At 45.7% G+C, this 121,896-nt stretch overlaps 2 protein-coding genes, 1 long non-coding RNA gene and 1 other non-coding gene across 5 annotated transcripts; 2 read left to right on the top strand and 2 right to left on the bottom strand.

The window, feature by feature from the left end:
- Window positions 1–3,861: 3,861 nt before the first annotated feature.
- Window positions 3,862–6,046, bottom strand: LOC122703526. 2 transcript variants are annotated; one of them, XR_006343509.1, is made up of 2 exons: window positions 5,731–6,046; window positions 3,862–5,644 (listed from the first exon to the last, which is right to left on the bottom strand). It is a non-coding gene; the product is annotated as an uncharacterized LOC122703526 (long non-coding RNA). The 2 variants fall into 2 exon arrangements; XR_006343510.1 differs by having other exon boundaries at window positions 3,862–5,699.
- Window positions 6,047–6,612: 566 nt separating this feature from the next.
- Window positions 6,613–90,748, bottom strand: POLR1A (RNA polymerase I subunit A). The gene is made up of 34 exons (XM_043917800.1): window positions 90,560–90,748; window positions 84,180–84,384; window positions 82,925–83,074; window positions 79,162–79,269; window positions 77,951–78,036; window positions 77,451–77,554; window positions 72,409–72,495; window positions 71,676–71,781; window positions 71,246–71,408; window positions 69,272–69,442; window positions 68,384–68,506; window positions 65,477–65,707; window positions 55,224–55,478; window positions 49,228–49,419; window positions 34,599–34,748; window positions 32,789–32,972; window positions 30,157–30,239; window positions 29,883–30,041; window positions 28,112–28,210; window positions 26,975–27,127; window positions 25,618–25,700; window positions 25,010–25,175; window positions 23,971–24,192; window positions 22,645–22,859; window positions 20,165–20,332; window positions 19,042–19,177; window positions 18,411–18,568; window positions 13,473–13,599; window positions 11,789–11,899; window positions 10,877–11,176; window positions 10,000–10,200; window positions 8,645–8,762; window positions 8,003–8,167; window positions 6,613–7,626 (listed from the first exon to the last, which is right to left on the bottom strand). The coding sequence occupies exons 1-34, from the start codon at window positions 90,634–90,636 to the stop codon at window positions 7,526–7,528; spliced, it is 5,157 nt and encodes a 1,718-aa protein (XP_043773735.1). The 5' UTR covers window positions 90,637–90,748; the 3' UTR covers window positions 6,613–7,525.
- A 337-nt stretch (window positions 90,749–91,085) lies between these two features.
- On the top strand, window positions 91,086–119,098 carry PTCD3 (pentatricopeptide repeat domain 3). The gene is made up of 24 exons (XM_043917801.1): window positions 91,086–91,205; window positions 92,809–92,861; window positions 92,971–93,007; window positions 96,621–96,666; window positions 100,063–100,131; window positions 100,621–100,725; window positions 102,073–102,196; window positions 103,998–104,113; window positions 104,647–104,720; window positions 106,340–106,427; window positions 107,102–107,162; window positions 107,642–107,727; window positions 108,820–108,964; window positions 109,623–109,673; window positions 111,441–111,530; window positions 111,824–111,852; window positions 112,705–112,811; window positions 113,925–114,003; window positions 114,102–114,192; window positions 115,039–115,124; window positions 115,656–115,804; window positions 117,526–117,567; window positions 118,035–118,193; window positions 118,482–119,098. Exons 1-24 carry the CDS (start codon window positions 91,102–91,104, stop codon window positions 118,558–118,560), a joined length of 2,070 nt encoding a protein of 689 aa, XP_043773736.1. The 5' UTR covers window positions 91,086–91,101; the 3' UTR covers window positions 118,561–119,098.
- On the top strand, window positions 116,959–117,094 carry LOC122704183. Its single transcript, XR_006343796.1, has one exon. It is a non-coding gene; the product is annotated as a small nucleolar RNA SNORD94 (small nucleolar RNA).
- Window positions 119,099–121,896: the final 2,798 nt, after the last annotated feature.

Consider the following 121,896-nt stretch of genomic DNA (forward strand, 5'->3'; position numbering starts at 1 on the left):
TAGTTCCTTAAGGTGACTGCTGGCCATTTATTCGTTCCAGTTTCATCTTGTGAGCTGCCAGTTCCCCAGCCAGGTAAAGCACAGGAGCCCCTCTCCAGACCTGGCTGTCCCGTCTATACACCCAGGAGGCATACTCAGAACGGGTGCTCCTTGGCCTGGGGAGGCATGTGGTATCCTCACATTTACCTGCTCCTCTGATGTGAGACCCTTTCCTCAGCGCCTCAGCAGAGGGGGTGGGCACAGTGTGGAGACCGGGAGCCCAGACTCTCGAGCCAGCAGCCTGGTTCAGTTCCTCGTACTTCTGTGTGTTGACTGCGCAGCGTTGCCGTGAAAGGAGGAGCATAACCGCATCCCTCACCGCCCTGGATGAGATGCAGGGGAGAGTGGGTGTCTGCACCTGGAACCCAGCTAAAAGCAGCCACGCAGGAGTGCAGGGCTCTCCACGCTCTGCTCCTGACTTCAGAAACTTTCTGTGGTTACCATGGTTTCTCTAGCACCATGGAAATGCTATCACATGTGGAGATTTCTTGTTAGTTCCTCACAAAGGAGAACTTACTTTGTCAAGCTCAGTACCTCAGCAGACGACCAGCTGTCCCAACTAGAGTCAAGGAGTGAGCACAGCTCTGTGCAGCCAGCGGTGAACCTCCTTAACCACAAGGTGATGAGTTCTTGGTCTGTATGATCTCATTCGGGCTTCCCTGGTGGCTCAGACGGTAAACAATCTGCCTGCAGTATCAGTTCAGTTCCATTGCTGAGTCGTGTCCGACTCTTTGCAACCCCATGAATCGCAGCACGCCAGGCCTCCCTGTCCATCACCAACTCCCAGTTTACTCAAACTCATGTCCATCAAGTTGGTGATGCCATCCAGCCATCTCATCCTCTGTCGTCCCCTTCTCCTCCTGCCCCCAATCCCTCCCAGCATCAGGGTCTTTTCCAATGAGTCAACTCTTCGCATGAGGTGGCCGAAGTATTGGAGTTTCAGCTTCAGCATCTGTCCTTCCAATGAACACCCAGGACTGATCTCCTTTAGGATGGACTGGTTGGATCTCCTTGCAGTCCAAGGGACTCTCAAGAGTCTTCTCCAACACCACAGTTCAAAAGCATAAATTCTTCGGCACTCAGCTTTCTTCACAGTCCAACTCTCACATCCATACATGACCACTGGAAAAACCAGTCTTGACTAGATGGACCTTTGTTGGCAAACTAATGTCTCTGCTTTTTAATATGCTATCTAGGTTGATCATAACTTGCCTTCCAAGGAGTAAGCGTCTTTTAATTTCATGGCTGCAATCACCATCTGCAGTGATTTTTGAGCCCAAAAAATAAAGTCAGCCACTGTTTCCATTGTTTCCCCATCTATTTGCCATGAAGTGATGGGACCAGATGCCATGATCTTAGTTTGCTCAATGTTGAGCTTTAAGCCAACTTTTTCACTCTCCTCTTTCACTTTCATCAAGAGGCTTTTTAGTTCCTCTTCACTTTCTGCCATAACAGGCTTTGGCATAGTCAATAAAGCAGAAATAGATGTTTTTCTGGAACTGTCTTGCTTTTTCGATGATCCAGCAGATGTTGGCAATTTGATCTCTGGTTCCTCTGACTTTCCTAAAACCAGCTTGAACATCTGGAAGTTCACGGTTCACGTATTGCTGAAGCCTGGCTTGGAGAATTTTGCCTGCAGTATAGGAGACCCAATTCTCGGGTTGGGAAGATCTGCTGGAGAAGAGAATGGCTACTCACTCCAGAGTTCTTGCCTGAAAAATTCCATGGACAGAAGAGGAGCCTGGTGGGCCACAGTCCACTGGGTAGCAAAGAGTCTACCAACACTTTCACTTTTCTTTATCTCATTCATTTAATTTGGGGGGGGGAGGAAGTAATGCAGCTGACAAAAGGTTATCTATTAAAATAGCTGTAAGAAATCAGAGCCCTTTAACATTGACAGTAAAGGTCAATGGTAACCAACCAATAGGAAATGGGCAAACAATACAAATAGACAATTCTCACAATGCAAATCAGACTAGCCAATACACCTATGAAAAAATGCTCAGAATTATGAGAAGGGAATTGCACACTAAAGCAACAATGAGATGCTGTTGTTTGGCTCTCAGAGTGGCTAAAATTCATATGATTCCATTTTGTAAAAGAAACAATGTTACCCCCTGACACCCCTACGGCACCCCCAACCCCATACATGTGTAGGAAGCAGGGTTTCTCAACTCTAGCACCATCAACATTTGGGGCCAGAAAAGTCTATTCGTTTACTTCTTTGGCTGTGCTGTTTCCATTGCTGCCCATGGGCTTTCTCTAGTTACAGTGATCGAGTGCTGCTCTCTAGTTGTGCAGGCTTCTCATTCCAGTGGCTTCTCTCTTTGCTGAGCATGAGCTCTAGAGCATGCCAGCTTCAGTAGTTGCAGCACACAGGCTCTAGTTCTGGCACACAGGCTTAGTTGCCCTGCAGCACGTGGAATCTTCCTGGACCAGAGATTGAACCCACGTCTCCTCCATGGGTGGGTGTGTTTTTAACCACTGGACCACCAGGGAAGTACAGTCTTTCTTTTTATGAATCAAGCAGTTTATTAACCCAGTATCATTTGTTGCAATGCTTCTTTTTTTTTTTTTTTTTTTTATGTGGATCATTTTTATTTTATTGAATTTGTTACAATATTGCTTCAGTTTTATGTTTTGGTTTTTTGGCCTGGAGGCTCCCTGACCAGGGATCCAACCTGCACCCCCTGTATTGGAAAGCAAAGTCCTAACCACTAGGCAGCCAGGGAAGTCCCTGTTGTAATGCTTCTTGTCGGCAGCTGCCACCTGTCTTCCCAGGTGGTGCTAGTGGTAAAGAACCCGCCTGCCAAAGCAGGAGATGCAAGAGACATGGGTTTGATCCCTAGGTCCGGAAGATTCCCTAGAGAAGGGCTCCAGTATTCTTGCCTGGTGAATTTCATGGACAGAGAGGAGCCTGGTGGGCTACACAGTTCATAGGGTCACAAAGAGTCGGACATGACTGAAGCCACCTTGCACCACACAGGCCACCAGGCCGGCAATTCTCTCCGGATCTCTCCGTCCTGGACGTGTCCATTTGCAGCTCCCGTTTTGGTCCTTTTCCATTTTCAGGCCCTCCAGGGCTAGGAGGACCTGGTGGGCCCTGCTCTTGGTGCTGAAGTGGTCAGGCAGAGTTTCTCTGACACTCTCTAGAGATGTTGGTCATGGAGCCACCTTGGCACAACCTGGGAAGTACAAATGCTGTGCTATGGAAGCAGCTCGTTATGCTTGGCCAGCCTGACAGCATCCACCTTTCAGCTTCCTGGACTTTGTGAGGAAGGCTGCCAGGACTCTGATGAACTCTGGCTGGTTCACATCTTTTACGGTAACTCCAGGCATGTCCGGGCCTCTGCATTGCCACCCAGAGGAATGTGCTCATGGGCTCAGTTGTTTCCTGACTCTTTGTGACCCCATGGACCTTTGCGACCTCATTGACTTTTGGGACCCCATGGACTGTAGCCCGCCAGGCTCCTCTGTCCAGGGGATTCTCCTGGCAAGAATACTGGAGTGGCTTGCCATTTCCTCCTTCAGAAGATCTTCCCCACCCAGGGATTGAACCTGAGTCTCCTGCATTGGCAGGGGGGATTCTTCACTGAGCCACCAGGTAAGTCCACCAGCAAGCAGAAAGTGGGGGGTAATTCTTTACTGTCCTTGGATTGTAGGCTACGTAGCAGCATCTCAGGCCCCAACCCAATAGATAACAGTAGCGTCCCCTGCTCTCCAGCGGTGATGACCAAAGATGACACGGCCAAATGTCCAGGGGGCCCCCAAGCCCACTTACAAAACCACTTGCTATATAGGTAAACATTTAAAGCCACATGTGCTTTTATGAACACTGATTTAATTTTAATCACTGTTTTACAGATAAGGAAACTGAGGCACAGAGAGGCCAACTGAGGTCCCGAGATTCCAGGAGTCTGATTTCACAGCTTAGTTTCTTGCCTGAAACACAGCCATGCTGCTCAGCTCAATTCTTGAGGTTTGACTGGTTCAATATACCAGCACTTCAAGTTCATGTTTCCAGGCAAGAACCATGGATCAGAGAAGAAGACCCGAGGCCTGTGGTTTCCGGCTGGCTTGGCTCCCTGAGATAACAGTGCTGGGCAGCCAGTGTGGAAAGTAGTGGTCAGTGGATGCCTGACCTCTGAACAGGGTTGACTGCCACTTGCAAAGAAAGGCTTGGGGGGGCGGGGCTGAACCACAGAGGGAGAACGTGGGGGAGCTGGGGTGAGACTGGGTGCATGAGGAGGGTGGTGATGACTGGACTTCTGATTCTTTCTCATTCCCCTCCCTTCTGTTTCTGGGCACCCAAGCGCCTCCTCACTTTTCCTTCCCACTCTGGCTTCACCCCAAAGCCAGCTGCGAGGGTGAGGGCCTCACCCAGAGTGGCAGGGGAGGGCAGGGAGCATGTTCATGCACTGCCTCGTGACTTCCTCAGCCTCTGGCTGGGTCACAGTCTGAATTTCCCATGTGCTTGTCAGTTTGGGGCCCTAGACACTGAGCTCTGTGAAAGCAGGGCCTGTGTACTTCCCCTATCTTTGGGAGCCTGGTGCAGTGGGCATCAAGATTGCATGTGTGGAGGAATTCCCTGGCAGTCCAGTGGTTAGGACACTGAGCTTTCACCGCAGGGGGCATGGGTTTGATCCCTGAATAGGGAGCTAAGACCCTGCATGCCGGCATGCAGTCAGAAAGACAAAATAAACAACCTGTTGTGCTCAGCTGCTTTAGGTCTGTCCAACTCTTTGTGACTCTATGGACTGTAGCCCGCCAGGCTCCTCTGTCCTTGGAATTCTCCAGGCAGGAATACTGGAGTAGGTTGCCATTTCCTCCTCCAGGGGATCTTCCCGAGTCAGGGATCAAACCGGAGTCTACTGCATTGGCAGGCAGATTCTTTACTGCTTAGCCACTGGGGAAGCTTGCCACTTCTTTCTTAAAAAAAAAAAAAAAAAGATAACCATGGAAAGATGCAGAATGGAAAGATAGCACATCCAAAAAAAAGATTGGGTGAGTGCAGGATGAGGGAAGGAGGGGGAAAGAAGAGCAACTGCTTAAGTGCTGAGCAGCTCCAGGGACACCCAAGCCCAGCCCAGGTGAGCTGAGGTGCTCAGCCCTGTTCTTGGTACCAGGTTCTGGCCTTTCCCTGGGGCTGTGAACAAACCAGACTGTCTGAACTCAACAGAGCTCTTGATTACTTCTCCAGGGAAAAGTGAGGAGCTGCTTAAAGAACTCAAGGCATGATTCTCTTTCAGTAATTCAAGCTTAGCTTTTTAAAAGGGAACTTCTCAGAGCTGCTTCTAGAAACACTTGCTGCTCATGTCCCCTCCTCCTGCCCCTGCAGGAGCCCTGCTGCTAGGAACTTGTAAGTTGAGCGAGCAGGTGCCCTGATGTGCTGGGCTGAGAGGCAGCTACGAACCTCTTGCTTTCTGGCCAGAAGCATCACCACCTCTTTGTTTGCTGAGGCTCCAGGTAGAGCCAATCAAGGCGTCCTTTGAACCACACTGTGTTCTTGACACCATGAGAGCTTCATCTCATACACATACACACACACACACACCTGCTTCTTGAGGGCAGGTATCAGACCTTACACACACACACACACACACACCTGCTTCTTGAGGGCAAGTATCAGACCTTACACACACACACATACACACACACACCTGCTTCTTGAGGGCAGGTATCAGACCTTACACACACACACACACACACACCTGCTTCTTGAGAGCAGATATTAGACCTTAAGATCTTTGTGGGGAAATCAGGTGTCTGACTCATGTGGAGAAGTCAACTCACCAATTAGAGGGGATGCAGGCTGTGACTTGGCACAACCCAGGGCTTATTCTAATAAGTTGGTGATTCTCAACCCTGCTCATATTAGACTCATGCTTGTTGCTCAGTGGTAGAGAATCTGCCTGCCAAAGCAAGAGACTCGGGTTCCATCCCTGAGTCAGGAAGGTCCCCTGGAGAAGGAAATGGCAACCAACTCCAGTATTCCTGCCTGGGAAATCCCATGGACAGAGGAACTTGGTGGGCTATAGTCCACAGGCTCACAAAGAGTCAGACACGACCAAGCACACACACATGTGGGGTATGCAGGATCTTAGTTCCCCAACCAGGGATTGAACCCGCGGCCCCTGCAGTGGAAGAGTAGCATCCTAAGCACTGGATCATCAGGGAAATCCCAGGGGAGTCCTGTTTCTGCCAGATTTCCCCTGGTGCCAGTGCAAGACACACGGGCTGAGTCTGGTCATCATGTGTCTGGAGGGAGCAGCGTGGTCACTCCTCTCAGACAAGGCCTCCCCTCCCAGCCCAGCCATCGCTCCTTCCCACCAGCTTCTGCTCCCCTGGCCTCAGGGCTAGAAGCTGGTTATGGAAGGGGGACACCGAAGGGACTGGCTGGGGTCAGAGGGGGAGGCTGCCAAGGCTGAGTTCTCCTTCCACACCCTCTGCCAGAAAAACAGGAAGAGGAACCTGAGCTGTGACTGCGCTGAGTAATTCCAGTCCTGGGCTCTCAAATCACAACGCAGAAACCATAAACCAAAGAGCCAAGAAGAACAAAACCAAAAGCCTGAAGTCTTTTCCATGTTTCTCCTCCCGATGCTGGTTCCAGCAATGTTTATTACTCAGCCTGAGTTGGAATAACATTAGACAAAAATAGAAACAGCCTCTGGTTCTACAAAGCCTGGGTCCAAGCCCTCTGACTTTTCTGTTCATGCCAGGGCCCCATGCTGCTGGTACCAGAGGTCAAGGGAGCCTGTATGACCCCGGATGGGGCCGATCCTACAGAGAGACACAGGCCTCAGTGCTGGATTGAGAGCAGAGCTAGGGAAAGAGAGCCAGGCCACTCCCTCCAACAGTGCAGCCCGGCTGGGGAGTCACGGTTTCATGTTGGGGTGAGCTGCTGGGGCTCCGGAGAGGCCTGCCCCAGGCTCAGGGCCGATCTGACCGGCTGGGGTGTGAAGCCACACACCCCAGGCATAGAAAGTGGGTGGGGAGAGGTCTCTATCATCTTGTGCTTGATCCAGAGAGCCTCAGGAGTGACTCTTACAGAACTCTGTCCCAGGGGGCTGGTGCAGCCAGCAGAAGCAGGACAAGGGGCAGCAGTGCTCTGCCCGTTGTGAGCCCCCAGGAAGCCTGCCTGCAGTCACTGGCTGCTCACAGCACTGAGACCTCACCTCGCTTCCCTGGGGTGTCCGGGGGTTCCACCTCCGAGGTGTTCTGCAGCACAGAGGGAGGTCCGGCCACTTTGGGCCATGGGTAGAGGGTCTGGGGGGTATCTGGTAAGGGCTTCATTCACATCTTGAGATGGGAAGGGGTGAGGATAAGCAACTTGTCCACTTCCCAGGTAATCTCAGTTCAGCTCAAAGGCCAGCTGCTCTTTGGACCCCCAAAGTCACTGCCAGGCCCTGTGCCGTCACTGTGAACTGCCCAGGACCCTGGTCTCCCGGTTCTCTCCTGTGACGGGCGGGCCGGTGCACAGGGGGCGCTATCTCAGTGGCTGCTTGAGCTCGAAGAGGCCGGTTCCACCCTTGACGACCTTCCCGACCACGAGGCAGGCTGATGGGGACCTCAGTTCGTCATGGGATCCTGGGAGACACAAGAGCGCTTGTGAGGTGTAGCTGGGGGTGATGGGAGGAGAAGAGACGGGTGTGGGGGGCACTCAGCAAGAGGCTTGGCAGTTAGGGTACCTCCAGGGTCACGAGGGTGGTTCTGAAGCTTGGGGCCTGGTGGGAACGAGGCCGCGTTGCTTCTGCATTTTGAAGAGAGGAAGACCCTCCCCTCTCCTCCAAAAGGCAGAGGCGGCCTTCCAGTCTGGTGCCCACCCCCTAGCGCTTCCTGTAGTGACAGCCCAGGCTCTCCCCGAAGTGTGAGGCTGTGGAAGGGTGCCTGAGGGATGAGCCTTGTCTGCCCAGAAGAGATTCACGCGGGGTTGGGGAAGGCCAAGGACGTGCCCACAACTGACCCATGAGCGTGGCCTGCTTGAGAAACTGGAAGCTGGTCTCAAACGTCATCTGCTGCAGTGGCGAGGAGTTTGACCGGATCCCAAAGCGGTTCAGGGGCTTGTAAACGCCCTCGAAGCACATGTAATCAGCCACCAGGGAGAGGTGGCGGGGGTCAACGGCGATGCCTGTCACAGGGGTGGCAACAACAGGATAGGGGTTCAGCAGTGAAGAGGGGGTGGGGGGGAGCAGCGTCACCTAACCCAAGGGCTCCCGGCAACCCAGCTCCATTACCTACTCACTCAGCTCTCTGACCCGACCTCGGTGGGCAGCCCTGTGTCCCCGGGCCTCACGACTGCATCTGGCAGCGTGGGCAGCAGCCCTGCAGGACACGAGCCGCCTCAATACTGTGTGCCTCTGGGAACTGAAATCCTGAAGGCGAGGTGAGGAAGAGACTCTCCCTCTGAGGCCAAGATCAGAAACATGCTGGGGGTGGGGAGGCCTTGGGGACAGGACTGCCAAGACTGATACACAAGGGACGATTCTTTATGGGGGCCCTGAGGGTCTCCTGTGGGCTCCACCCTCATTGCACCCATATTTCAGCTCCTTGAAGATCTAGACTGGCACCCCGGGGCCTCCTGCCTGCCACTCGCATCCCCTCTCACCATATACGGCGAACACGTCCTTGATCTCTTTCTCGATCACGCGCAGTGCGGCCTCAATGCCATACGTGCTGGCCATGGCATGGATGTCGTTGGAATAGAGACGGCGCAGATCTAGGATCTGGGGGAGGCAGGAGGGGTCGGTGTGGAGGGCCCTGCCTTCTGCTCCCTCCTGTGGACATGTCCTACCCCTGGGCCTTGCTGCCTCCTCGGCTGGCGTGCTCGGGTGCAGCTGATGACAAAGTGGGCGTGAGGCAGTCCAGGACTAGCCTAAGGAGTGATGTGAGCAGAGCAGCCAACAGCATGCTGGCTGGGCCCAGGGTCTCTCTCACCATCAGCCAGGGCTGAGAGATGATTCGCTGCCCACTTTCAGAGCGAGGAAGAAAGGTGTTTGTATAACAGAGAGACCTGTTTCCGAGGGTGGAGGGTCTGCTGGTAGGTGAGGCAAGTTCCCTGGCAGAGATTCAATTTCCTTCCCTGGGCACGGGGGCCTGCCAGGCCTCACCAGGGGCCTGAAGCTCCAATTCAGCCATCCCGGGGCAGGGCTCACAGTGGCTGTGTGCCAGGGCATGTCACCCCCACAGGAGACAGCAGAGACCCTGGCGGGTCACCTGGACTTGTTAAGACAAATCCCACGGGCTTGACTCGAGTGCACCCTGTCAGTGGCTGACGCTGGGGAGGCCTGAGCCCTTCCCACTCTGTCCTCTGGGGAAGTAGCTAGTGAAAGGCTCCGGGCAGAGGTGGGGCGTGTGCGGGGCAATGCTGTGGGAGGATGTGTGTGAGGCTGGAGGGCCCTGCCAGCTTAGTGCAGACGAGAGAAGAGCGGGCTGGTCCCAGCAACTTGGAATGCAGTGGGGAAAACTTGTGCCTGGGGGTTGAGAGCATCTCAGAAGGTTCTGGGAGATGAGGTGAACCGGGAGGAAGCAAGAGAGAGCTCAGAGGAAAGGGTGGGTGCGCTTGGGAAGCAGGGGGAACAGGATACATAGGACTCTGTTGGGTGTGGAGGCCTGGGGCCCCCTTCACCAGATAAATCAAGCAGCTCCCCAGCCAGCACTCAGTATAACTATTTCTTACAAGTCTATGTTCGGAGGTTTTCATTTCAAAGAAAAGAAACTGCATGCAAATTAATGTGGGAAACTCTGGGCTCAGTAAAGTTAAGCAGGTTTTGTTCTGCAAATCTTAACTAGGCTCATGGGCACTGGAGATCCCCAAGAGGTGGCCCAGGCTGCAGACTTGGTCTGGGGACCCTGGGTTAGAAGCGTGAATAGCCCAGGAAGGGCCAGGACAGAGCGGCTGGAGCCTCAGCTGGCATGAGGACCCATCCGCAGGACAGCAGGCAACCCTGAGGAGACACGCACCTCGGCATACTTGAACAGCTCTGGGAGGTTGATTCCTTCTGTGTTTAAGACAAGCTCCTTCTCGTTCTTACTGTTGGTGGTCTCATTCAGGAGGCACCTTGTGATACCCTTGGTTGCATAGATGACAGCTCCCTGGGCCAAGGACGCTACCAGAGAGCTCATGTCAAAGTTGACCTTCATGAGAGGGAGCTTCAGTGTCACCTGCAAGAGGAAGGAAAGCTGAGCCAGGAGACAGGGCTGACCCAGCCCCACACCACTCAGGGTCCCTAAGAGACCCCTCCAGAGCCCCACTGGGGCAAGCTGGGCGGTGGACTTGGCTTCCCATGTCAACATGGGCTGACTTAATGACCACATGGCAGCCACGTCCGGTCCCACAGACTGAGGTGAAAATGGCAGAGCACCATTTTCACAGATGTCGTCAGTGAAAATCACCTCCACTCAACATGACCTCCATTTAACATCACCCTTGATATCCTTTCAATGACCACAAAGCGTAACACACATCCCTCTGTATATGTAATCCTGGTCAATGACTCGCATCTGTGCTACCATTTACGAATCACTGAACTGGATCAAAGAAAAGGACTAAAGCCAGTCTATGTGTAGACGTCTAGGCATCCAGACCAGCGAGCCTTCCAGGGACACTGCAATCCTGGAAGTGATGACCAGGCAGAAAGGTGGTGTGAGGAATGCAGCGTCTGCCGGCCTCTGTGATGTGCGTCAACACACGGGTTGTACTGAAGTTCCCTTCCCACGTGAAAGTACCTACAGGGCCTGATGGCTCGGACCCCCACATGCTCTTACTGGAAAGTCAGAGTGAGTGGGCCCAGGAGGGGGCTGTGACCTGGGGTTGACTGATCCCCTCATGGGCACTGACCTGGCACCACAGGCCGCCCTGTGTGTCGTACTGGTAGTCCTCTATGAATGGGTGGCACTCGCGCACGGCCTGTACCCGGCGCTCCACCGCCTCGGCCCCCTGGGGCTCCCGGCTTCGGGCGCGCTTCTGTGGCCGCGTCAGGGGGGCGCTGGGGAGCGAGTTCTCCTCGGGGACCCAGCCGCCTTCCTCCTGCTCCTGCTGAACGCCTTCTTTGAGGCCGGCCCCTTCCTCCTGACCGTCCTCGTCCTCCTTCTCCTCTTCCTCCTCCTTCTCCTCCTCCTCCTCGCTGTCATAGTCGACCTGGCGGGGACGGAGGGCAGGCCACATCACTGGGGCCCGACCAGTGACCTGAACTTGACCTTGCGGAACAAGTCCCCCGACCCCAAGAAGAGCTCTCACCTGCTGGCCAACCTCAGCCCCACCGGCTCTATTGGCCCGGCCTCTGCCCTCTGTTTGTCCCCTCGGGACGCCAGCACCTCAGTCCCAGGGCCCTCTCCTCGGAGCTGTACGCCCCCACCCCAGCTCTCTCACCTGGGAGCCCCACTGGCCCCTCCACACCACCCTCTGTCCTGGCAGCAATCGTGGTGGTAAAGGACTGAAAGGGGGAAGGGGAAGGACGCATTTTCACGGGAAAGACAGAAGGTGGCCTGACTTTCCCTCCCGAAGGCCTCGGGGCTCCCCCAGTTTGATTCAGGTACAGGGATGGCCGGTCCTGAAGGGCAGCCCTGGGCCAGCTGCTGCCTATGCGCCACCCCATGAACACTGCCTTCTCCATCGAGTGGTTGTGCTAGGCAGGCTGGTTTTGCTTCAAGGTTCCCTATGGTTCCAGCCTGATGCAGAGGCATGACCTTAAGCACCGGGGGGGAGCCCTCAGGTGTGACAGAGGTGTCACCTCGGCCAAAGGTCCCTCACCTCCTCCTCTTGTTTCTCCTTGCGTTTGGCATCCGAGGCGTCAGCATCTCCCTCCTCAGCTTCAGCGTCCACAATGCGCCCCTCCTCTTCCTCGTCGCCCTCCTGCCCTCCCTGGGGTTCCGGGACAAGGAAGAGAAACATGAGCTCCAACACCACGTGCCTGGTGATTCCATCTATCCATGCACCAAACTGGTCACCCATCCACCTGCCTGTCTCATTACTCAGCCATCCAGCCACCCACATGCCTCTCACCCATCCATTCATCACACAGTACCTACCACCTTCCCAATTCCATCTACATCCCTTCCACCCACCTACCCACTCGTGGATTCCATATTTCCTTCTCTTCAGCCTAAATCTTTACACATACCACTCATAAAACCTTGTATTAAGAAGGAAAAAAAAGTGCAAAGGCTTTCCAAGTCATAAAGAAGATGGTGCTAATATTGTTCCAAGTATTTATGTTATGGGTGGAGATGAAAAGAAAGAATTACCTTGGCATTTTAGAAACTAAATATTTATTTCTTTCTCCTGACCCTGGCACCTAGTTCTTTATGATCTCCTTCTGGGTGATTTAAGAATTAAGACTGGGCAGCCTTCCAAAGACATTGCAATTGGTAGACTCCAGGGCAGAAGACCTGGCATTCTGTCTAGGCTGGACCCTCATTTTAGGGATGAGGAGACAGGCCCAGAGAGAGGAGGTGTCATAGCTGAAACCATGGAGCTGGAAAAGGATGGGACCAGTCTTCATCGCACCTGTCCAAGTAGAGCACAGCCAACTGTTGGCTCAGACAAGACCCAGGGAGCTGGCCCCACACTGCCTCTGCATCTCTGGGCAGATGTATGTATATCTTAGTCGTTCAGTTGTGCCTGACTCTTTGCAGCCCCATGGACTGTAGACTGCCAGGTTCCTCTGCCCATGGAATTTTCCAGGCAAGAATACTGGAGTGGGTTGCCATTCCCTTCTCCGGGGATCTTCCTGACCCAGATAAGGTATAATCATTCCTGGATTATTTTGCCTCCAATGGCTTCCCCCTGGCTCCTTCCTTTTCCATCACTGGAGCCTAACTTTCCTGCTTCAGAATGCCTCCCTGGTCCCTGCCCGGTACTCTGTGAGTCTCAGTTCATCTGGCCGTGGAAAGTCAAAGGCAGAGCCAATGAAAACAGAAAACTTCCAAAAGTCTAGTAGGTATCATTACTTTGAGTCTGTCCTCAGGATAAAGAAAAATTACCTACAGAGGAGAGGGGGCCCTGAGAGCAGACAGATGGATGAGCTGGGGCCTGCACCCTGGGCGAGGCAGGCCATGCTGCCAGCGGCAGCTCCCCTCCGTGGCCCTCCACACCCAAGAAGGAAACCCTGCTTCTCGGCACTCAGAGCAGCAGATAAATCCTCAGGTAAGGGACTGCCCTGGTGGTCTAGTGGTTAAGACTCCATGCTCCCAATGCAGGGTGCACAGGTTCAATCCCTGGTCAGGGAACTAAGACCCCACATGCTATGTGGCCACACACACACAAGCCAAGGTAAGCAGAAAGAGGGGCCAACCCTAGGAAGGGGTGCAAGGAGCACTGAAAACAGTCAGAGCCACCCCAGGAGACCAGACTCAGTGAGTTGCCACCCTAAGGGGGTTCCAGCCTTGGACCTCCCTGTGATGGTCCCCAAGGGGCCCCCGGGGGACTCGCTCACCCGACTCCTCTCCGACTCGCCAGCATTGTCTAGATCCCGCTGGGTGGCTCTCCGCGTGTTCACACTTCTGAAAGCCGATGCTTTACTGTTCTTCTTCCTGATGGCTTCCATCAGAATTTTAAAGAATCTAAAATGAGAAGAAAGCCCCGCAGCCCCGTTCAGTACCAGCATCTCCACTCTTCCTTCACTGCGGGGATAAGATGCTCTAAGGGCTTCGCCCACTTGAGGTGATATTGGGGACTGATTCAGGAGACAGAGACCTTGCCTCTCCAGTCAGCTCATTTTTTCCCCTCTTGCTATTTCTGGGTCGGGGCATACTGTGCATCAGAATGGCAGGGCTGAAAGTGTGCTCCCCCATTCGCAGGGGGCATGGCCTGGATCACCGCCAATGATCTCCTGGGCCATTCCCAGGAGAGGCATGGCCTCAGTCACCACCGATGATCTCCTGAACTTTACTTCTCTTGTCTGGAAAGTGTGGGTGTCAGGCAATCTTGCTTTAGGGATCAGAAACACCCCCACGTCCACCAAAACCTGTCATGGGGCCTGGTAGGCTGGCTGCTCAATAAGTGACAGTTGTTGGTGCTGCGTGGGTCCATCTAACTAGTATAGCAGGGCCTTCAGTAGGAGGGACATCAAGGCTGGGACCAGGGCTGCCCCCAGCCCACCTACTGCTTCTCCAGGAAGTGCTTGGGGCTGACAACTTCTGTCTCCTTGGTGTGGGAGCCCTGACGATTTGATGAGAGAACTAAGATGTGGAAGAGCTTATCAGAATCTCCAAGGCAGTGGTAACGTACTTTGTGGTAGTAAATCATGTCGACAGATTGTGGTGGTGGTTGTTTAGTTGCTCAGTCCTGTCCAACTCTTTTGAGACCCCATGGACTGTAGCCCTCCAGACTCCTCTGTCCATAGCCAGGCAAGAATACTGGAGTGGGTTGCCATTTCCTTCTCCAGGGGATCTTCCCGACCCACGGGTTCGATTGGTAGCTAAAGTCTTTACCACTGAGCCACCAGGGAAGCCCATCAACTGTTCAGAACCAAGGGAATTTAAAAGGACTAACGTGAGGCAGAAAGAGCCCAGCAGGCCTCTCGTGGCCCCTTCCTCCTGGGTTATCTATTCGTCACCCGCCCTGTCTCCTGTCCCCTGCTCTTTTCCTCATATATCCTCTTGTCTGTCTTCTGAGTCAGGCTATAACAGCACACCACATAGACTGCTTTTAATTATATAAACTATCAGTTCCTCATCTGCCCAGCCAGCCAGCCTGTGTTCTCTGAGCATCTGCAATGTGCCTGCCATATGCCAGCCCGAGGGGCAAAGCCAGGATGAAAAGACAGGCACTCAGAGCCTTAACTGGAGGAGTGGGCAGGTCACATGTTTACTATTTTGTCCAGTAAAAGCAACAGACTGCTACTCTCCCTCCCAATTCCCCCCCAACTTTTTAAAGCTGTACATGGTTTTGGCTGAGGTTTCTGCCTTTGGAAGACTCCTTACCCACTGATCCAGGAAAAAGCCTGGTCACCAGGCAGGAGGAACAGGAATGAGAGGGCCAGATAGGGAGATGCCCGGCTTGACTTTAGAAAGATATAATCAACTGGGAAGAGAGGGAGGAAGAGACGCTTCTGAAAGGACAGGTTCAGGTCTCCGCTCTGCCAGTCTGGAGAGAGACAGACGAGGGTCTTGACCTCATCTGCGACTGTGGGGACCACTCCCGCCACACGCCCAGAGTCAGGGCGCAGTCAGTCCACTGCAGGCCCACAGTGATCACTCTGTGAAGACCATCTGTCAGAATGTGACTGAGGTGGAGCCGGACGGGGGCAGCAGTGGAGAAACCTCCCTCCCACATGAATTAATTACCACAGGGAACATGACTCTCGGCTGTTTCCGAAGGCGCCTGCCAACAGCTCCACCACCTGCCGTGTGCAAGGTCAGCCTCACAGAAGCCAACTGGTGTGACACAGCTGGGGACCGGAGGTCGGAACTCACCTCCTGCCTCCAAGCTCAGTATCCTTCCTACCTCACAGCCCCAGCCTGCCTTCTGAATCATTTACACACACACCCAAAGGGATGGGCGCCAGGAGGAATAATTAGGGGAGCTTCATGGCTTATTTGTCTCCATTAGGGAAGGACCTCAAGTGTGTCTATCTTTTTCCTCTCCCATTTATGGAAAAAGAGTCTCATGAGGGACTTCCCTGGCAGTCCAGCAGTTGAGACTCCATGCTTCCACTGCAGGGGCTGTGGGTTCAATCCCCGTAGTTGGGGAACTAAGATCCCACAAGCTGCACAGTGAGGTCAAAAAAATAAAGTCTCATGATTCAAAGGAAGGGAAGAAAAAGGGGGGAAAAGGGAAGAGAGACAGAAAAGATGTGGTGAGAGATGAAAAAGGGGAGAAGAAGAAAAAAGAAAGAGCTTCTGGGGGTGGTCACCCTTCTGAAGGCACATTCCCATCCCCGCATGGTCTGCATGGGGCAGGCCTGCCAAAGGCAGCCCAACCACACACACCCCCATGCCGCTCCCTCACCTGAGCCCTGCCTGCCCAAGCCACAGAGTAGCTCCGCCAAGGGTGAGGGCACATGGCTTTGTTCATCACAGCTTTTCAAGTGCTCCAACCAAATGCAAAGTAGGAGCCAACTAAGTATTTCACCACTGAGAAGAGAAGTCAGGGCTCTCCCTAACAAGAAGAAATTTTTAAACAGTGATGGATTTTCAATCCCCCAAATGAAGATAAAGAGAAAGAACTCTGGGCAGAGCATGGTGCACACCTCATGTGACTTACTAGCCTACACCTGAGATGCATGGAAATAGGGCCGATCGGCCTGCTCTCAGTAATTCTCAAGAGGCCACGTGATCCTAATTCCCGTTTCTCAGACAAGGGCTGCCTGGCCAGCACAAACACGTGGCATGCTGGGAGGGATGTTTCTCCCAGTTAATTAATGAGCTGGCGTCTGGTCTCCTGCGACGTGACCCAGCACTCCGAGAGCACTCCTGACAGAATGAGCGTCCTCCACCCTGGCGAGGGGTGATGCACATGCTCCCCAGGGCCCGGCCGGCTGCCCCATCCAAAGGGCTGAGCTCACATCCAAGGTCATCTAAACAACCCTGGCCAGCCTACACGCCACCTGCTTAGCAGGGCCAGACTGCAGCGAGCCCGAGTCTTCAGGTGAGAGGGAAGAAGAGGGCCTGGGCAAGACAGTCACTCCCTCCTGGCCACGCTTCCCAGGACTGCCCTGCGAGTGGGCGGCACTCAGCAAATATTTGTGGGATCACTGTGTGGGTGGACATCCTGCCTCTACTCTGCCCTTGGTTCTTTGATTCTGAGTAGCATCGGAAGACCTGAGGGCTGCTCCAGACTGAAGACAGGGGCCAGGGGTTCGTGGCCAAATCCTGTTAACATATCTAGTTGAGCCTCAACAGGCTTTTACAAAGATATGACTTAGCTGTCAATGTTTACAAATTAGAGACTAATTTATAAAAGTAAAAGCAAGCAAGGCCTTCCCAGGTGACGCTAAAGGTGAGGTAAAGAATCCTCCTGCAACGCAGGAGACATAATGAGACCTGAGTTCAATCCCTGGGTCGGGAAGATCCCCTGGAGGAGGGCATGGCAACCCACTCCAGTATTCTTGCCTGGAGAATCCCCATGGACAGAGGATCCTGGTGGGCTACAGTTTATAGGGTCGCCAAGAAGTCAGACATGACTGAAATGACTGAGCAAGCACACACGCGAAAAAAAAACACCACCAACCAAAGACAGGAAAAAAAAAAGAGAGGTAGTTTTCTTATTACTTTTTTTGAATCAGAAGGTCTGGCCACCCTGGCCCACATTCCTGCCTTCTCGAGGCAGGTGACATGCTCTCCAGCTGGCCAGGGGCTCCCAAATGCCTCACTGGCCTTCTTACCTGCCAACCCCCGCAGCCATTTGAGTCTGCACTCCACCATCCAAGGTCAGCTGGCAAGTCAGCAGTGCTTTGCTGGCTCTTGTTGGCTTGCACCAGCCCTGACAGGAAACCCCCTTCCGAATCCTGGGCAACAGCACTGTGTCCAGTGTCCAGACCGTGCTGTCCAGTGTCTAACAGTGACTTAACTTGAGAGAAAAATGGATGTTCAATCTCCCTACCAGAAGGGAACCAGATCTTCTCCATAAAAAGGTGGAGGTAGAACCTCCCTGGTGGGTCAGTGGTAAAGAATCTGCCTGCCAAAGCAGGAGACGTAGGTTTGACCCCTGATCCGGGAAGATACCACATGTCTTGGAGCAACTAAGCCCACATGCCACAACTATTGAGCCTGTGCTCTAGAGTCCAGGAGCCACAACTACTGAGCCCACGCCGCTATTGAAGCCCGAGTGCCCTAGAGTCCATGCTCCAACAGAAGAGAAGCCACTGCAATAAGAAGCCTCTGCGCCACATCTAGAGAGTAACCCCCATTTGCCTCAACTAGACAAAAGGCAAGCGCCATGACAAGACCCAGCACAGCCAACACAAATAAATAAATAAAATTATTTTAAAAAGCCGGAGGTCAATCCCAGTTATAGAACTATGTTTAAGAGCAGCATGTTGTTAGCACAGGGCTCCTTCCTGACAGAATATCAATGTATTAGGAACCACATCATGACAGAAATGAATACCACATGCTGGTCTGACATCATAGCACCATCACTCCGATAAAGTTCTGTTCTCTTTATGGTCCATGGACTCCTACACCTTAAATCCTCCAAATACAAGTAGATGGAACTCATGGGCCAGAGAGCAAGAGGCAGGCAGAGCAATGGAGTCATACCCACAAGCCAGATGAAGCTGCAGGACTTCCCACTTTCCTAAACACTTCCCTTGGGCGAATCGTCTGGGCAAGAGCCCTCAGGCCCTAGGAGTTCTGTGGCCAGGAGCCCTCGCAGTTGATGACAGTCATACAATAAGAATCTGTCAAAGTCAAATGACCTGAGTCCTGACCTGGTTTCCATGAAGTGTAAGATGTCCTCAGGCCTCATGCACTTCTCCTGCTGGTAGTACGCGTGTGGCAGGAACTGAAACTGCAGCTGGTATACCCGGAACTTGTTCTGTTTCTCCCCCATACAGAAGGATTCCTGGACATCAATTTTCTCCAACACCTAGAACCAGACAGACAGATAGGACCCAGTGTGCCCCATGCCTGGGACTGAGCATTACAAGTGGGAAAACTGAGTTTGCAGGCACAGGGGCTGGGACCACAGCCCAAAGTTTCAAATATGCGCTGCTGATGTAAATCCCTCTCGGGGTAGGGAGAGGGAAACCCATCCTGTAGGTCACACTTCCTGAGAAGGGCCTGAGGCTGTGGGGGGAGGGCTCAAGCGGGGCTGGTAAGTTAACCCAGAAAGTATCTTTATTTGTAAGGCACATAAGAATGCTGCAGAACCAGTGGTTATTTTTAAAGCTTCCTGACCCACCCCTGCTCAGTTACCCGGCAGAGGAAGCCTGCCTCTCTCACTGGTGAAGTCTGAGCCCAGGGTCAGAAGAGTTGACAAAGGCCATTCTTCCCGGATGGGAGGATGGATGGAGGGGACACAGGAAAACGCCCGCAGCTGGGTCTGAAGGAGATCATTACCTCCCCAAGACACACTCTGGTGAGTTGCTTCTTCAGGCTTTTCACTTTCTTCAGCGCTTTCTTGGTATTGAACACAGGTACACTCATCATCGGCGTCTTGATGTTGGCGCTGGCCACCATGAGGATCTCCCGTAACCTGTCATGGAACAAGGGCACATCTGAGCCAAAGAAGCACCCGGAGTCTCTATTTTGCGAAGTCTTTCTCATCAACATGCTGGAGTTCTTTCAGCATCTGCAAGAGACGTTAGGATCTTGAGGAAATACGCTGATCAGGGTGTCCCTGCTCTGGCCCTGTGTATGACAGCAAGGGATTCTGCAGTCAGCTTCCTCCACTGAAGCGTGGGCTCAAGGACAGGGCTGTGTCTTCTTGCTTCCTATCACCTGTGCCTCACTTACAGTGCTTGCTAAGGCTCCTACTGGGCACAAGGGCCACGGCCAGGCCTCAGCCACAGCTCCGTGAGCCAGCCTGGCCAGACCACACTGTGGCCCCTGCCCTTCTCCTCCCCACAAACCCCAAGGCTGAGAAAGCTGAGAAGCCTGAGTTACTCAGCTAGAAAGCGGCCAGGTTGGGCAGGTGAGTGTGATCCTGTTCTTTCCTCTGGCCCAGCAGCCATCATCCTGCAGGGTGCACACTTTGACCTGAAGAGCCGGGGTCCCTCTGGATTCTGTTCTAGGTGAGTGGTGCCCCCGGAGCCGGGCAACCAGATGGCCTGACCCCGGGAGCCTGCAGTTTCACAAGCATTCCAGGAAACTGGGATCCAGGAGTTGGTGGAGAGCTAAATGGAGATGCTGAGAGGCCTGGGCATGGATCCAAGTGCAGAAACCAGTTGGGCTCCGGAAATTCCAACCCTGACCCCCGCCCCCCACTTTGATGACCCTCTCATTCACATACACATACTCTCAAAAATTCATACACACACACACCCCCACACTCTCACATTCATACTAACACACACCCTCACCCACACACTCATACATTCATACACACTCACACACACATTCATACATACACACTCTCACTCATACACACACACACACACATACATTTTCACACAATAATGAAATGCCCTCCTTCCCAGGAGCAGGCTTGGACAGACCCAGCCCATGTACCCTTGAAGCTCACCTCGGAATGCCCAGGGTGACGTTCATCTCGCCTCTGCCGGCAAAGTGGAAGGTGTTCAGGGTCATCTGTGTGGAGGGCTCCCCGATGCTCTGGGCGGCCAGCAGGCCCACGGCCTCACCCGGGTCACATAGTGAGCGCTGCCACTTGAGCTGCAGCAGAGTCCTCAAACTGGAAACAGGGTGGGGGGACATCAGGGGTCAGGGACACAGACACCACCTGCCTGTCACGAGCTGATGACAGACCCTGTGAGCAGGGTGCGTGAACCTGATACCTCTCTCTCCTTCTGGGCTTGTTTTACCAGGCAAATGGTCCTTCTAAGCCTTAAATTCCTGCCAATGACCCTGACATGTCCTAAATGACGCAGCACAGAGCCCAGCTGGGTGGCTGAAGCTCTGGATGTCCACGTTCAGACTGCTCATGTCTACCCAGAGAATGTCATGGAACCTGTGAACTCAGTGTTCACATTTCCCTTGGCTAATTCTTTATTCCCCACTGGCTATGACAGCTTGTAGAGGGCTGAAACCTCCCTCTGTACAAACTGGGGAGAGGTTCATGGAACAAGCATGGGGATAGGGTGGGGGAGGCAGGAGTAGGGCGCTTCTCTTCTTAATTAGTGCAAATGGCTATGGGCCATTTTGGAAGTATGCATGCTATATGATTTTATAACCTTTGTAACTTACTAATAACCCTTCTTCCTATTTTTAGAACAGCCACAGGAACACTGTGTGATCCCAGCACACAGGACAAGGAATTGACTCAATAAATCAAGACAAAATGGACATTATGTGTGAGTGCAGAGGGAAGTAATAAAACTACATTTCTACACAAGTTCTTTTTATTAATAGAAATCAGACTTTTCACTAACCTGATGTGTATTCTCCCCCCACTACTTCAAACCAGTGAGGTTTGAGTGCGTATCAGTATTCCTGACAGAAAAAAACCTTCAAATATGTTGGGGTTGCCCTAGGCTTGCTAACAGAGCCTCTGTGAGAGTCACGGAAGCACACTTGCCTCCCCATCTCAGCCCGCTGAACCCAAGTGATGCTCCCCAGGGCTAAGCCTGCGCCACTCCTGATGCAGCACAGTTGGAGGGAGGACCCACGTGGTCCTTCTGAAAGTAAACGGCAGCATCCTGAGCGGCAGGGAGGAAGGTAAAAGGGAATCAGGGCTTTGCTCTTTTAGGGAAAACCCAGTTGGCAGCTAAACCACAACCTGCTGTGATTTATCACTGCATCTTCATACCTCTGAGGCCTGGCTGGAGAAACCTGTTTAAGGTGAAAAAAGTGACAGCTATCCCTCCACTCCAGGTCCTCCAGACAAGAATCTGTCTTTGCTCCTCCCCCTGTCGCAGTCCCACTCCCTGGACCCTCAGACTCCCTGTGTATCTGGCAGGGTTTCATCAGGTGCAGGACATGCAGCCAAGCTAGAGCAGATGATCTAAGGCCTCCAGCTCTGCAGGCCAGGCTAAGAGAACTGAGCGGGAAGGACCTCTTGATGACTGCTCTGAGACCAGTGCCCCAGCAGACATTCCCTGGGGGCACATGTCACCTTTCAATTCACTCTGGCTCAGTGCTGGTCCATGTCTGGCTTCCCACTTGTCTTAAGTCACTAGTCACTAAGTCGTGTCTGACTCTTTGCAACCCCATGGACTGTAGCCTCTCAGGCTCCACTGTCCAAGGAATTTTCCAGGCAAGAATACTGGAGTGGGCTGCTATTTCCTTCTCCAGGGGACCTTCCCGATCCAGCAGTTGAACCTGTAATGCACTGGCAGGCAGGTTGTTTACCACTGAGCCACCTGGGAATGGGAAGCTCAAACTCTACTTCAGATGCAAAGACAGCAATGATCAAGGAGCCATTCATTAATTCCTTAACATTCTACTTATAATCACTACAGTTATTTATATTAGCTTTGAGCTATATATAATGTATTATATCACATTACACCATACTAAATTTACAGCTGACAAAACTTTAAGTATTTTTCATATTAATTAATTTCTTTTCCCCATTTTATTTTTCTGTGAACAAGTCCAAGCTGGGGACTCCATGTGGTCCTTCTTCCTCCAAGCCTTGAAACTCGAAGCTCAAAGGGTCACTGGAATCATCAGACCTAGCTCCTTACTGAGATGTGGTGTCATAGGGCAAAGGATGATCTGTGCCAGGTCCCAGGGTTGGCAGCTGCTGACCAGACTTCCTGCCTCTCACTGAGGCACACCTACCATCCCACACACAAGAGAATGGGCACTATGTAAGCCTCCTTCCCAGCAGAGCACTCTCCTCCATCCTGGCCCAGGTTGGGGAGGCACTCCTGCCTAAGCTCTCATCCATCCCGCAGCCCTCAGGGATTGCAAGGCACCCTCTGTTTCACTTCCCTCCCTCCTACTGGAAGTCTCAGACCCAGGAGGCTGCCAGAGTAGGCAGGGAAGGGCCTGAGAGAAGCAGAGTCTCCCTCTGCAGGTGCAAAAGGTCAGTGTTATTACCTGTCGAGAGAAAGCCCTGATTTCTCGTAACTCCTCTCTGCCTGAGCTGCCCACTCACAGCTGTAGTCGTCCATCTTCTTTTCAAATGTTTCTGACACAGATGCAAAGTAGATGTCCGGGCGCCAGACAGACAGACTGGGGTCGGGACAAGGAGCCGCCTTCTTCTGGTACTTCCTCCGGCTTTGTTCATCTAACTCAGCCCACATCCTCAGCATCTGGAAGGAAGGACAGGACTCAGCTATGTGGGACAACACCAGGAACGGGCTTCTCTTCCTGGGGTGTCCAGTAGGATGAGGAAGATCAAAGGCCCTTGCTTCAAATGACAGCATGGGAAAGAGACAGAAATCTGACAGCACAGGAAAGCCATCTTGACATTGGAAGCACAGAGAAACCGAATCCATCCCAGGGCGTACTGCTTGACCACGACTCTAGGAGCCATTCATTGTGGCCCTTCAAGCACAAGCAGGGTGACCATGTAAGCTACTCTCCAAACTGCGATACTTGTAGAATAAAATGGAACGTTATTAATAATCATCCTGGGATGAGAGGCAAACCAGGGCTGCCTCAGGCCCACAAGGACACAGTCACCATGAGCCAGGTGACTGTGCTGATCCCCGTCTGTCCCCTGTCCAGGCTTTCACACGCCTGATGCCCCAAAGCTGCCCCATAGCAACCGCTTCCAAGTGCTCCTCTGCCTCCTGGCTCAGCCATGCCTGGAAGGTGGGAGATCGCAGAAGAGGGGAGAGAGGGAGGAGTAAAGCTGGACATCCAGTCCCTACCCTGAGGGGTCTCTGAGCCCCAGTCTCTCAACTGAGGACTCCTGTCACGTGGTCTCTGCCCACGGCCACCTTCTCTCCTCCTGGTGACTGTTCACGTCCTCAGGGAGGCTGGGGAACCCAACTTACCAGCCCTAGTGAGCTGCCTGGAACCCTGCCCACACCTTAGTAAAGATGTAGATATGCGTGCTCAGTCGCTTCAGTCATGTCTGACTCTTTGTGACCCTATGTGCCGTAGCCCTCCAGGCTCCTCAGTCCATGGGGATTCTCCAGGCAAGAATACTGGAGTGGGTTGCCATGCCCTCCTCCAGGGGATATTCCTGACCCAGGGATTGAACCTGAGTCTCCTGCATTGCAGGTGGATTCTTTACCTCTAAGCCACCAGGGAGGACTCTTTGTAAAGATTTCCCCTCCTTAAATTGATATTTGATATTGGCCATTTTTCCTGGCCAATAGAGAATGAAGCTAGATTTCATGGCGGGACCTTCCACCAGGAAAACCACCCCTCATCCCCTCAACCCCACTGATCCCCTGTCTCCTCCAGCATCACCTGGTAAGTTTCGGGGCTGCGGCCGTTCTGGTTTGTGCCCTCAAGGTTCAAGGCTTTCACGGCCGCCTGAATTTTTTGGGAGTAATTCAAGAAGGCGCCTTTCCTCAGGAGGGTGTTGGAATGCTTGCTGTGCCATTTTTTGATGGCTCTGAAGTGACGGAGAGCTTTCTGGGGATCCGCTCTGGATAAAACTTCATGGAGATGCTTTGATTTCATTATCACCTAGACAAACAGATCACACAAGCAAGAATGAAGAGGTGAGGGTGTAACACAAAAGCCATGTCACACAACTCACACAACTTCATAGGAGGTGGCCCGTGTGGAGCCCTCACGATGCCCCTTGGGGGGCTGAGCACCCGCTGCTAACCAGGGCCTCACTCTATGCCAACCAGAGTCGGGAGCTGGCAGTCTCAGCAGCTGAGGGCACGGGGCAGAAACCCTGACACTCAGAGTCCTTCCAGAACACGGGTATTTCTGGGAAGAAAGGAGGAGGGGACAGGCACCAGGGTGAAAGGAGCTGGCCCTTAACTTTCAATCTGACCACCTGCTCATGACCTTGAACAGGCCATGTCAGTTTCAGTTTCCCAAACTGCAAAACCTGGGGGACTGCTCAGCCAATGCTGACGATCCCTCTTGGGCCAATAAGGCGTGGAATGAAAACGATGGGCTTGTGAGTCAGAGGGCCTGGGTGCAGAAACAAGTCCTGCTCCTCACCAGTTCGTCACTTAAACTCTGATACTCAGTTGTCTTGGCTGTAAAATGGGCAGAGGGGCCCCTGTGTGCCCAGGCAGCAGTGAGGAGGCAGGCAGACAGCAGCCACAGTGCACTCGAGTTTAGGACCATAAATGCCCCCAACAGTGCAGTTGTTCGAAGCATCTGCCAAGTCAGGTGTTCCAGGGCGTTCACTGCTTGGTGCTTTTAAATTCTCCCTACTCTAGTTTTCAGCGGTCACTCTGATTGGGTGGCAAAGCTCAGGGTGGGAGGTCCACCACACAGGCCCTACCCTGCCACTCCCCGGCTCCGGAAGGCGGCACACTACCTCATAGTTGCTGGCGAGGAAGGGGAACTGCTTAGGCTGCAGGAACTGTGTCTTGGGGATGTCCAGGCCGTCCTCCCCGTACAGGAACTGCACCACGCTGCCGTCGCTGTCGCGGACTGTCAGGTCGTACTGGACCACCAGCCCCTCCAGGTGTTTGATGATGCACCTGTACAGAGATCCTTCGCTCAGTGCCTACTGGGACTTCCCACCTCCTGGAGCAGCCTTTGATGGTGCAGGTGGAAGGCAGAGGCAGAAAAGGGGACTGCTGTTCTGCAGCCAAGCAAGCCCCAGGACAGGCTGGCTCCCGTGCCCCTGCGCAACCCTTGCTCCCATCTCCAGCCCTGGTTGCCTGCCCAGTCACTCTCCGGGAAAGGGCATGCCTGCTGACGCCTAGGCCCTTCCTATAAACCTCTGACCAATCCTCTAGAAGGAGAAGAATACTGGCTATTTTCTGTCTCAGGACACCCATGGATTACTTTTCAGAAGTTTTTTTTTTTCCCCAAAGGGAGCTTAAGCGAATTGGCAATGAAAATGTGAAAAAGTGACAGAGGTTGAATGGACCCTGGGACGCTGAGCCACCTAAAGGTGGCAGGGCAGGTGCTTTTTACCTCTGGAGGTAGCCGGAACGGCTGGTCTTCACAGCAGTGTCCACCAGACCCTCTCGCCCAGCCATGCAGTGGAAGAAGAACTCCTGTGGGAGAAGCGGGAAGGTCCAGGGGTGGCACAGTGAGGACAGCCTGCTTCCTGGAGGGCGGCTCAGGCCAATGTCCCCAGCAGCTCTGACAGCTCTGATGACGCCAGAGGCATCTGCCCTCCCGTGCGGTGACCTCTGTCTTATCCTGCCCGAGAGCAGAAGTACAAGTAGAGGAGAAGGGCCAGTTCTCATTCTCAAGAGTCCATCCTCAGAGTCACCCTCCATTTTTCAAACAGAAATAGCACTTTTGCCTCATCACGTAGTGTTTTCCAAACTTCCACAATGAGACATGCATTTATAACAATGATCGGCAAACATGTACATACATCCACACACATGTGTGGATAAGGATACATGATTCAAGCTAAGACTATGAAACTTTATGAAACAACCCCAGCCCTCACTCGGATGCCTTCTTTATCACCCTACTCTATTTCATCACATAAAGCCAGTTGCTATCTTTTACCACGGTTTCATGATTCACTTAGGGGTCGCAGCCAGAGTTTAGAACTCTCTGGTCTACATCAGCTCTCCACCACCCTTTGCCAGAGGCCATGGACAACCACCTGAGAGTCTGTGTGAGACCAAGAGAGAAGCCCTGGGAGTAGCCGATGGCCTTGACACAAAAGGTCAGTCCTCTTCACAACCTAGACTTAGTTGTCTGACCACAAGAGGCGTCTTTGCAGAGATGCACTGGACTAGGGAACAGAAAGCACTAATCGAAAAACCATTTCTCAAAGTGTGAGGAGAAAACCTTTCTCTTAGGGGAGAGTTCTATTGTTGATGGAGGAAAAACTAGGCATTTACTACAACTGGTCAGTTTCCCCACGGTCAAGGAAGAGCCATGAGGCTCTCTTAGGGGAGCTTTGTAAACTAAATCTCTGCGATGCTCCTTTTGGCAATGGAGAGCACTCTGGGAAAGGCTTCCCTGTCCCCAGCTGCCCTCAGAGGCAGGGAAGAACCGGCTGAGAGAAGGCACGAGGCAGGAAGAGGTCGAGCTGGGACTGATCTTATTCATCTTCCCACTCATCAGCAATCCTGCCCGAGCTCCCACGATGTGCCAGGTACCGCGTTGGGCTCTGGCATTATGAAGGTGAACATGATGTGGCTCTACGGTCCTCAGGGGCCCCTGGCATCTAGAGGGTAAGCAAGGATGTGGTGGCATTTATTCCTTGACTATCTTTGCTTAAAGCTGTTGGTGAAGGTCATAGGCTTCCTACTCCTGAGCATAGAAATGAGGAAGCCAAAAGGAAAAACCAAAAAATACATACCGGAGGCTTGATGCCAGTGAGGAACCTGCCAGTGACGAAGCCACCAGCCCTGGGTGTGAATTCATAAGGCTCGAAACAGGGCAACGACTTGCCAGATGCCATGAGCGGGGGTCTCCGGCCTTCCAATTCGATCTGGCCCAGCAGGCACGAGATCTGAGAGAAAGGAAACCCAGATGGAACTGAAGACCCACACACGCCTTAAATGATGCTCTGTCCCAGCAGGGGATGGAGCGTCTGCTCTTGAAGAAAAACTGCATGGAAATGGAGTTCCTGAAGGTCAACCTACATTTCTTAATGAACCAGGAAAGCTGATGTTTCAGGAAAATAACTGTATCTTCCTTTCACTGACTGATTAGAATTTTCATATTTGGGGTCAGTTGAAATAGACAGTGCTTTGCAAAAGCAGCCATGTTTCAGAATAATCTCGTGTTATACTTGAAAGGGACCCTCCCTAACGGGGAAACTGAGACGAGCAGAAAATAGTTTATTGTGATCCTGAACATTCTCCGGTCAAAAGAGAATGAAACTGCCTAGTGATGCTCTTGGGGGCAGTGTGTCTGGATTTTACTTAGTCAAAAGGGCTTCCTGATGGCCTCAAGCCTTGAAAGCCCATTCCAACTGTTCTGTACTCACCAAACAATGAGATGGTCCTTAGACACTCTCAAGATCATCAAATTTAAAAAAAAGTTGCTAAGATTTGTGAAATCATTGTGATACCACTGCAACATGAAAATATATAACCATACAGTATCTAAATTTATAATAGGCATCTATATGATACACTATGGAGAAGGAAATGGCAACCCACTCCAGTATTCTTGCCTGGAGAATCCCATGGACAGAGAAGCCTGGTGGGTTACAGTCCATGGGGTCGCGAAGAGTCGGACACGACTGAAGCGACTTAACATGTACACACACGATACACCATCTGGATACTCATCTCTATGTGTCTGCAACACTGGCATGTTAACAGTGGTTAGCTCCTGTACTGATTTCTACATATATTTTTGTATTGCACAGTACTTGCCACGCTTTGCATAGAACATGGATTCTTTAAAAAACAGAAACAAATCTGAAAAGTGCCCCCTACAACCACCCCAGTCATCTGCCAAGCAGCCAGCCCGCCTTTGCTCACACCTGCATGGTGTTCACTGTCGAACCTTTGGCTCCAGACTGCACCATCATCTGCAGATTATTCTCTGGGAACTGTCTGTGCAGGCCGAAGGGCATGCATGCCTGCGGATGGAACACACACATCAGTCAGCGACTCCTCCTTGGGAATCTCAGGTTTAGAAGGTAAATGGGGGAGCCCACTTAAGACTATGAATCTGGAGAGCAGTGCCAGATTCCATTTGAGGTTAAGGAGAAGTCTTGTCGGCATTAACCTTTTGGCTGGAAGCCCTGGAAAGAGGTCTAAAGAGTGGCTCCGGGTGCCATGCTTTCAACACTTCCGCCGGGAAGCTGGAAGGCAGATGCAGAGGGGCAACCATCTTTAGTTCGTGATGCTGAAATGCAGCTGGTTAAAAATAAAACCTAAGGTGGTGCCCTTGGGAACTTACCCATCAGAGCATGGCCTGGCCCTAGACAAGCAGCCATGATGACCAGTGCCCATGTCATACTCCTATCTGCCAACATGCTGCCCAAGTTCAAACAGGTGCTTCACTTCAGTTCCTGGGGCAGAAGAGTAGCCAAAGCCCCCAGGTGGATTGGGGAGATGCTGTGGAGAGGTGGGGGGTGGCTCTGAGTTTATCTAAGCCTCTGCCTTGGGAAGCAGACACCCACCCTCACACAGGAGAAACAAAGTGGATGTGAAGAGACAGAGGAAAAGACACACAGTAATCCTGAGACGCTTGAGATGACGCCCCACGTGCAGTATCCCCATTGAGCCCTGGAAGCTGAGCCTCCCCGTTCTCGAGCAATGCTGGAAGGCTGGAAGGAACCTCGCCTCGCAAGGACGGAACTGTACCAACAAGGTCTGCTGACAGCCAGTCAGAATTGAGTCAGCAAACACTGACTTCTGCTGGGCTTGGTCCTCCCTCTTCCTCCTCGGGTGGGGTGTCAAGGCCCAGGAGGCCAGGGTGAGGGCCAGGCAGGCTCCTTCAAGCCGCAGGACTGGGAGTCCCAGCTCTGGGGCAAGAATGGGGCTCCCTCTCCTTTCTCAGCTGTGGGGCTTTGGAGGACTGGCGGGAAAGTCAGACCTCACCCAGGACACTGTGCAGATGAGTTCCTGAATCCTGCCAGCAAATCCGTGAGGCAGGTGCTCCTCCCATCCCTGCCCCAGGGGAGGACACTTTGCTCAGACCGCTCACATCACACAAGGCCGGAGATCTCAGAGCAAGTCCATGGAAGAGCCAGGATTCAAACACGGGCCTTCACCCCAGCTCTCCTACACACGCAGCACTGGAGGTGCTGATCCTTTACCGTGCCCCTCCACCCTGCAGAGGCCCCTGGAAAAGACTTTCTTCAGTCCCCTTTAAGGCCATTACCCTAAAATACAAACATTTAAAACAACAACTAGTGCAGAATTCCCTGGCGGTCCAGTGCTTCGGACAAGGAGCTTTCATTGCCGAGGACCTGGGTTCAATCCCTGGTTGGGGAACTAAGATCCCGCAAGCCAGATAGCGTGGCAAAAAATAAATAAGTAAAAGAAAGAAAGAATAATGCAATGCCTTCATGCTCAGCATTAATCAAAGGAAGACCTCTCCAGACCCTCACTGAGGGTACAAATCCCTTGGCTTTTCAAAGTGATCAATTCTACTTGCCCCATCTCGAGTCTCACCTAGTCAGCTGTTCAACAGTCAAATTGCTCCAAGAGGCCCAGAGTGAGACTCAAAATGTAATTAGAAAAAACAAAAAACAAAACAGCATTCAAAATGGTGGTGGTAGATGCACATGCCACTGGACTAACCTTGTTAATTTCATTGCTGTAATGGTTCACTTCCTCCTTGAACTTCAGGTCAATCATGTTAAAATCCCTCTGGTCTTTACCCAGATGGGCATCCTGCCACTTCCCTCGGACCTCATCACATGACGCTGCCTCTGGCAGGTTTAACGCAGCCCTGACAGCCTAGGATTAAAAGAGGAAACATTGGAGGCTGCAGGCAAGGGAGGAAGGTGTGGGCTCCATCCTGCTGGAGCCCGACCGACTCTGCGGCAAGTGGTATCCCCCAGGCCCTTCTCACCCGGGGCCCACAGTGGGTTGACTCTTCAATGATCCCATGTCTCCTGACATCCGCCTTTGGCTTGACCAAAATGTCTTCTACTCCTGTGAAGTAAAACAGACCAGTTTGGATGCAACCGGGCCTGACTTCTCACCAGGTTGTGAACTTGGTGAGGTCAAGGCATGGGGCATGGTGACAGGCACCCAGGGAGCACCTGAATAATGATGGTGACATTCCCATCACCTCAAAGAGACTGCTACCATCTCTTAAGTGCTTATCATCTTACAAATGACAAAGCTAAGGCTCAAACTTGAGCCCACGGGTACAGAGGTAGAAAGCTGACCTAGGCCCAAGTCCCATACTTGGCCACCAGCTACAGGTTCTCCATTCAAAAAAACACGTTGGATGAATTGGACAGAGGTGAAGATGACATTCTGGGTGAAAAACTGGGGTTGAGGAAAACAGAAGAGGGAGGAAGCAGACATCCCAGTTTTGACTTCCAGAAATCACATGTCAGCAGGGACCACACTATATAGCTGTGAGAATCCGTGGGCAAGCACACACAGACACATCCAAGCCTGGCTGACAGGGACAACCACTGCAGGGTCCTCTCTGTTGCTCTGGAAGGAATAGTGCCTGGGCCACTTCAGTGAAGCCTGTCCCTCTGGCTTCAAAGGGCTAAGGAGTTCCCCATCTTAGGCAGGAAGTCTTCCCACTTCATTTTTCAATGAACTACTTTCTGTCTACATTTGAGAGCTATTGACCTCAACAGTCCCTCAGTCAAGGTCTCAGGGGGAAGGGAATTCAAGGCTGCCGTATTGCAAAGCTGGGCTAAGATGTCTGGGACTCCCACATGCAATGTTCTGGAAGCCTGAGTGCCTCTAAAGAACTTGAGGAGGAGAAAGAATCTGTTGCTCTGTGAGCAAGCCACACCATGACAATGGGCCCTTCCACAGGGTCAGCTCCAGGCCATCTTGCTCTCCCTTCAGTGACCTCTGGCTGCAAGGGCTGAAGGCACTTCCACTAGCCTGGACTTCCCTCCAAGCTTGACAGTCTTTGCACTTTGGCCAGTTTCTCCTTGGATCACGTGCTGAGCATAGCTGCTTGTTAGGTTCGGTCCTCACCACGGTCTGGGTGTGGATTCTTCGTCTACTTTTTTTAAAATTTATTTACTTTTGGCTGCTCTTGGTCTTCATTGCTTTGCTCAGGCTTTCTCTAATTGTGGCGAGCGGGGGTTCTCTTTGTTGCCGTGTGTGGACTTCTCATTGTGATGGCTTCTCTTCTGTGCAGCACAGGCTTTAGGTGTGCAGGCTTCAGTAGTTGCGGGCACACAGGCTTACCTGCTCTGCGGCCTGTGGGATCTTCCTGGACCAGGGATCAAACCCATGTCTCCTGCAATGGCAGGTAGATTCTTATCCACTGTGCCACCAGGGAAGTCCATCTACTTTCCATTTTTAAAGATATTTGTTCAAGGAAGCTCACCAGAGAAATACTGTGAGAACCAGGAAAGAGCTTAAAATGTCTAATAATAGGAACTGGTAAAATAAACCATGGTACATCTACAAAAGCAAGACAGTTTATAGCCACGGACCTGAGGAAGTCAGTTAAACTATCTGCTCACAGAAGGACATTTATAAAACATATCTGTAAATGGTAGAAGGGAGCAGATTACAAAACACTAGGTATTACTGTAGGAACCCCTTTTTTTCTGAAAGTGTTTGTACTTAGAAAGTCTAGAAAGACATGTACCAAGTCAATATTGGTGTTATCTCTGGCAGTTGAATGCTGGGTGCTTTTTAATTATTTTCATGTCTGTGTTTATTTTGACTTTTCCACTATATAAGTTTTATAATTATGATGGCCTTGCTTCAGGCCAATGAGCAAATTCTAGCTGACCCACTGGCTCCCTGTGCATGTGAGCCAGTCCATGAACTCAGTCTCATCAGTTGGATGATTCCCACACTTGTTGGGGGTCCTGCTCAGTGCAAGGCCTGACACCCATTCCTCATGCGTGGGAAACTGCAGAAGGGCTTGGACTCCGCTGTGCACACCGAGAGACACACCGCTCTGAATGAGCTCACGGCATGGAAAATATCAGCCCCCTTATTTCTTTATCAAAGTCAACTTCTTAAAACAGTGGGCTGTCATTTCCAGGGAGAGAGTTCCTCCTTCTGTCTTAGGATCACTTGACAGGTCTGCCTCAACGTGGTATTTCCAACAGAACCCGCTGTGTTGGGAGATGTTCTGACAACAGGAAGACTCCAGGTGGAGTGCAGAGTGCCCGGAAGATTCTGGAAGGGCACTTGCAGGAGAGAATGGAGGTATGAGTGTGAAGAAAAATCAGTTTAGGAGACTGGAGACCATAAAGAAAGGCGTTGAGAAAGGGACAGAATGGAAATGTAGATGGGGGAAGGGGTGTCACTCTGTGCTGTATGGAGAGAGGAAGAGACTGGGGTGTACGGGTGTGTGTGGGGGGCTGCGGAAGCACGGAGAAGCAGCAAGGCTGTGCAGTGTCACTGGTGGCCCCGTGAAGATGCCCTCATGAAGGGAGCCCAGCTGTTCCCCTGGAACCGGGAGAGACAATCTGGCAGGTGTGCTGGCTGGGGAAGTGGACTGAGCGGGGTGGGGCCCCAGAGCCACCTGGCTGACTCACCCAAGGTGAAGCCTCTGTAGAGCTGCAGGTAGGCGGTGAAGAGGCGGGCCAGGCAGGTGAGAACCCTGCCGCTGGTCTCCCCACCGTAGATCTCGTAGCAGCAGTGGACCAGGCCGTAGGCGGAGCTCCCGTAGTGCGCCTTGTCCAGCACCCCGCAGAGTAGCTCCCCTGCTCTGATGATCACCTGCGGACGGATGGCCACTGGCGCTGGGGGGGAGCACCCAGCCCCTCCCTCACTCCGTGTCTTACTGACCTTATAACCCTCACCTGCCTCAAATTCCTGATGCAAAGAAGCGGATAAAGCAGGTGAGCACATAGAGAACAACATTCAGGGCTTCCCTGGTGGCTCAGTGGTAAAGAATTCATCCGCCAATGCAGGAGACATGGGTTCGATCCCTGACATGGGAATATCCCACATGCCTTGGAGCAACTAAGTCTGTGAGCCACAACGACCTGAGCCTGTACTCTAAAGCCCAGGAGCCACAACTGCTGAGGCCTGTGCTGCCCAACCAGAGGAGCCACTGCAGTGAGAAGCCTGTGCACCACAACTAGGGAGTAGCCTCCAGGCTCTCCGCAACTAGAGAAAAAAGCCCACGTAGCAACGAAGACCCAGCACAGCCAAAAATAAAATAAATAGCATAAAAAAAAGACATTAAAAAAAATTCTTTTTCGGGGACTACCCCCCCCCCCAAAGACAGTTCAGTGTGTTCCTACATGGCCCCACTCCCATCACCCATCCGTTCTGACTTGGGGTCACGTATCCTTGACAAAAACTTTGTGACTGAAAAGGAGTACATTTTGAGTCTAAACTTCATAACTGTGACCTTGGCCTAGGTACTTCCTCCCTGGAACCTTGGGAGTAAGAAAAAGATAACCTTTCTAATATCCTTTAAGGCTTGAATTTGTACTTCCCTAAAGCTTGTTTCAAGCATCAGAAGCTAATTTAAAGAAGGATTTCTAGTTTAAATTTAAATTTAAAACTCAATTTAAATTTCTAGTTTAAAGGATTTCTAATTTAAAGAAGAGTGCTGTACACATTAAGTGTATGATCTACGAAGGGAAAGAAAAGGGGCAGCTTGGATTCTATTATGAATGGCATGTGTGTTAGACCCTGTGACAAAGCCCTTGTGAGCGGGGGCCCTGGGGATACTTCCCCACCGAGAGCATATGAGGCCCTGGAAATCTTCAGTGTGGGGTCACAGTCTCACTCTCCTGCAACAGCGCTGTGTCCCTGGGGTTTGGCTGTCCTGGAGATGCTGCCGAGGCCTGGTTCCTAGGCATGGAGCTGGGAGGTGTGAAACCTCAGCACGAGGTGATGATAGCCAGCCAATCACGGGTCTCAGGGTCTGCATGTCCAAGCTTTGCAGAGTCAAGTTTGAGGCCTTCTGCTGGAAGAGCCTTCCCAAGCTGGCTATAAGCTTTACATAAGAGTCAAGCGCTAATGGTTGGGGACTTCCCTTGTGGTCTGGTGGCTAAGAGTCTGAGCTCCCAATGCAAGAATCTCAGGTTCAATCCCTAGGTCAGGGAACTAGATCCCGGACACCACAACTAAGAGTTCACATGCTGCAATTGAAGATCCCATGTGCCAAAACTAAGATCTAGTACAGCCTACAGCCAAATAAATAAAGAAAAAAAATAAATTAAAAAAGGAATACTAGTGGTTGACTCTACACAGCTCGGTACAACTCCTTCCTTCGAGGCATGACTCCTCTTTCTATACATGTGCCTCCACTTCTCTGTCTTGGTTTTAAGTCAAGCCGCCTAAACCTGGGACTAGAAGCCTCCAATGTACACAGCTGGGCAGCCATACCTGGGACTCACACATGGAGTCGGGGTTAAAGCCGGGAACGAGCCGAGGAGGCTCCTTCACCCAGGCCTTTCCCCCGATCTTCGCCTTTCCCGACAAGTTCAAGGGGATATGGTCCTCCGGGATTATGTTGATGAGCAATGTGGACACGACCTGGAAAGAAAAAGAAGACAAAGCTGATGGCAGGAAGAAAAGCTGAGATGTTTCCTTTTAGGTCCGCTTGTCTTTCTTAATTCTGAAAGGCAGACAACTCCATTCTGATGAGCTGTAGGTGAAGCAGAAAAAACAAACCAACCAAACACCACCACCACCACTACCAACAAAGGGACAGTTTCTTGTCTGTGGGACAAGCTGATCTCAGTTTTTACTTTTCTGCTTATGTGACTTATGTATAATGTACAGCATATGAGAGCTGGACCATAAAGAAGGCTGAGCACTGAAGAATTGATGCTTTCAAACTATGGTGCTGAAGAAGACTCTGGAGAATCCCTGGACAGCAAGGAGATCAAACTAGTCAGTCCTAAAGGAAATCAACCCTGAATTCACTGGAAGGACTTGATGCTGAAGCTCCAAAACTTTGGCTACCTGATACGAAGAGCCAACTCATTGGAAACGACCCTGATGCAAGGAAAGATTGAGGGCAAGAGAAGAGGGTGACAGAGGATGAGATGGTTGGATAGCATCACTGACTCAATGGACATGAGTTTGAACAAACTCTGGGAGATAGTGAAGGACAGGGAAGCCTGGTGTGCTGCAGTCCAGGGGTCACAAAGAGTCAGACATGACTGAGCAAGTGAACAACAACAGGATTAGAAACAAACACACACCACCAAGAACCTCACTTCATCTTAGACAGCATCACCCCCTGACCTGAAAATTAAATTCCTGAATAGACCAAGGGAAGAAAAGGAAAATAAATTGCTGTGGGCTCATAGCACAGAAAGATTTAAATTTGTATGTGGGTTAAAAAAAAAAAAAGAAACAAGGACAGCAGGATTGAGGGAGGCTGAGGCAGCGCTGACATGTCAGCCCCAGCACTGGGGCAAAGGTCCAGGAATGCTTGTCAGAAGCATCCTCCTCCCATTTTCAGGCCACGTCAAAGCACGTGACAATTATCACATACAATCAGTAACATCCTCCTGTAGAATAGCGTTGACTTTCTGGCGCCAAGGAGGAAAGGATGTGAAGACTAAGAACTCAGAGCTTTCCCTCGAAAGAGCTTCACAGAGGAGGCCCAAGTATCTGACTGAAAAGCGAACTGCAGTGAAGCTTTGAGACGCAGGGGGTGTCCCAATGTCCACTCCATCATACTGGTTGTGAGTTGCGGGTCAAACGGTTATGCTCTCAGCCTTAGCTTGCGCATGCATAGAATACAGTTATGATCCGTTCATTCATTAAGCAATTACATATCGAGTGCTTACTATGAACCAGGCACTGGGAGGAGTGGTGAATAAAACAGTCGCCGCCCTCAGTCCTTGGAGCCTCCAGTCCCAAGCGGATCCACACTTTGGAGGAAAATAAAGCGGGGAAAGAACAGCTAGGGTAGAGCAGGGGGAAGAGAGAATACCTGGGATTTTGAATAAGACAAGCAGGGCCTTACCACAACGGAGACGGGAGCCCTGAGGAGGTCAGATCATTCATTTCGGGCAGGAGGCTTTTCATTCAAGTGTGAAGTATTTGGAAGGTTTTGATCACAGGAGTGACATGCTCAGTTTTCACTTTTAGCAGGATCCCTCGTTCCACACACTGACCTGGCCAAAAAGTTCTTTTGGGTTTCCCCATAGAATGTTACAGAGAAACCCAAATGAACTTTTTGGTCAACCCAACACATTCCTGGCCTGGACTTCGAGGCTAAATCAATGATGCAGAGAATAAGCCTCCCAAGTGACACTGACAAGAAGACTTGGCACTTTAGAAGCAGTCATTAAGGCAACGTGAGCAGGAAGCACGCAGGACGGAGTCTCTGTGTGAGGCCCATCACAGGGCACACTGGTGAGGTGATAGCTTAGCTTTCACATGATTCACTGTTACAGAGCTGATCCCAGAAATTGATTTATTTGACTGGAATTAATTATGGCTACTTGAAAGGCTGGGGAGTCCTTCTCCTGCTTAAATCAGTATGGCCACCCACTCAATCTGTTGCTGCTGAGTCGCTAAGTCATGTACGACTCTTTTACAACCCCATGGACTGTAGCCTGCCAGTCTCCTCTGTCCATGGGATTTCCTAGTCAAGAATACTGGGGTGGGTTGTTCTTTCCTTCTCCAAGGAATCCTCCTGACCTGGAGATCTAACCCGCTTCTCCTGTGTCTCCTGCACTGGCAGGCAGATTTTTTACCACTGAGCCACCTGGGAAGCTCTCATTCATTCTATGTGTGTGCATGCTCAAAAAGTCGTATTCGACTCTTTGCAACCCCATGTACTATAGCCTGCCAGGCTCCTATGTCTATGGAAAATTTCCAGGCAAGAATACTGGAGCAGATTGCTATTTCCTCCTCCAGGGAATCTCCCCAACCCAGGGATCGAACCCATATCTCTTGCGTCTCCTGCATAGGCAGGCAGATCCTTTATCACTGCACCACCTCTGCAGGTACTAACAGGAGGTCAACTTCACAAGCAGCCCACATGGGAGCAGCTGTACCTGGGATGACCATGGGTCAGTTCTGGAGAGGCCAAGGGCATGCATTCCCAAGGAAGCAATAGGCTTGAGGCAGGCAGACCGGTTGGACAGGTCCTGGGGCAGCGAGGGAGTGGGTAGGCGGGGCAGGGTTGGAGGCATTGGGAGCCATCTGCTGGCATAGACAGCTCTTTGTATGCCTGTACCAGGCCCATAAAGAAGGATCTGTATGTACACAATGGGGTCAGGGCGGTTACGAGAGCAGCTGTCTTTTCATGCATGTGCACCAGGAGCCGGGGGACAACTGGCAACAACACTGTTACAGAAAGCAGACAATACTCCTTGTTATCTCCGAGGAAAATGACCAGGAAGGTCTTGGCCCTCACTCTTCACAAGGCTGGCACTGCCAGGACAGAGGCTAAGGAGGAAAGCTAGGAGGGTGACTTCCCAGGATGCTGACTATGAGCTGCACTTAAACCACCGTGCCACCTGCACAGTGGGAATTGCCAGCTGGGCACAGTCAGGATGGAAAGTCTGGGAGATGGCTAACACATGCAGCCAATACATGTAAGGAAAGGAGATGGACCTGCCACTTCATCTGTAAAATCAAGGGAGCAGGAAAAGCATCTGACAATCTCAATACCCTTTCACAATACAAACGGTCAACAGATTCGGAAGAGGCGGCAACATCATCTGCCTGATAAACGGGAGGCACTGATGTAAAAACTACCACTGCCATTTTCAGTAAGCAAAGATGATGCTTTCTAAGATCAGGAACAAGGAAAGAATGCATGCTTTTGCCACTCTATTCAATAATGTTCTAGAGGTTTGAGTCAGGGCAATCAGGCATGGAAAGAAGAAAAAGCTTTCAGATTAGAGAGTAAGAAAGTAAACAACCTCTGAATGCAGATGACATAACCTTATACAGAGAAAACCTGAAAGAATTCAGATGAACTTGTTAGCGCTAGTAAATGACTTGAGCAAAACTGGAAGATATAAGATCAATATTCAAAAATCAATCATATTTCTATACATTAACAATGAACAATCTGAAAATGAAATTAGAAAAACAATTCCACGTACAATAGAATCACAAAGAATAAAATACTCAGGAATAAATTCAACCAAAAAAGTCTAAGACTTTTAAGTGGAAAACAATAACATACTATTGAAAGAAGTTAAAGAAGATCTAAGTAAATGAAAAGACATCATGGATTGGAAGATTTAATATTGTTAAGATGGCAACACTTTCCAAATTGATCTACAGATTCAATGCAATCCTTATTAAAATTCCAACTTGCATAACTAACAAGCTGACCCTAAAATTCAAATGGGAATGCAAGGGACCCCAAATGGTCAAAACAATCTTGAGAAAGTAGACAAAGCTGAAGGACTCATATTTCCAGATTTTAAAATTTATTACAAAGCTACAATAATCAGGACATGGGTTCCCAGGTGACATGAGTGGTAAAGAACCCGCCTGCTGATGCAGGAGACATAAGACATGGGCTCGATCCCTGGGTTGGGAAGATCCCTGAAGGAGGGCACGGCAAGTCACTCCAGTATTCTTGCCTGGAGAATCCCCATGGTCAGAGGAGCCTGGCGGGCTACAGTCCACGGGGTCACACAGAGTCGGACACGACTGAAGCGACAGCACACAGCACTCATTGGCGCAAAGACAGACACACTGACCAACGGAACAGAGGTAAGAGTCTACGAGTAAGCCCATACCTCAGTGGCTAACTGATTTTCAACAAGAATGCTAAGAACATTCAATGGGGAAAGAACAGTTTTATTAACAAATGATGCTGAGACAACTGCATATCTACCAACAAAAGAATAAAGGTGGACCCCTATCTCATAATACACAGAAAAATTAACTGAAAATGGATCAAAGACATAAATGTCAGGGATAAAACCATAAAACTCTTAGTTGAAAACACAGCTGTAAATCTGTGTGACCCTGAAATTGGCAAAAGTTTCTAAGATATGACACCAAAAGTACAAGGAACCAAAAAAAAAGTAAATAGGCTTTCATAAAAATTTTAAAAAGTGATGTGTCAAAGGACACTGTCAAAGGAAAAAAGAACCCATACAATGGGAGAAAATACCTGTGTTATCATATATGTGATACAGATCTGGTAGCCAGAATATATAAAGAACTGTTAGAATTTAACAATAAAAAGACAAACAACCCAATTAATAAATGGGCAAAAGGCATGAAGAGACACATCTCCAAAGAAGATATTACAAATGGCCAGTAAGCACATGAAAAGCTGCTCAATATTATTAATCATTAGGAAAAGGCAAATGAAAACCATAATGAAAGACTACTTCACACCCACTAAGATGGCTATTTTATTATTATTATCATTATTATTATTTTTTTGCTGTGCCACTCAGCTTGTAAGATCTTAGATCCCTGATCAGGGTTCAAACTCAGGCCCTGGCAGTGAAAGTGCCAAGTCCTAACCACTGCACTGCCAGAGAACTCCCCCAAGATGGTTATTTTAAAAACAAAAGAAAAATAAATGTTGGAGTGAATATCGAGAAATTAGAACCCTCATGTACTGTTGGTGGGGATTTAAAATTGTAAGCTGCCTTGGAAAACGGTTTGCTAGTTCCTCAAAAAAGTTAAACACAGAATTCCCTTATGACCCAGTGGCTTCTCTCTTAGCTATATATTCAAAGAGAATTGAAAGTACATATTCATATAAATGAGTGCATCAGTTTCATGCACCAGTTATGCACAAATACTCATTGCAGTCTTATTTGTAACAGCCAAAAAGTGGAAAACAAGCCAAATTATCCATTTATCAACTGACAAGTGAATAACATGTGGAATATCCATACAATGGAATATTATTTAGCCACAAAAAGAAATGAAGTACTGTTTATGCTACAACATGAATGAATCTTGAAACCATTATGTTAACTAAAAGAAACAAGCCATAAAAAGGTACCTATTGTATGATACCATTTATATGAAATGTCTCAAACAGGCAAATCAATAGAGACAGAAAGTTGATTTCCAGGGGATGGGGGAGGGAGGAATTAGGACTGAATGCTAATAGGAACAGAGTTTCTTTTGGGGATTATGGAAATGTTCTGGAATTAGACAGTAGAAATGGTTGCACCACAGAGAATACACTAAAAATAAGCACTGAATTATACACTTACTAAAAATGATAAAGTTTATGGTATGAATTATATCTCAATTTAAAAAAAAAACAAGGATGCCAGACAAGATTCTAGGTCTCTTCCTGCACTAATACTGTAGAAGTGTATAATTTACTTTCTGGTCATAAACTATGCCAGGAATAAAAGACCAACCACAACATTCTCAGGGAACTAAGATCCCACAAGTTGCATGGTGTGGCTAAAAAGGAAAATAACTGGACACTCATTAAATATCTGCCATTAGAGGGACAGTTAAATCAACTATAGAATATCCATATTACTGGGTACAACACAGAATGGGTTAAGAAGAATGAAGTCAATCTACACGTACAGACAGAGAATGAACCCAATAGACCATTATCATAGCATGCCTACTCAGTCGTGTCTGACTCTTTACAATCCCAAGGACTGCAGCCTGCCACGCTCCTCTGTCCATGGAATTTTCCAGGCAAGAATACTGGCGTGGCTTGCCATTTCTTACTCCAGGGGATCTTCCTGATCCAGGGATCGAACCCACATCTCCTGCACTGGCAGGCAGATTCTTTGACCACTGTGACCTCTGAGAAGCCCATAGATCATTAAGTGAACTAAGTATGTCACAAAGCAATTATAAGAAACATTCTATTGCCCTAGCACATGAAAACAGCTAAATAAACTTTTTGCTACATCTGAAGTATGTTAGGGTGGTTCAAATTGCCTGAAATAATGGGATTTCCTGAAATAATGGAAATAATGGCATTCCTTTTGGAGGACCTGACAGCTCATTTAAAGTAAGCCATCTTACAGATCAGTTTAAACTGAGGTTTCCTTATACCTACGGATAAGGAAAATGCGTATCTCAGGCAAAAGAATAACATGGATAAAGAAGCAGTCTTAAATACAAGCTCAAAATTGACTGTCAAATTTAATCATGGTTCATGGTTCCCCTGAGTAGGTATATGATTCCATTTTTATTTCTTCTCTGTGAGAGTATGCACTTAGATGAACAATGGAGTTGGAGAGAGAAGAAATTTTTCCTTTTTCCTTTGATATTACTATCTCTTTAAGTAAAAACTTATGTTACACTTCTATAGTTAATATAATAAATGAAATCAGCAAGGTTGTGGAATACAAGGACAATACAAAATTACAAAATTAGTTGTATTTCTATATACTAACCATAAACAAATAGGAAATTCAATAATAAAATCATCTATGATAGCAATGTCTAGAAATGAATCTAAGGAAAGATGAACAAGACTTCTATGTCACTGAAAGAATGGAATATTCAGTACTGGAAATATGTCCATTCTCCCTAAGTGATCTGTAGATGTGATGTAATTCCAATAAAACTCCTTGTAGCTATTTTTTGGCAGAAATGTACAAGAATGCTTTGAAATTCACGGGGCCAAGAATATTCAAGACAGTCTTAAAAAACAATGCTGGAGACTTACTATCAAAAATCAAAACTTATTATAAAGCTACAATAATTAAGAGTGTAGTATTGGTGCAATGGAATCAAACAACCAAAGGAACTGAAATGAATCCAGGAGTAGACCTACACATATGCAATTAGTTGATTTAGGACACAAGAAATACTAAAGAGCAGAGGAAAAGCAAACACTTCTCATCAATTACGTCACATCAATGGGATAGTCCTACAGGAAAAAAATGAATCCTGACCCCTACCTCACATCAACACACCCACAAAAACCAACTCTGGGCATAAGTAGACCTAAACATGAATGGTAAAACAATAAAACTGCTAAACAGTGATACAGAGAAATATCTTAATGACTTTGGGACAGGCAAATAATTTTTATACAGGACTAACTAGCCATAAAAGGCAAAGCCTGGTGAATTATATTACATAAAATAAAGAGCTTCTGATCATTAGAAAACAGCATTAAGTGAAAGGGCAAAAAGGCTAGCCATCAAGTAGAAGGTATTTGTAATACCTATAATCTGGTAATGGACCTACACAAGGATATACTTCTAAAACTCTTACCTATTAATAAGAGAATGGCATAGGATTGAAAAAAGGCAAAAGACCTGAACAGGAACTTCACAAAAGGTGAGATCCCAATGGCCATAACGATATAAAGAGGTGCTCAAACTCATTCGTTACTGTGAGTGCTAAGTCGCTTCAGTTAGGTCTGACTCTGTGCGACCCCATGGACTGTAGCCCACCAGCCTCCTCTGTCCATGGGATTCTCCAGGCAAGAACACTAGAGTGGGTTGCCAAGTCCTCCTCCAGGAGATCTTCCCAACCCAAGAATCGAACCCATGTCTCTTACTTCTCTTGCATTGGCAGGCAGGTACTGCTGAGAATAAGGAGAAACCATAACCCTCCTGCCCTGCTGATGGAGGTATAAATTGCTACAATCACTTTGGAAAACTGTTTACTAAACTATCTATTATAGTTGAAAGTAGATCTTATATCTCAGCAATTTGATTCCTTGGTATTTACCCATCAAAATGCATACGTATGTTCAATAAGAGACATATACAAGAATGTTCATAGCAGCCCTATTAATAACAGCCAAATGAAGATGACTGAAGACAACCCAAACATCCATTAATGGTAAAGTGAACAAGTATATAATGGTACAGTCACATAATATAAGAAAACCACTTAAGAGGCTGTATGAAATGCCCTGGAAAAATAGCCTAAGACTTAATTTTTTAGGGCAGTACAAATAAATTTCCCAAGCAAAGCTCCTTCTCTCCTGATTCAAAACATGGCTTTTCTCTGTAGAATATTAGACTGGGTCACTAACAAATTCTTATGCAGTGCAGTAACTGTTCCCTTCTTTCACCTACTTGTACAGAAATAACAGCCTGTACCAACCTTTCAAGAAACCCGGAAAAAATCTCAACTGTGACATAAATAAAATCTGGGCCTATTTTCTAATTTTACTTGGTTATACAGTAAGCAGAGCCCAGAAATGTTAAATTATTCCTAACACAAACCAAATTATCATTTTGATCTTTTTTGCATCAAATTTTTGCTCATATACATTTTTAACATGGTTCTAACTGTTATTATGCATAGAACTGTGTAGTCTATTTCTTCTTTCAACATTACATTGAAAATTTTCCATACTGCTACACAATGCTTTAAAGCCACTATTTTAAACTACATAAAGCCACCACTACCCTGGTGGCTCAGACGGTAAAGAATCCGCCTGCATGTGGGAGACCTGTGTTCGACCTCTGCATTGGGAAGATCTCCGGGCAGAGGGCATGACAACCCACGCCAGTATTCTTGCCTGAAGAAGCCCCATGGACAGAGGAACCTGGTGGGCTACAGTCCATGGGGTTGCAAAGAGTCAGACACGACTGAGCGACTAAGCACAGCACAGCACAATATCTTAATAAGCAGATGTCCCACAATTTACTCAGCCCCAGTGCTGAGTATCTAGGTTTTTCTAATATTCCACCACTATAAACCATGATGTCATGGACTGCTTTTTTCAAGTAGCTTTTATCAATACTACATTTCAGATGATTTCCCTTGGCTGGATTCTCAGACTGAGGTGGATGAACATATCTGTAGCTCTAGTTATGTAGTCTTTGTCCACTATTTGGTTCTATTTTGAACACACTGCTTATGTTTAAACAAAATTCTAATAAATTCTGGATGGTTCAGTTGCTCAGTTGTGTCCGACTCTTTGCGACCCCATGAACCACAGCATGCCAGGCCTCCCTGTCCATCACCAACTCCCAGAGTTCACCCGAACCCATGTCCACTGAGTCAATGATGCCATCCAACCATCTCATTCTCTGTCGTCCCCTTCTCCTCCCACCCTCAATCTTTCCCAGCATCAGGATCTTTTCAAATGAGTCAGCTTTTCGCATCAGGTGGCCAAAGTATTGGAGTTTCAGCTCCAACATCAGTCCTACCAATGAACACCCAGGACTGATCTCCTTTAGGATGGACTAGTTGGATCTCCTTGCAGTCCAAGGGTCTCTCAAGAGTCTTTTCCAACACCACACTTCAAAAGCATCAATTCTTCGGCGCTCAGTTTTCTTTATAGTCCAACTCTCACATCCATATATGACCACTGGAAAAACCATAGCCTTAACTAGACGGATCTTTGTTGACAAAGTAATGTCTCTGCTTTTCAATATGCTGTCTAGGTTGGTCATAACTTTCCTTCCAAGGAGTGTCTTTTAATTTCATGGCTGCAATCACCATCTGCAGTAATTTTTGGAGCTCAGAAAAATGAAGTCAGCCACTGTTTCCCCACCTATTTCCCATGAAGTGATGGGACCGGATGCCATGATCTTAGTTGACTTAACACTTAAAATCCCTTTATTTCTAAGATAACTTGAGATGGCTTACAAAATAAACATACATAAAAAAGAAACAATAAAAAATTATAAACAGGAATAATAAGTGAACAAATAAATGTTGTTATTGCTTAGTCACTAAGCTCTGTACAACTTTTTCATGACCCCATGGACTGTAGCTGGCTCCTCTGTACATGGGATTCTCCAGGCAAGAATACTGGAGTGGGTTGCCATCCCCTCCTCCAGGGGATCTTCCCAACCCAGGAGTCAAACCCACATCTCCTGCATTGGTGGGTGGATTTCTTTACCACTCAGCCATCAGGGAAGCCTGGACAAATACATATATCCAACTAAATTAGGGGCTAGCAAACTACAGCCTATAGACCAAACGTGGCCCACCATCTGTTTTTTTAAAAAAAGAAGTTGAAATGAATCACAGTCAGGCTCATTCCAAAGCCTTGTCTATGTCTGCTTTCACGTTATCATGGCAGAGCTGAGTAGCTGTAATTCACAGATCATATGGCCAACAAACCCTAAAATATTTTCTATCTGGCTTTTATAAAAAAAAGCTTACCAATTCCTGAACTAGACTATCTATCCATAATTACAGATTTTAATCTTAAAACTGCAACATTCCCCTACTATTCTGTTAAATCAACTTCTGTTTCGGGTCGGAATAGAGCCATGGTGACCTGATTTCACATCCATCAGAAATAACAATAACAAAAGCAGACATGAATATTAAACATTGGTTTCAATACAATGGACATTAGGAAATGAAGGACAGAGAACAGCAAGGATATAGTAAACTTGAACATTGTTTTGCTGTTGTTCAGTCACTCAGTTGTGTCCAACTCTTTGTGACCCCATGGACTGCAGCATGCCAGGCTTCCCTGTCCATCATCAACTCAGGGAGCTTGCTCAAATTCAGGTCTATCAAGTCAGTAATGCCATCCAACCATCTTTATTCTCTGTTGTCCCCTTCTCCTGCCTTCAGTCTTTCCCAGCATCAGGGTCTTTTCCAATGAGTCAGCTCTTCGCATCAGGTGGCCAAAGCATTGGAGCTTCAGCTTCAGCATCGGTCCTTCTAACTAATATTCAGGGTTGATTTCCTTTAGGATTGACTGGTTTCATCTCCTTGCAGTACAAGGGACTCTCAAGAGTTCTCCAACACCACAGTTTAAAAGCATCAATTCTTTGGCTCTCAGCTTTCTTTATGGTCCAACTCCCACATCCATACATGACTACTGGAAAAACCGTAGCTTTGACTAGATGGACCTTTGTTGGCAAAGTAATGTCTCTGCTTTTTAATATGCTGTCTAGGTTGGGCATAGCTTTTCTTCCAAACAGCAGCCATCTTTTAATTTCATGGCTGCAGTCACAATCTGCAGTCAAAATCTGTGATTTTGAGCCCAAGAAAATAAAGTCTCTCACTGTTTCCAGTGTTTCCTCATTAGTTGGCATGAAGCGATAGGACCAGATGCCATGATCTTCATTTTTTGAATGGTGAGTTTTAAGCCGGCCTTTTCACTCTCCTCTTTCACCTTCATCAAGAGGCTCTTTAGTTCCTCTTCACTTTCTGACATAAGGGTGGTGTCATCTGCATATCTGAGGTTATTGATATTTCTCCCAGCAATCTTGATTCCATCTTGTGCTTCATCCAGCCTGGCATTTTGCATGATGTACTCTGCATGTAAGTTAAATAAGCAGGGTGACTATATACAGCCTTAACATACTCCTTTCCCAATTTGGAACCAGTCCATTGTTCCATGTCCAGTTCTAACTGTTGCTTCTTGACCTTCATACAGGTTTCTCATGAGGCAGGTAAGGTGGTCTGGTATTCCCATCTCTTTGAAGAATTTTCACAGTTTTTTGTGATCCACACAAAGGCTTTGGCATAGCAAATAAAGCAGAAATAGATGTTTTTCTGGAACTCCCTTGCTTTTTCTATGATCTAACAGATGTTGGCAATTTGATCTCTGGTTCCTCTGCGTTTTCCAAATCCAGTTTGAATATCTGGAATTTCATGGTTCACATACTATTGAAGCCAGGCTTTGGGAATTTTGAGCATTACTTTGCTAGCATGTGAAATAAGTGCAATTGTGCAGCAGTTTGAACATTTTTTGGCGTTGCCCTTCTTTGGGATTGGAATGAAAACTGATCTTTTCTAGTCTTGTGGCCACTGCTGAGTTTTCTGTATTTGCTGGCATATTGAGTGTGGCACTTTCATAGCATCATCATTTAGGATCTGAAATAGCTCAACTGGAATTCCATCACCCCGTACTACCTTTGTAGTGACGCTTCCTAAGGTCCACTTGACTTCACACTCCAGGATGTCTGGCTCTAGGTGAGTGATCACACCATCATGGTTGTCTGGATCAATAAGACCTTTTTTGTAGTTCTTCTGTGTATTCTTGCCACCTCTTCTTAATATCTTCTGCTTTTATTAGATCCATACCATTTCTGTCCTTAATTGTGCCCATCTTTGCAGGAAATGTTCCCTTGGTATCTCTAACTTTCCTGAAGAGATCGCTAGTCTCTCCCATTCTACTGTTTTCCTCTATTTCTTTGTATTGTTCACTTAGGAAGGCTTTCTTATCTCTCCTTGCTATTCTTTGCAACTCTGCATCCAGATGGGTTTATCTTTCCTTTACTCCTTTGCCTTTTGCTTCTCTTCTTTTCTTAGCTATTAGTAAGGCATCCTCAGACAGGCATTTTGCCTTTTTGCATTTCTTTTTCTTGGGGATGGTTTTGATCACCACCTCCTGTACAAGGTCATGAACTTCCATCCACTGTTCTTCAGACTTGAACCTAATTGACATTTATATAGCACTTCATGCAACACAGCGGAATACATGTGATTTTTAAGGACACACGGATCATTTATCAATACAGACGATCTTTGAAGCCACAAAACAAATCTCAGTAATTTGAAAAGGATTCAAGTTATTCAAGGTATGTTTTCTGGCCTCTGTGGAATGAAAATTGCAATCAGTAATATACATATCTGGAAAATTCTTAAATATTTGGAAACTAAATCAAAGACTTCTAAATATCTCAGGGGTCAAAAACAGAAATAAAAAAGGCATTTAGCAAGTCTTTTGAAGTGAATGAAAATGAAAATACAATATATTCAGCAGAAATTTTATATATAAAATGCCAATTTTAAAATAGGAAAAAAGTCTCAAATTACTGACTTCAGTTCCAACCTTAAGTAATTAGAAAAAGCAGGGCAAATCAAACCCAAAGTAAGCAGAAGAAAGGAAATAAAAAAGATAAAAGTGAAATAAAAGAAACAGAAAAATAGAGGAAGTCAATAAAAGCTGGTTCTTTGAGAATAAAACTCAGAGCAAACTGATCAGGAAAAAGAGAGAAGACATAAATTATCACTATCAGGAATGAGAGAGGGTACCACCTTCAGGTTCCACAGATAGTAAAGGAACATAAAAGAGTACGATGAATAATTTCATGCCCATATATCCAACAATTTAGATGAAAAGGACAAATTCCTAGAAAAAACAAAGTAGTAAAGCTCATCCAAGAAGAAAGAGATGACCTAAACAGCCCTACATGTAATTAGAAAAATAGAAATTTTAGTTAAAAATAGCCTTCCTAAAGAGAAAACTCTAGGTCCAGATGACTATACTGGTGAATTCCACCAAACACTTAAGGAAAAAATAATATTCATATTGTACAAACTCTTACAGAAAACTGAAGAAGAGTAAATACTTTCTAACTCATTCTGTGAAGCCAATGTTAACCCCGATAGCAAAACCAGGTAATTGTATGGCAAGAAAACCACACATCAAAATTCCTCATGTACACTGATGCAAAAACTTCTGAACAAAAATTTAGCAAATACTACCTCATAACCAAAGAAGGTTTATCCCAGAAATACAAGTTGGCTTAATAGGAAAACCAGTTAAGTACCAAGTCCATGGATTTAAAGAACTGCAGAGGGGGGTGAGACCTTAGAGCTCATCAACCTGAATACTTGTGCTTTGTAAATAATGAACTGAGGCCCACTGAGCCAAGATCACATAATTGATTAAGTATAATATGATGCTCTGGGTGTCAGAAAGTCCTGAGTTTGAATCTCAACACTACCTCCTATGGACTTGGAGAAGTAACAACTTCTCCAAACCTCATTATCCTCATCTGGTGATAATGGTGATGAATGGTGATAATGATAGTGTTTGCATCACAGGCTGGTTGTGAGGGTTAAGTAATCTGACATATTTGAAGCACTCTCAACAAACATAACTACTGCTAGCATCAACACCACTGCCTATTAACACCATATCTAGACGATGAGGTCAGTGTTAAGTTAGAAGTTTCAGTTAGAAGCAAAGGACAGAAAACATGCAGTTGTAGACACTCCTTTGAAACCATCCACACCCAAAAACTCCATTAAAGAGAATGTCACACGATTTTTTTGATTTGTCATTTCTGTTTCTGGCCTGGACTCTCCTGGGAACAAAACCTTTTTACTGAGTGTGGCCTGTTTCCTTTTTTTTTTTTTTTTTTTAATAAATATCCACCATTTGTTTCCCCCTAATTACCTGCTTTCCTGTCCACAGAGGAAAGGGCTTCAGGATGGCAGGAGGAAAGAGCTTCACACGCCCCACTTTGTCTGTGAGTCCTCGGTACACCAGCTCCATATACTGCTCCCGGGTGAAAAAGCAGCCTCGAATGGTCATGTTTGCTCCTGAAACCATGTGATCTTGGATCAGCCCCGCCAATGGCTGGCCATCCTACAAATCAAAACAGGTAAGAGAAGAACAAATTAAAAAACAAACAAACAAACAAAAAAAACAGAAGCCACCTTCTAATTCCTAATCCTGTGCTTGGGAGCCACCCACTAGCAACAGCCCTCCTTACATCCCCATGTTGTCCAGTCATGGCTGCACCTAGCCAGTGCTTGGGCCTCCCATCTTGAGAGCAAAGTGCCTCCCAGAGCACACGACCAGGGATTCCTGACCGGCTCCCACCTTTGCCTTTTGCCCACTGTTTAATATCAAAAGTGCTTCAAACTCAGGCAGGGCCCCTGGCCTTCTCTCCCTAATCCCATCTGCTTCTCGTTAACTTCAGCATATTTCTGGCATTTACGCATAAATTCGGTCTGGCTGCTGTTGGCTGTGTTCTTGTTTTTGTATTTTGGTTTTATGCTTTGGTGTTTTTCACACATTTCTGGCCTGGTTCTCCTCTAAATCAGTCACCCATTCAACAAATATTTATGGAGAGCCTACTGTATGCCGACGCACTGGGTGAGACCAGCCTTCAGTCTATTTTAGTGGCTGAAACAGACACAACCCCTCACAATGAGAAAGAGCTAGACGGTAAACAAATGACTGGAGAGATACATTATTACAAAGAATTTTAAATGCCTGTGGAGGAAAAGAATGGGATGGGTCATCACATAGATTTGGGATAGGAGCGGATGGTCAGGAATGGTCTCTCTGGGGGTATGTACAGTACCGCAGTTTGGCCTGCGGAGTGACTTGGACTCAGCCAGTGCAGAGAGTGGGGGGTTTGGGCAGAGGTTCCTTGAGAGTCATGGGTGGAGGGGGGTGCTTTGATGTACGTGACTGCAGAAGGAAAGAAGGCCTGATGTCAGTGTGTCTTCACAATCTTGCAGGTATTCATGGTAGGCTGTTGTCCACCAGATGCCAAAACATTTTGCTTTTAGAGAGTTCCCTGGTGGTCCAGTGGCTAGTACTCAGCCCTTCCACTGCCATGGTCCCAAGTTCAGTCCCTCGTCAGGGAACTAAGACCCCACAAGAACTGCAATAGGGCCAAAAATAAAACAAAAAACAAAAAAAACCCCAAACCCAAGGGCTTTTATAACAGCCCCAGTTTGGACGGATACAGTCATCTTTTCTGATCCCCAGTCTCCTGAACCCTATCTGCAGGTCTGCATTCATGGCAACATAAGGCACACTAAGGTAAAATAGATGTGCCCACTGACATTTATTAAGAAGGTGTTTTTGCTAACTTTTCCCTGTTTATAGGAACTAGAGAAAAATCTTGGATCTAAAGATTGTTATCATTTGCTTATTTGTTAAATACTGTCCAATATTATGGTTGTATTGCATAACTAAGGAACTCTCAAGTGCAGCCATGGAGAAGTGCCAGGAATTTAGCCACACGCACTAATTCAAAGGCTAAAAAGGGTGCTTGTCAAATAGTCTAAATACTGTGGCAATGGGGTTTATGTAAACTCACAGATAATTATTACAGAGGAGCCAGATAGGTGTTGCAGACGGAAGGCAAGATCAGATGGGGCACGCAGCCCGTCTTATGAAGGCCTTGAGTTATGAACACAGACAAAAAATTATACTCTGCAACTTGTTCCAAAGACAAGGTCTCATTTTGCTTAGGGGAAAAACTGAAAACAGTATTAAGCATTTGACTCATCCCACAGCCCTTTGGGGGCTTCCCTGGTGACTCAGTGGTTAAAGAATCTGCCTGCAATGCAGGAGACATGCATTGATCCCTGGGTTGGGAAGATCCTTAGGCAAGGAGATTGCAGCCCACTCCAGTATTCTTGCCTGGAAATCCCATGGACAGAGGAGCCTAGCAGGCTACAGCCCATGAGGTCACAAAAAGTCAGAAATGACTGAGCTACTAAACAACAACAGTCTTTGGAGGCAGATATAGATTTTGCCTTTTTTTTTCCCTCTAAAGAACATAATTACAAGTTACAGGATCTAGTCTGTGCCTTCTCTTTCCATCTAGAGTTTTCCATGACTAGAAAATTACCTTAATGGCTAAACTGCTTTCAATGCAATAATCATGAATTCTAGGGAGGAGTGCTGATTAAAGCAATTTACTAAGGGTCTACTTATAATTCTGAATTTTCTAAATCTGCTTAGGATCAGAAACACCATATCTGGATCAAAAACCCACATAATTGTCAGCTATCCTATTCCACTTAACATCACAGCAAAATGACATTACAATCGATGTCTTTGGTCAGGATTCTTAAGAGAATTAGCATATTCTGTGACTTGAATTTTCTAGCTGAGTTAAGTCAAGTCAAAGTCAGGAAAGTATGTCTCAAGCCTTGTTAAAAAAACTTTCTATGAAACAATGGCCCTTAATAGATAAAACAAACAGAACAGGAAAAAAAAAAAAAGAATCCACGAAGAAACATGTAAATGAAAAAGTGTAACTGTTTTCTTGGAAAGGAAACATCTCAAGTTCCCTTCATCTATTTTAAGAAGACAACAAGCAACTCTATTAAATACATAAAACTAACAATAAAATGTACTTAAATTGGATACTATGGTTAGTAAAGGAAAAGAAACCTGAAAATAGAGAAGAAATGGGACAATGAACAAAGAGAAAAGGAAACAATAGGGAAATAAAGATACATCAAGAAAAATTAACAAAAAATGGCTTTCCTGGATTAAGAAAACTGACTCTTGCCATCTCAGGACTTTGCCATCAAAGTACATGTTTCATGTGTGTGTGTGTGTGTGTGTGTGTGTATGTGTGTGTGTGTGTGTGTGTGTGTGAAGTCTCTTGTTTCATATGTGTGTGTGTGTGTGTGTGAAGTCTCTTGTTTCATGTGTGTGTGTGTGTGTGTGTGTGAAGTCTCTTCAGTTGTGTCCAACTCTTTGTGGTCCTAGGGACTGTAGCCCACTATGCTTCTCTGTCCATGGGATTTCCCAGGCAAGAATACTAGAGTGGGTTGCCATGCCCTCCTTGAGGGGATCATTCCTACACAGGGCTCAATCACACATCTTTTACGTCTCCTGCATTGGCAGGTAGGTTCTTTACCACTAGAACCACCTGGAAAGCCCTTCATTTTTATAACTATCACCAAAAATAGGATTTCTCCTCTTGGCACTTACACTAAGGGCTACACAAAATTTATCAAGAATCAAAAGCTCTTTACCGCTGACAAAAGTTGTCTGAAAGTAAAGTGAATTCTCAGGTCATCTCCTAGAATTGTCTTGTTTTTGTTTCTTACTTTTTTTATTTTCTGATTTTTCTCTTTTTTTTTTAGCTGCACAGGTGGCATGTGGGATCTTAGTTCCCAGACCAGGGATAGAACTCTTGCTCCCTGAAGAGGAAGTTCAGAGTCTTAATCACTGAACCACCAGAAAAGTCCCATTTTTTACTTTTTAAGAAATTAATTTATTGATGAGACTTTATTTTTGTTCTATTTCTGACCCTATACTCACAGGCAGGTAAGCATGTGATGAGGCACATCTGGAATTAAATAGGCCAGTCCTTAGAGAGAATCAGCATCGAAACATGTATATTATCAAGGGTGAAACAGATCACCAGCCCAGGTTGGATGCATGAGACAAGTGCTTGGGGCTGGTGCACTGGGAAGACCCAGAGGGATCGGGTGGAGAGGGAGGTGGGAGGGGGGATTGGGATGGGGAATACATGTAAATCCATGGCTGATTCATGTCAATGTATGGCAAAAACCACTACAATACTGTAAAGTAATTAGCCTCCAACTAATAAAAATAAATGGAAAAAAATAAAAATATAATAAAATAAATAGGCCAGTCCTTTGCAGAACATGGTGTAAGCAATCAAGTCCCCTATTCCATCTTATTCAATGAAAATCAAGTTTACATTGGTCTAGTGAATACTCAAGTTCACTGGCCTAAAAGCACTTCAGAGCACCCCAACTCTTCATGAGGCTAATGTCCAAAGGTCACTCTGCCAGCAAGAAAAACGCACCATCTGCTGTTTACTGGTAGTGTCCACCGTGGTGAAATGGGACATTCTCTCTAGCAGGCTAGACAACTAGCACAGTCCTGTTAGCCACTTCCTTCCACAGACCCTCACCCAGGCCCAGCCTTGCCTTGGGGGACTAAGAACACAGGAGGCTGAGCACGCAGGCCTGGGGTGGGGTCAAAGGTGCTGGGTTCTCGCCCCAGCTTCTTCACTGGCTGACAAGTCACTCACCTGTGTTTCCTCACCTGAAAACTGTACCTGCCGCCTAAGGCTGTGGTGAGGACTAAGCCAGAATGTTGCAGACTGCTCAGAGTGGTACCTGAGGCACACGGCGTGCTCAGGGCAAAGTGGCTTTTATTGCCACCACCATCACAGCTACAACTGACGTAATTTACATGAAAACACAAAAGGCCAATTTTCAAATTAGTCAATTTCCTTATAATTATTTCTTCTAAACTATTAATATAAAAATTTTTAATTTTTTTTTTTGGCTGCACCACAAGGCATGCAGGATCTTAGTTCCCCAATCAGAGATCAAACCCATACTTCCTGCAGTAGAAGCTCGAAGTCTTAATCACTGGACCATCAGGGAAACCTGTTAGTAAAAATTAATCAAACTATTTCTTCTAATTTCTGGGGGACCTGAGTGGGCCCTTAATCCCTCCTGCTCACGGTCAGCCCCTTCATTAATCAATAGCCAGCCAAGGTGGGCAGAGAAGGGAAAGAAAGTTATATTCAACTAATTGAATCTATAGGAAGCCACGCTGGTGTGTCTGGCAGGAAAAGAGGCTGGAATGCTGGGATACTGGTCACCTGCCTGGTTCTCCAGGTGGGATGGGGGAAGAGAAATTCCCAGGAGGAGAGCTCACTAACTGATGGGGGACAATCTCTAAGCAGCCTCTTATGCTTCCTGGGTGCAGACATCTCTGTCTCCTGTGGAAGGGTGGCAGGGCCCACGCTGGGAAAAAGAAGAAAAGCCACAAAGACCTGGGAGATCCTGGCCCCTCCTCCCCACCTGCTTCCACTCCAGCTGTGTCCTTGGACATGTTACACCATTTCTTCACATGTCCATGTGGCTGTTAATAGCACCTACTCCAAGGACTGTGGGGAGGAGAAAAGGAGAGGCCTCCAAGGTGCTATGTATGGTGTCTGGCCTTGAAAAAGTGCTTGGTAAATGGCAGCCATGGTTCTTTATTGTTATTACTACCCCACATTATAGCCCAAATTAATGGTGCGACGCAAACGGTTTATAAAAGAAGGGATTCACAGCAGAGATTCCTCATGTGTGGCAGGGAATTTCACCTGGACCCTCAGGATTATGTTAGTCACTCAGTTGTGTCTGACTCTTTGTGACTCCACGGACTACAGCCTGCCTGGATCCTCTGTTCATGGACTTTTCCAGGCAAGAATACTGGACTGGGTTGCCATTTCCTTCTCCAGGGGATCTTCCCGACCCAGGGATCAAACGCTGGGGGTTAAGTTGTCTCATAAAACCCTCCTTATCTTAAAGGATCAAAGTCATCTGTGGATCCTGGGGACCCTCATAGGTGGGGTGCTAAGGCTTGCCAGAGGCTGATATATTGTAGAATCCAAACAGGCTGGAAGACAAGACCTAAGATGCAGGTACTGAACTCGGCTTCCTGGGATGACTGTTACAACTTCTCTCCCAACATCTTAAGAGGCAGCAAGAACGAAACCTCCTATCTCTAAGCAACTAGGGGGCTGAAGACCCCACCCAGAAGAATCCAAGACCCTCTGCGACCCCGCTGACTCCAGGGGCTGCCTGGGGCCCAGACCTGAACTGCCAAGTTGGAAGCCGGTGATGACCATGGAACGGCCTCAAGGTCAGACCCACCTTGGGAACAAGGTACTGCTGATCGGTGCAGGCCAGGACGTAGGCCTCGGCCCGGCCCAGTTCACTCTGGGGGAAGTGGGCGTTCATCTCATCTCCGTCGAAGTCGGCATTGTAGGCCTTGCAGTTGGCGTAGTGGAGCCGCAGGACTTTCTCCTCGGGGAGGACGCGGGCGCGATGCGCCTGGATGGAGGGCCTGTGCAGGGTGGGCTGCCGGTTCAGGAGGAGAATGTCCCCGTTCTTCACATGCCGGCACACCTGTGGGCAGAGCAGAAGACGGGCTGAGCAGAGGCCACTCTGGCATCACTGCTACAATGCCAAGGGCTCACCTCGCCCTGGGCTGAGTGTGGCTTCTGTCTGTCTCATGTTTTACTCAATAAAAGGGGAACTTTCAGTCCAGAGTGAAACCCTAGAAATCTATGAGAAATAACTACTAAGCCCCTCTGGGTCTCAAGAGTGTGTGTGCGTGCTCAGTTACTATGTCATGTCCGACCCTTTTGTGACCCCATAGACTAGAGCCCATCAGGCTCCTCTGTCCATTGGATTTTCTAGGCAAGAATACTGGAGTGGGTTGCATTTCCTTCTCCAGGGGATCTTCCCAGGGACCAAACCCAGGTCTCTTGGCAATGGCGGGCGGATTCTTTACTACTGAGCCATCCAGGAATCCCAAAATGCCACTTCGCAGAGGAAACAGACCCCCACTACCGAATCCAAATTCAAGAACCAGGCACAGTTAGGGTTCGAACTGGCACGGTTAGGGTTCTTTGGTTTATGAGACAGCCTTAAGGTTCTCTGAGAAATAGCTGCTAATCCAGCAGAGTCCTGTCCTAGCTCTGGGCTCAGACTGTTGCTGTTGTTAAGTTGCTAGGCCAAGTCCAACTCTTCGAGACCACGTGGACTATAGCCTGCCTGTCTCCTATGTCCACGGAATTCTCTAGGCAAGAATATTGGAGTGGGTTGCCATTTCCTCCTCCAGGGGAGGGATAAGTCAATGATGCTACAAGCCCCTGTCCAGTAATGTCTGTCTTCTTCAGACATGCACGATCTTTCTGGAGTTTGAACTCCCCTGAGAATTAACCTGAAAAAAGAAATGGACACATCCTAAGACAGCAGGTCTATACATAACCATAAAACTCCTGGGCTTGAAAGGATCTGGCAGACCTCTAGAATCCCCACTGTAGCCACATCTGAGTACGTTAGTTCAAATGTGAATTCCACATTTCAGAAATACTTGCCCAACCTCATCCTTCAGAGCCAGGACTGAAACTCAGGGTTCCTGATTCCCAGTTCAATGCTCCCGGAAAGTATTTTATGGCACTTAAAAATTAATAACAAGTTTAAATTGCCATGGTCTTTTGGGAAAGCAATTTCACAGCAGATTTTAGAACATTAAAAACTCATTTCCTTTGGGCTTTCAGAACGAAAAAGGTGCCAATGCAAGGTTCTATGAATGATGTTTATGCAGCCATGTTAACAGTGGCAAAAACTGGGAAAAACCTGGCTGCCCCAAAAAAGGGGCATCGGTGGATAAATCATAGTATGTACTATGGAATATTATGTAATGATTAAAAAGGAGTTTGTGGCGGGGGGCGGGGGGGTCCAGGCTATGGAGCATGCAGGATCTTAGTTCCCCAACCAGGGATTGAACTCAGGTCCCCAGAAGTGGAAGCTGAGTCAACAGGGACTGCCAGGGATCCTTTAAAAAGCATGATTTAAATGTAGACCAGTCTTGAAGAAATGACAATAATGTATTTAAGTAAAAGAAAAACCATCCAGGTGCCATCTATGGTGATGTATTAGTGTCAGTCGCTCAGTCATGTCTGACTCTTTGCGACCCATGGACAGTAGCACGCAGGCTTCTCTGTTCATGGAATTCTCCAGGCAAGAATACTGGAGTGGGCAGCCATTCCCTTCTCCAGGATCTTCCTAGCCTAGGGATCAAACCCAGGTCTTCTGCATTGCAAGCAGATTTTTTTTTTTTTAATTTTTATTTATTTTTTTAAATTTTTTATTTTTTTTTCATTTATTTTTATTAGTTGGAGGCTAATTACTTTACAATATTGAAGTGGGTTTTGTCATACATTGACATGAATCAGACATGGAGTTACATGTATTCCCCATCCCGATCCCCCCTCCCACCTCCCTCTCCACCCGATTCCTCTGGGTCTTCCCAGTGCACCAGGCCAGAGCACTTGTCTCATGCATCCCACCTGGGCTGGTGATCTGTTTCACTATAGATAATATACATGCTGTTCTCTCGAAACATCCCACCCTCGCCTTCTCCCACAGAGTCCAAAAGTCTGTTCTGTACATCTGTGTCTCTTTTTCTGTTTTGCATATAGGGTTATCATTACCATCTTTCTAAATTCCATATATATGCGTTAGTATACTGTATTGGTCTTTATCTTTCTGGCTTACTTCACTCTGTATAATGGGCTCCAGTTTCATCCATCTCATTAGAACTGATTCAAATGAATTCTTTTTAATGGCTAAGTAATATTCCACAGTGTATATGTACCACAGCTTCCTTATCCATTCGTCTGCTGATGGGCATCTAGGTTGCTTCCATGTCCTGGCTATAAACAGTGCTGTGATGAACATTGGGGTGCATGTGTCTCTTTCAGATCTGGTTTCCTCGGTGTGTATGCCCAGAAGTGGGATTGCTGGGTCATATGGCAGTTCTATTTCCAGTTTTTTAAGAAATCTCCACACTGTTCTCCATAGTGGCTGTACTAGTTTGCATTCCCACCAACAGTGTAAGAGGGTTCCCTTTTCTCCACACCCTCTCCAGCATTTATTGCTTGTAGACTTTTGGATAGCAGCCATCCTGACTGGCATGTAATGGTACCTCATTGTGGTTTTGATTTGCATTTCTCTGATAATGAGTGATGTTGAGCATCTTTTCATGTGTTTGTTAGCCATCTGTATGTCTTCTTTGGAGAAATGTCTGTTTAGTTCTTTGGCCCATTTTTTGATTGGGTCATTTATTTTTCTGGAATTGAGCTTCAGGAGTTGCTTGTATATTTTTGAGATTAATCCTTTGTCTGTTGCTTCGTTTGCTATTATTTTCTCCCATTCTGAGGGCTGTCTTTTCACCTTGCTTATAGTTTCCTTTGTTGTGCAAAAGCTTTTAAGTTTCATTAGGTCCCATTTGTTTATTTTTGCTTTTATTTTCCAATATTCTGGGAGGTGGGTCATAGAGGATCCTGCTGTGATTTATGTCGGAGAGTGTTTTGCCTATGTTCTCCTCTAGCAGTTTTATAGTTTCTGGCCTTACATTTAGATCTTTAATCCATTTTGAGTTTATTTTTGTGTATGGTGTTAGAAAGTGTTCTAGTTTTATTCTTTAACAAGTGGTTGACCAGTTTTCCCAGCACCACTCGTTAAAGAGGTTGTCTTTTTTCCATTGTATATCCTTGCCTCCTTTGTCGAAGATAAGGTGTCCATAGGTTCCTGGATTTATCTCTAGGCTTTCTATTCTGTTCCATTGATCTATATTTCTGTCTTTGTGCCAGTACCATACTGTCTTGATGACTGTGGCTTTGTAGCAGAGTCTGAAGTCAGGCAGGTTGATTCCTCCAGTTCCATTCTTCTTTCTCAAGATTGCTTTGGCTATTCGAGGTTTTTTGTATTTCCATACAAATTGTGAAATTATTTGTTCAAGTTCTGTGAAAAATACCGTTGGTAGCTTGATAGGGATTGCGTTGAATCTATAGATTGCTTTGGGTAGAATAGCCATTTTGACAATATTGAGTCTTCCAATCCATGAACACGGTATGTTTCTCCATCTGTTTGTGTCCTCTTTGATTTCTTTCATCAGTGTTTTCTATGTATAGGTCTTTTGTTTCTTTAGGTAGATATAGTCCTAAGTATTTTATTCTTTTTGTTGCAATGGTGAATGGTATTATTTCCTTAATTTCTCTTTCTGTTTTCTCATTGTTAGTGTATAGGAATGCAAGGGATTTCTGTGTGTTAATTTTATATCCTGCAACTTTACTATATTCATTGATTAGCTCTAGTAATTTTCTGGTAGAGTCTTTAGGGTTTTCTATGTAGAGGATCAAGTCATCTGCAAACAGCGAGAGTTTCACTTCTTCTTTTCCTATCTGGATTCCTTTTACTTCTTTTTCTGCTCTGATTGCTGTGGCCAAAACTTCCAAAACTATGAGAGTAGGCACCCTTGTTTCTTCCTGATTTCAGGGGAAAAGCTTTCAATTTTTCTCCATTGAGGGTAATGGCAAGCAGATTTTTTATCATCTGAGCCACCAGAGAAGGCCATCTAAGGTGACAGGATGAGGCGATTTTAAACCCAATGCAACTCTACGTGTTTATACACACGAGGACAGAGGTATTTAGATCCTTACTGAGCTGCTCTGTGGTATCCTCCAGGCAGGGGGACATGGAAAAAGAGAAAGATCACCACCTGGACCTTTACACTTCTTAGTGCTATTCATGTTACAATGAGCGTGTGTCACTTTTAGAAAAAAAAATTTTTTAAAGATCTTCAACTATTTCTAAAGAAAGCACAAAAAACTGCACAAGTGATATGCTCAGTGCGGGGGGAAATATAGAAAATACAGAAGAGAATGAAAAACCACAAGTAATTTTACTCTTCAAAGATAACCACTGTTCACACTTTCTTGCTCTTTACCAATATCAATATGCCATTGGTCATGTCCTCCTGACAGGACACCTCCTCCCACAAAGCTGATTTTAGTATAAGGCCTTTCATCTTTGCTGTTGTTCAGTTGCTGAGTTGTGTGCAACCCTTTTGAGACCCCATGGACTGCAGCATACCAGCCTTCCCTGCCCTTCACCACCTCCCAGAGTTTGCTCAAACTCATGTCCATTGAGTCGGTGATGCCATGCAATCATCTCATCCTCTGTCATCCCTTTCTCCTCCTAACCTCAATTTTTCCCAGAATCAGGGTCTTTTCCAATAAGTTGGCTCTTTGTATCAGGTGGCCAAAGTACTGGAGCTTCAGCATAATTAATTACTGGGCTTCCTAAATGATGCACAGAGATGCTATTTTAAAAAACAAATGCATGGGAATTCCCTGGGGTCCAGTGGTTAAAAATCTGTGCTCTCACTGCCAAGGGCCTGTGTTCAGTCCCTGGTGGGGGAACTAAGATCCCACAAACCACTCAACGTGGCCAAAAATATAAAACATCAAAAAAACAAAAAATTAATGAGGCAACTGCTACCCCAATCATTCCGCATGGCTGCCCTCAACAGCCCAGAGGAATTATGGAGACTCAGTGAGTGCTCCTCCCATCCCAAGTCTTCCCTAAATTACTCAGCAGATAATAGGTTGGAGGAAACAAATTACTCAGAGTCTATTTTCTTCTCGTCATCCACAGTATGAAGCTGGATCAGAGAGCTGGTTATAGAGAGGCTAAAGGTTAACAAGAGATGCGCCCACTGGCCTCCCCTCATTCCTGCTCAGCTGGGCTGAAAGTTTCCTCCAACTCAGGGAAGCAGAGAGCAAACCCCTCAAATTCTAAAAGGCAGTCCTAAAAGCAGCGAGCAGGAACTCGGTCTTTCTGCTCCTCAAGGAATCCAAACCCATCCCTCTCCTGCCCCCACATCCATGTTTCCAAGGAGACCTGGATTCCGAGGATTCCCATGAGTGTCTGCCCAGGGCACGTTATGGAGCCTGAGCTGACTTTGAAGGTCTATTTCTTTAGCTTCTCAAGGGAGGAACTGCCCAGACCTGTGGCTCAGGCCCCAAAGCCCAGGCTGGGCCTCGGAACAGAGTCTCACAAATTCGAGACATCCTCCGGCATAAGCAAACCCCACAGCTGGGAAGGCTCGCAGGCCCATCTGGCAGTCTCTGGCCAATCCAAACAGAAGCCCTGGAGCACAGAGTGCTCCCCTTGCCAACCCAAACCAGAGGCCCTTCCTTTCTCTTGTCTCTAAATAAATACCACAGTGAAAATTAGCGTGCTCCAGTGCCCGGGTCAGAGTTCTCAGAAGCAGACCCAGAGCCAAAGAGCTGCTCTTGGGGCTGACTGCTGGGCCTGGAAATGAGGCTGGGCCAAGCCAGCCACTTCCTCCTCCGTTTACGAGGGCCAGGGGAAGGGGCAGAGACTTCACTCCTGCCCCTTGTCATTGAACCTGCAGTCTCTCCTGACCTGGGTCTCTCCCTCCCAGTCACGTAACCCAGTCCTTTGGCCTAGTCCTTATCTATATGGAATGTATTCAGCAAAACTACTTTACAAATTACAAGTAGGCTGTGAATGCATTTATACCTGACTACGTGTATAAACATTACATATAACATCACTGAGGTTTTGGAAACTAAAAAGAATCATTCTTAGTCCCCAGGTCCTGATATGTGTGTGCATGCTCAGTCACTACAGTCGCGTCTGACTCTTTGTGACCCCATGGACTGTAGCCCACCAGGCTCCTCTGTTCGTGGGATTCTCCAGACAAGAATACTGGAGTGGGTTGCCATGCCCTCCCTCCAGGGGATCTTTCTGATCCAGGAATCGAACCTGCATCTCTTACATTTCCTGCATCGGCAGGCGGGTTTTTTACCACTAGCGCCACCTGGGAAGCCCAAGGTCCTGATATAAGGAGCACTTCTGTTTCAAAAGGCCCCTTGCTCGCTCCATGGAGCCTCCTGCACCTCAACGTGGACCCGTCCAGTCCACAGGGGTTTCCTGAGTATTTCCTCCACGCTGGGTGCTGGGGAGAGTGGAGGGTCTAATACCCTGCCCTTGTTCTCAGGGGTTTAGGACTTGAAGTGGAATAGGTGGGGGCCCATGGAATGACCCCAAAAGGCAATGAGGGTGGGAGGTGAGGTGGGACACACAGGGAGAGGGATCCCACGCCAAGTGTCAAAGTGACAAACTGCACACCACCTGTCTTCATAACTAGAGTTTTTTGGGAACACAGCCCAATCCAATGGCTTTGTACTGCCCTGGCGGCTTTCACAGGTTCATGTTACAAAAATGGGGCTGAGTTGCTGCCACACAGACCACATGGCTGACAAAGCCTAAGATGTTTACTCTCAGGTTCCCAGGTGGCTCAGCGGTAAAGAACCCGCCTGCCAATGCAAGAGATGTGGGAAGATGCCCTGGAGGAGGGCATGGCAACCCACTCCAGTATTCTTGCCTACAAAATTTCATGAACAGAGTGAGAAGCCTGGCAGCTACAGTCCAGGGAGTTGAAAAGAGTCATACACAAATGGGCGACTGAGCACACACACGCACCTTGGCTGAAAACGTGTGCAGGCTCCTCCCCTGGAGGAGTGATAGTGTTCCCAGCAGGCACGGCAAGTTCAAGGACTGAAGGGCAAGTCTGGACAGGATGCTGACAGGTGGGGCTAGGGGAGGAAGCAGAGACAGTACGCTGATGTGAACTTCAGCCGGGAGACAGATAAGGCCAACTGCCCTTATTTCCCTGCAGCTCAGAACTCATCTCCATCCCCTCTTGTAAGCAGCCCAGTGAGTGCAGTGAGGCACACCTGCCCTCTCTGAAGCCAACTCCCAACCCCACAGATGTAAAGAGGCCACATGAAGGAAGTGTCCCTGTGTATCTGCCTCGTCATCACATCCCAATAATGTCAGTAACCCCACCATCCTACTACTTTTGCTCTAGTTGGAGATGACAAAGGTTCTGGGGCCCAACTTCTCCCACTTTGTTCAAAGGGCTCTCCTGGGTCACAGGTGGCTTCTGTCTGGGCAAATCTGATGCATCTTTCTTTCTCCCTCTCCTTAAACTTCATATTTAATTCCACAAACACCTCCTATGTGCCTTGGGAAGATGCAAAGGTACTCTGGGGCTGGTCTTGACCACAGGTGGGGGACGGATGCTGGCGAGAGCAAGCCCGGCTGGCCACCCTCCCCACCTGCTTCATGCTCCCACAGGTCCCCCACTTTCTGCCTGTCCTACTTTGTGCTCAAAGAGCTTAATTTTCTGACAATTTCATTTCTCTTTTTTTGGCCACACCATGTGACTTGCCAGATCTTAAGTTTCCCAACCAGGGATCAAACCTGTGCCCTCTACAGTGAAAGTGTGGAGTCTTAACCACTGGACCACCAGGGAAGTCCTGATAATTTCATTTCTTAACTCTATGACCCCTAACTGAGGTCCGACACTTCTACCTATTACGTGAGATAGGCCCTTAGGTTCTCCACCATCACCTCAGTTTAGAGGGGCCCAGACGCACCTCCTTCCAGAGCATTCCATCTCCTGCACTGGAAACCATGGCTTCCTTCTCATCTTCCCTCTTCTATAGCCCTGACACCCAGCCTACTCCCAAACCCATCCTCCCCCTCGGAAACATACCCTCCTTTCACCCTGGGGTCCCCTGCAGCCCCCAGGCTGGTCCTCAATCATCTTCTGACGACTCCAAACTCGCCCTGCATGCCCACCCCACCTCCTTTCTTCTCCAGCATCATGTGGGTTCAGTCAGCACCCTCCGTCACTGTCCCCTTCTGTCTGCCACACCACTCGACAGTGGTGACACACGTATGGACTCACTCCCTGGGGGTGCCCCCACCGGCTGTCCACCCTAGGGCAACAAGAGCTTGTCCATGGTGCCTGGCAAAGCGCAACACAGAGCTTGCAGTGGGCCCTGCCACCACCTGACCCCACTCTGCTCTCCTCTCTCAATTCTTCTCTCAAAGTGTCCTACGTCTCACATGCTTGACTTAATAGTTTGAAAGTTATCTTGTGGTTGTCTTGTTTCATCATAAGTTAAGAAAAATACACCTTTATTTCTCTTGCATCTTTCACATAGCTCCAAGCAAAACATGGGGCTCTTAAGAATGGCAGAATAGGGGCTTCCCTGGTGGCTCAGTGGTAAAGAATCCACCTGCCAAGCAGGAGAGGCGGGTTCAACCCCTGTCCAGAAGATTCCACATGCCACAGAGCAACTAAGTCCAAGGGCCACAACTACTAAGCCTGTGCTCTAGAGCCGGTGGCCTGCAATAAGAGAAGCCACCGTAATAAGAAGCCTGTGTACCACAGAGCAGCCCACACTTGCTGCAACTAGAGAAAAGGCCATGCAGCAACAAAGACCAACACACTCAAAACCAAATAAAATTATTAAAAAAAAAAAAAAAAAGGCAGGATAAGTCTGCGAATCTGTACACAAACATCACTTAACACATAAGAAAAGAACGAACAGGTGGCTGAACCTGTCTGCCCCCAGCTGCCAAAGCAGAAGATGCAAGGCCTGTTACCACTGGACCTCAGGACAATGGTGAGATGGGGAGGAAGCAAGAGGACAGGCTTCAGTGAAGAGCAGTGGGGACCAGTGCTCACCGAGACAAGGCTTCCTCTCCCTCTCTGTCCTCCAACCAAAGCCCCTTCAAGCTTCAACAGTCCTCTGCAGAGCTCGAACCCACTAAAAAGAAAACCTAGTCGGTCTGGACATGTCAGAAGGCAAGAGGAAGCCTAACAAACATGTGGATGGGTGAGGACGACACATTCCATCACTCCCTGACTTGGGCAGTCATCGTAAATTAATCCCAAATCCGTTTCACTCCAACAATTTCTGCGACTCTTGCCTGGTTGAGAGTTGTTTGCTATACCCCTCCCAGCTGAAATGGCTGTTACCTGACACAAACACAAATGATATTACCTACCCATCTTATGCCCTCAGCAGACATTGCTAATCGATCTTGTACTTTTTCTGTGGGAGCCCAGAGAAAGCCTGGGGATCCCTTAACATAGTGCTATAGGTGAGAACTAGCAATCTCCAGAAAGTGAAGCATCAGCTGAAACCAGTCAGTTTTCACAGACACAGAATGGTTCCTTCCTAGGGCAGCTCTCCAACTTCAGCATGCAGAGGAACCCTCCAGAGGCCTTGTTAACATACAGATTCCTGGGTTCCATTTCCAAAGAGTCTAATTCGGGGTGGGGAAGGGGAAAAAAGGGAGACAAACGTGCATTTCCCACTGGCTCTAGGAATGCTGCTGCCGAGGACCACTTTTGAGCAGCCCTGTTTAAGGGCAGCAGATCACTGTGGAGTTACAATGAAAGGGCATTTCTCCAGCCCCTGGTATGTAACTGGAATTGTGCTGCCTGCATGGGATGATCAAATGAAGTTTTATCATGGTGCTGAGGCCCTAGGGAACACCCACAGGTGGGGTCAGCCCCTTGTGGGGTGAGGGGGGTAGGTCTGGGGTGGGGGGAGCAGGAACAGTTTTCACAGCCCTCCTACACTGGCACCACGGCAGAAGTGACAGGGGAGCCCAAAAGGAGCAGCCTAAGCCCCTGACCAAATATGCCCGTTACTCACAATTTTTGTCCCCTGGGGCTTAGGGGCCCCCGTAGCTGGTGTCAGGAGCTGTTTGGCCACGGCCTCCCGCTGCGTAAGGTCCGAGGCGCTCAGGGCTGTGCGACTGCCATCCTCATTGATGACCATAGAGGCTCCAGGGTGCACGTTGGGGCCGTTGATGACCGCCTGCCTCAGTTCCTGAACGTTCCAGGGGGTGACTGGTTGAGGGTAGGTCAGCTTTGTGGCAAACACCTGGAAACAAGGAGGGGATATGAAAATTCAGGGTGGGCAGAAAAAGGTCAGAAGGACCCCCAGTGTGACTCAACAGGCTGTGTGACTTTTCCCCTAAGATGTGGACGTGCTCCCTGAGCCAAGAAGGTCCTTCAACCAAAAAAGCAACATCTCCCTGTCTCTTCCACAATCATTTTTCCAGATTTGCTCCCTCCAAGGAAGAGAGCAGGTCTCCTTTTCTAGCAGAGTAATCTGCCCAAAAAAAGTTATCTGAGGATAGTAATTTATGCAGTAGAATTTTTTTTAACCTATTTTAAAATTTCATCATTTCCTAGTCTGCCAATAAATTCGTAGTCCCAAAAGATGGAATATAGCCTGGAACATGAGCTTGAGAGAATTGGCGAATACTTGCTCTCAAGTATCACCCTCCCCCACCAACAATTCCCCTCCCCTCACCCCCCAGCAGTCATCACTAATTGATGGTGGCCATGCCCTGAGCCCAGACATGGCATCTTAATCTCTTTACTTGGCCTGAGATAAACCCGATTCGGTCCCCCGATACATGAGAAAATGGCAGTGCTCCACTTGACACGCCAGGCCTGCACCACACTCCAAGGAAAATGACTGCCCTGGTTAATCGAGTTCTGAGCTATTGAATATTAAAACCCTCTGATGCTTCAAAAGGCATATAACTACGTTAGAGACTCTTGAGGAGTCCCATGGAAAGGCACTCGCTGAACACTGGCCAGGTCTCTGCGTGAATGGCACCCCCACCCCAATCCCCACCACCCTGACCAGTGCTCCCTGCCCTGTGGCCCTCTCCACCTCTGCCAACGCAGTGACCACTACCTGACAGAGTGCTTATGTACAGACTGTGCCCAGCTTAGGATTTTTTGGACTTTATGACAGTGTGAAAGCAACATGTATTTGATAGAATTCATACTCCCCATTTTGAATTCTGGTCTTTTTCTGGGCTTGTGAAACGCGGTGCGATATTCTTATGAAGGTGGGCAGGGGCAGTGAGCCTCAGCTGCTGGCTGTCAGCCCTAGGATCATAAATATCCCATACACTTAGATCCATCCTGTTGTTCATTTTCAGGACAGTGTTCAATAACTTCCATGAGACATTCAACACTATCACAAAATAACCTTTGCATTGGATGATTTTGCCCAGTGGTAGGCTAACATAAGCGTTCTGGGCAGGTTTAAGGTGGGTTAGACTACGTTATGCTGTTCAATAGGTTAGGTCCATTAAATGCACTTTTGACATACAGCATTTTTAACTTACCACCACATCATCATAAGAGGAGGAATATCTTTACTTGCGTTATCTGTTTGTGTGTCTCCACTACTGGAATATAAGCTTCACAGGGACACACTAGTCTGTCTGGTTCACGATTGGGTCTCTAGCTTATCCCCCAACCTTCACTTCCTCTGCTTCTGTAACACCAGTCCACAGTGAGTGCTTGATGGGAAGGGTGTGCACAAGAGACCAACAGGCAGTTTCACACACTCTGCTCCTGAAAACCATCCTGTGAGCAACAGGCCACCATGGCCCTAGGCTTGGGGCAGGCCTGGATGTGGGCAGAGGGGGAACTTCAGAGTCCCTCCAGTACCAAATGAACCAAGATCCAAGAAAGAGAAGACCGCTGAAGGTGGAAAGAGGAGCAACACTAAAGGTCTCTCCCAAAGCTGGGGACCCTGGAGGCACCATGAGGCTAAAGCCAACAGAGGTCCCTGTCCTCCTCTGTCCAAAGAAAGCAATGAACAGGTCACGGGCCTCTCCTCCCAGGGCCTCGGACTCAGGAAAGTCACCACTGGGCTTCCCAGTGCTCTTCCCTGCCACCTGACCCAGCCTCCAGTTGCAGAGGACCCTGGTGCCCAGGAGGCAGTGGGCACAGGAATGGGTGTTTTTCTCTGACTCTTGTCCCCTCACACGAGAGCCATTGCCTAGGCAGCCCACGTGTGCTGGGGGACAAGGCGGCAGCAAGCAGGAGGCCATCAGAACACCTGAGCTCTGCTCTCTGCTCCTTGCCAGTCCTCCCCCGAGAGTGGCAGCAGGGCCGTGTGCGAGGAAACGAGCCTCTCCACGGGGCGAATTAAACCATCTTCTATTACTGACCTCAAGGCCCATTAAGGAGGAAGTCGATGAAGAGGCTGTTGCTAATGAGTACCGCAGCCTCAAGTGGTGGGGAAGTGAGAAAAGAAAACTGGCTCCCTGAGGAAACACTAATGGGTGGACGGGGCGAATCGCCTACCCCTGAGGATCTGGGAGGAGGGGTGATGCCTGCTCCCTGGGGCTCTCCCTCTTCCTCCGCGGCCCTGACTCCTGATGCCAGGCAAGTACACGGAACAGAAAGCCCCCTTCCTCCTCTTTGTCTCTGTCATGTATTCCATCTGACTAGGAAGGTTTAACAACTAGACCGAGATGGGCAGGAGGAGGAGAGGTGGGTGGGATATGCACCCTATGGGCTGCGCCCTGGTAGCCCAGGAGCAGGGGTCTGTCTTCCTTGTGGGTGGAGGGTGTCTGGAGACCTGGCGGGGAGTGAGAGCAACGCCATGCCGTGGCCTCAGGGGCCCCTTCTAAGGACTCAATGTGGGGAGAGGCAGATGCTGTCTTCACCCACGCCACCATGATCCCATGCCTTCTCCCCAGCCCTCCCTCGCCACTCCTATCTGCCACCTAACAGCACACACCATGGGAATTCCAATTTCGTTGGTGTTGATGTACATGTCCGGGCAGATGACCGAGCGGGCTGCGTAGTCTACACGCTTCCCCATCATGTGCTTTCGGAACAAACCATCCTTCTTCTCCAGGATCTTTATGGGGGAAAAGTCCACAGAAATCATTACAAAAATTAAAAAATCAAGACTTAAAAAATCAAGTTGTTAGAAAACATATGGTGCTGTTTTTTAGTTATTGTGTCCAACTCTTTTGTGACCAAATGGACTGTAGCCCACCAGTCTCCTCTGTCCATGGGATTCTCCAGCCAAGAATTCTGGACTGGGTTGCCATTTTCTTCTCCAGGAGATCTGTCCAACCCAAGGGTTGAACCCGCATCTCCTGCATTGGCACGTGGGTTCTTTACCGCTGAGCCACTAGGGCAGCTCTAGAAAATATATATGCCATATTTAATTGTGGGCACAACTTAGTGACTGAGCACGAGCGTGAAAGATGACACTTCTATTATCCACAAGCTTGTATAATGGTAATGGGTTGGCGAAAAAGTATGGAAAAACCCAAACAAACTTTTTGGCCAACCCAATACTATGCACATCTTTATTATGTTTGGGTTTTTTGGTCTGCAATTTTAGTTTCAGTCACTTCTTCAGTTAGGACCATCTTTTATTAATATCTTCTTTTACCCCTCTTTCAATTATTTTATCCAGTTGAAAATAAATCTTTCATATTTTACATAAAAAAATAATTAAGTAAACCAAAACTACGGTAGTGCCAATTGGTTAAAATAAAACAGTCATAGGCTAGAAAAAAAAACAAGTATGGTTACTATTTTCTTCCTTAAGACAAATATGTTTATTATTTAACCCCTTTGGCTAGCAATGGGGATCCAACATACTGCTCACCTGTCTAATGCCAGGGTACTTTTCCATCATTAATTTGTCCATCTCACTATCAAACACAATATTAACGTGGCTCTGAAGGCGAATCCAAATGTTGTAAAGTTTGTCTGTGAGGGACTGCCCTGGAAGCTGACTCAAAAAGGATCGGTCCATAGCCATCGAAGAGTCTTTTTCCTGCCAAGACACAACCAAGAAAAACGGGCGTGATGGAAAGCCCTCAAGAAGGCCAGGCCTGGTTCCACTTTTTTTTTCACTTGAGCTCTGACAAATTATGAACTCTAAAGTTGGCCTTTATGTCTTTTGAACTTGATAGATTCGTGGCCCAAGTGCTCATAAATCGATCTTGTCGGTGTGTATCGACAACATATGAGGCGGTAAGCTGCCCTAGAGCACCACCTACTGACTGGCCACCTGGACTGCCACCCTTGGGCTGGGTATGTATGACACAGGAGAGAGACAGATGGTTCCTCGACCCAGTGGGTCAGAAGAGAGAAGAAACCTGTCAGCGTTGATGGAAGGGGGATCCAGTAAGTGAGAATGTCATGGAACCCACTGGTGATAAAGTGGGCTTGTCCTCAGTCCTGAGGAACAGAAGACTTCTGTGGTTTCAGAAGACTTCTGTCTTCTGAGAAGACGGGTGTGGTTTCTATTCTGGCTGAAGGAGCCTCCCAGGGCCCCCTGTATGATGACAGCACCCCTGTCAGACTAACTCACTTCTGAAGGCATCAGCTGACTCAGGGCCACACACCTACTTGTGAAATGGGTGAGACCAGTCTCACTGGTGTATCCTCAGTGCCTGGAGTGGCACATGCCTATTCACACCCAGCCATTCATGATTCATGAGAGGGCCGCCGTGGAGCAAGTATGGGAAGAAACAACTCTTGCTACTGATCATTAATTTGTGGATGGAAAGAGGGCACTGTGACTTCAGGCAGCAACGACCTCAGGAATCAGAGAGGATGCTGCTCATTTCTGCCGAGATTCAGCTTTTTTCTTGGACCAAGGCTACCCTACTTTCAAGAAACATCAACGTGAAATCCTCAGCTCTGGTCACTGGACGTGGCAATCCTATGGCCACCTCTTTGAAACTAGACCAAAACCTGCAGATGGCAGATATCTCTAATATTGAGCATTTTTAAAAAAAGCACATTTACACAGGCAGATCAGAAAACTTAAGCAAAACCAAAGAAACTCAAGTAGAAAGGCTGAGTAACCCAAGCACGGGTGTCCCTGACAGACTGTGGCGCCACCTGGTGACGGGCTGGTCCCACCCGGGGAAGGGAGCCTGGGAGCCTGTCTGGTCTACTCAAGGCTGAGACAGTCCTTCCCATTTGCATCTAGGAAGCATCTTAGAGCTGGGAAGGATGTCAGTGATCTCAACAAACTTCCTGAGCTCCTGACTCATCCTTATACCCACTGTAGACCTAGGACACTAAAAGGGATTCAGGAAATGTTTGCTGAAACAGGAAAATGGAATTCAGCTCCACCATTTATTGGGGAGAAAACTGAGCCGCAAATCTGACACTCTTATTTCGGGAAACTCTTCCAAATGCCAACACGCTTTCCTGACCCTGATGCTAGAGATCTTTATGAGCCAAAATCAGAGCTAGGTGGCATGGGTCTCTGGTACCAGAGCCCAGTAGGGACAGGCTTAGAGCCTGAGGACCACACACTATTCTTCCTAGAGCTGCCATTGAGAGCAGGTAGCCCAGACCACAACCACAGATAAAACCTCCCCACAGATCACTCATTTTATTGTGGAGATGAGAACAAGAAACCAAAGCAACTCAATCAAGGTCACTGGGCATGGTCACTGGGGTCATGCTCAGACCCACACTTTCCCCCAGACACTGCCTGGTCCTCCCAAACCCATGGCTCACACACAACCACACAGAATTGCCAATCAGCATCTCCCAGGACCCATAGCATTCTGTACCCACAGTGTAGGAAGCTGGAACTATGACATCAGCTCCTGACCTCTTCCGTGGTGGGTGCTGCCACCTCACTTGGCAGCTCCTGTTCTTGGGCCATCAGTGCCAGAAGCTTTCGGATCAGAACCACGTCCTTCATGACAGCCTGCAGGTTCACCGTCTGCCCGTTGGTGAACATCTGGTCCCCAAGGCGGTTGACAGGGCGATACCTGCAGGAGGACATGTGGAATCAGTGAACACTTCCCTCAGCCTCTCACCCATCCCTACTCACATGCCCCAAGCTCCAAAGGAAACCCACATTCCTCCTGCCCTCAGGAAAGAGGAAGAGGAAAACAGTCCCACCACTTGCCACATGGGAGTGGAACTGCTGCTCTATTTTTCAGCACCTTTGACCCTTCCTTTCTCTCCCAGAGGTCATTATTCAATTATTTCATAAACCTTTTTCAGGTGAAATAAAGCCAATGAAAGGGTATTACCTTGAGGGTGGTACCACCAAGAAATCCAGAAAGAACATACTAGGGTTGAACCCGGACTCCATGCCAACATCTTCCAGTCCCAAAAAAAGGTAATTCAGAAAGAACCCTGTGTTTGAAATAAATCAAAAAGATCATTTAAACCTATACGTTAAGAGCATGGAAGGATGACCACAAAAATTTTTACAAAAAACCCAGAATATAGGACAATAGGGAGAGTAAGATCCCATGTGTCTTCATAAAAACTAATGAAGGAACTGCCTGGCGGTCCAGTGGTTAAGACTCTGCGCTTCCACTGCAAGGGGCGAAGGTTCCATCCCTGGTCAGGGAACCAAAATCCCACATGCCACATGATGCAGTGAAAAAAATAAACAAATAAAAATGTAATATTAAAAAACAATAATAAAAACAAATAAGCAAATAAAATACATTAAAAAAAATAAGGTGAGTTACACTGCACCTTCAAGACACATGTCAAACTGTATTAAGCGATACCCACCCACAGCTATCATTTAATGATCAGGCTCAGTTACAGTAATCATCAAGTTCATGGTTCAAGGAATAAAGACTTTTTCCACACTATAAATCATCAATGACAATGTACCCTGAAGCCTGCCCCAAATCTATGGTTCAGTTTCAGGAGAGCTCTACAAGAATCACAATTTTGAAAAAATAAAAAGGCAGGGTAAAGGAGTCCAGGAAGTCAATGGGCTGTTTCTTCAGCCTGGTACAGCACCTTCATTTTTCCAAAGAGCTATGAGATGTTCTTGAGCACTGGAAGGTGTCAGGTATCCTCGTTTTCCCATCTGAGCTTCCTCAATTCCTGGAGTGGAAGAGGGTAATAGAGCACAGTAAGTCAATTAGAGGCACTCTTTCCGTAATGCGATTTATCAATTCCTTTCCCCACTCCTCCAAGCCTGCAATCTGACCAAAAAATCAATTTCTAGAGACTTCCATAGTGGTCCAGTGGCTAAGGCTCCACACTCACAACGCAGGGGACTTGGGTTTGATCCTGGGTAGGAGAACGAGATCCCACATGCTTCAACTAAGATCTGAGGCAGCCAAAGAAACAAATTAAAATAAATAAATATTTTTTTAAAAAAGTCAATCTCTAGGACAACCTACTCTGTGCGGTGGATATTTACCCCCTTATTTTTCAAGTAATGAAACCAAACAACTATTGTATGAAACCTAAAAGGTAGAGCCAAAGGGGAAAAAAAAATCACCCACAATTATATCATGTTATCACCATGACCACTTTTAAATATTCTTTTCTGGTCCTTTGGTTTATGCAGTTTTAGATCATTATAATTTCAGGTGTGGATTTACTTTGTACCACTTTGCTCATTTAGTGTCATCTTATGAGCATTTCTGCATGTTGCCCTATAGCTTTTGTCTCACCATCGTTTTTATTTTATTTATTTATCTGGCTGTATCGGGTCACTTAGTGGCGGCACACAGGATCTTCTGTTACAGTGTGCAGGCTTACTTGCTTCGTGGCACATGGGATCTTCGTGCCACATGGGATCTTCGTGCCCAATCAGGGATTGAACCCACATCCCCTGCACTGCAAGGTGGATTCTTAACCACTGGACCACCATCGAAGTCCCTCACCATCATTTTTAATTGCAGCATGATATTCCTGAGAGGATGTTTTGTAAATGACTTAACCACACTCTAATAGTTGGACATCTGAGCTGACCCCAATTTTTTTTTACTATTATAAGTCACACTGTGATAAATAGCTTTATGCACATGGCTTTTACCAGAAAGGTTCACAGCAGGAGAATTATGGATAAATGAAGATGAACATTTTTACAGGTAAATGTATATTCAGTTTCTTCTTACAACTATCACGCTGGCGATAAGTAGATGATTCTTGATTTCTCAGATTAAGCAAGATCACTTTGAGATACTCTTTTATCAGCCACTCCTAGAGTAAGTCACATTCAGGAAGTGTGGCCCCAAGCATTCAGATGATTAAGAAAGTGAGTAATGTGACCTCCAGGTTCAAGACTATCAACTTCAGCCTTGGTATAGTGGTGAGTATCCCCTCCTGTCAAAACTATCAACCTCTTTTGGAACACATTCATTCAAATTACACACTGCTTGGGAATTTCCTGCCAGTCTAGTGATTAGGACTCAGTGCTCTCACTGCCGAGGGCCTGGCTTTGACCCCTGGTCAGGGAACTAAGATCCCACAAGCCCTGTGGCTCAGCACCCTACCTCTCCCCACAAAATCACTCAATATTTTTTTTTTTAATGCACTTATCAGGGTAGAAACTGTGTCTTGCCTGTGTTCCTAACAATTAACAGCATCTAGGACCCAGCAGATACTAAGTGTTCACTGGCTTAAATATACATGTTCAAAATACTATAAGATAATCTATATTTTAAAACCCCACTCTTACTTGTAAAACCCAGCTTCATTCACCTCTAATTCTCTACTTGGTTTCTTTACCAACTGTAGAAGATATATCATGGAAAGTTTTTATAGAAATCTGTAACTTAGAAAACAATTAATAAGATGTGCCATAATTTATTTAATTAGTCTCTACTAACAGGCATTTGAGCTGTTTCCAATTCAAAACTACTTAATACTGTGGGCACGCATAATTCTTAGGATAAGATCATAAAAGCAGGACTGCTAGGTCAAGAGTTAACACATTTAAAATTTTGATTCTTATAAAAGCAAAACATTTCAACCAGTTAATACAGTTGAAGGAAGTGTGGGGAATGCAATGGAGAGACACTCTGACCTTTGGGGATAAACCAGACATAGGAAGCTATGGGTGTTCAGTGGGGAGAAAAGACCCCATTAACCTAAAGGACAATTTTGTGGGCATTTCTGGAAACTTCTTTCTCACTAAGCTGGCTTGATGAGCTGAGGAAGATGAGCGGCATCTGGTAGCTCTCTTCAGCTCCTGACTCAGAGCTGCTATTGCACGAAGTGGCCCCAGCACAGTTTAACCTCTATTAAGGCAGATGGAGGTCATTCATTCACTGGGTTTGAGTCAGAAGAGGCTTGCAGAATGCCACCTCCTCACATGGACTGCACCCTTCCTAACCAGGAACTTTCTGAGCCTGCAAAAATGCTATTTGCCCCAGGAACTTCCCTGGTGGTCCAGTGGCTAAGACTCCGTGCTCCCAACGCAGGGGGCCCGGGTTCCATCCCTAGTCAGGGAACTAGATCCCACATGCCACAGCCAAGAGTTCGCATGCCACAACTAAGACCTGGTACTGCCAAATAAATGAATAAAAATGAATATTAAGAAAAAAATACTATCCGCTGATCTTGTTTAAAAAAAAAAAATGAAATCTGCTTCCATAGGACTTCAGAACAGCTATAACGTGTATTTAGTTTAGCTCTAAGAGCTCCTGTATGAAAGGAAAAAAAAGTTGGGAAGTCAAACAGTGGGGAAGATTGGATCATGCTGGGCGAAGCACCTTGGCTGTTAAGATGTCTCACTTGAAAACGCTAGCAGGCATAATGGGACTTGAATAGCACACTGGTTGTGTGTGAATTTCACAAGCTAACAGCACTCCTAGTTAGATCAGGAGTACGTGGGGACCACTGAGCACAGGCCTGACTGCGTGGCCCCATTAGATACTAGGGGTGTGGCCAGATCATTTGTCCAAATGCCTACCTGCCTCTGCATCACCTCTCCCAGTAACTGACCTGCCTCACCCGCAGCCTTCCCTGAGAATGGAGGCCACAAGGTCAGGTCCCCAGCTTGGCACTGGGCTCAGCCACAGGATGTTCCTGGGCATAAGGCTGAGCACCCAACAAATAAATGCCTGCTAAATACTACCAATCCAATCCAAAAACCATCCAAGACCTCTGCTGACTTGTTTCTGAGGCACAGGATTTTGGTTGGCACCATCATATTCTCGTAGTTGCAGTGACAATTACTCCAAAGAATTGGTTTGGCAAAGGCGCTTAAAGGCTGCCTAACTGTTAGATATTTGCCCCAAATAGTTATCCTCTAGAATTCTGACCACCCTTCTTCTCAATCTATGAATATTCCCTAAAGTGCCCTGAAGTCTAGAGTAGCAGTTTCCAACCTTAAAAATTGTTTTAAGGGCTATGTATAGTGTAGAAAAATCCATCCTTGTGTCTGTTAATGGTTAAGCATTAAACAGACTTTCTAAATGCAGTGTAGTATCCTGGACTGGATCCTGGAACAAAAGGAGGACATTACTGGATGAACCGGGCTTCCCAATGGCTCAGAAGGTAAAGAATCCACCTGCCAATGCAGGTTACAGTCCATGGGGTCACAAAGAGTCAGACATGACTGACCAACCAAGCGCACACTGGATAAACTGGTGACGGTCAAACAAAGTTTGCGGGTCAGTTAACAGTAGTATACCAATGTTAATTTCTTAGTTTTGATAAACGCACCATGGTGATCTGAGATGTTTCATCAGGGCAAACTGAGTAAAAAACACATAGGAATTTCTGCAACATGTCTGCAATTCTTCTATACATCTAAAAATTAGTCTAAAATAGAAGATTTATTTTAAAGTAATAAATAAGTTTGCTATATTATGGTCTAAATGTTTATATTTCCTCAAGATTCATGTGTTGAAAGGGCTTCCCTGGTGGATCCCTGGTAAAGAATATACCTGCCAGTGCAGATGCAAGAGACTTGGGTTCGATCCCTGGGTCGGGAAGATCCCCTGGAAGAGGGCATGGCAACCAACTCCAGTATTCTTGCCTGGAGAATCCCATGGACAGAGGAGCCTGGGCCTGGTAAGCTACAGTCCATGGGGCTGAAAAGAGTCGGGCACAACTGAGGCGACTTGGCATGCACGTAGGCACAAGGTGTCCAAAACAGGTGATGTTTTTTCTTCCCTGGCACACTGACTCATTATAATAAAAAATGAATGGCCAGTATCTACATAGCATATTCAACATAGCAGGCACTGGGCTCAATATTTCAAATGGAAAATCTTATTTAATCTGTACTACTTCAGAAGAAAAACCAGAAAGCATTGTTAAACAAACTTAAAACTACAAAAATGAAAAAGCAGGAGTACTAAGTCTCTCAATTTTCCTCCCAGGTACCCCTAAGGGGAGAGCAGAGCTGAGGGGGAGACACTCTACTCCAGGGATCTGAGAGGACAGCTAGGAGCAGCCTGCAGGAGGCGCTAATGTTCTTTAGATGCTCACAGTTTTTTTTTTAAATTCACCTACATTTTTTATTTTTAAATATATATATATTTTTATTTTGGCTGCGCTAGGTCTTTGTTGTGGTGCATGGGCTTTATAGTTGTGGCACGCAGGCTGAGTTGTCCCGAGGCATGTGGGATCTTATCTCCTGGACCAGGAATGGAACCAGCGTCCTCTGCATTGGAAGGTAGATTCTTAACCACTGGACCACCAAGGAAAATGTCCCTCACCTACATTTTAGTTCAAAATATATCCACACTTGTTTGACAACCAAATGGTTTGAACTATTTACCAAGTAAATTTCTTAACTTCTTCCTCAAAAATCTGTCAGAACACTGACCACCTGTGGCAAGAGGTGCCTCCTTCAGGCTGTGGGGCACTGCCTCGCACTGTAGCCTAGTGGTTCTACACTAGCGGCCAGGACTGAGCATGCACCAGGATGCCCATTGCTCCTAAGACCCTGGACACCCACCATCTCTGCTGGCCCACCACAAACACGCAGCCAAGAAGCATGTGGTACAGAGGACAAGGGATCCCCAAGTCTTGGGACACGTCTGATGGTCACATGTGAAAAACACACCGAGGGCCGCCCCGGGCCTGCTTACCCTGGGGTTCGGTGTCCTTCTGGTCAGCTCTCCTGTGCACCATGGCTGGATATGTGATGGTCAGTTTGCTATTGTGCTCCTTTCGGACCACTGACCGCCCAGTTCTAGACATGAGGACAGTTGTGAGGAGAGAAAAAAAAAAACCCAACAATGTAAAATCGAAGATATGATACAAATGAACATACCTAAGAAACAAAAACAGACTCACAGATTTAAAGAGACCTGTGGTTGCCAAGGGAGAGGGCAGGTAGGTGAGGGAAGAATTGGGAATTTGGGATTAGCAGATGCAAACTATTATATATAAAATGGATAAACGGCACAGAGAATGATATTCAATATCCTACAATAACCATAATGAAAAAATATGAAAAAGAATACATATATATGTATACAACCAAATAACTTTGCTATATAGCAGAAATTAACACAAAATAGTAAATCAACTATACATCCATAAAATAAAATTTAAAAAAATCAGAGGGGAAGTGCCTAGGACTCACTTGCAGTGGGGACATCTCTTAGCGGTCATATGTACCTTCCAGAAGACAGAGATGAGTTTGCTCCTGCTCTCACAGACATTTTTCACCTGTTAAAAAAAGTCAAAAAACCTGAGTGCGATCCTGAAGAGAATCTAGTAGGAATACATTTTGTAGTTTTCACCTTTTATTGAAAAATCAGAGGAAGCCACCCCATTTCTTAAAATTCTCCACAAAACTCTAACATAACCAAACACTGTCAATAAGCGACTTCTTTCAAGTTTCCTCATTCATAATAGGGGAAACTTACCAAGCTGTTACTAAGATGAAGAGATCATGAAGGCAGTGGTAGGCTTGGAAGACAGCAAGGATCAATAAATGCTACTTTAATTTTAAATTAAACCTGAGACAGCAGCTGCTATCTCCCCTGGATGGACCTCAGGGCTCTGAGGGAAGGCACATTCACAGTTAAGCAACACTAGTGGCTCGGAGCTAGTTCTGCAAACGAGACCCACTCTGGGGGCTTTTGTACCCACCCTCCGTGGGGCCCCAACCCAGACCAATTAAGTCATAATCTCTGGTGTGAAACTTGGGCATTAGGTGAACCAGATCTCAGGATTAGCCCTGCAGGTTGATTACCTACACCGTTCATTCGCTGAACAAATCAACACTTACACAGATGCTATGGTGGAATGGGGAGGCAGTGGTCACTTAGCATTGGAAAGAGAGACAAGAACAGGACATGCGCCTCATTCTCCAAGTGAGACGTAAACCAGAACCTCACTGGACACTGTACCCAAAGCACCTAATTTCTTCTAACCTTCTCCTCAATTCTACAGGCAGGCATCAAAGATGAGGAACAAGTGGCTTGGGGACAGTTATGTAACTTACAAGGTCACAGACTTCAAGAGAGGCAGAGCTGGGATTCAAAGCTGACCCAGGTCTGCTTTGGGAAGCCAAAAAAAAAAAAAGTGTTTGACTCTTTGCAACCCTATGAACTGTAGCCCGCCAGGCTTCTCTGTCCATGGGATTCTCCAGGCAAGAATACTGGAGTGGGTTGCCATTTCCTGCTCCAGGGGATCCTTCCGACCGAGGGATCAAACCTGGGTCTCCTGCATGGCAGGGGGATTCTTTATGATTTGAGCCAAGGGATAACTTGAAGACAGTGCAGCGGGAATTGTGATAATTATGCTAAAAACCAAGTGCTCAGGGAACAGAGAGATGGGAAAACTCACTTGTGCACCCTGGGATCCCAGGAGGTTGTTCTGCAGGATTTTGATTGTATATTGTTCTAGCTCTTCCTGAATTTCACAGGCAGTAGGATCAGCATTTTCTTCCAGAAACTGAAAAACAAGAGAAAAACCATGTGATCAAAGTAAAGCAAGTGCGTGACGAGCAGCACCAGGGGCAGCCTCTCCAAGGCAGGGAAAGCTTTATCTGAGGGGAGAGAAAGGAGAAACCTCAGGGCTGCTGTGGTGCCTTTTCAAAACAGTTTGGTCATGTTGCTGGTTAAAAAAAAAAAAAAACAAATCTAAATTGAGAATGTCCTGGGACTTCGCTGGTGGTCCTGTGACTAAGACTCCAAGTTCCCAATGCAGGGGGCCCAGGTTCGATCCCTGGTCAGGGAACTAGATCCCACATACCACAACCAAGAGTCCACATGTCACAACAAAGACTGAAGATCCCACCTGCCACACCAGACACAGCATGACCAAATAAATAAATAAACATATATAAATGAGACTATTCAGCTTCCAATGGTAGTGGGCTAGATTATTAAGGCTTCCCTGGTGGCTCAGACGGTAAAGAATCTGCCTGCAATGCTGGAGACCTGGGTGCAATCCCTGGGTCGGGAAGATCCCCTGGAGGAGGGCATTGCAACCCATTCCAGTATTCTTGCCTGAAGAATCCCAACGGACAGAGCAGTCTGGTGGGCTACAATCCATGGGATTGCAAAGAGTCACACATGACTGAGTGACTAAGCACAGCACAGCACACAGATTATTAAGACCAAATGAAGAAGTGAAAAAAAAAAAACCAAAAAACAGGATAAAATATTTTTTTAAATGTAAAGTTCTGAAGAGTTGTCAGAACTGAGAGGGATAACCAGGCCATAATAAAGGGAAAATGGGGATTCAGGTCAAAGAGCCCAGGGGCCAAGGGCTGCTGCACTGCCCAGCTCTGGGGCAGCCTTCAGCGTAGCTATGTCCCTCCGGGGAAGATGCTGACAGATGTGGGATGCTCCTTGGAGCTGTACAACATGGCAGCGTGGCCTCAGAAACATTTTACAATCGAGTTATTTTGAACTTTTCATTCTGAAGGTCTTAAATGATGAATGGGACAGAAATCAAAGCCTAGAGTTAGTGAAAGGACAGGTATCAAACAAAGTATCTTCCTGCCACATCACATCCCACAAACATGGGAAGCTGGGGACCCTAAGGGCTGTGTCCCTAGGAACTAGATGAGCCCTGGAACAGAACACCTGGATACCCATGGCCTGCAGTCCAGGGAGTCTTCAGCCTTGACTGTGGACTCTGATGGTCCCAGGTCACCAAGCACAGGGCAGAAGCAATAGGAAGCCTCTCTGGAGAAAAGGGGCAGCATCCTAGACCTCAAATTATTTCTACAAAGAATTTGCTAAGTACAGTGTTGTTGCTAAGTTGTGTGAGACTCTATGTGACCCCATGGACTGTAGCCTATCAGACTTCTCTGTCCATGGGATTTCCCAGGCAAGAATGCTGGAGTGGGTTGCCATTTCCTTCCCCAGGAGACCTTCCTGACCCAGGGATTAAAACCACATCTCCTACATTGGCAGGCAAATTCTTTACCACTGAGCCACCAGGGAAGCAAGTACAATGACAAACTGTCAAAGATAAGCACACCAGGAGGAGAAAGAGAAGAAGTTTCTGGAAATAAGGACTATAGTTTGATGTTGAAGGTGCTCATACCAGTGATGGTTACTTTAAAACTCTGACTGTGTGTATAGTTAATGCATTTCTGTGTGTATACTTCACCCCAAAATATTTTAAGGTAGTGGGCATCCTGAATAATTTTATGCCAACAGATTTGACACTTTAGACAAAATGGACAAATTCCTGCATGGTAAATCGTTTCAGTCGTGTCCAACTCTGTGCAACCCTATGGACCATAGCCCACCAGGCTCCTCTGTCCAAGGGATTTCCCAGGCAAGAATACTGGAGTGGGTTGCCATTTCCTTCTTGAGGGATTTTCTCGACCCAGGATGGAACCCACATCTCACGTCTCCTGCCCTGGCAGGTGGGTTTTTTTTTTACCACCACTAGGGCCACCTGGGATTCCTAAAAAAAGTATAATTTACTCTGAGTAAAGGTTTAAGAAAACCCTTTTCTCTCTCTCACACAAGCTCTCTCTTGGACAAATCTGACCTGAGATTAGTTTTTTAGCCACATGCACACACACATATGGTCTTGTTTTGAATGCTTTTCTCACCTCGTTTGGGCTCTGACAACCCACACCAGGTCACATCTCTGTGTGGAAGCCTACCTGCTCTGCTCACCTAATGTCATTAAGATTGAATTATTCAGGAAAGGGGAGGGGAAGAGGAAAGGTGAAGGGTTTCCCTTTGTGACAAGAAACAAGACAAGGATGCATGCTGCCCCTTGAACAAAGTCATGTAGGTCCTAGGCACCTAACAAGGTCTGAACAAAAAATGAAACATTTAAAGGCTGAAAAGAAGTACAATTGCTATTATTCACAAGTAATATGAGTGTGTTAAAAATCTGAAAAAAATCTACAAATATATTATCAGAATTGATGAAACCCTTTAACCAGGTTATTTCATACAAAAGTGAGTAATATTTTGATCTACCAACTGGAAATGAACTTTAAATAAGATTTTTATAATAACACCAGGTTATCCCTGGTCGCTTAGACAGTAAAGAATCAGTCTGCAACACAGGAGACTTGGGTTCAATCCTGGGTTGGGAAGATTCCCTGGAGAAGGAAATGGCAACCGACTCCAGTATTCTTGCCTGGAGAATTCATGGACAGAGGAGTCTGGTGGGCTACAGTCCATAGGGTTGCAAAGAGTCGGACACGACTGAGTGACTGACACTTTCACTTTTTACCAGGTTATTAATTATTAATCATGAATAAGATATTTATAATAGCACCAGGTTATTATTAATCACGAAGAGAATGCCTCTTTACAACATAGAGATCTGGTGGTCACCATCCACTCCAAATCACCAAACCCTGCGTTACCAGTAGCAGAACAACTGGACAGCAGGTGCCTCCTAAAATAATGCAATACAAAGGATCCTACATCAGGTAGGTATAATCTTACCGAAATGTGAATCTCATGAGGAAATAATCAGACAAATCCAGAATGTGAGAAGTCCACAAGACAACTAGTCTTATGTCTTCAAAAAAGTCATTGTCAAGCAAAGGAATTCCCTGTATTAAAATACCTTACATGAAAGCAGACCAAAGAGATATAATCATCTAAAGCGATGCATGATCTTTGGTTGGATCCTGGGTTTGGGGGGCAAAAAGCTCACTGATGGGTAAAATTGTATTTGTATGTTGCTTTCACAAACATTTCTTTAATTACTCTTATAGCTTCATGTTTTCAAGCCTAGTTATTTGTACCCAGTCACAAGACTTAAAGCTCCAGAATTCTGGGGACCTTTCTTTGGCTGCATAGGGTTTTGGTTGCTGTGCATGTGGGGGCAGCGAGTGGGGGCTCCTCTCTAGTTGTGGTGCTCGGGGCTTCTCATTGCAGTGGCTTCTCTTGTTGCAGAGCTTAGGCTCTAGAGTGTGGGTTCAGCAGTTGTGGCACACAGGCTTAGCTGTTCCAAGGCATGTGGAATCTTCCCAGACCAGGGACTGAACCCTGCATTACTACTGGACCACCAGGGAAGGCCCTGGTGACTATTCTCAGGGGACTATTCACACACAAACAGCTCTTGTGCCCTCTGCTCCAGCTTGTCTGGTTCCCAGGACAGTCACATCACCTACCCTGTAGAGAATTCTCTCCAGCTCATACACTGCTTGCAGGGCCCCAACTTCCAGGACTCTCAGTTGGCAGAGTAAGAGGTGAACCACAGCCCGGGGGCAGGTCAGCATGTGACAGTTTAAACAGGAGCCCCGGAGCAATAGGTAGAGTTTCTGAAGAGAGGGAATAAACAGAGACAGGATATTAGAAAGTGATGTTAGCAGTCAAACTGATTTTCAACATACATACTTACAATTTTTGTTTCTATGTGAGCAGTTTACCTCTTTAAGAATTCCACTTTGACCTGTTGCCTTTGAGCCCCCACCTTGCCTGGGCGTGGCAGGCTACAATACCAGAGCATGTGTGATGGAGCATAACTGGGGTCATCAGCCCCCTCAGTGGCTGCCCTTTTTTAACCATGAGCGACAGGGCAGCCCTGGGTTGCTGGGGCTGGGGTATGGGGGGAAAAGAAAAAGAATTCCATCTCATCCTATGTACCTGGAAAGTCCTTCTTCGCCTTAAGAACTTAACAGATATTCTTCTGTATTTTTCACTCACAGTTTTATTTTAACCCATTAACATTAGAACTTTACTTTGGATCTGAGGTAGGGAACTACCTTTATTTTATTGAAATACTAAATTTAATAATTAAATATTGAAAATTATTTAAATATTTAACGTTTAAAATACTTAGTATTTAACAAGACATTCCTCTTCCCCTAATACAATTAAGACAAAAATCACATCCATGTACACTAATCTGAGTAGCTTAAAGTGAATCCCGGAGGCTGAGTTAACCGATGTTAAGAAGCTGGAAGTGTCTAAGTAGGACTGGACGGTCATCATTCTCAACTCAGCGCTGGGCCTTCTGGTGCTCTGTTCCTCCCGTCACTAAGCAAGAGCCTACAAATCCACCTGAAGGCCTCAGGGAGGCCTAGAGAATTCCAAAGTCGTCAATGGCAGTGGTCCCCAACCTTTTTGGCACCAGGGAATGTTTTCATGGAAGACAATTTTTCCACAGACGATGGGGTGGGAGGGGATGGTTTCTGTATGATTCAAGCATATTACATTTATTGTGCAGTTAAGTTCGTCTAGGCAGGGCTAGAGGCTAACCTGGCTCCTCCAGGTTTTAAATCTCAAAGTAAAGAGCACTTTCACTCAGAGCGTCTGGAGCTAACCTCCTCCTGAGACACCTGCCCTGAGGAGCGGGCCGGCACTCACGAGTCCCACCCGCAGCCCTGAGACCCACGTGGCCTGGGTGGCCGGGTCAGGACTTACATCGAAGAGGAGAGGGTTGTACACGGTGAGCGGGAGCTCGATGTGGCCCAGGTGCCCAGAGCAGTTGGTGAAGTCCTGCACGCAGGTAGAGCACACCTCTTTGGAGTCGGCGGGGCCCAGAGCTAAATCATACAGGCCATTCACTGAGGGGTTCCCCAGGCTATCCAGGTACCGAGGGTTCGTAATGGACTTCACGCTTAATTTCCTAAGGAGATAAAAACCACCAGGGAAGACTAAGGTTACCCAACTTCTCAGATGTTTCCTCTTCAGCACTTACAAATTCGTGATTTAATATCCGGATCCTTAGCTGCACTGACAGCTCCAGAGGGCAGACTTGGTGTCTGCCTTGCTCCTCACTGCAGCTCAGCACTTAGCACAGAGTCTGCATACAGCAGGGGCTGAATGAAGAAGAGTGAGTGGTAACGTCTCTGAAAGCCAGATTTAGTACACATCTTGCACTAACAGAGCACACTGGAAGGCTTCATACGAAGGACTTAGGTACTCACTACATAGCAAATGCTCTATAAGCAGCAAGCTACCCAGGATTTTCCAGTACTCTTGCCTGGAAAATTCCATGGACAGAGGAGCCTGGGGGGCTATAGTCCATGGGGTCACAAAAGAGTCTGACATGACTGAGCATGCACGCATGTGTGTGACTTTAACCCTCCGAGACAGGCATTATATATATATTTTTTCATTTATTTTTATCAGTTGGAGGCTAATTACTTTACAATATTGTAGTGGTTTTTATCATTCATTGACATGAATCAGCCATGGATTTACATGTATTCCCCATCCTGATCCCCGCTCCCGCCTCCCTCTCTACCCGATCCCTCTGGGTCTCCCCTGTGCACCAGCCCTGAGCACTTGTCTCATGCATCCAACCTGGGCTGGTGATCTGTTTCACCCTTGATAGTATACTTGTTTCAGTGCTCTTCTCTCAGAACATCCCACCCTCGCCTTCTCCCACAGAGTCCAAAAGTCTGTTCTGTACATCTGTGTCTCTTTTTCTGTTTTGCATATAGGGTTATCGTTACCATCTTTCTAAATTCCATATATATGCGTTAGTATACTGTATTGGTGTTTATCTTTCTGGCTTACTTCACTCTGTATAATGGGCTCCAGTTTCACCCATCTCATGAGAACTGATTCAAGTGAATTCTTTTTAATGGCTGAGTAATATTCCATTGTGTATATGTACCATAGCTTCCTTATCCATTCGTCTGCTGATGGGCATCTAGGTTGCTTCCATGTCCTGGCTATTATAAACAGTGCTGTGATGAACACTGGGGTGCATGTGTGAGACAGGCATTATAATACCCGTTTTTCAGAGGAACAAAGGCTTAGAGTGGTCAGGTGATTTAATCCAGGTGACAAAGCCCAGAATGGCAGAGGTGGTGTTGAAGGTAGGAGAAAGATGTAGACCAGACCTAATGCCAAAGCCCACACAGTTCAAAAAAGGGCAAGTGTTAGCACTCAGTCGTGCCCGGCTCTTTGCAATCCCATGGAGTATAGCCTGCCTGGCTCCCCTGTCCATGGGATTTCCCAGGCAAGAATACTGGGTGGGTAGTCATTTCGTACTCTAAAAGAAATCGTATACACATTAGCAGTCACTCTCCACCCATCTCTACCTCCCTCCATTAGTCCTAGGCAGTAACTTATTTACTTTTTGTCTCCAGAGACTTGCCCATCTAGACATTTCACATAAATGAAATCATGTGATATGTGGTCTCTTATAGCTGGCTTATTATTTGCATGCATTTTTAAAATATTTATTTTTATTTATTTTGGCTATGCTACTCTTAGTTGTACCACACAGGACCTAACTCCCTGACTGAACCCAGGCCCCCTGCACTGGTAGCACAAAGTCTTGGTCACTGGACCACCAGGGAATTCCTTGCATATTTTTAAGGCTCATCCACGTCATAGCCTGTATCTATACTTTTCTTTTTTTTTTTTTAATAGCCAAATAATATTCCATTTTGGGCTTCTCAGGTGGCGTTAGTGGTAAAGAATTTGCCTGCCAACGCAAGAGATATAACATATTAGGGTTCGATTCCTGGATCGGGAAGGTTTCCTGGAGTAGGAAATGGCAACCCACTCCAGTATTCTTGCCTAGAGAACCCCACGGGCAGAGGAGCCTGGCGGGCTACAGTCCATGTGGCTGCAAGGAGTTGGACATGACTGAGAGACTGAGGACGTACACACCATATTTCACTGTATGGCTATACCACTTTTATTGGCTTACTTTTACACTTTGGCTATTATAAATAATGTTGACAGAAACTTCTGCATACAAGTTGCTGTGTGAATATATTTTGTCTATTTCTCATGGATATATACCAAGGAATGGAAGTGCTGAGTTACATGGTAACTCTATGTTTAACTTTTTTGAGACACTGACAGACTGTTTTCCAAAGCGGCTGCACCATTTTATATTCCCAGCAGCAATACACCGAGGCTCTGCGTGTGTGTGTTAGTTGCTTAGTTGCGTCCGACTCCTTGCAACACCATAGACTGCAACCCACCAGACCCCTCCGTCCATGGCATTCTCCAGGCAAGAACACTGGAGTGAGTTGCCATTTCCTTCTCCAAAAGGAACTATAGAAAGAAAGTGAAGTCACTCAGTCGTGTCCGACTCTTTGCAACCCCATGGACTGTAGCCTACCAGGCTCCTCCATCCATGGAATTTTCCAGGCAAGAGTACTGGAGTGGGTTGCCATTGCCTTCTCCACAGCAAGGCTCTAATTTCTCCAAATTCTTGCCAGCATATTTTGTGATCTTTCTGTTTCCAGTCATCTTAGCAGGTATGAGGTAGTATCTCACTGTGGTTTTGATGACTAATGATGGTGAGCATCTCTCCATGTACCTATTGGCCACTGGTATACTCTCTTTGGAGAAATGTTTATTCAAATTCTTTACCTATTTTTTAACTGGGTTATTTGCTTTTTTATTACTGAGTTGCAAGACTGCTTTATATATTCTGAACATGTGTGTTTTATCAGACATATGATTTGCACATACTTTGTCTGAGTCCTATCTTTTCACTTTCTTGATGATATTGTTTGCATAGTTTAAAATTTTTTAATGATTTAAACTCACTACTATTACTATTTTCTCCCACTACCTTCAGGCTAAATCATTCTTCACTAGACTTGGAGAAATATTCATCTACATTTTTGTCTCTCATTTTACTTGGAGCTCTAAAACTTAACTGGAATTATAAATAAGAAAAATATTTACTGCATCAGGCAAACACAAACTAATTAGAATAAGGCAAACACTAATTAGGTCTGGGTGCAAAGCTTTTACCACTAGATCCTCTATCTATCATGTTCCCTAAGTTGGTACTTCACTTCCCTTGCCTGGAGCCTATAATGATAGAAAAAGAGTAGGTAGGTGGGTCCAGCACAGACCTGTGCCAATTGGCAGAATTGTGTCCTGTGCTTGTAAAGACTATACAAAGAGCTCATATCCAAAACTGAATGTATGTTTTTGGCTTCATCCTCAGTCTTTCCATGTTAAGGAACAAAGCTCCTCTCTCTAGCTGAGGAAAAGGAGAAAATTCCTCTAATTATTGCAGGAATGGAATGTAGAGGAAGGGCAACCAGCAAGAATTCCACCGGAGAGAACAGAGTTTAAGGCTAACAAACTTGGGTTTCAGTATGACCTTTGCTGCCTCCTAGAGTCACCTTATTCTCTGGAAAGGAATTTCCTCTCCTATAACTAGAGTCACCCTCACAAATGGTTGTAGTAAAAATGGAGAGGCCCAAGAGCTGAAGAGATAGCTCCTCCGCCCACCCATGCACGCACTTAACAAATAATGCTTTTAAAGTGCCAGACACACTTTTAGATGCTGGGAAAACAGACAAGAGTCCCTGTGCTCATGGGCTTTACATCCTATTGAAAGCAGGAAGACAAAAACAAAAATTAGTAAGCACATAGTTTATTAGATGGAAGAAAATGCTATGAAGAAAAGTAAGCAGAAAAGGGGGAGGATGATAGAGTGGGCCAATGACTGGGGCGAGTCCGTACTGAGAAGCTTATACTTGAACAAAGGCCTGAAGATGACGGATCCGGCCGTCACAGGAGGTCACCCTCACAGGAGGGAGAAGCAGGGAGTGCAAAGGTCCTGAGATAGATGTGTGCCTATGGCACTCTGGGAACAGCTAGGAGGCCAGGGTGAGTACAGAGGTAAGTTCAGAGAAATACCAGAGGCCAGAATGACCTTTCTAGGCCATTTTAAGGACCTGGCTCTTACTCCAAGTGATCTAGGAAGTTACTAGAATCTAGCACAACAAAAGGTAGCATAATTACTGAAATTTATCAACCCTAGACTCAAATAGATCAAATGTTAGTAATGGGTATAAATTTACTCACGCAGTTCTCTGAAAACTCCACAATTCACTTCTAAAAAAATCAATTCTATTGCTTTTGAATGAAATAGTATCAATTTATGGCTAGTGATGATACAGTTGAAATTTCAGGAGCAGCATACTGTTGTAGCTCAGTTTATTCATCCAGTCAGTCATGAGAGTTGAGGATAAAAGAAAGGCCAGTGGAGAGAGACAAAAATACAAATAAGCACAAAAAGTAATCGAGGAACCATGACACAACTGTACTAGTTGCGGAAAGATCTCAGAAATGAGGGAAGTTGAGCTGCGCTTTCACTGTAAGAGATGCTCTCCAGGTGCCTCCAAGGAGGGGCGGTGGGGTAAGAGCAGGGAAGTAGATCCCTCTGGTAGACAGGATAATGCACGTGGAGGAAACAGCTTGAAGAAAGGCACAGATGATGAAACCTGATGGCAGTTTATGGAATGTGCAAGTGGTTTAGTAGGGCAAAAGAAGGGATGATGTTATACCTAAAATCAGCACTGGCCTGATCATGGGTAAACCTGTAGGCTAAGCTAAGAAAGTATCATTTACCTGAGGGAAATGGAAAGCCTTTGGAGAATTTTAAGGAGAATAGGGGCATCATCACATTTGCACTTTGGAAGAATAATTTTAACAGCAAGGTAGACGATGCGCTGGAGTGGTGTAAGGGCAGGGAGACAGAAGAAAAAGACAATTCAAACAAGAGATACAGTCTGAAGAAAAGGAGGGTAGAGAACAAAGAAATTATAGATGACACACAATAAGAACCCAATAAGCAAATGCGATGTCAGGAGAAATGGGTCTAAAATTACAGCCCTGTCACAAAATAGTGAACATTTTGCACTAGATTAAGGTATACCATTTTGGAGGGGCAAGTTCTCTCTCCCTGTAGGGATAGCTGTTGAGTTTTTGATATTTGAGTTTAAGATCTCAGTGTGAAATTCAAATAGAGATGTCCAACTGCAGCTGAAAAAAACAAGTCTGAAAAACAGGGAAAGAAATTTGGGTTGGAGATTTAAATTTGAGAGTACAGATCATGAAAGTGGTGAAACTGTCTAGGGAGGACATTTTGGAAAAGAAAAGCTATTTGAATAGAATAGAATTTCAAGGAACAGCAAAATTTAAGGAAAAGAGGAATCAGCTAAAGAGACTGAGATGAATTCGAATATAAGCCACTGAATGCAAGGACCCTGTCCACCAGTGCGTCAGGAATGCGGCTCAGACGGTAAAGAATCTACCTGCAATGTAAGAGACCTGGGTTCGATCCCTAGGTCGGGAAGATCCTCAAGTGAAGGGAAGGGCAACCCACCCCAGTATTCTTGCCTGGAGAATTCCATGGGCAGAGGAGCCTGGCGGGCTACAGTTCACATGGTGGCAATGAGTTGAACAGGACTGAGAGACTAACATTTTCACTTTTCATGAACACCTAGCTTAGTGCCTGGCAAAAACTGGATGATCAATAAATGTTAGTGGGTTGATAAACTGAGTCAGGAAGGAAACAATACATGTCACAGAAATAGAAGAACCTGAAAACAATAAAGTTCTGTCAAACGCTACGGTGACGAAAATGAGGACTTAAGAGGGTCTTTTTGATTTAGTATTAGTAACTAGGCAGAGAATATAGCCGGTCCAACCAAGAAGTTGTCCCATGAACTGAGTCTTGAGGCGTAAGCATCTTACAAACAAGAGTTTGTTTGTAAGACTCATTGTGCGCTTAATAAACTACGTCAGAGACATTACAGTAACTCCACAAACCAGGCTGATTTAACGAGGAGACTGGCGGACGACAACGCTTCCACCTGGGAACCTCCACTTACCCAAATGCAAACCAGCCACTCTAGGCGTTGCTCACTAGCCCCAGACGTTCCCCGAACTATAGGTCCCAGCAGGCCATGCGCTACACAGCAATGGACTCTGAGGAGAAACTGGGCGCATGACCTGCTGGTAACAGTAGTTTACGGCCCCGACCCCAAGAGGCTCTTGCATGCTTCCCACCAACTCCTTACTTGAGTTCTTCGGCCGAATACATCCCGAAGGAAATGCCCTGCAGCCGCCGCCAGGGCATGTTCTTTGAGCCCAACATCCTCCAGGTCAGTTCCGAGCTCCTACAGCCAGAGAAACGGCCCAGTCACCACTGTTGTACTTTTCACACAACCTCCTGTCGGCCACCATGTGATTTTAAACTGCGCTTGCGCGCGAGAAAGGCTCGCCTTAAGGAGATTTACAGGGACCATATCATTTCCGCTCGGAGGGGGGGGGGTAGAAAATAATTTCACGACTCTCGCGCGCCCCTGTATTTTGAAAATAATCGAACACATATAAGAAATTAACATAATATTTTAGGAAAGACCTTCGAGGGAAATGAGGCCTACTGAGCCTTTAACTTCTGAAGCAAAGTCTTTCAAACCATGAGCTTGTAACCTATTTTATGATTGATTTCTTGTTGTTCCGTCTCAGCCAATAGCCGAGCTATTCCCCGCCCACCTGCCACCTCCCGCCTTAAAGTGGAGGGCGTGCTTTCCCAGCATACTATGCGAAGACGCCAAATATGGCGTCCGTGGCGTCCGCAAGGTGGCTGAGGGTCAGCTGTGGGCTTTGCGTACCGCTGACGGCTCGGCGGGCAGGTCTCTGTGGACGGACCCCTAGTAGCAGGTAAGAGGAGCTTGGAGAACCCATGAGAAAGAACCGGGATTACCTTGGCTCTTTGTATCCCCTTTCCCCCTTAGTGCTGGGAAACTAGATGCGGTGGAGCGGAATGCGCGCGCTTGTGGCCGCGCGACCCGGCAAGCCAGCACGCGGTGCGGCACGTTTTTGAGCAAGGGCTCCAAACGCGCTTTTTTGGGGTGGAGATTTCTTACTTGGCTGGCCTACCCCGGGGTTTAAACTTTTGGGAAGATTAGGATTCTTCTGTTGGGGATCCTGCATTCTAATAAGTGTGGCTATTAATCACCCCGTTCCACGTATTTTTTAAAAAAGGAAAACTTTATCCGCCCTTACTCGTTTTGTCCCACACGGGAGGAACGGGGGAAAATCAGGTTTTCCCAAATTAAAGGCAGTTTACGAGTTCCCCTGTTTGTTTTGGGGATGTTTGACGGAAGAAATTTTCCAAGTGTTCTTAAAAACAGGAAAGCCCAAAAGATGTGAACACAATCTGAATGAAATCGCTGTGATTGTTAAAACTTGGCACATGTATCATTTGTGTTTGCTTGTTCCACAAGCAATAGCGTTGTGGAAGTATAAAAGCCAGCAATTGCTTCTTAAAGTTGGAAGTAACCTAATTTTAGATTGGATGTTTACGTTTCCTTTGCTAGGTGATAGTAGACAAATTCCTTATGTGTAGACTGGAGCTAGTAGCAGCCATGGAAAAACAGTGAGGAATACGTGAGTTGTGTAATTTACAGTATACATTTTATATTAAGGCCTTCCCTCAACTCGGCTCACAAAAGAGAAAACGCTCCACCAGGTAGTGCAGAGAGGGGATGATTTAAGAGGACACTGGATACCAAAACCAGTAAAGGAAGTAATTTTCTATCTTAGTCACATCTTGACAGTTTTCTGAAGGGTATCAGTGCTGTTTAGGAGGAAAATACTTACAAGATAGTATATGTGATCTGTGTGGTATGTTGACTTTATTTTTTTTTAACGTGATAACATTTTAAAACTCATTCAGGGGTCAGTGGTTCTATATTTTGGGTTAAAAAAAGAATAACAGTTCCAAGTTTATATTAGGATACAGGTATTTGGTACATTCCTGAGTGTTGAAGGAAGTGGAATGAAAAACCATGGTGATCTTAGTTTCATAATTTGCTTTAAATGGCTTTTGTCTTTTATTATCATTAGATCATTATGATCATTAGATCATCATCCATGTATAATCAGGAGCCCATTGAATCATTTCTTTTAGCCCCAGTGTTTTAGGTCTTCAGAGTTGAAAGTCCTTCATATTTCAGGTCAGCTGTTAAAATGTTAAAGTACTACTAAATTTTTCTTTTTTTTCCTATGATTTTATTTAATGAGACTGCCTGATTTTAAAAATTGTTGGCCCTATTATATCTGTATTTTGTACTTATTTTGAAATGGTTTTGAACTTGCCATTGAGGCCATGTCGTCTCAGCATACCTTGACATGAATTATCCAATCAGTTTGACCCATGGTAACTGGAAAATTTTGGCTCAGTTGCACATAGTTGGGGGTGAGCTGGAAAGTTCATTAATGAGTATTAGCTTTAGAGCTTTTATTTATTTATTTATTACAGATTTTATTCTGGAAGTGCAGCTGTCCCAAAGGTTGAAGGAGCTGATATAGCAGGTATATAAAAATGTATTGAAATAACTCCATTTTTATGTTAATGCATTATACTTCTTTATAATAGTAGTATTGGAAACTGATTTGCTTTTGTTTTATTTTTTGAATTAAGGGACTGAAGAAGTAGTTATTCCAAAAAAGAAAACTTGGTGAGTATTCAGCGTTCATTCAAAACATGGTTAAGTGCTTATGAGAATCGTTGTTAGCTAAGAAGCCAGTGACAGGAATAGCAATTGGAGGTAGAGAGTAGTGAGTGAATGGGGAGTGAGATTTACTTAAGAGTTAAAAGACCTATCTGAACTAAGTTTGGGTTAATATTTATGTAGTGATGGTCAGTCATGAGTATCATTATTAGAATAATTTCTGTTTTTCTTTCTTAAGGAGGTTTCACATTGTTAGGAGACCCAAAAAAGAATTATCTTTATGGTCCTTAGTAGGTAAATGGTGTACCCTCAAAATTTAGCTTTTTTAACCCACTTGATAGATCCTGGAACAAATTGCCTTATTTGTCAGCATTTGTTGAATATGTAAGAATTAAAACTTACAAAAATTCATAGAGTAATGATATTACTGAATGCATTGAAAGATCCTTCAAAAAACTAGGTCTTTTTTGAGTATGACTTGAAAATTCAGACTCATTTAAAAAAAAGAAAAAGCTCTCTTAAATTAATGATTATTGCCAAAAGGGGAGTGGGATAAATTGAACATGCAAAAAGGAAATAAAATTACCACCAATCACTGTATTCAAAGGCAAGTTGCTTAATCTGTCTTTGCCATAGTAGAATGTGGGTAGTATACTACCTGCCTCAGAGGACTACATGAGCATTTCAACAGTTACTGCCACATAATCAGATCTCAGTAGATGGCAGCTATTATTTTAAAGTTCTGCCGTATAACCTTTTATATATAAGTTGTATGTGGACATTTAGTTTAGTAGTGATTTGTTGGACGTACTGTTCTGTACTCTGATTTTAATTTTGAATGATTACATAGTATTTTATTGTATGGATATATTCAGATTCATTTTTACCTTCCCTAGTGGCTCAGTGGTAAAGAATCTGCCTGCCAATGCAAGAGATGTGGGTTCAAGCCCTAGGTCGGGAAGATCCCCTCGAGAAGGAAATGGCAACCCACTCCAGTATTCTTGCCTGGGAAATCCCATAGACAGAGGAGCCTGGTGGTCTATAGTCCACGGGGTAGCAAAGAGTCTGATATGACCCAGTGACTAAAACGCGGGCCAGAGAATCAGAGCCAAGATCAGAATAGGAATATACATAAGCTTGAATGAGGCATTTCTTGAAGGGCATTCCTGTCCAGCGTGCTTTACCAACTCATTGTGCCTCTTTCCCTTCTGACAAAGGTCCCACGGGGAATACAAGAGAGGAAGTGTATTGAGGGTGTGTTCAGATGGCCTACAGTCTAGTTAGAGTGCATATTTTATACTTTATTGCTTCCTTGGTGGCTCAACTGGTAAAAAATCCACCTGCAGTGCCGGAGACCTGGGTTCGATCTCTGGATTAAGAAGATCCCCTGGAGATGGGGAAGGCTACCCACTCCAGTATTCTGGCCTGGAGAATTCCAACCTAAAGAGTCAGACACAACTGAGTGACTTTGACTTTTCTTTATTGAAAATGCTGTTTAACTGTACCTTAAAATGGGTCAGATGATTTTATTGGCATCAGAATCACCTGGGAATTTTGTTTAAAATACATGTTCCTGCAGGTAATTCTTCTGTATAAGCCCCACAAATCTGGAAAACAGTAAGGCAGGGTGGGGTGTGATCATGACCTAACTGGTGGTGGGAGACCATGCAGGCCAGCCTCTAAAAAATGCTCTTAGAATAGGAGAAATAGGGTGGTTGATATAGAGCCTTGGTTAACAGATTGAGGCCTGTTTATTTATAGCCCATTAAGTAAAGGTTTAAAAGAAGACTTATTTCATAACACAAATTTCGGTGTCAATTAAATTTTTTTTTTCTTGTTTAGAACACAACCTCAGTCACTTAATAACTTACTATCTGTGGCTACTTTTATGCTCCAAAGGCAGAGCTGAGTAGTTGTAACAGAATCCTTATGGCCCATAAAACCCAAAATATTTACTGTCTGTCCCCTTAGAGACAAAGTGATTGATAGAGGATCTCTAATAGAGAGCCTCTGCTTTCCAGGCTCAGGAATTTGTGCTTTTAGATCGAAAAGAAACTATAAAGACTGTAAGTTAAAAAAAAAAAAAAAAGACTGTAAGTTCCTCTTGCCGTATTTGAAAGATGAAGCATCTTTTAAGGCTATGAGTTCCCAGATCACAAGTGTTGTAGAAGATTTTAACAAATTGTAGAGGGTTATTCTGAGTTTTCACATACAACTGTGACAGGATAGAGTATTTTGAGCACGTTAATCAGTATTGTGTAGTTACTTTAGGGAGGGCCTGGAGCCCAATTGTGATCAGTGCATAGGTGACTGGACTCATTAAAGAAATGGATGTTAAAGTTTACCACACTGGCAAGAAGAGGTGGAAAATGGATACTCAAATACATTTGTTGATAGAGCAGTCAACTGGAACAACACACTGGAGAGAAATTTGGCAGAACCACATTTTAAAATGTGAAATACCTAATTGGTTAGCCATTCTGGAGGAATACTTGCAAATATACCCAAAGAGACATGGGTGAGAGTGCTCTTTACAACTTGGGAATAACACAGTGAAATGGCCCCAATGCCCACAGTAAGGAGATGATTAAAAAATGGTTATCATATAATATAACATTTAAAGAAATTAATTAGATTGGCACATAGTAACATGGGTAATGCAAACTTAATGGAACACATACCCAGAATGATGACATGCTTTTTGTTTTGTTTTTTATGGTGGTGTGTGTGCAAAAGTACCCTCTAAAGTTCTGGAAATATAAACACTAAACCTACAGTAGAGTGGGGGCAGGGGGTCACAAAATAACATCAGATAGAATAGTCTAGTTTTTTTTTTAATTTATTTTTTAATTGAAGGATAATTGCCTTACAGAATTTGGTTGTTTTCTGCCAATTTTTTTTTTCAGTATAATGTACTCATTGAGATTATTTTTAAAATAACCCTTTAAGAAACTGGTGACTGATTTGAATGTTCTTAGTGTTTTCACTTGGATTTGTTGAGTATGTTATGAAGATTACTCACTTGATAAGACTTAAATATGCTAATGAAAGAGTTAGGGAATACTGAGAAAAGAATGTCTTTCTCTTGCTAAAATTACATTAACTGCTATTTTAGAAAATCCAATAGATATTGTATACATCAGGGAATTAGTCTTGACATGTAAAGTTTTGTAGATGTTTTCTCTTTTTTTCATATGTCTATTCCCATATATAGCTGAATTGGGAGTCACCAATTTAGATAATAAAGGCAGGAATATTACAGAAAGCTGCAGTAAGAATGCAGAGGAAAATGGATAGGACGTAAGATTCAGGGTTAAGAAAGTTTTATGAGGTGAAGGTGGAAATTGCTAGTCCGGGGTAACAGTTTTATGGAGACCAGGCCAGAGAGGGTAGCAAACCATAGTAGGAACATGTACTCACCACCTTTGGTCAAAAGAGTTGAACAGTTTTCTTATTTTCTAACTTAATATTCTAGTGACATTATTCTAGAGATCAGAACTGGCTTTACTTGGGACTTGATCTTTGATAATGGCCAGTCCATTCTGAGAGTAGAGTCACTTGTTCACGTTGTGAGTGTGAGAAGCCCTGATGAGGGTTAACTTGTGATTCTCATTCTTAGGGATAAAGTGGCTGTTCTTCAAGCACTTGCATCCACGGTGCACAGGGTAAGTAGGAATTTCAGGTTTTTGTATCTAATTTAGCTAATAATAAACTTAATGTTCATACCTCTTCTTTTTTTTTTTTTTTTTTTTTTTTTTAAATGTTATTTATTTATTTTATGTTTTACTTTTTGGTCACGTGCGGCATGTGGGATCTTAGTTCCCAGACTAGGGATCGAACCTGCGCCCCCTGCACTGGAAGCTCAGAGTCTTCACCACTGGACTACCAGGGAAGTCCCCATACCTCTTCTTTATTCACAATTTAACTGTTGTGAATCTAGAGTTTCATAGCACCATCTAGTCCAGACTCTTCATGAGACAAAGGAGAAATCTAAAGCTTTTAGTATATTAAAACCTTGACTTGGTGCCGTGGTTTTTTCCCTCCATATTCTTTGTTTTTATATTATGCCAGTGATTTTTAACCTCCTGAAGAGCTTGTTGAAATGCATGTTCCTAGGGAATGGTTGGGTGTGATACTCTAATGCAAGTGACCTATAGAACCACTTTGAGAACAGTGTACCCACCATACTGAAAGAAATTCAGTGATTAAGAATCTGGGTCTTGAGGACAAATACTGTGTTTCATCTTTATCACAAAGCTACCTTTTCTTTTGATACATCAGGGAGTTAGTTTTGACATGTAAAATTGCCTACATGTTTTCTTTTTTTTTTTTAATGGCTTATATTACGAATGTTATATCAAACTTACTTTAGAAAAATACAGCTGGTTTATAATCTGTTTCCTTATCTGTAAAATGGGTGTTTACTTAGAGCACCAAACATTGAGGTTTCAGGTGAGAAATAAGTTAGTACACGTGAAAGGGCTTAGGACATCACCTGGCACAAAGGACATGCTTAGTAAATGCTGGCTGTTTTATTATGCTCCAGCTATCCGATTTATTTGTGAATAAATTCCTCCCTTCACAATTCAAGAGTAGGGTCTGTAGTCTTGATAGATAAACTGAAACCATAGTATATGCCTCAGAAATATAACTTTCAAGTTCTCTCTTTTTTTAACCACAATATCTATGTGGATTCTCACCCTCCTTGAGGCGGTTGTCACGGATTTCCAGAACTGTTCTTCGATTGTAGGTGTTAAACTTGTGGGCCAAATACATCCTGGAAGTTTCTGAGATTGTTTTTAAAATACTGTATCTCCATACTAGCAAGATACTTAGATTTTCACATATCCATAAATAGGCACTTGAAATGTAAACTCGGGAAATAGACCCTAAAGATTGTTGTCAGTTTTTCAGTGAGATTGACCCAAGGCGCATTTAAGTCAAAGAAGTTGTGGAATTATGTGCACACTTGTCTGGTTTGGGCTTGGGCTCGTAAAATCCAGGGGACAATTATTCATTCATTCAGGAACCACACATTCTACCCTTAATGGTGCTTACCAGGTCATCCAAGCCACCATCATCTCTTACTATGTTGGATTAATTACAGCAGCCTCTGTTCTCTTGACTTCCTCCACACGTTAAGCAGCCATAGCGACCCTGCTAAAATGTTGACTGACATCACTTTTCTACTCAGAACTCAAATGACTTCTCATTTGTTATAAATTTCTGCCTTTATCTCTTTACGTCTTTTCCTTGGGGTCTTCCCGGACCACACCATATAGAATTGCATGTTTATTTTCTCTGACAGTTTGTCCTCCCTCCCTTCCTTTTCCATAGGAGTTATATCCTTTAAATTTACTATATGTTTTATTTGCTTTGTTTTCTGGAGATTTTATTGCCCAATAGGTTTTGAGTTCTGTGGAGGATAGGATTCTGTTGTCTCCCTGGCACGTATGACGTGCTCAGTAAATACTGAATGAGTGAATAAGGCAGGCACTAAGCCAATGGTGGCTGGGGAAAGGGACGGTGGAGTAGGTAGAGGATTTAAGGAACTGGAGTCCGCCACAACTGATGACAGCTTGGTTGAATGGAAGTAACGGGAGAGGGCCTTTGATTGGGGTTGCAGAGTGCCTGGTATCCTTCACTGAAATGGAGACAATAAGAGGGGAGGTGGCTCTGTCAGAGAAGTACAGTCGGGGGTAGATTTGGTGTGAGGCATCTGAGCTACAGGGCCAGAGTCGAGGAGTAGTTTCTCAGAAACCATTAACGGCTTGGAAATCACTGAGGGGGGATAATGTGGGGAACAAATAAGAATAAATAAGTGAGAGAGGTCCAGCATTTGACCCAAAACTAGAGGCCCAAACAGGTATTTGGTAAAGATGGTGGACAGGACAGAACCAGGCAGCAGTTGGGAATCATGAAGTAATGGTCCACGGAAGCCATCCTAGAACTGCTTCCTCTGAGTTGTCCTTCATACCTGTCACATCTTGGTAGAGGGTGGATGCATGCGTGCTAAGTTGTTTCAGTCGTGTCCAACTCTGATCCTATGGACTGTAGCTTACTAGGCTCCTCTGTCCATAGAATTTCCCAGGCAAGAACACTGCTATACCCTCCTCCAAGGGATCTTCTCAACCCAGGGATCAAACCTGTGTCTCTTACTTCTCCTGCATTGGCAGGTGGGTTCTTTACCACTGTCGCCACCTGTGAAGCCCAGAGATCACCTGTGAACCAGATGAAGTGAGCCTCAGGAATGTAAAGGGAATACAGGATTTGAAAGTGGTGTCAGGAAGTGAGGGCCCCAAAAAGTACTGCTTCCAGGCCCTAGGTCAGATCATCACTCTGTTAAGAACCACAGGGACGCTCTCCCCCAGAGAGTCCAGGTGTATACTTCAGGGTGCAGGGTGGCAAGGGGACTGTCAGAAGAGATTTGGGATGTAGGTTGAGTTTTTTCTGTGAAACAAAGTTGCCAGAAGGCGCAAAGAAGGGGGCTGTGAGGGAGAGAGGAAGAATAGAGGAAGTAATTCGGGGAGAGGAGAGAATAGAGGAAGTAATTTGGGGGCCCTTCTAAGAGAGACTGCTGGTGCCAAAGAGTTAATGTTGTTCAGGGTTCTACCTGAAAGAACTTAAAGAAGTTTGGAACTTTGGGAAACAGAACATGGGAGACACTGCTGCTGTTCCCACTTCCTGAGAGGGCCCTGTAAATAGTATCCTTCATTTGAAGGCGCCTCTTGGGTGGTTAGTGCCATGTGTCGAAGGGACACCCTAGTTCAGGAAACTGGTGCCCAGGCTGGTTGATTCAGAGGCTCTTGACTTTGCATTTAAAACAGTGATTTCCCTGCTGATAGAAGCCCCTAGTTAAAACCAGTCATGGGGATTTGAGCCATTGTTTTCTTTAAATTGTGCATAACTATAACCAAGTCTCCCAGAGCCTAGGGTACAGCGTAGTATTAGTGTCTACCAACATACATATTTCTGCTTCTGTGATACATGCATAGTTAAAACTTCCACAAGGTCCTCTTAATAAAAACCTAGCTAAAGAGACTTGTTTGTCTTCTCCACAGGATACCACAGCTGCACCTTATGCATTTCAGGATGATCCTTACCTCATACCGACATCCTCTGTGGAATCTGTGAGTATTTTTATATAACTCAGCTAGTATCATGTTTTACCTTGTTGGTTTGGGTGACAGGACTTACACATAGGGCTTATTTTACTTGTAGACACCTTTGAAAAGTTCATAGAGGCTGATAGATAAATTGGTAGATTTTCTGATTCTTTTACTACTTTTATCAAAGAGTTTTAGAGATTGGCTATGGAGAAGGTATTTGGGTTTGATTTTTAGTACTTAGAGATCTTGCCCACTATAGAGCAGTTCACTTAATTTAAATGTGTTGTTTTTACACACCTCAAGCTGTATGTAGGATCCAACCTGATATTATGTCACATTCAGTAGAGGTGGATAAATAATAATTAGGTAGTTTAACTTCTAATTGGAATTCTTTGTATTACAGTGTTCTTTGGGCAGGCGGGGGAGGGCAGAATAATTCTTGCTGAGGGTGTAACTTTGATCTAAATTATATGTAATACCAATTTACATCTAAATCTTTTTCTTTTACAGCATTCATTTTTGTTGGCAAAGAAGTCTGGAGAGAATGCAGCAAAATTTATTATTAATTCATATCCCAAATATTTTCAGAAAGACATAGCTGAGCCTCATATACCGGTAAGGAGAGGTAATTGCAATTTTTAGATAATACTATGTAAATATAAACTAAGCTGTCACAGCTAACGTTTAAGTAGCCATTTGAATGTTTATAGTATTTGGGTGAAAAGTCTTTTAATGTTTTATGGTTACCATTGCTCACAGCACTAACCTTTATTATCATTTTTAAAACTACATGTATTTGCGCTTTATTTTATTTTCTTCATTTGGCTTCTGCAACACCAGGCTCTCAGATCTTCACCTCTGGCTTCCTTTTCTGGTTCCCTTAGTTGGTTTTCCATCCACTCCTCAAACCTTGGTGTCTTTTTCTCCGGATTCCATACTTGGTCACTCTCTTTTTTTTCTGACTAGAATCTTCCTGCTTCAATAACTCTTGTACTCCATTTGGCATTCTTGCATGTTGGCCTCGATGTCTCTCCTTGGGAGTCCAGACGCGTGTTTTGCAGCGCGCTCTGTTCTGTAGTCGTGAGGAATGAGTGTGGCGCGCCCGCTGGGTGCTCGGCACTGTGCCTCGTGTGTCACACAGTGGGCAGCCGAACGTGGGCCCTGTCTCTGAGTTAAGTAGCGGAAATAGTAACTCAGACTCACCGTGTCTAAAACTGCTTCCTCTCACATCTCCCTGCTTTCTAAGCACACATACCCAGCCACCCAGACACCCCTTGTGCTTTTCAGGCAGCAGGTCTTGGGGACAAATTAGGACGTCAGTGTGATTGTGTCCATAAAGACACTGAAATCCTGAACTAAGACAGTGACGCAGTGGAATGACCATTTGTTGGGCCTGCCCTCTCCCTTGTACGTTTCTGACTAGTAGTTACTCTTCTGTGTTTAGTTCACTTCTGCTTGAAGCTTTCCCTGGGTCCCTAAGTATTTGAGTAATTTGGTGAGTGAGGTAAAATCAACATACCTTGGTAATACTGAATGTTTACAGTAAAAGAAGTTATCAGGGATGGAAGGTTTCCATCTTTACAAACTAGGTACACTGGGGAATCTTCAACCAGGATTGAGAGGAAAGTAGGAAGGATGGTTAATTTAGCAAGGGGAAAATAGTAAGTTAAGCTTGAAATTGGGGAATTTAGTTCAATATAGGATTCTTCAAATACAGACTAAACATTTGTAATTAGGAGCTTTTAAATTTTCTGCCCCTATTTAGGAGATCTCTAAGTAATCTTATTTTGGTGATTGGAGAGGTAAAGTTAGATTACCTAAAGAGGCATTCATGTTAAAATGATAGGTAGTATCTAATACATGAAGCATGAATATTATGGTGTGTTAATCAAAATCTTGTCTTATTCTGTTGTGCTTTCCCATTGACCTGTTTCCACTAACTTTAACCATCTTATTTTCTAGTGTTTAATGCCTGAGTACTTTGAACCTCAGATTGAAGAAATAAGTGAGGCTGCTCTGCAGGAACGAATCAAGCTCAAAAAAGTCAAAGCTTCTGTGGACATATTTGATCAGCTTTTGCAAGCAGGTGACTAAGTTCATTTGAAGTCCCCACGTTCATGTGAGACTGCCCTGGGAACATGGGTGTGGCAGTAGGCCACGGTTGTGCACGTGATCTAGATAGTTGTGAGTACGAGTTACAAGTGCTATGCTACTTCCTCTGCTTGGTAGCTGTGTTTATATTTTTTATAGTTCAAGAAGTCCGGTTTCAAGTTCTGCTTTAGTGTCATTCTTAAGTTGTGGGTAGGATAGAGTTGTCCTTGCTGGTGTGTTGTCCTCTTGTGCAGGTAGAGAAATCTTACAGCCATTCTTCCTTAGCTTCTGTTTTTAACATCAGGTTTGTTCGTGCTGTATTCACGTTTCTTATATTCTTTAAGTGTGTTTGAGAGGCATAAAACAGACTAGAAAGAACTACTTAAAAAGGAAAGAGCACTAAGCTGCAGGATTCAGAAGCTTGGGTAGGTTCTGGCACTGATTAGCACTGTAGCCTTGAAAAACTCAACTCCTTTAATCCTTCTGTCTCTCAGATCCTGTGGCTATATGAATTTGATGTGGATGAACCTCCAGGGGTATAGGTGGCAGGGCTTGTAAGCTACCATGAGATGAGAATATACCTATGGCAGCATGGAAGGCAGCAGCATTGCTTAAGTTCTGGAATCTGGAGTGCCGGTCAGTGGTTTAGGATAAAAATCAGCCAGACATACAAGAGATAGAAACTGGACTGAATCACTCAATATAGTCTTGAATATGTCAAGAAACATTTGCAGAAAACTTTAAGAATTTTGGTGTGTAGCCTGTTAAAGCATCAGGTATACAAATGAATTGCTAATGCAGATTGTCATTTAGGGAGGCTTTTCCCTCTGCTTGTTGAATATGATAAACATCATTATATTAAGACTTGTCTTCCTCTGCTTTACACACTGTGTGGTGTAGGTGCATGCAGCTGTTAAGTGAACCTTACTACAGACAGGGTCAGAGCTATAACACTCAACTCATTCAGAGTAGTGGAATGAGTTGACATACTAGGAGAGGAAATACAGAAAAGTTTACTATCAAGGCCCTAATAAGTGCCAAGCACTTTGTAGGCATTTAATTCTATAACACCCTATGAGTTGGTGTGCTGGTAGTCATTTATAAAGGAAGCTGACTGACTTCAAGTAATCTTCAGGGTCACACAGCTCTGAGATGCTATGAGGCAATCAAGTTACACTTCATCACCTGTTTCCTCTCCACTCTGCCATTTTGTCTTTTTTAGGCTTTTAAGTTTCCTGATGGGCATTTGTATTATCAGTATATTTTCTTAAGAAAAATGCAGTTACTTTTCTTTTTAAAGCACTAAGTTATATTTCATACTTCTTCCTGTTCCCTTTTCTCCTTCTTGATAAGTGTCAAGATGGGAACATAATGTTCAGAACAGTCATTTTTAAAGGCTACTATCTCTAGGCATGTATTTCAGCGAGGGCCTAGATCCAAGCGAAAGAGTTCGATTGCGTTTGTGGAGATGGAACTGGGCCCTGGGGGACTACATGGCAATCATTTCCAGAGCATTCAGTTCAGAGATGATAGGTAGAACTATGAGAGAGTTTCTCTGGGGGTATGAGTACATAGAATAAATGAACCCAGGGTCAAACTTGGCTCTTGTATTTTATCTCTTCTATCAAACAGCACTGTTAGGGATTGTGTGCTTTCTGCATCACTCCAGAAGTTTAAGTTGATGTGGAGGGCCACACCTCATAGGAAGGGTGAAGACTTTTAATCCAGTAGGCTTTAGTTCTTTGATGTTTCAATGTTTCCCTCCCCCCCCAACCCTTTTTTTTCCCCACCCACAGGAACCACTGTATCTCTGGAAACAACTAACAGTCTCTTGGATTTGTTGTGTTACTATGGTAACCAAGAACCCTCCACTAATTATAATTTCCAACAACAGGAACAATCAGAAGAGTTGGTAATGATGTTTTTAAGTTTCTTTTGGTAGTAATTCTTTCTCATTCCAAGGCGAGTTCTTATGCCTTAGGGTAGAGATTTGTGCTGAGGTGTGATGTAGCACAGTATGTAGCCTGGACAAAAGGTGATGTGGAGGAAGAGATGTATTTTAACAATTGTTTTACCCTGGTTCCCTCCTTAAATGTATTTTGACCTTAGCTGCCACATGCAGAAACCAGTGACCAGAAATGTTTGGACGGGCCCCTTTGTTGTTGTTCCTTAAAGTGACAATATGTTGTGCATGGGACAGAGGGGAAAACCCGTGGCCCAGCCCTCTTGAAAATTCACGCAAATGTAGGCAGAGAGAAATGAGCATACTCTAGAAATTAATATTTCTTAATAAACACTGGGTTTTCTTTTTACCTTCTGCCGAATCTTTATTTCCTTTGCTTTTCCGAAATTTCCTCTGCCTTACTGGTTTTGAGTAGTATAACTCGGAGAATGCTTTCTGTTGTCGTATTCTGTTTTATATCTGTTGGTGATGGCTCATTTCAGGAAGAGGCCGCCGAAGAGGGAGATAACGTGAAGTCTAAGAAGGCAGCTGGTCATCAGCTTAGAGTTACTTGGAGGTATGTTACAGTATAATTAGAACTTTTATGGATCTGTAGGGTTGTGGAATGTTCTCCATCACCCCCTGAAGAGGATACAACCCTGTAGTACTCTAAAATGCAATTTGTTTTTTGTGTGCAATGTAAATGTCACAGTTGGTTTTCATATGTGTTTGGAGCATTTTTTGTTAGATCTTTACCTCCAACCAGCTAGAGGTACAGGACTGGTGTTGATTTCTCTTCCCCCCTTCCCCACCTAACTCCATGTAACCATCATGGTATGGTTCTTTTGGTAGTTTTGTTAGTGGTCCTACCTTGCACTCAGTTCAGTTCAGTTGCTCAGTCGTGTCGGACTCTCTGCAACCCCATGAATCACAGCACGCCAGGGCTCCCTGTCCATCACCAACTCCTGGAGTTTACTCAAACCCATGTCCATCGAGTCAGTGATGCCATCCAACCATCTCATCCTCTGTCGTCCCCTTCTCCTCCTGCCCCCAGTCCATCCCAACATCAGGGTCTTTTCCAATGAGTCAACTCTTCACGTGAGGTGGCCAAAGTACTGGAGTTTCAGCTTCAGCATCAGTCCTTCCAATGAACACCCAGGACTGATCTCCTTTAGGATGGACTGGTTGGATCTCCTTGCAGTCCAAGGGACTCTCAAGAGTCTTCTCCAACACCATAGTTCAAAAGCATCAATTTTTCGGCGCTCAGCTTTCTTCACAGTCCAACTCTCACATCCATACATGACCACTGGAAAAACAATAGCCTTGACCAGGCGGACCTTTGTTGGCAAAGTAATGTCGACCTTGCACTATATACCTCTAATTCTAAAAAGGTTCAGAATTTTTAAAATTATGTTAGAATACATGCATGCTAGAGTGTACTTCTAAATTAAGACTGCTGGCTAACAAACAAGTATTCACTACTGAACAAAAGATAAATATCATTTATGTAATGATTCAGAATTCAAATTAACTGAGTAAAACTATCTAAAAGAAAGGTATTTAATAAGGGTATCTGGAAAAGGAAAACTACTGTTAATATCAAAATGAATAGAATGAAAAATTAAACTTCCTTCAGTAGATACTAATAATTTCTTATAGAGGTTAAGAGCAGGGACTTGTGAGTACCATTTTGGCCCAAATCCAGGCTCTATTTTCTAAGATGTGTTGGTAACAGAGAAAATGAAGGTACAGCATGATTTGTACAACAGAGCACATTGACTGACTGACTGAAAGAGCCAGATTATATAAGCTAGAATAGAACAAAGGCTTGCAGGACACCACATGTCTGTGGTTGCCTCTGGTTAATTATATCCAGTTGAAAGAGGGTGGAGGAGCTTCACTGTGTACCCTGCTGTGCAGTTTGCTTTTTGTTTACAATGCTGAGTATATATTATACCTTTCAAGTCCTGCTTCTGCCACTTAACCAGTAAATTTTTGGACAACTTAAACTTAAGGTCTTTGAGCCTCAGTTTTTCCCATTTTTAAAATGATAGTAACCAGATCTCCCTCTCTGGGTGGGAAGAATTCCTTGAAATTATATGCAGAAAATGCTTGGAACATTGCAAATACTCCATGTGGTAGCCGTTACTGGTTTTGTCTGTTTCTGCTGGTTCACATTTACTCTCTTGTGTCTAGAGCCAAAAACCATGCTGAGAGAATCTTTGCTCTGATGCCTGAGAAAAATGCACATTCTTACTGCACAATGATTCGAGGAATGGTGAAGGTAACATTTGTTCTGGATAGTTTTATGTTTTTGTCTTTAATTTCTACTGAATCGGGGTTTCTCAGCCTCAGAACCCTTCACATCTGGGCCACATAGTTTGTTGTCATCGGGGGTTTCCAGAGCTTTGAAGGATGTTTGGGAACTGCCTCTACCCACTTCATGTCAGTTATTCATCCTCCCATCCCCCAGTTGTCACAATGTAATTCTCAGAGTTGTTTTTTTTCATTAAAATAAGATAAACTTATTGAAAAAAATTACTAGGAAAGTTTTTAAAAATTGAAATCACTGGGTTGAAGTAACAGGAATAGAAATTGTATTATACCACACTGCTCGTGTAAAAAGGAAAAACACTATCCATTCTGGTCTATCCTTTTACTTCTGAGAACAGTAGATATGCAAATATTTATTAAAGACAACTTTTATGGTGTTTAATTTTCTTTTTGTTTTTTTCATTTATTTTTATTAGTTGGAAGCTAATTACTTTACAATATTGTAGTGGGTTTTGTCATACATTGACATGAATCAGCCATGGATTTACATGTATTCCCCATCCTGATCCCCCCTCCCACCTCCCTATCTATCCGATCCCTCTGGGTCTTCCCAGTGCACCAGGCTCGAGCACTTGTCTCATGTATCCAATATGGTGTTTAATTTTCATCCTTTCCCTCTTCTAGCACCGAGCTCATACACAGGCATTAAGCTTATACACTGAACTATTAAACAACAGACTCCGTGGTGAGTTGTGTTTGGAGAATTCCCCTCTGTCCTTCCTTTCCTTCTCTTGTGTGAGTGTGTGTGCGTGCTCAGTCATGTCCCAGCTCTGCGACCCCATGGACTGTAGCTTGCCAGGCTCCTCTGTCAATGGGATTTCCCAGGCAAGAATACTGAAATTGGTTGCCATTTCCATCTCCAGGGGATCTTCCCAACCCAGGGATTGAACCCGCATCTCCTGCATTGGCTGGTGAATTCTTTACCTCTGCATTACCTCTGCATTCTTACCTCTGCACCATTATATCAGCAGTCTGTAAAATCACAGGATTTTACCTTAATGATTTGCTCATTCTTAATCTTTCCCTGTGATGTTGGTGATTGAAGCGAGAGCCCAGAGCCAGAGAAAAGAATGGTTTTCTACTTTTGTGGGCTCATGTGCATGACCACTTGGCCTTTAATCACCAACCCCAAATTTTGTTAAAAGTAGTTTTCTTCTTTTGTAGCTGATGTGCACACCTTCAATTCATTGATTGAAGCAACAGCATTGGTGGTGAATGAGAAATTTGAAGAAAAGTGGAATAATATATTGGTAAGGAGGAACCCTCACTTCGGCTACTAATAGGCCAAAATATCCTTTGCTAGGAGTCCTGAAATGCAGGAGATGCGAGTTCGATCCCTGGGTCGGGAAGATCTCCTGGAGAAGAAAATGGCAACCCACTCTAGTGTTCTTGGCTGGGAAATGCTATGAACAGGGGAGTCTGGTGGGCTACAATCCATGGGGTTGCAAGAGTTGTACATGACTTACCTGCTACACCACCACCACCCACCATCCTTTGCTAGGAGTATATGGGATAGAGAGAGCATTCACTGAGCATCTTTGTGGTGGTCACTACTGGGCACTCCACTTGTGGTGACCTGTTCACGCCCTTCTAGCAACCCTTAGTTTGAGTAGCTGTACCTGACATGTGACCCAAGCATACAGCTAGAATCCAGGAAGACCAGTTTGCTATATTATATTCATTTATTTCCTTATAATCGTATTGGGTTTTTTTTCCCCATTAAAATAAGACATGTATTGAAGAAAACTACTAGGAAAGTTTTTAAAAATTGAAATCACAGGAACAAAGTAACAGAAATAGAAACCACACTGTACCATTCATTGTTGTCCAGTCACTCAGTTGTGTCTAACTCGTTGCAGCCTCATGTACTGTAGCCCACCATTCTCCTCTGTCCATGGGATTCTCCAGGCCAGAATACTAGAGTGGGTTGCCATTTCCTTCTCCAGGGAATCGTCCCGACCCAGGGATCAAACCCACATGTCCTACATTGGCAGCTGGGTTCTTTACCACTGAGCCACCAGGGAAGTGCATACCATACCATACTGCTTATGTAAAAAGGAAAAAACCAGCCTGTTCTAGTCTCTTCTTTTGTTTCAGTCTTAGACTCCCCAGGCCGCTAAAGACAGTTGGATACCGACATCACGTGGGGATTAGAGTGACAGTTGTAAAGGCCTTGTTCTCTCAGGGGCACTAGATAATTCTTAAATGGGGGGCTTATTTATTAATCTGCTTTAAACACAGGCAGAGAGCCCAATTCTTTTAGTGTGTTCTGTTAGTTTATTGGACAAATTACCCACCAGGCATTAAAAAGAAAATAATACTCTTGCTTTTGATTCAACCAGGACCTACTGAAACAAATGGTTGCACAGAACGTGAAGCCCAATCTACAGACTTTTAACACTATTCTCAAATGTCTCCGAAGATTTTATGCATTTGGAAAATTGCCAGCCTTACAGACCTTCCGGGAAATGAAAGCCGTCGGGATAGGTGAGGGTGTGTCCTCATGTCCCTCTCTGAAGGCAGTGCTGACCTGAGGTCCAGGCAATCAGAAGAGAGACTAAACTTTCCTGTGCTGTTTACATAATATGGTAGGAATTTCCTTTCCACCAGTAAGCACAGTTTTTAATTATGTATATTTAGTATAATGGGAGCTCTATCATCCTTTTGCTGTTTATAGCAAATTACACTCTTAGGATTTCAGATACTTTTTAATGGATTTCTTGATTCTAGGGAGAATTGTTCACTTACAGTTGGCTGGTTTTAAAATCTCTTGGCATTTTCTGGCATAATTAAGTATTTGAACCCAATTATGTGCTAGTATGTTGTGTGTTTTTCAGTATTTATGTTATTGAATCAGTTCACTTCAGTAGCCTTTAGTGTTCTTAAATGAAACTCACAGAATATTGACTGTAATGTTTTAGTAATAGGTGTCTGGACTTTCTAAGAGGAATTTGATCTCTATGACACCTTTCCACCTTTAGAGTAATCATATCAGCTGGGAAATGTCTTTGTTCAGAAGAACAGAATGCATCTTCTACTTAAGTAACACCATTAATGTTTTTATTCACTATACCTCAGTAAGCTGTATTTCGTATAGCTGTGTTTGACTTTTTTTTTCTTTTTTCTATGTACCTGGTAACATAAGAACCCTCGCTTGCAACATACCATTATATTATTCAGCTGTTTTATCAACATGGTATGTATGTCATTATGTTATTTATGTAGAGATTAGGCTAACTTCACTGCTAATGAATTAAGATTGGATAGTTCACATAATAGCATTGTCTACAGCCTGAGCAAAAAGTTATTCTTGAGGGTAGTGTCCTCTTTTTGTGATGTAAAACTTAAGTCGGAGTGGAGGAAGACCATTAAATGTACTAACAGGGGCAGTGTATGGTTTTGGCCAGAAGGTACTTGAGTTTGGGATTCCTTTTGCCCTGCAAAACTGTGCTGTCTAATACAATAGCCACTTAGCCACACACGGCTATTTAACTAAATTCCTTCCTAGCATTAGTGCTCAGTAGCCACTTGTGACTGCTGACTGCATCGTCAGTGAGGCAATTATAGAACATTTCCGTCTTTGCAGGAAGCTGTTGGATAGTGCTGCTCCACAGTAAACCTTAACATTATTTTGAAGCCTCATGGGAGGACTTCAAGGCTCCATTTGTTACCTAATTTTAGGTCAGCTGTGCTCTGTTGAACGGATTTTGGAGCAAGGCACACCTGAGTTGAAATTTTATCTCTACCATTTACCAGATGTGTGGGAAGGGACTGGATATCTTACCTGAGTGATGCCGTCACAATGTAATGATGAAATGGATTATGTGTAGTGTCCTGTTCATGCTTGGAAGGCATGTAGTAAGCACTCACAGTCTGTAGGTTCTTAGTCATTTGCCCCAACCTGAGAAACATCCCTGGGTTTAAAAATGGCAGTTCCAGTCTTTCTCTCCTGTAATGGGCTTTTTGTGTGAAAATAATAGAAAACCTTTATTTTGGAAGGGTAGTTTTGCAAAATTCACAATCTCACACATAGGGAAGTAGGAGCAGTTAATATATATGCTGCCAAAGCGAGCACAGTAGGAGCAGTTAAATTACTTTATCTTGAAAACAGGTGAACTGTTTCCACAGTAATTTTTGTCATCTAAAATTTTGCTTAACTTCGGTGGTATTGTACTATAACTAAGTAATTCTCACCCTAAAGCCTATTCCATTGCAACATCACACATCACCTTGGCTAACTAAAGTCCCTGGTGCTTGTGCTTCCTAAGTAACACCCAGGGTCACAGGGGTAGGAGTGTCAGTGTGACTTAGGGATATAAATTGACTGTCTGTAATAATTGCTAGGAATTTACCTAAAGGAAAAAGCCTAAAATAATGAAGAGATGATACATATAAAATAGGTTATTAGGATAGTAGAATAATTAGAACTGTAACAAATGTAAACATCCTTGAAGAACTTCACAAGTACATCTATGCTGTCACTGAAACTATATTATCACTTGCAGGTGGATAGGTGGGGAAGGGAATATGGATAAATAATGTGAAACGTTTAATTGGAAATGTCATCGATGGATTTTAATTCTATAGTTTTCTGTTTCTTGGCTCTCATCCTGGTTGTATTTAAAAGGAGCACAAATGTTTATTAGCAGAAAACATATTTCTTTTCTAAGTATGCAGGCTTGGTGAAGGTGTCCGTCTGTCTCCCATTTCAGTTCAGGTCCGCCTTGTGAGGAGACTAAGAAGGAGGGGCCGAGTCTGTTGGGAGCACTGTACCTGACCCAGGCCTTGGGGAGAACTGCATTCAGCAGAGGGTGCACTCATTCCTCTCACGGGGCTGTGCCTGGCCAGCTCCATGGCTTGGGTGGAGGAATGAGACAGGCGGCCTTAGGGCTAGTTCTGCCTGCCCCATGGTTGTGCAGGAAGTGGGCTCCTCAGAAAACACCATTGCCTTTTTTTTCTGCAGAAAGCCCTTCAAAAGGATCATCCCTCATCATCTATGATATCATGGATGAAATAATGGGAAAGAAGTTTTCTCCACAGGACCCCGATGATGGTACGTGCAGAAATTGCTGGCGTAAGACAGACAGCCTCTTTCCCTGACTGCTGGGTTATAGAGCCTTATGATGAGGATGAGGTTTGATTTAGTTTAGTCATCTTTGGGTGATTATTCTGAGAAAGCAGAGTGTCAGTGGCTTGTGCTGTATGTTGCTTCTCCTTGTGTTTTCATTTTTTAGGTTTGTCCTACACCTTACCAGTTTCGTTGACAGGATTTTTAATTAATGTTACTGACCTGAAAACATACTTTATGCATAGTAACCAAGGCTCTTCTGAACTTTGATTTTTCAGATATGTTTTTTCAGTCAGCCATGAGGGTTGTAAGTACCATTTCTTGCTTAAAACTTTTTTTTTCCCCTCTTTTATCCATTTCCTAAATTCATCATTGGTGGTTGGGAGGACTCTCCCTGATTCTTTCACTTCCTAACTGTTAACTTGTTTTCATGTCATTAGCCTTAATTTTTTATTCCTCTAAAATCTCTACAAAATCACAGCATTCCTACCCTGTGTTGATTGTGTTTGTTGTCTTTTTCATACCTTTCTTCAGATAAGGTTTCAGAGTATTTTATATTTGCCTGTTGCTAACTTATTAGATTGATGGTTATGTCTAATTTTGTTTTTTCAGCTTATCATGCTAATCATAGGAAAAATTTTCAAGCAGTTTCAGAATGAATTTAGCAGTCTTATTCCCTGAGGATAATTGCTTTACAACTTAGTGTGTATCTTTCCATGTTCTTTCCTCTGGGTATTCAGACATGCATGTCCACACTCACTTCCATGGTATCTTGTTTGTTGATGGCAGTGTAGTATTTCATAGAAGAGAATGACTTCTCGTTGGGTGGGTTTTGGAGTTATTTCATGGGGATTTTTGCCAGTATAGTGATGCTAGAGATAGCACTCCATCTGTCTTGTGCATGGCATCCCAAGTGTTTTTGTCTAATACTAAATACAGGTGTAATTACTAGATGATCATTATTTTGTTTTAAATTTCACTGAACTTGGTGATTTGATCCCCACCCCTAATTTCTTATAATTCATTTGCTGTCAATCAGTAATACGTTAAATCAGTATTCGTGTTTCCCCAGGTATCTACCTTTTTGCTTTATGTAATGAGTCACCTTTGGCTGATAAGGATCACTGAGTGATGGTTATTACTACTTTTACATTTTCAGTGCTCTTCTCTCAGAGATCTAGAGCTTGCTTACCAGGTCCATGGCCTTTTAAACACTGGAGACAACCGGAAATTCATTGGCCCTGATCCTCGGCGTAATTTTTATTAGTAAGTGTATTGGAAATGTATCCTTTGCATTAACGGAGCACCTGTATGCAGCCAGTAGTCAGTTCTGCAGGTGGGAGACTTGGCAGCCTTATTTTAGATAGCGTGATCCTGACTTAACAATATGAGTTAGTTGAAAACTTGGAAGGTTCAGTGGTAAAACTGATTTGTCAACACTTGGTAGATTCAAACAGTGATAAAACTGATTTGTCAGACTGAGGTGTCCACTGTGTATCTTTTAAGCTACTTATAACTTTAAATCCATGTATCTTTTCCTTGTGCTGTTCTATGCTTATTTCCTCAGTCCTGTCAGACTCTTTGTGACCCCATGGATTGTAGCCTGCAGGGCTCCTCTCCATGAGGGTTCTCCAGGCCAAATACTGGAATGGGTTGCCATGCCCTCCTCCAGGGGATCTGGTTTTCCAACCCAGGATTGAACCAGGTCTTCTGCATTGCAGGTGGATTCTTTACCCTCTGAGCCACCAGGGAAGTCCAAGAATACTGGAGTAGGTAGCCTAACCCTTCTCAAGGGGATGTTCCCAATCCAGGAGTCGAAATGGGGTTTCCTGCATTGCAGGTGGAATCTTTACCAGCTGAGCTACTCAGGAACCCACACCCTCCTATTTTATATTTTCAAATTCATAGCAGGGTGAATCCCTAAAGTTTTCATCTTAGCCTCTTTTGTTTTTAAAGATGTTAGAGCCCAAGGAGACTTCTTACATGGGTTTGCTTTTAGGCAGATAAAAACAAGAATGTAAGGAGGCAGCCTGTTGATAGGTGTGTGGTGGTTCTCTTCCATGTGTTCAAATCCTCTCTTCACATTGAACACTTGTTGAGTAGTATCCTCACTCCTCTCCACCATGAGCTGAGAGTGTATAGACCAGTTGAAGATACCAGTGACGAGTTGAAGATAAGAAAGTGTCAAACTGGAAAGTCCAGATAGCACAGTTAGCAGCATCTCCTGGGTCATACATTGACCTGTGTCACTTGAAATTGTAACTTATAAATTGTCTTTAAATTCTGTGTAATATGTCATTATATGACTGTGCTGTAATGTAATCATTCCCCTACTAGGCAGGGATTTCAGATTAAACGTGTTTTCTTTCTCCATCACAGTTCCAAGTTCTTTAGTTTGCTTTGTCTAATGGAACAAATTGATGTCACCTTGAAGTGGTATAAGGACCTGATACCTTCGGTAAGATGATTCATGACTTAACATTTATCATTGTAGATGTTTGTGGGTGTCTTTGCTGAGTAATACTTTAAAAATGTATTTGTATTTTTTTTAACCAGGTCTTCTTTCCCCATTCCCAAACGTTAATAGATCTTCTCCAAGCATTAGACGTAGCCAATCGGCTAGAAATGATTCCTCAGATCTGGAAAGGTCAGTTTCAGTTTGTGTGTCCCAACCCATCTTACTCTGTTGTCTTAGGTTTTGATTCACAAGTGTGTTAATGTGGTTAGGGCAGAAAGCTTCCATTTTTTCACTTAATTAAACTCTGTAGTTGAAGTCACCTTTAGGGTGACTTGCTCGTGTTTCATATTGGATTGCATGACTTCAGTTGGTTCCTTTGTGACCAGAAGAGGCTGGGTTTTGTGCACTTGTGTTAGTTACATGGGTCACCCAAAATCTCAACCTGAAAAGCCTGTGCCATTCATTCCTCTGGACTGTGATGCATCTCTGTGTTTCAGTAGCTAACAGTGATATTGGTGATAGTATGGTTTCTGAGGAACAGCCATGACTGGGTTTGTGTGTGTGTGGTTTATGCATGTAAACTGACTGCAGAAGATGCTGTAGCTCACCCTCTAGGTGACTGTGATCGTAAAGCGCGTTCCTGTTTGCCTCAAGTTGACGTGAGACACTGAGACCATAGCCCTGCCGTCCTGCCTTACAGGACTGCTCTGATGATAATGTACGAGGACCACTGACGATACCCATGTGCTGTAAAACCATGGGGAGCGGGGGTCTGCTTGAGTGTGGCCCGCATGCTGTTAGCAATTGCCCGGGAGCCAGTTACTGGCGCTGGCTTTCACTACTCTCTTGTCCTTTTCCTACCGTGAATCATGCTGGTTTCTAGAACCCTGGAATACATGTCAGCAATGAATTTTCTTATTTTCTTCTCCCTTCCTCCGCCCCAGTAGGGATGACTGCTGACAGTGGACAAAGGTCAAAGAATGTTGGTTTTACATGATGGTGATCACTTCTCATCCTGTTCCTTTTTGTTTCAAGATAGTAAAGAATATGGGCATACTTATCGCAGTGACCTAAAAGAAGAGATTCTGATGCTCATGGCAAGGGATCAGCACCCACCAGAGGTAGGCTTGTTTTGCTCTCATTGTTAGATATACACTAGCCAGCGTATCCTCTAATACTGAGGACCTGGGCAGGGCAGTTCCCATGGTTTCATTTCGGTGGAGAATTCTGCTATCTAAACCCAGATTTAAATCTACGCATCTGACTTCCCTGGCAGTCCAGTGGTTAAGACTCCGCACTTCCATAACAGGGGGCCCAAGTTAAGATATTGGATGTGTGTGGTGTGGCTGAAAACATAAAAAAGACACATCTCAACATAACCAATTAGAATACCTTTCCTTCCTTTTTCTTTCCTTTTTTATCTTTAAAGAGAAAACCCATGGTTGGATTTGAAATACATGGCTAAACAATCACATCAAGGCCGGGTGCTTTGCCTTTTTTTGTTGTTGTTAATATGTATTACTATGTGCTGTACATGCGATGTGTTCAAATGGTAAAATGCAATGTCAGAAATTTTAATGGTCCTGGGGAGTCTCCTGTTCTTAAATTGACATAAAACAAGTGAGGCAGTTCTGACTCTCGGGGCCTCTCAGCTGCAGGCGGCATTTGCTGACTGTGCTGCAGACATCAAATCGACTTACGAAAGCCAGGATGCCAGACAGACTGCCCCAGAGTGGCCGGCCAGTTCTCTGAACTACATAGCCATCCTCTTCTTAAGGGCTGGGAGAACCCAGGAAGCCTGGTGAGTACATGAAACACCACACGTGTCACTGGAAGCATCTCTAATATGTCTGTGATGTGTGGTTTCTCAGGAGACAGTCGAGTTTCTACATAATGAGTTGTTTTTTTGGTTTTGTTTTCTTAAATTTTGGCTATGCTGGGTCTTCGTTGCTGCACCCGCTTTTCTCTAGTTGCAGAAAGTGGGGCTCCTCTCGTGGTGCGCAGACTTCTCACTGCAGTGGCTTCTCGTCGCGGAGTGTGGGCTCTTGGGCTTCAGTAGTTGTGGCTTCTGGGCTCTAGAGCACAAGTTCAGTAGTTGTGATGCACGGCATGTGGAATCTTCCCAGACCAGGGATTGAACCCATGTCTCCTGCATTGGCAGGCAGATTCTTTACCACTGAGCCACCAGGGAAACCCTGTAATCAGTTTTCTATGGGAACGTCCAAATACTAACTAAAAAGCAAACTTGGGAAAGAAGAATCAGTGTGCATGTTTAAGAGAGGATGTGGTTCAGTGGGCTCAGTCTCTTTATTTTCATTTTCTGTATCTCTGTTCACCTAAATAGAACACAGTGACCAGAGAATCTTAATTTTGAGAGTGTTTTGGGCATTGGTATCTCATTTATGGATGGTTTCCCACACCCACAGCCCCAGCTTAAAATGTGGGCTGTATACTGGGACTTGAGGAAAGTGGCGTTTACCAGTAACGACTAAACCTAGCCTTGACTAGAACCTATCTTTGGTTTGTGCCACTGTATTCTGCTTCTGTGTGTTCGTGTTGGCACTTCGTTCTCATACTCATTTCTAGTGTTTAATTGTGAATGGAGACCTTATGCATATTCATTTTTCCAAAAGCAGAGAAGTCAACAAAGGAGTACTTGGTTGGGGTGGTCATAGTTGCGTGGTTCCACTATGTGTTATTTTGGATGTAAATGTTAGTTTTGAGGGCCAGTGAGGGGGTAGCTGTGTATGGTTGTTCCCAAGAGAGGACCTTATTTTGAACATATGACTGTCAGTCCAAGGTGTGGGTGTTCACTCTCTCTAGGAAAAGCTGGTGGAGGCTTTGCTGCCTCAACTGGTCTTGACTGGTGGTGAATCACACAGCCCGCTGCACAGTGCCGACCTGTGGTGCTCGGAGTCGTTGACTCGGGCAGGTTGACACGTTCTTGTTGTGAATCAGGCTGTGATGATTGGCGCAGGGGTACGGACCTCAGCTGATGATGGGAGCTGAGTGTATGTGCTTCTCCTTCATCCTGCATGTGGCAGGATGCTGGTGAGCACCTACATGAGACTTGTGCCTTAATCTGAGCCTGCTCTTGATAACATCAGTTTAAGACACACTGGAGTCACACACTGGATCACGAAAGACAGAAGAGATTGTACATTATTTGCCAGCCTCCTTTCCCACTGCCCACATGATACATTCCCTCCTTGGGGATACTGAAGCGATCCTCTAGAGGAGGGTGGACCCCAGCAATTCTCAACGCTCGTAACAAAACACATTTGCCTGGGCAGTGTGTAATGTTCACACATGAAGTTGGAGAAGAGGGTTGAAGCACCTGGAGTGATTCTCATGTAGACATGGGGCTGGGAGCTGGTAGAGCTTACAGACGTACGTCTTTAGGAGCTTCCGCTGTAGGTGGAAGGACACTTAGTGTCTGCATCCGGGAGAATAGCTCTGGTCACTCTATTTCCATCTGTTCTGTTACTATTCCTAATCTCTTTCCTATCTCATCTTGAACAGGAAAATGCTGGGGCTTTTCAGGAAACATAATAAGATCCCCAGGTAAGTTCAAGTTAACCGGCCTGCGTGCATACATCCTAGATTAGCCATGTGGGTTTCACTCTTACGGGGTGGGGGGCGGTGTGGAATTTTCTCATGTACCTCAGTGGTAGCAGTTGGGCACTTTTCTGTTAGGCAAGCAAATGGACAGTCACTCCCACCATCTAAGGCATCCTGAGGCAAGTGCAGTTTTCTTAGTCTGTGCTCAGTGATCACAACATGTTGTTAATACACTGTGGATAGATCCACATGAAGGCATGCTGAATCATGTTGAAGATGGTAAATTTGATGCTGAAGATGTTGAGGATGAAGGCATGTTGAATTAACAGTATTCATTATCTCATTAGCCCTTTAAAGTTAAACTTCATGTAACTCTCTCCAAAGCTACTGACTGATCTTTGTAAGAACTAGATTCTGTATGTAAATCTGAGGGGTGTAGTCGGCAGATGTTGACGTTTTGCCTTTTACAGGAATGAGTTGCTGAATGAGTTTATGGATAGTGCCAAAGCATCCGGCAGCCCTGCCCAGGCCATTGAGGTCGTTAACCTGGCAAATTCCTTCAGCTTGCCTATTTGTGAAGGTCTCACCCAGAGGTTAATTGCTGACTTCAGCCTCAGCCAAGAACAGAAGTGAGTGGGCTCTTGGGCTTTGTGTCATCACCTTGAAGAAAAGTTAAGAGAGATGGAGCAGACCATCTATCTCCCCATTCACATGTCTGTAGCTTTCTACCCCTAAATTCCCTTTCTTTGCAGAAAGTCAGGATGTGTTGGCTTAGTGATCTTTTTCGTCATACAAGTCAGGGAGGCCTATATGTTGACCTAATGGATCTTGTCCTCTGTTGCTATAGTGGAGCTGTAGAGACCCCCAGCCCCCAAGCCTGCATTTCAGTGTGACCCTCCTGTTTATTTTTCTTACAGGGAAGCCCTGGGAGACCTCACCACAATGACCAGTGACAGTGACAGCGACAGTGATAGCGATATCAGCGAAGGCAAATAAGAAGTGGGTGAATCAGGAGCAGCTGTGACCAAGCACAGCTGTGATTACACCGGACACCTGAGATGTTGGTATCTGAAGAAAACAGGGTACAGATTTGGTGAAGCTTGAAATACAGTTGATACACACTGGCTTATTTAGGTTAGATTCCTAGGCTAAGCCTCCGTGTGAGGGTTACCATGTGAGCAGAAGCACCACTGTCCTCGTTTCTTTGGACACTTGGTGAGGGATGCGTCTCATCTGAGCTCCGCACACCTGCCCCAGGCCTCGTCAGCTGACGTCAGTGCCGTTTGCCCTCCCTTGTTGTGGACTGTACCCTTTGTTGCCTGATGCTGTGACAGTGACACTTCCCCCAATTCAGAGAAAGGGTCTAAAGGAAGTGTTTGTGCAGTTTCATCACACTGATACTGGGTCAGTAGTATCCCAAGTTCAGGGATGTTTGTATGTGGAACATGGTGCATCTGAGAACTGAACAATTACAGGACTTTAGGCTGCACAGCTGGGAAGAGGAAGGCTGTAAATAAATATTGTAACTAAGGTATGTATGTGTGAGTTGGCCTTCTTTTTGTATACCCCAGTCTCGCAGTGGGCTTGGGGCTTACACAAGTGTGTCCTCTGTCCCTTTCTCTGTGAGTGCTGGCACCTTCTTCAGGTGGGCTGTACTTCCAGTGATCTGAATGAAGGCTTCTGATGAGAGGACTGAAGTGTTTCCTTGACATGATTGCCTGTTGCTGGTAATCATATCATCATGTAAGTGTACCTGGTCATGAAGTAAAGCTGTTTTACTGCTGATAACAGGACCTGCTATAAGAGAGCAGTCATTAGTGTAGAGAGGTAAGGCAAGGTTTACAGAATCATTTAGATCTTAGTGGTGGAGTGGCAGTATACCAGAGAAATGGGCTTATTTCTTTGAGATAAGGCAGTGTGCTAGGGCATGGGATGCTGAAATAAAAGGTACACAAAGGGGCAGAGGGTGGGAGGTGGTGAAGGAGTCTCCAGCTTGGCCCAGGAAAGAGACTAACCTGTAAAAGAATGTCATCTAGCTGATCTGCACAACCATGGGCTTAAAGATTTTAGAAAGAAGGTCAAACCCAAGAACAGTTTTATAGAGCTGAGAAAGACTTGAGGGACTTCCCTGGTGGTAGAGTGAATAAGAATCCACCTGCCAATGCAGAGGACGTGGGTTTGATCCCTGGTCCAGGAAGATTCCACATGCAGCTGAGCAACTAAGCCTGTGCACCACATACTGAGCCTGTGAGCTGGAGCTAGAGAGTAGCCGCTGCTCTCCACAACTAGAGAAAACCTCCAGCAGCAACGAAGAACTAGCACACCCCAAAATTAACCCCAACCCAGGCCAAAACAGTCTATTGGATTCCCAAATCAAAGGACACTGGATGCCACGCAGACTTGAATGTAACAATCATTAGCTGTTACGAGTTCAGTCTCTCAGTCGTGTTCAACTCTTTGCAGCATGCCATGGACTGCAGCACACCAGGTTTCCCTGTCCATCACCAACTTCTGGAGCCCACTCAAACTCCTGTCCATCGCGTCGGTGATGCCATCCAACATTTCATCCTCTGTCCCCTTCTGCCTTCAATCTTTCCCAGCATCAGGGTCTTTTCCAGTGAGTCAGGTCTTCGCATCAGGTGGCCAAAGTCTTGGAGTTTCAGCTTCATCATCAGTCCTTCCAAAGAATATTCAGGACTGATGTCCTTCAGGATGCACTGGTTAGATCTCCTTGAGTCCAAGCGACTCTCAAAGAGTCTTCTCCAACACCACAGTTCAAAAGCATCAATTCTTCGGTGCTCAGCTTGCTTTATAGTCCAACTCTCACATCCATACATGACTACTGGAAAAACCATAGCCTTGACTAGGCTGAGACCTTTGTTGGTAAAGGAATGTCTCTGCTTTTTAATATGCTGAGTTGGTCATAGCTTTTCTTCCAAGGAGCAAGCATCTTAATTTCATGGCTGCAGTCACCATCTACAGTGATTGTGGAGCCAAAAAAAAAATAAAGTCTCTCAACAGTTCCATTTTTTACCCCATCTATTTGCCATGAAGTGATGAGACCAGATGCCATGATCTTAGTTTTCTGAATGTTGAGCTTTAAGCCAACTTTTTCACTCTCCCCTTTCATAAAAAGGCTCTTTAGTTCTTCTTCACTTTCTACCATAAGGGTGGTGTCACCTGCATATCTGAGGTTATAGATATTTCTCCTGGCAATCTTCCAGTTTGTGCTTCACCAGCCCACCATTTTGCATGATATACTCTGCATTTAAGTTAAATAAGCAGGGTGACAATATATAGCCTTGACATACTCCTTTTCTCAATTTAGAACCAGTCTGTTGCTCCATGGCCAGTTCTAACTGTTGATTCTTGACCTGCATACAGATTTCTCAGAAGACAGGTAAGGTGATCTGGTATTCCCATCTCTTAAGAAGTTTCCACAATTTGTTCTAATTCACACAGTCAAAGGCTTTGGCATAATCAACAAAGCAAATTCAGTTCAGTTGCTCAGTCGTGTCCAACTCTGCAACGGCATGGACTGCAGCACACCAGGCCTCCCTGTCCATCACCAACTCTCAGAGTTTACCCAAACTCCCGTCCACTGAATCGGAAATGCCATCCAACCATTTCATCCTCTGTCATCCCCTTCTCCTACCTTCAATCTTTCCCAGCATCAGTCTTTTCAGATGAGTCAGCTCTTCGCATCAGGTGGGCAAAGTGTTGGGAGTTTCAACAGTCCTTCCAGTGAACACTCAGGACTGATCTCTTTTAGGATGGACTGGTTGGATCTCCTTGCAGTTCAAGGGAATCTCAAGAGTCTTCAACACCACAGTTATTAGGCACTGAGCTTTCTTTATAGTCCAACTCTCACATCCATACTTGACTACTGGAAAAACCATAGCCTTGATTAGACGGACCTTTGTTGGCAAAGTAATGTCTCTGCTTTTTAATATGCTGTCTAGGTTGGTCATAACTTTCCTGCCAAGGAGTAAGCATCTTTTAATTTCATGGCTGCAGTCACCATCTGCAGTAATTTTGGAGCCCCTAAAAACAAAGTCTGCCATTGTTTCTACTGTTTACCCATCTGTCTGCCATAAAGTGATGGGTCCAGATGCCATGATCTTAGTTTTCTGAATGTTGAGCTTTAAGCCAACTTTTTCACTCTCCCCTTTCATAAAAAGGCTCTTTAGTTCTTCTTCACTTTCTGCCATAAGGGTGGTGTCATCTGCATATCTGAGGTTATTGATATTTCTCCCGGCAATCTTCTTGTGCTTCATCTAGCCCAGTTTCTCATGATGTACCCTGCATATAAGTTAAATAAATGAAGCAAAA

Source organism: Cervus elaphus, chromosome 11 (assembly GCF_910594005.1).
Source record: "Cervus elaphus chromosome 11, mCerEla1.1, whole genome shotgun sequence".
Lineage (NCBI taxonomy): Eukaryota > Metazoa > Chordata > Mammalia > Artiodactyla > Cervidae > Cervus > Cervus elaphus.

Coding starts and splice junctions, on each gene's coding strand:
- POLR1A (XM_043917800.1), bottom strand. CDS start 90,636: ATGTTGGGCTCAAAGAACATGCCCTGGCGGCGGCTGCAGGGCATTTCC. Junction 79,270..82,924: donor TGGAGAGAATTCTCTACAGG/GTAGGTGATGTG, acceptor CTTGTTTTTCAG/TTTCTGGAAGAAAATGCTGA. Junction 27,128..28,111: donor CGACAGTGAACACCATGCAG/GTGTGAGCAAAG, acceptor CCTTTCTCTCAG/ATCTCGTGCCTGCTGGGCCA.
- PTCD3 (XM_043917801.1), top strand. CDS start 91,102: ATGGCGTCCGTGGCGTCCGCAAGGTGGCTGAGGGTCAGCTGTGGGCTT. Junction 112,812..113,924: donor CCTCGGCGTAATTTTTATTA/GTAAGTGTATTG, acceptor TCTCCATCACAG/TTCCAAGTTCTTTAGTTTGC. Junction 114,004..114,101: donor ATAAGGACCTGATACCTTCG/GTAAGATGATTC, acceptor TTTTTTAACCAG/GTCTTCTTTCCCCATTCCCA.